We start from the raw sequence: 144,179 nt of genomic DNA, 5'->3' as shown, positions 1-144,179 counted from the left end.
GCTCCAACAGCAACCACACCAGACAGCCTCCTACAGATCACCCGAAGCCACCAACTCCACTCCAACTGCATAGCAGCCGCACATAGGCTCTCTCTTCCTCTCTCTCTTGTTTAATATTTTTTTTATGGTTGTTTCAATACATTATTTAGTTTAATATTAGATTGAGTTTTTTTATTCACTTTATTATTTGAGTAGTTAATGTTGGGTTTAAATATTAATTTTTACATTGTTATTTCAGTGATTTATTAGGTTAATTTAACTTCTTATCTTTTAGTTTGTTATCTTAAATGCTTCAAGATTGAAATTATTGGTTGTTTTAAATTTGTTGTTTTTCGTTTTATTGATGCAATGAGCCACCGTGGAATTAATTTGACCCGAAAATTATGGATTGCAAGCATGAGTGGCTAAGTTCGATAACTTGAGTTGTGGGTCAATGTCGTTTGCATTTCATGGTTTGTTAGTTTTCCTATGATATTTTTTATAAACTTTTAATTAACTAAAACCGAAAATTGAAGGCATCATTGATAAATCGCTGGCTCTTATTTCTTATTTTGTTGTTGACGTTAGGCACATCAAAACCTTGATTTAATCTAGGATTTTCATTAACTAATTTTTACATGAAATTCGGTTGATTCTTAATGAGAGTTTTTATTTCCTTTCGTTCGGATGTGGCAAATTTACTCGAGCTTTAGTAATAAAATTTCATCTTATTAATGCCTTGATTGGATTAATAAGAAGAGGAGTAAGACCTATTGAATTAGTAAATGGTGGAAGCAAATAGACGTTGAACTCGTAATCCGAGTGTTTGGTAAATTGTTTCAGTTAATCTGTTCAGTTTGGTTGCGTTAGTAGGTTTATATTTTTGGAAATTTGATAAAAGTTCAGTCACATTTTAGCATTTTTCTCAAATACCTCCCATTTTGTTTATTGTTTTCAAACTCATAAAAGACCAAAAATATTTTCAAACCACTTTTTATAGCAACAGGATTTCACTAAACTTTCATAAATACTTTGATATTCAGTGTATTATGTGAGTTTCATTTATGATTACTCACAAAAGGCCTGGGTTTACTTCATGCGTCACAAATCAAATACATTTGCCAAGTTTAAGATTTGGAAGGTTGAAGTGGAAAACCTAACAGGAAGGAGAATTAAATACTTAAGGTCAAATAATGGTACCAAGTACGCTGATTCTTGGTTTATGGAGTTTTGTGTGGAGCAGGGCATCAAGAGACATTTTACAGTTCGCTGGACACCTTAGCAAAATGGTGTGGCAGAACGGATGAACCAGACTCTTTCTGAAAGGGCTCGGTGTCTTAGATTAAATGTAGGGCTACCAAAGAACTTCTGTGCTGAGGCAGTGAGTATGGATTATTTTCGGATAAACCGATCATCAAAGGCATCACTAGAGGGTAGAGTGGCAGAAGAGGTTTGGACGAGAAATGCAGTAGACTACTCTGGATTGAAGGTATTCGGGTGTCCAACCTATGTTCATGTACCTAGTGAGGAGAGGTCTAAGCTTGACCCAAAGTATCATCGTTGCATCTTTTTGGGATATCCAGAGGGTGTAAAAGGGTACAAGTTGTGGGATCTAGTAGCAAACAAAGTGGTGATCAGTAGGCGATGTAGTTTTGATGAGAAGGTTATGGTGAAGCATACTCAAGAGTATGATGAACAGAAATAGGAGCCAAAAAGTTGGGGCAGTGATGAACATGTTGTGTAGGTGGAGTTGGAAGCTCAGAGTAATGAAAATGATCATGGTCCTATGGTTGCAGGGAGTTCTAGTTCGGGAAGCCAGCAAGTCGACAATATTCCTATACGAGGTATGAATTTGAAGAGTTAGTATCTTATGCTTTTCTTACTAGTTGCAATGATCCAACTATATTTCAAGAGGTAGTGTACGGCCAAAAAAAAGATAGGTAGATGGGTGCGATGATTAAGGATGTGGAATCACTACATAAGAACCAAACTTGGGTTTTGGTGAAGCGTCTAGATGGGAAGAGACCGATAGGTTGCAAATGGGAATATAGAAAGAATGAGGCAATTTAAGAAAAGGAATGAGAGAAATTCAATGCACAGTTGGTAGCAAAAGGATAGTCATAGAAGAAGGGGATAAATTATGATGAGATATTTTTTCCAGTGGTCCAACATACTTCTATCAGAATTGTGTTGGGGTTGGTAGTCTATTATGATCTTCATTTGGAACAAATGAATGTGAAGACGGTGTTTCTTCACAGTGACTTGAAGGAACAAATCTACATGGTATAGCTGGAGGGATTCATTGAACCGAGAAAAGAAAATTTAGTTTGCAGGTTGAAGAAATATTTTTATGGACCGAAACAGTCTTCAAGGCAATGGTATAAATGGTTTGATTCTTACATGATCAAAATTGGCTACAAGAGGTGTGAGTATGACTGTTGCGTGTATGTAAACAAGCTTGATGATGGTTCTCTTATTTTCTTGTTATTGTACATCGATGACATGTTGATGGTTGCAAAAGATTTAACTTAGGTGAACCAGTTAAAGGATCTATTGTATAAAGAATTTGACATGAAGGATCTTGGCTCAACCAAGAAAATACTTGGGATGTAGATTCGCCGTGACAGAACTGCAAGGAGGTTATGGTTATCTCAGGGCGATTATATACAGAAAGTGTTGGAGAGTTTTAGCATGACTGATACAAGACTAGTGTGTACACCTCTAGCGAATCATTTCAAGTTGTCTACTGCAGATTGCCTAAGTACGGATGAGGAGATCCGAAATATGTCAAAGGTCCCCTATGCTAGTGCTGTGGGGAGTTTGATGTATGTCATCATGTGTACGAGGCTAGATTTGGCTCATGCGGTGAGCATGGTAAGTAAGTTTCTTTCTAATCCAGGAAGGTAGCATTAGGAAGCCGTCAAATGGATACTTAGATACTTATGGAGTACATCGGGATATGACAACATGTTCGCTAAGCAACAGGGTTGTCCTTCAGTTATAGGGTTTATTGATGCTGATTATGCTAGAGATATGGATGACAGAAGGTCTACAACGGGATATGTATTTACCTTTGTAGGAGGACCAGTATGTTGGAGATCCATGGTATAGTCTTTGGTAGCATTATCCACGACTGATGCGGAACATATGGCAGTTTTCGAAACTGCAAAGGAAGTCTTATGATATAGGTTTAGTTAGAGAACTAGTGTTGCAGCAAGATGGAGTGGTGCTACATTGTGATAGTCAGAGTGCTATTTAGTTGGCGAAGAATCGGATATGTCATGATAGAACCAAGCACATTGATGTGAGGTTCCATAGGGTTCAGGAATTGATTGCTTTGGGTGAGCTTGTGTTGGAAAAAGTTCACACGTTTGAAAATGCAGTGGATATTCTGACAAAATCAGTTACTTCTGAGAAGTTCAAGTACTGCTTGGACTTACTCCATGTCTCCAAGTGATAAAAGGGAGTCATACCCAACCAAGTGTTTCAAGTTCAAGATGGAGCAATTAGACATGTTTTTCGAGATTCTCCTAAGGGGCGTATAATCGCTAAGGTGGAGATTGTTATTTGTGTTGTAGCTCTTATACTTTGAATTTTATAAATAAAGAAGAAAGAAAAACATGAAGGGGCAGGACAACAAGGACTCATTGACGAGTGCCCTGTGATCGTCGACGAGGAGACAGTAAGGACTCGTCGACGAGTGTCCTGTGCTCGTCGATGAGAAGATCCCGAGGGGCCTAAAAGTTCAGAGTTTCTAAGATACCGAGAGCAGAAAAATGGGATTGTCGACGAGTGGAATGATTCGTCAATAAGTGTTCTTATTGGTCTCGTTGACGGATCTCCTGTTCTCGTCAACAAGAAGTTCTGGGCCACGAGCAGTTTTTTGAATTTTGAATTTTGAATTTGAACATTAGGGTAGTTGGGTAAATGGAGGGAAACCTCCGAGATAGTGTTATATATGTCATTTTGGGCATGTATTGAGAAAGTGTGTGATCATTTGAGAAGTGTATTTGTGTACTTTGTAATTTTCATAGTGAAATTTGTGTGTCATTACTTCCGTAGATGTAGGCTTTGCCGAACTACATAAATCTTATTGTTGTTCTTGTTCTGGTTGTGTTGCATTTACTTGTTGTTTTTATTCCGATGTGCATCTTATCAAGGAGGGTAACATAGGCTAAACATGGTGCTAGCAAATTATACAACATTGGTAAATAATCACCTTCAATCTCCTTCAAAGTTCTTTATTTAATATGCAACTGGCATGAAGAAACATAATACTTTGCCCTCCAATCTTTTTCATAATTACGAAAGAACCTAAACTATAAATCCTAAAGTATTGTAAATATGATGGACACAAGTTGAATGAATATGAAAGTGATGTTTTTACGTAAGAACTAGCTCAAGTTTGGGTTGTGACATCTAGTCATGAAAGTTAGGTTATATGTCTCACATAAACACTAAATATACAATACCATTCTCCTTTTCAAATTCATTATTTGCTTATTTTCCTTGAAATTTTCTCACAATTTTACTTGGCAACGAATTTTGAAAATTTGAAAGATAGGGTGCGTTAAAGATCCAAAAAAGTGTATCTTTGTTTTTGAAAGTAAAAATTAGGGATAGCATTCAAATATAATTTCAAAAATAATTTTTTGAAAACATCTAAACCGAATTGAGTCTATTCTTTGTATCCCATATTTTCAGACATAAAATAATTATGTTTGAAACCTTAACCACACCTTATTACCTTGATGCCTACATTAATGCAAAATGAAGAAATGACCCCATATGCAATGCTAACGGATCCCAAACATAAACGACATCGTTTTTCTGAGACAATATCTTCCTATCATTATATTTTTGCCCCCACCTCCACTCCCACAGAAGTGAAGAGCCATTTCTTCCCATCTCTGCGCAGCACTTTCGTAAGTGAAGAGCCTCTATCTCTTCCCATCTCTGCGCAGCACTTTCATTAACTCGAGAATTCTCTTCCGCTTTATGATATTTTTTCCCTTTTCCGATTTTCTAACTGAAACATCGCCGAAAGAACTTAAGAAAAAATAAAAGAAAGAGGAATAATGGATTTAAGGGCGAGCTGGACTGCGAGAGCCACTGGGGTTTCAGTTTCTCCCACAACTGTGGATGGTTTCCACAGGCCTTCCCGCCAAAACCATAAACTGTCCTTCTCATTTTGTCCTTGCCCATCTACCTATGCCCCATACGGGTCTTGTATTGCTCAATACGGAAAGAGAAACGCGCACGATGACCCAGTTGTAAAACCAACCATTGTAGAAGTGTCGATGGATGATGAAGATAAACTTCTACTTGATGACGTCGAAGATGGTATTAACTCAATTCCCTGTGTGTGTGTGTTTTTGCTTTCATTAATTAAGTTTTTGTAGGCCTTAAAAACAGGCTCCGTTTAGTTATTTCTGTTTGTCTTTCTCCAATATTTGGATATATCAGTAGGTAAGTTTCATTTCTAGTTATATATGAATTTGCTTCTGATCCCCCCCCCCTTCCCCCCTCTCTTTTGTGGTTTGAGCACCAAATCCTATATATGTAGATTTTTGAAAATGCAAGCCTTTATTTAATTGTGTTTGTTTATTTTCTACTCAAGTATATCTGCGGGAATATTGGTAGACTTTTTTTATGTGAGTGTTAAAGATTGGAGGAGTCATGGGTAAGCTTGATATACATGGGTGAGCACCAACTTGATTCAAATGTTTAAGCAGCCTATTCAGTCTTGGGCCCAGTCATGTATATAAACACATGTCATCTACTTAGTTTTTCCAATGTAAGATAAATTCACACGTGTAATTGTCAACAATAACCTCCTCATTTGTGAGTTCCAACCACTCCTCTTCCATGTGTCTACATCCGCAAGAACATATGCGTGAACACTTGAGCCCAATTCGAACTCTCCCCTTTGAGCAGAAACCTTCTCCCTGGTGGAAGCAAATCCAATTCTCCAACACTTGCTCAAGTGGGGCTTACTCCCATGCCTTATGTGCCCCCGATTGCATTCCAATGACTTTCAAACCAATCCTACCTTTCACGTCCTAACCCTAGTCTAATCCATCTACCAACGCTAGATGATCCTTATTGGCCTTAGTCACATATACCTAAACAACTAAATAACTAAGCACATTTGGGTTTCAAACCCAATAAACCATTCACCCTATTTTTTGACGTAGGCCTCCTAATTGGGTCGAAATGATTCATCCAAATAGCTGCTTCTCACCCTACATCGATTCCCTCCTTCCGAAAGAATTCGACTCTATCGAGTTGGGGAAAGTACTAAGGAGCCCATCACCATGAATAGGGTCATCTCATTTCATAAGAAAGGAACCTGTAGTACGCTTCAACTTGGTCAGTGGAAGAATTCGTTATGGCATCAACTTATACTTCTTTTTGTCAATGACGACGGAATAAGAATTCTTATATCCATCATGCATAACCTTCCTATCAAATGACCATAGTCAGCCCAAAAGGATGTGACAAATTTTGAGAGGAAGGATATCACATTGCATTGTCTCCATGATGGAGCCAATCTTGAAGGCAAGTAAGCAACAATCATGGACCTTCAAGTTGGTATTATTCACCACGCAATTTTGTATGGTTCGGGTTGAGGCTTAACTTCCAAGTTTAACTTCTTCACAGCTTCTTCAAAAACTACAGTTGTGCAACTACTAGGATCAATAACCAAAGTGCAAAGTTGTTTTTGGCATATCACTTGAGTTTGAAAGATTTTGGTCCACCTCCAATCCTCTCTCTTTAACCTTGTGGGAAGAGAGCATATGTCGAAGCACTAAACAAGTTTTCAAATTGCCATCATTATCTAAGTCATTTGGTTAGGACATTGTGTCCAAAACCTTGACATGTAAAGCATGTGAGTAATGGTTGGCTCTTAGAAGTTGTTCCAGAATGCTCAGGAGTCTTTCAAGAGGTATTAGTCTAAACACCTTTACTCAATTGCTCAACTTTCTTCTCTTGTACAACTCCACTAGTACTCTTCTCAAATTGAAGGGCTGATGTAGATCTAGGAGGATTGCGTTGCATGTCCCCCTCAATTTGAGTGGCAATTTGTGCTGCATCCCCAAATGTAATGAGATGACATGCAGCAAGTTTTGAGGCAATAGCTTGCTTCAACCCTTTTCTGTACAATGCTATCATAACGCCCTCTTTCCATTCTATATCGGCACGAGTAGCCAAATGAGAGAATCTACTAGTGTACTCCACAATTGTCTTTTCTTCTTGCTTCAAATCAAAGATTTGGAGATGAACACGATATTGATAATTAGGAGGCACAAATTGCTCCTACATGGCTTGCTTCATCTCATCCCACGTTGTAATCTCACCAAATCTCCCTATTCTAAAGTTCTCCCCTTGTTTAATCTACTAAATTCGAGTAGTTCCCTTCAATTTTGATTCAGTAAAGTATAAATTTATAGCCTCATTCATGTCATACCATCGCGAATAGAACTCCAAATAATACATCCTATCATCAAATTCATCACGAGAACCATCACCATTAAAATTTGAGACTTCTAGTTTGGTTCCCTTAAATGATTATTTTAGCCTTTACACAACTCAAAAGCATGAGGGACAGCAGCTATTCCACCATCTTGTTTGGTAGGAAATTCCATGGGCCTTTTACCTAAGGCTGCAACTTCAGTTGTTAGCCTATTCAAAGTACCAATGATAGTCTACAAAAGCATGTTCCAAATTTTCTACCCCACTGGATAACAACACCTTTGCAGACAATTCAACATTGGTCACCATGATGCAATTATATGGGGCAAATCACAAACTTCACTTTCAATTTTTAAGAACAATCTTCAAGTCACCTTTAATTTGGAGTATCTTGCAGAAATGAAACGAATTCACTAGCAAAATCACAAATGCAGAAAAAAAAAAAACCCTGATTTTTAATGTTGGCAGTGGCAATTTCAAGGTTTCATGCCAAAATTATCGTGCTTGCTGGCAATATGTTGTGTCCACAACAAAATATCTCCTTGCAGGTCAAAATATTGTGGAGAAAATCCAAAATCTTGTGGCTGAAGCAATTTTTCACCAGACTGGAAATAGCAGAACACTGGAAGTTTCCTACTTGCAGGTCGTTGGTGCGAGGGGCACGTGCGCCATCGATGAGGCACCTCCAGCAATGAAATTTTGGTTAAGGAGAGATCAAGGGATGAGGAGTTTAGTATGGTTGCTGTGTGTTTAAAAAATCACCAAATGCTGAGGATTCAAGGGGGCCGAAAGCTGGAATCCTTTTGGCCAATGCGTGAGCCTGTTCCGGCGCTTGGAAGGTGATGAAATTATAGGGGAAGGGCCATCAGGATGTTTTGTCTTTGATGGTGTGGGTCATGTTGCAGGATGGTGGCTGGAAAGTGGTGTTTGAAGAAATGGGGATGCGGCTGGAATTTTCTGAGAAGTTTAGAAACTGAGAACTGCTTTTCAACTTTTTCTTTTAAATCATCGTATATTATTTTATTATAATATTTTATATCATATTAACTATTGATGAAATATAGCAATATAAATTCATATAGCACCTATGATAAAACCAATACATATAAGGAAAAGGTTCTCACGATGTTCTCTTCCCTACGCGCCCACCTTCGCGACAGCAAGCATGGCAAGCCTCATTGTTCACTTTCATCCTAAATCTTATGACCTGAAACCTATTTATCTTGATGCCATAGCCTTGAAACCAAACCAAAGCCCTTTTTATTCTTAGCCACTAAACCTTATTTATATTCAACCTACCATAAATCCCTTTTGACTTTTGACAATCTTCCTCTCCAGACTCGCGTGTATCCCTACAGCAAGCTATATTTGGGCATCAGAGCTCATTCGTCTTTCTCCAGCAATAGAGTACAACCTATTGATTCTCTCACAGACCATCATTAGACTATCTGTAGGCTCTCTTCTTATGGCTACCTTCCTGGGCCTTCAGAGGCTGCTCAAACCTTCTTGGATCTTTAGAGACTGCACCAGCAATTATATATTTGGAGACTTTATTGAATCTGTCTCTATAACAACAAACTTCTTGGACCTTTAAAGACTGATTAAACCCTTATTGGGCTTTCAGATATTTTTCGAAGTGCGAGATGTCTTTCAACTTTCAATTATGGCCGACATAGTTATCGAAGGTGAGAGAGGCATTTGGTTATGCTGAAGTGATCGGTTTAGATTGAAGGAAAAACTTTCAGCCTGTGTTTAGACAAAGTTGTGGAGATCTAGTCCTTGCTTGTGATCGATAATAATGCTTCCTGTAATAGGTAGGTTTGGTTTTCTAAAGAAGCAGTGGTCTAGTTTGTTGATGGCTTGTCTTCTTTTGGTCAGGTGCAGAGGGGATTCTGAACTTTTCGAATGGGATTCACAAAGTATTGGACGTTGATTAGGTGGACAAAGGTGGGAAAGTATTTGGAGTTAGGGTTAGGGCTGGGGTGGAAAGGAAAGAGATTTTCAGTGTTTATTCCTAGAGGTGCTAAAGGTGATGGGTGGCAAAGTCTTGTAAGTGATTTTTTTGAGATAGCAAAGGTCTTTTGTGCGGATTTCGGAGATGTTGGTGCTGATAGTTCTACATGCCAAAGATCGTGGAGTCAGGTGGTGCTAGAAGGAAGACAGAGGAATGAAACAGGTCGCAATGGCCAAGTTAATTCTAGAAATCAGGTTGTGTTAGTTGAAAAAGAAGAATTGTGCCGTCGATGTGGAGGTGTGATGCAACTTAATGAACCTGGGGCTGCTGCAAATCAATTGGAATCAGTAAATCAAAATGCGAAGGAATCTAGGGCTCCAGATGGTATTGCGATCATCTTGGAAGTGGCTCGGGTTGCTTTTGGGGAGGAGATTGTGAAAAGAATTGGGCTAGGCTGTATGTTACTTGTTTTGGACTTGACCCAAGTTATTGAAAAAGGAGGTATTTCTTTTTCTATTAAATTGGAACAATTATTTGAACAAGTCTAATGTCTAGGAAAGGTTGATTCTTTGGATTCAAATGAAGGCTTTCTTCAAATGGGCTTCCAACAGGCTGATTCTTTGGATTCAAATGAAGGCTTTCTTCAAATGGGCTTCCAACAGAAGGGTCAAGGCGGTGTTTAGGCCTATGCGGGTGGTATAGTAACACGCATGGTCTTAAATTTCCATGAAATTGTCGAAATTTCTAACGAAATTTCTTATTTCCGTCACCCTTGAAATCAAAATGGCAGTCAATTTCTATCTTGCATAATTTCCATCGAAATCTCAACGAATTATCCTAAATTTAACGAAATCTTAAAATTTTAGCGAAACTTGTTGAAATTTTAACTATACAATAAAATTTCGTTAAAATTCAAATGAGAAATTTAGGAGTGAAGTGAAATTTTTAGCTTAATTTATTTTATTTATTTTGTCAAAACGAAAGATTATTACAAGTGCTTTTGAAATTATATGAAAAAATAAACTTACAGTAACATTTTATTTAACCATTCATGTCTAAATTATCATTATTTGTATAATAAATAATATTTAAATGATTTATGAATTTCATTTGTACAAACTGAATATGTTTAATGTATATTATCTTACAAATATGTTTGATACACTTACTATTTTACAACTTTTCCACCTCATACAAAACATAGATGCATTTAATTTGTAATATATTAGTCCTAAAACTTATATTATTATGTTTGTTAACCTTTTCTAAAGTTTCACAAAGAATTCCATGCTTTACTACTAATTTCCGTTATTTTTTCAAATCGAAATCGAAATTGACATTGAAATCGAAATTTCCGTACTTTTGGAGCTTCGAAATTTGAGTCGAAATCGAAATTTAAGACCTTGGTAACACAAGTACCTCCTTATTGGTTCGAGATGAAGTGTAGTTTCAAAATTTTGCTCCTGGATATCAAGAAATGATCATTGGGGAGGACTCTAAACATTCTGCTAATGTAATCCAAATCCAGCGTATAGTTTTCCGAGATTTGAGTCAGAATGATGAACAAGTTCAGAATTCTAGCAGCATATTAGTTTTGAAACGAGACCAAGGGGGAAAATTTGTGTTAAGTATTGAAAAGGTATTAGAATGTGGTATAGAAAAGAGTAAAAAGAAGTTGAGTTTGAGGAGAAATCTGACAGTCAGAGTCTTAATGTTGATAGATTTGAGGGTAAAAAGGTTTATGCTCAAAGGAGTGCAGGTTGTATGGGTGCTGAAATGAAGAAGGTTTTTGAAGAAAAGAGAGAAAATTCTGGTGAGTCAATGCCAAAGTTATTAAAGAGAAATTCTAAAGGAGAGTTGAGTATTGTGGAAGACAGTGAAAAAGAGAAGGCTGGATGTAGTAACGAGGTTAGTAAAGAAATTATGGGAAAGAAAAGGAGGGATTTTTCATATTCACAAAGTGATGATACTAATGAGTTTGATTGTGGTGGAGGGTTGTTATTGGTTGAAATTTGAGAACAATATGGGTACATTTTTTATTCTTGTGATGAAATAGGGGATTTATATCATGTCCATCCACCCCCTTTGGAATGCTTGAAGGGAGTTTCTATTTTTGATAATGATGGGTTGGTGAACAAGTTATAGAGTACAGATGGAATTTTGCCTACGCTTGTGGTGGAGATTCCTAAGAAGGATTTAGAAGCTCAAAATCTATTGGATAAATGGATTTAAAGTTGAGTGACATTGGAGGAAATGAAGTGCGTATGTTGGTGGTAAAAGTCGAACGATGAAGGGAAAAAGGGTATTAGCGAATTTGAAGAGCTTGGTAAACTATGTTGGAAAGGGTTTGAAAAGGGGGTTCCTTTACTAATTTTGTTTAGTTTTATTTTTTATTTTTATTTTTTTCCTCTTTTTTATTTAAATTTTTTTTCCGTTATTTGGTGGAATTTTTGTCACTACATGTTGCGCCTTCTTTTGTTGTAAAATATATATATATATATATATGCATATATTTAACATTTATGATTATTTTAAATATAACCAAATACGACTTATGACTTTCAACACTTTTCCAGTTTAGCAATCATGACCAGCACTTATTAAATTCAACACTTCTGCTGAAAAACACTTCTCCATAAGTGGTTCCAAATGATCTCTGAGAATTGTGGTCAAATTTTGTTAAGAACTTTTGGTGATGTATAGTTGCAGCAATTATATGTATAAATCCAGCAATATGCTGACAAGTTATTGGAAAAAGGAATGCAATTCATACTTTGGGAACAATTCAAGCTTTTTTCACACATCACATCTTTCTTAAGTGTGAAGGAATCAAGGAAATGTTTGCAAAATCATCATTGATGGAAGGTGCCCTATGAATGTGGTTTCTTTAAATGGAGTCACACGTACGCAACTTCATCTAGAACATTATCCAAAGTCTTATGAGATTTCTTGGGCTGATAATTCTACTATAAATGCTTGTGAAAGATGTTTGGTTCCTAGCCAAATGAGTGGCTGTTTTGGTAATGTTTAGTGTGATATCATACCCATGAATATTGGCTATGTACTCCTTGGTTAGATGATTTGGGTGTGACTCAAGGATTTGGGAACATATATGCCCTCCACTATGATGGTAAGAATATCATTTTGAAGCCCACTCTTACCAACCAGCCAAGACAAAGAATCTGGCAGAGTTACTCAACTTGAAGACACTGCCAGCAAGGAAATGCATTCCTGTTGTTGAGTTTGTCATTTTTGATATGTTCATTGATGTTATTTCTCAATTCAAGTCTATAGTGCTGCCAATGGAATGTTGTTTCTTGCATCACACAAGCACTGGATTTTGAAAAGTCCAAGTTACTTACTTTTGATCCTCCAACACCTCCAGATTTGAGGCTGGCTAATTTTAACTGGGAGAGATTTGATGTAGGACAAGAAGCAAGAGCATGGAAAGATCCTTGTCAAAGAATAATTCAAAAGAATTGGGTCAAGGGATTGTTGGATTTAGTTAAAACTTAATTGTATGTTTGGTTTAATTAGTAGAGGATTATATGTATTTGGGGGTTGGTTTGTAATATTTATGTATTTTAGGGGCGTCTTTGTAATTTCATGTGGCTTTTGGGGAATATGTGTAATTTCATATGCTAGAGTCTTTCTTATAAATAGTGTGTGAAGGCCTTGTAGGAGTAGGAGTTAATGAATTTGAATTGAATTGAACGTTCAATTCCCCCTAGTCTCTCCTGTTTCCTCTCTTCTCTCTTCCTTCTTCTTCTCCTTCCCTTCTCTCCTACATTCTCTCATGGCTGCAGATCCTTGATGCTATCCTGCAGCATTCTCTTGTGCTTTTGTTTGCAATCTTATGGCTCCTACAAAATTGTCTAGGTTTCTAAATAATCTAGAACAATATAAGAATATTACTTGTAGTTTAGTTCATCCATAATGCACCTTTATTGTAGCTCATCTATAATAACATCTAGTTTTAGTGATGAGACCAGTTCTGTTTAATTGTTGTTTGTTCATCATTTGAACTTCTCTTGGTTCAGTTTTACCTTGTTCATTACAAATTCAAATAGTTATCTATTCTCGATATTAAGATATATATTATAAAATTAACATAAAAAAAAAAAAAGACATCCTTGATTATATAGAGGCATTAGTGGAGGATGATTATTTTGCAGGTGAGTACGTGGAAGAAGATGCTGAAGTATATGTAAGTTTTTATCAAGAAAAATGCTGTTATTCTCTCACAATAATATGCTGAAGTTAACTAGACAACTTCTTTGTTGTTTTTCTTATTGTAGGCCGGGGATGGAGGTGGTGGGGGTGGAATATCACTTGCTGGTACCTGGTGGGACAAAGAAGCATTAGCAATAGCTGAAAAGGTTTCTTTATCATTTGATGGTCAATTGAAAATATATGCTTTTAAGACGCTGGCAACTTGTACCATTAAAGTGCGCATTGAGACAATGTCAAATAAGTAAGCATCTTTTTGAATGCTATTCATTTGATAGAATTACTTGGAGTTCTTCTGGAGACATTCATGATTCTTACATAGTTATGCTTACAATTTCATTGATTTTTTTGTTCTTATTATTTTTTAAGAATTAGTTTTGCCACAAAAAAGGGGAAAGAGACATTTTAACTTGTTAGCACTAGAGAAAGAATGAGTAAGGACTTAGGAAATGTAAAATGTATAAAAGGTGAGGATGATAGTATCTTTGTTTAGGAAGAAAACATAAAAGAAAGATGGCGAAGTTACTTTAGTATGCTATTTAATGAAAACCAAGTGGAAGGGTTAAACTTATATTTGAATTATGAGGAAAAGGCTAAAAATATGAGATTTATTTGTTAAAGTAAAGTTAATGAAGTTAAGTTTGCACTAAAAAAGATGAAAAATGGAAAAGTTATAGGTTTCGGATAACATCCCAATTGATGTTTGGAAATTTCTAGGCGATAATGGAATTATGTGGTTAACTATTTTATTTAACACAATTATAAAAACTAAGAAAATGCTAGACGAATGGAGAAAAAACACTTTAATACCTATATACAAAAAAAGAAATATTCAAAGTTATAATAAATATCATGGAATTAAACTTATGAATCATACAATTAAACTGTGGGAAAGGGTAGAGTTAAGCAAAGATTAAGATTAGAAATGAAGGTCTCAGAAAATCAATTTGGTTTTTTGCATGGGAGATCTATTACAAAAGCTATGCATCTTTTAAGAAGATAAATGGAAAAGTTTAGGGAAAAGAAGAGCGACTTGCATATGATATTTATTGACTTAGAGAAAGTATATGATTGGGTATCTAGGGAAGTTCTATGGTGGGTTTTTGAAAAACAAAAGGGTGCATATAGTAGGTATACAGTTGTCATTAAGGATATGTATAATGGAGTAATGACTAGTGTTAGGAATATAGGTGGAGAGTAGAGAATTTCCAATCGCAATAAGTGTACATCAAAGATCTACTTTGAGCCCTTAGCGTTTTGCTTTAGTGATGGATGAACTGACTAGGAGTATCCCTACAATATAAGGTTCTATGGTATATGTTGTTTGCAAATGATATTGTCTTGATTGATGAAACTATGGGTGGAGTAGAATCTAAGATAGAATTATGGAGAGAAGCTTTAGAATCTAGAGGACAAAAGTTTTAGGATAAGTAGAAATAAGATAGAATATATGAAATGTAATTTCAATAATAGTAGGAGGAATGTTGGAGATAAAGTTAAATTTGATGATAAAGAAATTAATTAACACTAGTATATTTTGATATCTTGGATCTATTATGCAAGTTGATGGAGAAATTGAAGAAGATGAAATGCATAGAGTTAGAATAAGTTGGGTAAAATGGAGAAATGCTTTGAGTGTGCTTTGTGATTGTAGAATACCCTTAAAATTAAAAGGGAAGTTTTATAGGACGGCTATAAGAGTAGCTATGCTATATGGATTAGAATGTTGGGTGACTAAGAAACAGCATATCCAAAAAGTAAAAGTTGTTGAGATGAGAATGATAAGATGGATGAGTAGTATAACATTATACAATAAATTAAGATATGAACATATTCGCAGTAAGTTAGGTGTAACTCCTGTAGAAGATAAGATAAGGGAGAGAGGACTCGGATGGTTTGGACACTTGCAATGTAGGCCACATAGTACGCCAGTGAAGAAGTGAATTAGTTATTGTAAGGGGTAGTAAAAGGGATAGGGACAGACCTAAAATACTTGGAATGAGATAGTGGGTAAGGATTTAATAGCCCTGATTTTGTTGAAGGAAATTGTCCATGCTCACATAAATTGGCGAAAAATGATTCATATAACCAACCCCACCTAGTGGGACTTAAGGCTTGGTTTGTTGTGTTGTTGTTGTATTAGTTTTAACTACAATGAAGAAAAAGAAATAATCTATTTGAATTTAAATGTTGCTGACATTGTTAGTTTCTATTATATTCCATATTTGTATATGGGGGTGGGTTCATTAAGCCTTAGTTGTGAGGGGGTTGGTTTTTGTCAATTATCAGAAAATTCAAGGGGAGGGAAGAGTTATTTTCCCTTTTTTTTTTTTTTTGAGAAATGACTCTTACTTTCTCTGTTGTTATTGTTGTTGTTGTTATAGAAAGAAAAGAGAGAAGTCGGTAACGAGAGATCCAAACCCAATAATGGGTCTCCATCTCTATTTATCACATCATAATGACCATTGTACACTTGTCAACATATGTTTGCTTTAAAATATAGATATAGTAATAATATAAGGTAATTGATAACACTCGCCCCCAAGTTATGGCATAAATATCATATGCTTCTAGCTTATTGCAAATGAATTTAGCCTAAGCATCCCTAGAGATTTAGTGAGCAAATTAGCTAGTTCGTACTAAGATTTCACATGAGTGGTTGCAAAACTTTCTGTACAAGTTTTTCTAAAAAAAAAAAAAAAAGATGACAATAAACCTCAATGTATTTTGTCCTCTCATGGAAGCTAGATTAGAGGCAATATAAATAGTAAATCGGTTATCACACTTTAGCTTCTTAGGCTGTGAATTTGAAAAAGCATGTTCTTCTAACATATTCTTTAGCCAAACATGTTCACCAGTAGTAAGAGCCATGACGTTATACTTAAAGACTTAACACTTGAACATGCAACCACATTTTATTTATTTTTTTTACTTTTTCAGCGTACTGGGTTATTCTTAAAAAAGGCATGTGGTGGATCTCGTGTCAAAGAGCGATATAGCCTTATCAGTTATGGTTGGTCCTAATACTCCAACATACTACATTTGCCACCTCTAATCATCAAAACCCTATTTGCAACCATTAGATAGGTTGCACACTTCATCAATAACCCTCTGTTACCATCAGAACTTTATTCGTTTACCAGTTTTGCTCAACATGTACACCAACTTTTATTGTATCTTCTCTCTCATTTTCTTGCCTAGCTGCAATGCTTTTCATCTTCCTCCTTGTTGTAGTGATGGGAGGACACGCAACCTTCAAACCTGAGAGGAAAGTGATTACAGTTAACCGATTTGATTCATCAACCTATCACATCACAGAGTTTGCAAGTAAGCATGTGTCCTACATTGTATTGAAGAAGGAAGAGCTCATGTGGGTTCTGAAGTTGTTGGTGGTGCTATGCGATGCCAACAGGGAGCCATTGTGGTGTAAGTTTTAGAAAAGTTGAGAATAGTGTGATTTTGAAAATTCTTGAAAATGGCAAGGGATAGGTATATATGCTTGAAGGATTACAACAAGAATTTCCTTGACGAACGTATTCCTGAGGGTCGCTAGAAAAAGGGGCGGAGGGAATTTCTTGCTGCTTTGTTGGAGTTATCATCAAATATGAACGAATCGTCCAAATCCAACAGTGGCAGATGGTGATGTTCTTACCACAGTTCTTTGAACATTCAGAGAGCAAAGGAGAAAAGTGAGAGGACCAGCGTGTTTTAGAGGCTATCGTCATACTCCTACACCAATGTGATCAAAAGAGTTTCAGTGACAACACAGGGGGTTGAGAAGGAAATATCTCGTAATCACAGGGGTTGGGGAAGCCATGTAGCATGCTCAAAGGTGCCTCAATAAAATGTCAAATCCTCCACATTTAAAATTAAACTAATGGTTATATGAGTAGGCAAATTTAGTAAATATGCGTGAGGTCCAAGTTTCAAAAGGATGGAGAGAGGTCCAAGTTTCTTAGGGATGGATAACGGGCCAACGACATGAGCATGGAGCTTTTTAAATGAGTGCATAAGGTAGCGTTTCAGGCCTAATGCAAACCATGACACTATCATTAAGGTTAAAGTCTCTAGCTCTATGATGCACATATGCAGCAAGTTCATAATCCATATTGTTCAGAGCAAGTTTTTGCCTAATCTTTGCATGCAACTCATGGATGTGATGAAAAAGGTACTCCAGGTTTTGAAATATAGGCATATGGTGGCAAAGGAACAAGATCAAAGTTGCACAAGTTGTAACCAAGTACACATTCAAAAGGACTCTTACCCGTGGACCTATCACATAATTGTTATAAGAAAACTCAATAGTAGGTAGCACCAAGCTCCAATTGCTTTGTGTTTCTTCCACTATGCACATAAGTAGGTTGCCAAGACTATGATTGACAACCTCTGTTTGGCCATTAGTTTGGGGGTGACAAGTAGAAGAAAAGATTAAGTGAGTCCCACACATTTCCAAAGTGTCCTCTAAAAGTAACTAGAAAACTTGATATCCTTATTGTCCATTATGGAAGTTCAAACCATGCAATTTGAAGACTTGTTATTAAATTTCTTGCTTGGAAGACTTGTTATTTCATTTGAGGACATTGCAGCATTCTATGCTACTTGCAGTTGGAGGATCTTTTAGGTTTTCTCTAATGGTGATTGGTGATGCAATGTAGATTGCTCCTCTTCTTGATTTGCCTACATGTTCGACTTTGTTCCCTCTGAGTTAAAGCTACCCATTTTAGAACTCAAGGTTGAGTTTTCACTAACAATGGGAGTTTGGGAGGACTACCACAGGAGAACTTTAGATGTTTATGTTGTGGCCAGGATTTCTGTTTTAGTTTGGGAAAAATTTTGATCATTTTAGAAGTTCATTTAATTTAGTTTTATTTTATGTGTTTTAAATACTTTCAGGTTATTTTGTTATTTTTTGTTTTAGTTGGGGTTATTTGGTAGTTGTTTGTTTAGTACTCTTTGTATTGTATTAAAACAGTTATCATTTTGAAAATCAGATTTCCACACTGGTTCTCTCTCTCTCTCTCTCTTGAACAACCTCTCCTCCTCTCCTTCGTCCTCCTCACCCTCCTTTCTCTTTTCCTGCTTTGCTCTGATCTCTCTCAGTTCTTTTCCCTTGATCTGTTTCTGATCTGAACTCTCTCTTCTCTAGTCTGGTCTAGTTTCTGTTTGTCCAGTAGTCTCTTCTCTTCCCTTCTCTTCCTTTCCTCTACTTCTCTTCTTCATTCTCTCTCTCCCTCTCTGATTTTCTATTTCTGTCCATCAGTGAGTACAAAGATGACCCAATCTGAGCAAGTGATGCAACATGAAGAAATACTTCTTGTGATGACTGATACTCTGCAGGAACTTTGAATATTCTTCCTCTAATACAAAGATAGTACATTGCTCTCGAACAACGGAACAATGTGTGGTGGTTGCATTAGTGCTGCCTGGGGGCTTAGATGAATGGCCCAACACTGGTCAACTAAATGATCTCCCCTTCCACAATGAGTACATTAGGCGCAGGGTACCTCTACTCCATCCATCCCTACCTTCATGATTTCTCAAACAGCTAGTAGAACTTCTTTTACTACGTAGCTGATTGCCAAACTAACCTGTGTGACAAATGCCAACCTCTCAAAACCAAAGTTTGGGACGTCGAGACTAGGATCCTCAAAGTACATGAGAATGCATATCAAGAAAGACAGCAACTTTGCATTACCAATTTACCATGAACTTTGAGTTTAGTTAATGAATTATTCTTATTTCAAAACACTCTGTCTCACAAATTATTTCCTTTACTAGGAGTTTTTTTTTTTTTTTTCCTCAAAAAAAAATTGCATCACCGCATGATATTTTTCCATTTCTCTACCATTTCAATTATCTCACAAGGTTTTTTTAGTACTAAATATGTTGTCAGTTATGGAGTCACATGGTGGCACAAGCAATATATATACATATATATTTGTACCTTCAACTGAAATAAGTGTTCTCATTGCGGAGATCAAGTTGGTTCGAACTCTCGTTTCAAACCCAGTAAGATCCAAAGAACTGTCATTCATCTCCATTGCTTCTGCATCTCATGAGCATCAGCCATTATGGTTTGTACAATATTCAACTCTTCATAAATGTGTTTCATCTTAGTGAAGTAGTAGGTTATTCAATGACATTTTTGGCTCCCTGTTGTAACCATGGTCTTAAATTTCCACGAAATTGTCGAAATTTCCGACGAAATTTCCGATTTCCGTCACCCTCGAAATCGAAATGGCAGTCAATTTCCGTCTTGCATAATTTCCATCAAAATCTTAACGAATTATCCGAAATTTATCGAAATCTTAAAATTTTAGTGAAACTTGTCGAAATTTTAACTATACAATGAAATTTCGTTAGAATTCAAATGAGAAATTTTGGAGTGAAGTGAATTTTTTATCTTAATTTATTTTATCAAAACGAAAGATTATTACAAGTGCTTTTGAAATTATATGAAAAAAATAAACTTACAGTAACATTTTATTTAACCATATGTTTAATGTATATTATCTTACAAATATGTTTGATACACTTACTATTTTACAACTTTTTCACCTAATACAAAGCATAGATGTATTTAATTTGTAATATATTAGTCCTAAAACTTATATTATTATGTTTGTTAACCATTTCTAAAGTTTCACAAATGCTTTACTACTAATTTCCGTTATTTTTTCAAATCGAAATCGAAATTTTCGTACTTTTGGAGATTCGAAATTTGAGTCGAAATCGAAATTTAAGACCTTGGTTGTAACCGAAAATACTTGATGAAAGGTCATACATATGAGTGAAGTTGCTAAAACATAGCAATTTAAAGTAATCTCTTGTATTCTTGGTGGTATCCAGGTGCATACTCATTCTAGAGATATAACATTCCATTAATGTCTACAAGAAGAAAACGATCAGGAACCACACTTTTTCTTATCATCATGTGGATCTGACTGAAGGTGTTCAAACTTAGGCCGAATGTATCTTGACTTCCTTGAACTACTGCAAATAATTGTTCTAGTGGTAAATTGTAGCAACATTGAAGGAACTGGACTATTTGGATTCATTGATTCAATCAACAATATATAGTGGACTGCTCATCCGCACTTCATACTGCTAACAATTACATACAACTGTCAAATACAGCGTAGGTAGAGACAACTAGCTTATACACATTCAAAATCTAAACTTTGGATGAAAACAGAGGTATCCACAAGCTAGTTGACTTAAAAACATGCTTTATAGGTCCAGACAAGCAGAATTAACTGAGCCAGAATGAAAGCATGATCAGAAAAGGCCTCACATGCTGGCAGATGGCATCAGGCTGGCGGATGGCAATAGCCAATAGGCGCACAAAGGCTGAGTGGGCATGTGTCAGAAACTGAAGATGAAGTTTTTAGCCGAGTATGTATATAATGTTGGTTTATCGAGGGAAGGCCTGGTGCTGTCATTGATTGGAAAAGGCAGCGATTGATTGTGTTTCCAACGATGATTCTGATGACGACTGTGATAATCTGAAGGGCTATGGTGCTGTTTAGGGTAAGCATGAGGAATCTTATTTATGTTGACATCTACTTTTTGGAACCCAATGATAGTTCTCCCTGTCTATTTATAATATATCTCATGTACATCATAATGACCATGGTACCCTTGCAAATATATGCTCACTAGCATACAGCAATAATATAAGGCAACCGGTAACAACGTGTTACAGTTATTTACCTTTTGGAGAAATTACACTCACATCCTTTATTTCTGGCTATTGTAGTGACTGCAAATTATATTCTTGAAATAAGACACATGAGATTCACTGTGTCTACTAGAGTACTAGGTACCTTCCCTTTATCCATTGACTGTCCTATATTGTAATTGTCCAATAATTCACTAGGATGATTTTTCTTAGAAAAACAAGTAATTGTAACTATGCACGTTTATTATTATTCAAGAACTCACTTCTTTAGGAATAAAATAATCACCTTTCTAGTGAAGAAGCCGAGTGGACACAAGCTCTTCCTTTGAATTAAAATATCACTTGTAGCCTTTATTTTCAATTGCCATCCTTCACAGTTAATATATTTCCTGGGAGCTATTTCGTGGGGTCCAACAACTCTTGAAGAGGATGTCACGGAGAACTTTGCAATGGCTAGAAAAGTTGGGAATATCAGTGTAATTTTTCATTTTTCATTTTCTTTGATGAGGTTTCTATTTTTGGTAGGGTTGGGGAGGGACGCTACTTTGAAAATTTGTTGTGGTTGAAAAAGTGCCCTATGACATTAAACAGTTGTTTTTATATAAATTTCTTGTTTAATGAATAAAATATGTGGTTTACTTGATCCATACACCATTTGAATGTTTAACAGAAAATGAAGGAAGTTATTTTTCTTTACTTGTGCCTACTCCAGTGCCTGTGTTGCCATACAGTTAGAGAAGTCAGTTTCCAAAGGTTTTATGCTATTAAGCAAGGAGCACTGAGAATTGATGGAACTCAACTGAACTTGATGTTGTAGAAGCATTGTTTTTGAGAAGTTTTTCTATTTTCAGTTGTATGGCTTTGTTTTAAAGTGTACATAAATTTTATTTTTATCTTTTGATGTGTGATCATGCACTTTCACCTGAAATGTGTTAGGTTTTTGTCAACGACTACCAAATAAAAAGAGGAATATCATTTCTTTTAGTTCTAACTGGCTATGTTTGGAATGTTACCTATCTCTCATTTGCAATAATATTTCACAGGTCTGGTTCCCCATCCATGAGCGATATTGAAAATTTCTCTTCAGCCTATAGAGCAAGGTTGGACAAGGCTGAGCTCGCTGGATCTGTACCAGGAAGTTTAACTCTGGAGGTAGTTCCTTCCCTTTTTTCTTTTATTTTTATATGCATTTTGTTGCAGGGGATTTGTTGCTGTGTCTTTGATGTACAAGTTATGGCGTGCTATCTTAGTATTGGATATAGGGAGAAGTTACACTGGAAAAAAGTTTTCTTTTCATATTTTTCTTTTCCTTTGGCTTTTTTTTTTTTCTCAAAATCCTTGACCCAAATAGATCTCGATGTGAATTCAAGAATTATATGTGATCTTTTTGCAGGTAATACATTGCCAGTTTGGGATTGTCTTGATCGTATAGTGGAGGCACATTGTCATTGCGAGTTTTACATCACTCTCAGGGTCTTGACATTTGTGTGGTGCTGTTTTTCAGGTGTCATCTCCTGGGGTTGAAAGGGTTGTTCGGGTTCCAGAAGAGCTAGACCGGTTTAAGGAGAGGGCTATGTACGTGAGATACACAGGTGATATAGGCGGTGATGGTTCATCCACCGAAAATGATGGTGTTTTCCGGCTTATCTCCTTTGATATGGAGGCAAAATGTTGCACTTGGGGTTTGGCGGATGTAAGGATAAATAGGGAGAAGGCTGGGAAAGGAAGACCCCTCTCCAAAAAGCAAAGGGAGTGGCGGTTGAATACGCCCCTTCATTCCTTACGCATGGTTCGCTTGTATTCCGATTGTTGAACAATTTGGGTCTGCCTGTAGTTGTAAATTGTAATACTTTATTTCCAAATCTCTCTCTCTCTCTCTCTCTCCCCCAAGGTATACATGTAGTACATACAACCGCTCATACACTAAATAAATACTGGATATATGTATGTGTGTGTGTTTACACATTTGCACTTGGCAATTTGTCTTTGTTGTATAACAGGGGAAGTCAATTAACTTTCCAAAGTCGGGATCTACACGATGTTCCGGCCATCCGCAAGGGTGGACTGGGGTAGTATTCCGGCTATTCGCTAGGCGCCTGTGTATTTTGGGACATTGTCGAAATTTCATTGGGGCAATGATAATATATAAACTCACAGCTTTGCTGACACTTGGGTTTGGCCTTACTATTCTGCTCTCTGCCGGGCGTAATCTCTGAAGTGCCTGCCACTTGGTTTCTCTGTTGGGAGGTCAAATTTAATCAACAGCCTTGGAAAGGCAAATTTGTGGGGAGTTAATTGCTGAATTGGATCTATGATTAGTATATTTATGATGCTACCCAATGCGTTATCTTGGGCTAAGAGTGAAATCATGAAGAATGAGTTGTGAAACTAAAACGTAGGTTCTCGAAGTAGGCGCGAGTTGGGCATGTTTTGTTGTAAAAAATAAAAAATAAAAAATAGTTGTTTTTTATTTTTAAATTTTCAGAAAATTATAAGAATAAGTCAGTTTGTTTCTAGTTTTGTGGAATTTATATAAAAATAATAAATAATAATTTTTTTGACACTGTTCAATTGTGAAAAATAGTTTCATTTTATTTTCAATTTTCAAATACTTAAAAAAAAAATTTTGTTAGGAAAATTGAAAAACATCTTTTTATTCTTTAAATAAAATTTGGAAAATAAGGTGCTTTTTTCGTAATTACTTTGAGATCTAAATCAAAATTGTTTTACATAATTAAACAAATTCTTTAATTTGTACCTTTTTAAAGCAAAATTTTGAAAACTAAAAATAAACTAGAATTTTAATATTTTTTTAGAAAGTTAAAAATTAAAAAATAATAATAATTTGTTTCCACAACTAAACAGTGTCTTAATATTTTATGTGGATGTAACTTTTTTTCTTAAGTAACTAATATTTGTGATATACAAACGGATAAAAGAAATTAACTTTCCTTAAATTTTACAAAAAAGACAGAAATTTTCTTGAGATTTCAAAACCTTAACTTGTCGTGAGGTTTGGGAAAAAAGTACAAATAGGTATTTAGCCTTCAAAACTTTTAATAACCTCACTTGAGATTTTTCAAAAGGCGTAAACATCTCTTTATATTAGTAAAAAGATAAGGTTAGATAGAGGTATTAGCTTTCTTAAAATAAAATTTTAGGGGGGTTTATAGAATTTTTAAAACCTCGGTAAAATTATTATTCTTTTTGTCAAAATTCTTGAGATTCATGCTTTTGCCTTACATAAATTAACTTAAAACATACCAATAATTATTATCTCAAAGCCCCAGCTTCACTAGAAACTCTATGACACTACCCTTTTAATTTAGGACTAGTATTGTCCTTAGGGGAAAATTATAGTATTCCTACCCTTCAATCGTGTCCCTGTGCTAGTTGTTTGGATGGGCGAACGTGGCCGGGAGAGAGAAGCAAAACTTGGTTGATCAAGGGAACTCGATGCCGTTAACCATGTGCGAGATGACGCATCTTTCCTGTCTACGCAAGACCCAAATTTGGAAGCTCTACTGTGCTAAATTTGTTGGCATGAGTTGTCATTAGAGAGATTATAGGGTTATTTCAAATTGTAATCAGAACAGATAGTTGTAAATCCCTTGATAGAAGGGTCAATCTTAATTATAGCCTAGAATAAATAGAATTTTTTGCTATATATACATAATAAGTCATATACAGAAAAAGTAGAAAAAAATGAAAATATTTTTTCCATGAATTGAAATGTGGTTTCAGCGCAGGTTCTGATCATATGCCCTACCTCCCTTCTCTGGGCATATCTGTCTTGACCTAGCCGATCTCTTTTTTTCCCTTCTTTCTTTTCCTTCGCCTCATCGCTTCTCATGGCAGCTATAGGCAAGATCGATCAAACCATTGAACCCCAAAACCAACACCAACCAACATCCATTATCACTAAATTGACCAAAAAAATGATAGAAGTCTTAACCAAGGCTTCGGCCCTGAATCAAACCACCAAAACTTTCGCTCCTCCGATCGGCATCAAGTTGGATGGCACCAACTATGCTCTTTGGTCCCACATGGTTGAGATGTACATCTCTGGCAAAGATAAGTTGGGATACATCAATGGAAATTTCCACCAAGCTCCACAAACCGACCCATCCTTTCGAAAGTGGCGCACAAACAACGCAATTAACAAGGGATGACTGATCAATTCTATGGAGCCATCACTGCTTAGCAACTTTATTTGATTCCTGACCGCGAATCAAGTGTGAGATTCTATTGCTACTACCTAATTTGATGGAAGTGATACTTCTTAAGTATAGACCTCCAGTGGCATATGACACGCCTAAAACAAGCCTGTGGTTCTCTTGAAAAATATTTTACTGACCTCCACGTATTATGTCGTGAAATTGATATCCATCGTCCAAACTCCATGGAATGCATTGCTGATATTCAACACTACAACGACATGCTTCAAGAATACCGAGTATATGTCTTCTTGGACTACATCGATGATCGGCTTGATAAGGTTTGAAGTGATGTACTACAAATGCGCCCATTTCCCACAATTGAATAGGCGCATGCTCATGTTCGTCGAGAAGCTGTCCGGAAAACTGTTATGACCACCGATGGTCAGACTGACACTCAGGTATGTCCGCATCGTGAGCCTTATCTGATGCAACCAAGTGTTCCCATTATGGTAATCTGAAACATACCTGTGACACCTGCTTCAAACTACATGGGTATCCCAATTGGTGGAATGACTGATGTGATGGAGGACCGGATAAGGTTGCGATGGCCATAGCAGAACTGAGTCTCTTTCTCTCTCCCCTCACGTCGAGACCTCTAAAGGAGATTTACCCATCACCAATCCAAGTAAATATGGTACTGCTCTCTGTAGTTCTTTTCAAGATGTGGATGACAGTGCCTGGCTACTTGACTCTGGAGCAACTAACCACATGACCTTTGACGTCGCTGATTTCACACAAATTTCCTCTCCACGATGCACTAGCATTGTAAATGCCAACGGGGTTTTCTCTCTGGTCACAAGGGCTGGCACAGTGAAGCTATCACCCACTTTATCATTGTCCCATACTTTGCTTGTTCCATGTTCCCTCTCTTTCCCATTAGTTGCTATATGTTAGTCAAGTTACCACAACCCTAAATTGTGTTGTACTCATGTATCCTACCTTTTGTCTGATTCAGGATATTCTTACCAAGGATATCATTAGGCGTGGTACTGAAAGAGGGGGGCTATATTATGTGGAGGATTTCAGTTTGGGTCGTGCACATCACATGCATCCTTCGATTGACAAACAAAAGCGAAAACTTTGGCTTTGGCATCGTCAGTTAGGACATATGTCTTTTGGTTATATGAAACATGTATTTCCTACTTTGTTTTCCAATAGGTCAAAATTGGAGTTCAAATGTGACACTTGCATTCTACCTAAGAGTCATAGAACTACATACCCTTTGTGTATGAATAAAATTGATGTTCATTTTCCTTTAATTCACTCTGATGTTTGGGGTCTTTCAACAGTTTCAACTATGTCTGGTTTCCATTGGTTTATGATATTTGTTGATAATTATACTCGCATGACTTGGCTTCATTTTTAAAACATAAAGAGGAAGTACTAAGTGTATTTTAGTCTTTTCATACAATGGTCCAAACCCAATTCTCAACGTAGATTCAGATTCTTCGCTCCAATAATGATGGTGAATATGTTAACCACCAGTTCTGCGCTTATTTCCACCATCATGGTCTTATTCATGAGACCTCATGCCCACAAAATCCTCAGAAAAATGGTGTGGTCTAGATAAAAAACCAACATATCCTTGAAACGGCTCGGGCTCTAACACTTGGAGCTCATGTACCTAACAAGCATTGAGTTGATGTTGTTGCCATGGTCGTGCATTTCCTCAATCGGATGCCCTCCAATGCTTTGAATTTAAAGAATCCACTTCAGACTCTATCAACTTATGTTTCCTCACCTAAAATGTTCCTGATTCCTCCTCGAATTTTTGGATGTGTCACATTTGTCCACCTTCATAAGAACCAGCGCATAAAGCTTGATCCTTGTGCCATAAGATGTCTTTTCTTGGGGTATGAAGTGCATCAAAAAGGGTACCAGTGTTATCATCCGATCACCTAACGCACATATGTGACTATGGATGTCACTTTTCTAGAATTTGAATCCTTCTTCTTTTCTTCATTACCCAATTCTCCTCTTCAAGGGGAGATTAGTGATAAACAGCTGAATTTGTTAAGATTCAATTAGCCGATACTTTCTGACCCTAAAATCATAGTCAATAAGGAGCCAAATTCAGACCTAGGTGTGTCTTCAAAAGATGATACATGTTCCAAAGTAGTATCTACACCACCTGAAGCTGAAATAGAACCCTCTCATGACTCAGTACATGAAGACCCATCTCCTGAGAATATCCTTGAGGTAACCTCTCCTACTATACCTCTAAACTCTGATGATATAGATATCCCTGTTGGCTGTAATCTACCTTTCAGGCATAATCATGGCAAACCACCAAACAAATATTCTCTGGATATTGGAGAACGAAGTTCAAAGTATCCAATTGCCAACTATGTGTCCATAATAAGGCTTTCCAATCCACTTCAGACATTCATACATGAACTTTCCTCATGTCGTGTTTCCACCGACATTCATGAAGCTCTAACAGATTCTAAGTGAACTTAAGCTGTGAAATAAGAAATTGAGGCACTATTGAAAAATGAAACGTGGACTTTTGTTCCTTTACCCCAAAGGAAAAACGACGGTGGGGTGTAAATGGGTGTTCTCCATCAAACACAAAGTAGGTGTGTAAAGAAACTTACTACATAATAAATCACATATAATATAGTCAACCCAAACCCATGGGTAACGGGGACACACCTGTCATACTTAACAGAAACCTAAGCAGTAGTAAAATAAATTACATTCACCAAACCATATAGTGCATAATACCAGAGTTAACTACAATCCACAAAAATACTGTGTTTGTGTACAATCCCCAAAACATCCAAAAATATATCTAGGATCCCACAACAAAAATCTCCTGATCCTAATTCAAAACTTACCCTCCTAGCAGGTTAGCACAACTAACTCAATTGCAGCCTCGATCCGCTGGTCTTTCTGGGTTTCCTGAAAATTATTTAAGCTAAGGTGAGACACCTCTCAGTAAGGGAAAATAAACTAAATACAATTGTGTGGCAACATGAATATTTAATGCTATAGTAGGTATACAGTACATTTCACATACTAGAAAACATTGATCATAACATAGTTGAGTAAATATATAATTTCATAATTCTCATAAATCATACTGTTCATGAATTGTCTGATATAACTAATAATACTGAAATTTACTGAATATGTATAACTAGCTGATATCATGTATTACCTCCCAAGACGGGTTGTGCAGTCCGAAGGCAGGACCTGACAATGGCTAGCCAACCACTGTCAAGTCAAAAATGTTTGTAAGTACGATGAGTCCGCCACACCCTGGTCCGGATTCCCAGGTGGACGTCTACAACTCTACACTGAAAGCCACATCGACTATCCATCTCCCACCCCCTCTACTTGCAGGGGCGGTTAGCACAAGTCTGAACTGTAATAATCTGAACTGTATAGTTATAGTACTGTGCTCCTGAAACTAAACTGAACTATCATCTAGGTTCTGATAACATATAATACATGATAATATACTATTTAACGTAAATAGATTGATAGCATTTTCTGTAATAACATAAATAAATGCGACCTTGTGCCGATTACTATCATATCTGTAGCCTTGCGCCGAAATCATTCATAAACACGGTCTTGCGCTGAAATCATATATAATACACGACCTTGTGTCGGCTATCAATCACGGACTTGCGCCGAACATTTCATACATATTGATCTGAATAAATATATTATTTATCATATATTCTAAAATCATAATGTACTGTATTATTTCATAATTCCTAAAAATCACTGATATATACTTTATCTGTAAAATTACCATAACATGATATAATTTGCATAAAATAATATTCATGCCACACAATGCTAAATAAAACCATACATTCTACTCTGAAATCATATTTCCTAACAATTTATATTAAAAACATGCATTCCAGTGTGACAACAGTACTTTCCTAAATATGCATTTACTCAAAAATACTTAGATATAATACATGCTTTTTGATCATAAATCTGCTAATAATTTAATAATAATTTTCATGGAAAATTATTTCTTTAGTTTATTCTCTTACTTGACAACCGAAAAAGCCCTTATGAAATTCTAATCCTGCACCCGCAGGATTCCCCGTTCAACACCCTGAAAACAACATCTCTCATAACTAAACTTTAGTATTTTTCCATGTACAATATTTTCTACAACTATAAAAAAACCAAATTCTTAATAAAAAGTCTTACCTTGAATTTAGGATGAATTCCAAGGTAGCCCCACCGACGATCCACTCCAGTAGATTTGTAGAGAACTTCCCTAAGAGTGTCATGGTGGCTTCAGATTGTCAAACCAGCGAGAATCTGGCCTGAAATCTTAGAGATAACGGAGGAGGGACGAATTGAAGAGAGAGAGAGAGAGAGGGATTTACGCGTGAGTTTCGGCTAAAAAAAGAAGTTTAGGCCTATTTATACACTAGCCTTCATCGACGAGCCACGTCACTTCGTCAACGAGGTCAAGAAGGAAATTCGTCAATGGATGCTTACTCCTCGTCGACGAAATTCAGAACTGTGATACATCCTCTTGGTATCTTCTCGTCGACGAGATACGTCCCTGTCAACGAGCCCCTTCTGTGTTCTCGTCAACGAATCCCCTGTGTTCGTCGACAAGACCCTGTATAATTTCCTTCTTTAATTCCTTTTCCCTCTCCTCCTCCTATTATTAAATTACGATAATTATTAGGGTCTCTACATTCTCCCCTCCTAATAAAATTTCTTCCTCGAAATTTACTATTCATATGATTCATCATTCCTTTAAAAATAAATAGTCTACTTATTTTATTACTTACCCTCACTTATGGCGGAGGAATACCTTGGTTACAATCCAAGTTCTTGGAGATTACATATATAAAATAAAATTCCCCCAAAACTAAAATATTATTTACTAACTAAGTTACAACAAGTACCTGCAAAAGAAACATTGCATAACTATCTATACTTTACCCGGTTATAATTAAACTTCTTGGAATAATTGCGGGTATTTTCATCTTATCTGTTCCTCGAGCTCCCAAGAAGCCTCTTCTACTACATGATTTCTCCACAAAACATTTACCAGAGGCATCTTCATATTACGCAATTCATGTTCTCTTCTATTCAGAATTTGTACTAGTATCTCCTCATAAACTAGTGAATCACTAAGTTCTAGTTCACCATAACTGATTACATGAGAACGGTCTGGGACGCATTTTCTCAACATGGAAACATGAAATACGTCGTGTATCCTGGACAATACAGGTGGTAAAGCTAACCTGTAGGCAACCGGCCCCACTTTCTCTAGAATCTCAAATGGACCGATGAACCTAGGGCTAAGTTTTCCTTTCCTTCCAAATATCATAACCCCTTTTAACGGAGTTATTTTTAAAAATACATGGTCACCAATATCAAATTCCAATTTCCTGCGGCGATTATCGGCGTAACTCTTATGTCGGTTCTGAGCTGCATTGATTCTATCTCTAATGAGCCAAACCTTATCGTATGCTTGCTGCACTAACTCTGGTCCCACAACTCGCCGCTCACCCATCTCATCCCAATATAAAGGAGAACGACATCTCCTATTGTACAGTGCCTCAAACGATGTCATACCAATGCTAGCCTGATAATTGTTATTATACACAAACTCTAACAGCGGGATGAACTAAGTCCAACTACCCCCAAAGTCTAGCACACATGCTCGAAACATATCTTCTAATATCTGTATCGTCCTCTCAATCTGCCTATGTGACTAGGGATGGAATGTCATGCTAAAAGATAACTGAGGCCCTAAAGCTTCTTACAAACTTCTCCAAAAACGTGACGTGAAATGCGGGTCTCGATCTGACACTATAGATACAGGCACTCCTTGAGAACGGACTATCTCCTGAATATAAATCTCCGCCAAACAGTTAAGGGAATAGCTAATCTTGATCGATAGGATATGGGCGGTCTTTGTCAACCGTTCTACAATCACCCAAATTGCATTTTGGTCATGCAATGCCGATGGCAGCCCTGAAACAAAATCCATGGATATATGATCCCACTTCCACTTTTGAATAAATAACGGCTGCAACTGACATGTTGTCCTCTGATGCTCAACTTTTACCTGCTGGCACATCAAACACTATGCTACATATTCAGCGATCTCTTTCTTCATACCGCTCCACCAATAAAATTCTCGTAAATCCCTATACATTTTCGTACTACCAGGATAAACTGTGTATAAAGATCTATGAGCCTCCTCTAGGATGGTCTTCTTGATATTAGCATCAGCAAGAACACACAATCTAGAATGGAATCGCAGGGCTCCATCATCTGCAAAGCAAAATTCCTCTCCCTGTCTAGTCTGTACTTTGACCATCACCTCTTCTAATTCTGGATCGTCTTTTGGAGCAACTTTAATCCTTTCCTGTATAGTAGGTTGCACCACTGAACTAGTAATACATGCTTGAGGGTGACTTTCAACTAATTTTATGCCGAGTCTCTCCAGATCCATTATGATCGGATACTGAATCTCCATAGCTGCCAACGCTGATCCCATAGACTTCGTGCTTAGTGCATCAACTACCACGTTTGCTTTTCCTGGGTGGTAACTGATAGTGCAATCGAAATCTTTAATTAGCTCCAACCACCTTCTCTGTCTCATATTCAATTCCTTCTAAGTGAAGAAGTACTTTAAACTCTTATGGTAGGAGAAAATTTCACATCGCTCGCCATACAGGTAATGCCTCCAAATTTTCAATGCATGTATTACTGCAGCCAATTCAAGATCATGGGTAGGGTAGTTCTTCTCATACTCTTTCAACTGCCTAGAAGCATACGCTACTACTCTGTCATGCTGCATCAATACACAACCAAGTCCCTTCAAGGAAGCATCACTGTAGATAACATAACCTTCACCCCCTGATGGGATGACCAGTACTGGTACTGTGACTAGACTTTGCTTCAATTCTTAAAAACTCTGCTCACAGCTGTCGTCCCATTCAAATCTGACATTCTTCCTAATCAATCGTGTCAAAGGCCTTGATAACGTTGAGAATCCCTCGACGAAATGACGGTAATAATTAGCTAAACTCAAGAAACTTCTGATCTCCTGGATGTTCCTCGATCTAGCTCGATTCACTACCGCATCAATTTTACTGAGATCCACAAAAATTTTGTCCCCTGAGATAATGTGCCCCAAAAACCCAACTTTCTCGAGCCAGAACTCACATTTACTGAATTTGGCATACAACTTCTTTTCCCTGTGTATCTGTAAAACTTGCCTTAAACGTATCTCATGCTCCTCATAGCTCCTTAAATAGACCAATATATCATCCATAAAAATGACAACAAACTGGTCTAAATATGGATGGAATATCCTATTCATCAAATTTATAAATACTATAGGAGCATTCGTCAGACCAAACGGCATAACAAGAAACTCGTAATGCCCATACCTAGTCCTAAAGGTTGTCTTCGATACATCTTCTGCCCTTACCTTTACTTGAATGTAGCCTAATCTGAGATCAATCTTAGAAAACACTCGTGTACCTTGGAGCTGGTCAAATAGATCATCTATACGGGGTATAGGAGGATACTTGTTCTTGATTGTCATTTTGTTAATTTTCCTATAATCTATACACTTCCTCATGGACCCGTATTTCTTCTTCACAAATAATACTAGAGCTCCCCATAGAGAACCCTCATCAAGCAAATACTGCAACTAATTCTTTAATTCTGTCAACTCTGTTGGCGCCATTCGGTAAGGTACTTTAGAGATCGACATTGTACCTGGAAGTAGATCAATAAGAAAATCTACCACACGATCAGGTGGCAAACCTGGTAATTCATCTGGAAAAACATCTGTAAATTCTTTCACTACTAGCGTACTAGCGAGTTTCAATTCATTCCTTAATCTTTCTTTCACAAAGGCTACAAATCCCTGACAACTACTCAGGAGCAGTCTCCTCACCTAAACAGCTGAAACCATCTGAGGTAGAGATTGCACTCGTGACCCTATAAATCTGAATTCTGATCTTCCTGCGGGTCTGAATATCACTTCGCTCGAATGGCAATGTATACTGGCAAAGTTAGATGCTAGCCAATTCATGCCGAATATGACATCAAACTCATGCATGTCCAGCACTATCAAATCAGCAGATAAAATTCTCCCCTGAATACCAACTGGACAGCCACGAAGCACCTTACTACACCTAACTCGGTTGGTGCAGTCACTATCAGTTCAACGTCTAATAATTGTGTTTCTGCCCCACATAATTTAATACACCCCATAGACACAAACTAGTGTGTGGCCCCTAAGTCAAATAATGCAATAAATTTAAATAAAAACATATTAACCATACCTGTCACCACATCGCCGGCTGTCTTAGCATCACCCGGCGTCAAAGCAAAAACCCTGGCTGGAGCCATATTCCTCTACTGACCTCTACATGGCGTCTGATAGCCTCCTTGAGTAGGTATAGGAGCGGAAGCAGCACCAATCTGAGCCTAACAATCTCTCATCACATGCCCTGGCTCCCCACACCAGTAGCAAATACCTCGCCCGACGCGACACTCCCCTGGGTGCCTCTTCCCACAAGTCGACCAAGCTGGAAGTGGCTGCATACCTTGAAAACCACGATTCTCTGTCTCCTACCTCTAGTCTCTGTAGTAGCCACCTCTCTTCCACGAACCACGACTAGACCCAGGCTAGGAACCAGACGGCATGGATCTCTTCCTCTGTCTCTGCTCCTTAACCTCCAACTGCTCTCTAATTTATGCTATAGTGGCCCTATCTTCCAACTCAGTAAAATCCTACAACTCCAGTATTAACACCTGCTTATATATTTCTCTCCTAAAACCTCTTTCAAACTATCGTACCTTTTTAGTCTCATCTAGAATAATGTATAGGGCAAAGCAAGATAGTTCAATAAACCTCATTGCGTACTGCTGCACTGTGATACCCCATGGATGAATGACTTAAAAGGATTAGATATTACTACCCATATCAACAAGGTGCACCTTTCTTTTCGGGAGCTTTCCCATAAGAACTCCATAGTTAAGCATGCTTGGCTTGGAGCAATCTTGGGATGGGTGACCACCTTGGAAGTTTTCTCAGGAAGTGTGTGAGTGAGGACAAAACACACTGAAAAGGAAACATGTTGGTTTGTGGGGCCAATCATTAGTCTAATAAAGCCCGTCCCCTATTATCTGGTCCAGGTGGAGGAAGAGAGACGTAGTGCTCCCTGGAAGACCCAGGTTAGGGCGTTACAGCTTGGTATTAGAGCGAACCAGGTTACTAGATCTTGTAGACTTAGTTAGGCTTAGTTATGAGTACATACCAGAGTATAGGATGTGGATATGGGTAGAGTTGGTTGAGGGTTGTTTGGTTTCTAGACCGGGATTTATCGACGGTATTCCGTGTTTTTCCTAGGATGATGATTCCAGTAAAAGTAAGGCAGATCATTGATGACTTTCGTGTCGGTGTGATAGGACAAACCTAGACCTGGCAGGGAGTAGTTAACACGATTAGTATAGATCATTGTGTTAACTGTATGTGTTGTAGGGATACTGATAGATTCTTATTGTGCTGTAGAATGAAGCCCAAGGATAATAACCTAGGAAGTGGCTCTAAGGAGACTGCGAGTGATGAGTATCCTTCTGTGCCTCGAGGTTTGACGAGGTAGGTATTATAGGAGATCAGACAAAGTGTGAGGAGACGCGAGCGCTCTCCTACTACTGCGGGGTGCACCATTGAGAGGTTCACACGCATGCATCCTCCGACATTCTCTAGAGGACCTGACCCAATGACAGCAAAAGACTGGATGGAGAAGACTGAGAGGATTTTAGGAGTTTTGCACTGCACGGATAGGCAGCGAGTCCTCTATACTACTTTCTAGCTGTCTGGGGAGGCGGGTCGATGGTGGACTGCGATAAGTCTTCTAGAGAAGCAGAGAGCCGATTTAGAGGAGATGACGTGGAGCCAATTCAAGGAAGTGTTCTTCGATAGATACTTTTCGTCTTCTGTACGTGATGTGAAGGCAGATGAGTTTTCTATGCTAACTCAGGGGAGTTTGACGGTGCAAGGGTATGCAGCTCAATACATAGAGCTGTCCTGCTTTGCACCATGTATGATCTCGAGTGATTATGAAAAGACTCGGAGGTTCGAGAAGGGTTTGAGGAAGGATATCCACATATTGGTGGGTATGCTTCAGATCCGTGAGTTCTCGGTATTGGTTGATAAAGCCACAGTGATTGAGACTGGTATCTGAGAGGACAAGGCGAATCAAGAATCGAGGAAGAGGATTATACCATCTAGTTCTTAGATAGGATCTCGTCAGGATCGTCGAAGAAAAGGAACAAGAGCTCGGGCTACCATCAAAATACCGTGTGACAGGATTCTCAGATGAGCCAGACTAGTGGTCGTTGTATCAGATGCCACAGGCGGCACGAGGGTGAGTGTCTGTTATTTGAAAGTAATTGCTACAACTGTGGCCAACCAGGTCACATGGCTCGTGATTTTTAAGCACCGAGGCGAGATGTGCCTACATTCAGTGGGAACAGAGGGAGCAATTAAATACCTCGGGGGACCGTTCAGGCGGATACAGCTCAAGCTAGAGTATACTCTCTTACTCCAGTGGACGCTGAGCATGCAGGTAACATAGTGACAGGTACCTTGTTATTGCTTTTGAATAAAGCTTTTGTTTTGTTTGATTCGGGTGCAACCCATTCATTTGTATTTGTGAATTTTGTGGGACGGTGTGGGTTTGAGACCCGAGACATGAATGAGGCGTTATTTGTTACTACGCCATCTGGGAGTGTATCTTTCTATAGGAATATGTTGGTAGACTGCCCAATGAAAATTCAGGAGAAGCTGCTACCAGTGAATCTTATGGTATACAACATATCGGGGTTTGATATCATTCTGGGGATGGATTGATTATTCTCCAGTTATGCTGTAATCGACTGTCGTAGGATGGTGGTAGTTTTCAAACCTCCTGGGGAGTATGAGTACGAAATTAGTGGGATCGTGTGTGCATTCAATGCCACAGATTCTATCGAAACTACAGGCGAGGAGGCTACTCTTGGATGGATGTCAGGGGTACCTAGCTTGTATGAAGGAATCACCGCGGGATGAGTTGAGACTCGAGGACATTCAGGTAGTCAGCGAGTTCCCGAATGTGTTTCCAGATGATCTACCTGGTTTACCTCTAGATCGTGAGGTAGAGTTTGCGATAGAGTTGCTACCCGATAAGGCACCAATCTCTAAAGCTCTGTATCGGATGGCTCCAGCGAAACTTTAGGAGTTGAAGGAGCAGTTACAGGAATTACTGGACAGGGGATTCATTCGACCTAGTGTTTCACCCTGGGGAGCTCCAGTACTGTTTATGAAGAAGAAGGACGGGTCGATGCGTATATGCATTGATTACCGTGAGATTAACAAGGTAACTGTGAAGAATCGCTATTCTTTACCTCGTATAAATGATCTTTTTGACCAGTTGCAGGGAACACGGGTCTTTTCAAAGATCAAATTGCGGTTAGGGTATCATCAGGTGAGGATTAGAGTAGAGGATGTAGCGAAGACTGCTTTCCAGACCAGATATGGCCATTATGAGTTCTTAGTCATGCCACTTGGGTTGACGAATGCACCGGCGGTATTCATGGATCTGATGAACAGGGTTTTCCATGAGTACCTGAATCGGTTCGTGGTGGTGTTCATTGATGACATTATGGTATACTTGAGGAGTTCGGAAGAGCATGAGGAGCATTTGAGGTTAGTATTACAGATTCTACAGGAGAAGAAGTTTTATGCTAAGCTGAAGAAGTGTGAATTCTAGTTGAGTCAGATTGCGTTCTTAGGCCATGTGGATACTGGGGATGGTATATCAGTTGATCCTAGCAAGATTGAGGTTGTGATCGACTGGGTAAGGCTAAAGAATGTGCAGGAGGTTCGGAGTTTTCTGGGACTGGCAGGTTACTATCGTCGATTCGTAGAGGGCTTCTCTAAACTGTCTGGACCTCTGACACGATTGACTAGGAAAGGAGTTCAGTTTGAGTGGACTAGTGATTGCGAGCAGTGCTTTTGAAGCACCAACTGGTTACCGCTCCAGTATTAACCATTCCTTCGGGGGATGGTGGGTTTGTGATTTATAGCGACGCATCTTTGAAAGGTCTGGGATGTGTGCTTATGTAGCAGGGTAAGGTAGTAGCTTATGCGTCTCGACAACTGAAGGAATATGAGCAGAATTACCCTACGCATGATCTGGAATTGGCTACTATTGTATATGCACTAAAGATCTGGAAACACTATCTGTACGGGGTGCAGTGTGAGATCTTTACTAATCATAAGAGCCTTAGATATTTCTTCACGCAAAACGAGTTGGATATGAGGCAGAGGCGGTGGCTAGAGTTGATCAAGGACTACAATTGAACGATCAGTTATCACTCAGGGAAGGCTCATGTGGTAGCTGATGCGTTGAGTTGGAAGTCATGGCCTACGACTGTATCTATGATTGTAACTCAGTATCACATCAGATGAGATTTGGAAAGCTCAGGTATACAGTTGGTGGTTGGTGATCATCAGGCTTATCTTACTGGTTTGGTGGTCCAACCGACCTTGTTTGAGGGTATAAAGGCCGCACAGGCTAGTGATACAGAGTTGGCAAAGGTTATGGAAAAGGTACAGCAGGAACTGGCTATAGAGTTTAACATCTTTGAGGGAGGTGTGTTAAGGTTTGGGACCAGACTATGTGTTCCGAACGATGATGAGATCAGGAGGACGATTCTAGAGGAGGCACATCGTTCTATATATACAGTACATCCTGGTAGTACGAAGATGTATCGAGACTTGCGCGAGACCTTCTGATGGTTTGGTATGAAGAGGCAGATTGCTCAGTTCGTGGAGTAGCATCTAACATGTCAACAGGTGAAAGCTGAACATCAGAGGCCGGCAGGGCCATTACAGCCTTTGTCTATTTCGGTGTGGAAATGGGAGCATATTTCCCTGGATTTTTTGACCGAATTGCCACCAATGCTTCAGGGGCAGAATGCTATCTGGGTGATCGTAGATAGATTGACGAAATCTGCCCATTTCATATCGATGAAAGTTGGCTATCCTTTAAGTAGGCTAGCAGATTTGTACATGCATGAGATTGTGAGAATGCACGAAGTATCGGTGTCCATAGTATCAGATCGGGATCTGAGGTTTACTTCTTGATTCTGGATGAGCTTGCAGGAGGCATTGGGGATGAAGCTTACTTTCAGTACAGCGTTCCACCCCCACACTGATAGACATTCGGAAAGGACGATACAGATATTGGAAGATATGTTGCGAGCGTGTGTGTTAGACTTTGGTGGTAGCTGGATACGGTTTATGCCACTTGTAGAGTTCGCTTATAACAACAGCTTCCAATCTAGTATCGGGATGGCACTGTTTGAGGCTTTGTATGGACGGAGGTGTCGATCTCCTTTATGTTGGGATGAGGTTGGTGAACGTCAAGTGTTAGGACCTGAACTTGTGCAACAGGCGTCGGAGAAGGTGGGTTTGATCCGGGAGAGGATTAGATCATCTCAGAGTCGGCAGAAGATTTATGCAGATGTTCGCCACTGTTAGTTAGAGTTCGAAGTGGGAGCTAAGGTATTTCTACATATCGCTCCGATGAAAGGGGTGATGAGATTTAGGAGGAAGGGCAAGTTGAGCCCGAGGTATATCGGACCATTCGAGGTACTTGAGCGAGTGGGTCTGGTAGCCTACAGAGTTGCATTACCTCCAGCACATTCAAGGGTCCACGATGTGTTTCACGTATCCATGTTGAGGAGGTACGTGTTGGATCCTTCACATGTTATTAGTTATTATGAGTTGGATATCGGGGATACTTTAGCGTATGAGGAGATACCTGTTCAGGTTCTGGATCGTAAAGTTCAGAAGCTTCGTACCAAAGAGATACCGTTAGTGAAGGTATTATGGCGAAACCACGAGGTTGAGGAGGCTTCTTGGGAACTGGAAACAAAAATACGCCAGAAGTATCCACAGTTGTTATAAGCACTGGTACATGATCCTACTATGGGTTTGGATAGGTAGTTAGTCGTCGAGAGTGTGTATATTGTGAACTCCTGAGACCGTTGTATATGTAACCACGGTATTCCTTCGCCATAAGTGAGGGTATGTATGTGTATATGTATGATGGGACTGCGTTGTAGTTGTCGCCAATTTCTTGTTGATAGTTCATATGTGACTATTCCGGATATGACTTTGTGAATAAGAGATGACAAATTTCGAGGACGAAATTTTTGTAAGGAGGGGAGATTATTGTAAGAACCCGAATCGTGATAAATGGGTTAAATATTTAAGGAGAGGGACAAATTGGGAATTTGGCATATTTCGGCGACGAAGCCAGATTTCGTCGACAAGGCCTAAGTTCTTCTCGTCGACGAATTCAAAGATTCGTCGACGAGGAGAAGCCGAGGGGTCTCGGAAAAATCGAAGATCCCAGATTCGTCAACGAGGCCACCAATTTGTCAACGAAATCAGTGAAAGATTCGTCGACGAAGGCACCATTTCGTCGACGAATTGGGCTGGGTCAAAGGGTTATAAATAGGATTTTCCTTTACTTCCTCACTAAGAAAACTCAATTCTATCTCTCTCTCTAAACCTCTCCCTACTCTCTCTCTCTCTCTCTCTAGATTTCTTCATCGATCGTTGATTGAATCAGAAATCTGAAGTTACCACGAGGATCGTGGAAGGATTCTCTACAATTTCTATGGATTGAAATCTCGTTTCAGAGATTTTCAGGTTTTGGCGAAAAATCGAGGTAAGGCTCAATTTTCATTTCTGATCTGGTAGTTTTGTAGGTAACTGTCTTGTGAACATATTCTGTATTGTGATTTGTAGGTTTTGGAACTCGATTCGCTATTTAGGGGCCTTGGAGTTCGAGATTTGTTATTCAGGGAAAAGTTAAGGGGAACTATGTTTATATTGGTTATTTTTGAAATCAAACTCGGTGGAACTGTAGTCCACAGTCCCATGTGTGTTTTGGCTACTCATTTGGGGGATCTAATGAGGAAAACTATGGGTTTTTCACTATTACAGTTTTGGGAAAAAGGAGGCAACGGGCTGCATCCCTGGTTTTGGTTGAAAACCGAGTATATGTTGATTTATACTGTGATATTGGGATGGTCATGTCTTGACTTGTTTAAACTATATTTTTTTGAAAAACCATGATTTAGATTACCAAATGGGTGTGGTTTGTTTGGTTATATGAGCATGCATGTGTGTATGCTATGTTGAAGTGCTAGTAGGAACTGGGTTCCAAAATGATTCCAGGTACTGAGAGTGTCCGGCCTTATATCCGAGGGCGTGTGTTTATCGCCTGCCACGTAGGCAAGAGTGTCCAGCTCTATATCCGAGGGCGTGAGCCTATACCGGCAGATCAGGCCGAAGGGTGTGGATCCACCAGCTAGCGTCGGTACGATGCCATGGGAGTCCAGGACTAGCCATGTGTCGATGGCGCCGTGCTTCGCGGGTTAGTCGGGCCAACGTCGGATGTCGCAGACCTGCTTCAAGCCAAAGGGTGTTACGACACCAGGTTTCTAATCATGTGTGTGTGTGCGTGTATGCACTGTGTGAATTAGTACTGGATTGCATTCAACTGCGCGTATGTTGCATCACGATAACACTCAAATGTCACACATTGATATAACCTGTGTTCTTCCTTACTTAGAGGTGTCTCACCCCTGCTGTACGTACATTTTTACAGGTCCTTCGAGTAACTGGAACTAGCATCCTGGTGTAGGGAGCGTAGTGGCCAGTGTACTGCGTTTAGCACTTGGGTAAGTGCTAGGACTGTATTTTTGTTGGGTTGCCGTTTTGAGTTGTATTTGGGCACCCGTTTGTACGTTTTGATAGAGTCATGTTCTGCTCTTGTATAGACTCTGGTATGGTACTACATATGTGTGTATATAGATAACTTTTTTCCGCTAAGTATATAATTGTGGTTGGATGTGTTTAGGGTGCGTGGGAACCCTATGGGGTCGGACCCTCATCCATTGTACTGTATCTTTGGATGTTTTATCAGATACAGGGACAAGTTAGTTACATTTTCACCCTTGGGTCCCATTTCGGGGTTCGGGGCGTTACAGCTTGGCATTAGAGCCAACACCTAGCTGGAAGTGTGATGAGATTCACATCGCCTGGGTTTGGAAATGTGGGTTCGCAATGAGGACGTTATGTTCTATAAGTGGGGGAGAATGTGATACCCCATGGATGAAAGACTTAAAAGGATTAGATGTTACTACCCATATCAATAAGGTGCACCTTTCTTTTCGGGAGTTTTCTCATAAGAACTCTATAGTTAAGTGTGCTTAGCTTGAAACAATCCTGGGATGGGTGACCACCAGAGAAGTTTTCTCAGGAAGTGTGTGAGTGAGGACAAAACACACTGAAAAGGAGACGTGTTGGTTTGTTGGGCCAGTCATTAGTCTGATAAGGCCTGCCCCCCTATTGTCTGGTCCAGGTGGAGGAGAAGAGACGTAGTGCTCCCTAACAAACCCAGGTTGGGGCGTTACATGCACTGTCTGCTGTCCCTACTTTAGATTCAAGAACTCCTCAATCCTAACTTCCCTGGACTAGGCTGGAAAATACCTATTGAAAAATATTTTCTTAAATCGCTCCCATGTCATCTCCATAGGTACTGTCCTCTACTGCTCTAGGAGTTTCGCAGTCGTCCACCATCTCTCGACCTCTCCAGTCAGTTTATACGCAGCGAACAACACCCTCTGATCCTCAGTATACTATAGCATCTTGAGAAAGCCGAAGGATTCATCTTAATGAACTTCTTAATCGAGCTGTCGTGGCCTGCAAATGAACCACCCAGCTCTCTGGAATTCCTGACAATTTCAGCCATGACTTGTTGAGCCACGTTACGCAATACTGCATCTAAATTACCACCTACAGCGCCTGAGGGCCCAGCACCCTCATTACCACTAGTATGGGCGCTACTGCCTCCAGGGTCCATCTTGAAAAACAATAAACTTAACTTAGGATCTTGTCATCTAATTAATATATTACATCTTAAACTAATCCTTCTTCCCTGATCTGGATTCAAGGTTCAATCCTGCAACTTAGATACCTAACCCGACGATAGTTTACCATGGCTTTCCTGAAATCGTCACCCCAGGAAAATCACACAAACCATAGCGGAAGTCTTGCATCTAGACTACAAAACCAAACCATAAATTCCCTTACCCTATTCTCTAGTATCATTACTGCTGCATTCTAGAATCTACAGAACCTAGCATCCTAGGTTCTGATACCAAACTATAACGACCTGCTTAATTGACTACATAATAAATCACATATAATATAGTCAAGCCGAGCCCGTGAGTAACGAGGACACACCTCTCATGCACAGCAGAAACCTAAGCAGTAGTAAAATAAATTACATTCCCCTAACCATATAGTGTATAATACCAGAGTTAACTACAATCCACAATAATACTGTGTTTATATACAATTCCCAAAACATCCAAAAATATATCTAGGATCCCACAACAAAAATCTCCTGATCTTAGTTCAAAACTTACCCTCCTAGCGGGGTAACACAACTAACTCAACGGCGACCTCGATCCGCCGGTCTTTCTGGGTTTCCTGAAAATTATTTAAGCTGGGGTGAGACATCTCTCAGTAAGGAAAAATAAACTAAATACAACTATATGGTAACATGAATATTTAAGGCTATAGTAGGTATAAAGTCACGTACTAGAAAACATAGATCATAACATAGCTGAGTAAACATATAATTTCATAATTCTCATAAATCATATTGTTCATGAATTGTCTGATATAACTAATAATACTAAAATTTACCCAAGATGTATAGCTAGTTGATGTCATGTATTACCCCCCCTGATGGGTTGTGCAGCCCGAAGGCGAGACCCGACAATGGCTGACCGACCACTGTCGAGTCAAAAATGTCTGTAAGTACGATGGACCAGCCACAACCTGGTCCGGACTGCCAGGTGGACGTTTAAACCTCTATACTAAAAGTCACATTGACTATCCATCTCCCACCCCCTCTACTTGTCAGGGCGGTTAGCACAAGTCTGAACTGTAATAATTTGAACTGTATAGCTACGGGACCGTGCTCCTGAAATTGAACTGAACTATCATCTGCGTTCTAATAACATATAATATATTGTTTAACGTAAATACATTGATAGCATTTTCTGTAATAACATAAATAAATGCAACCTTGCATCGATTACTTTCATATCTGTGGCCTTGCATCGAAATCATTCATAAATAGGACCTTGCACCGAAATCATACATAATACACGGCCTAGCGCCGACTATCAATCATGGCCTTGTACCGAACATTTCATACATATTGATCTGAATAAATATATTATTTATCATGTATTCTAAAATCATAATGTAATGCATTATTCCATCATTCCTAAAAATCACTGATATATACTTTATCTGTAAAATTACCTTAAAATGATATAATTTGCATAAAATAATATTCATGCCACAAAATGCTGAATAAAACCATACATTCGACTGTGAAATCATATTTTCTAGTATTTTATACTAAAAACATACATTCTAGTGCAACAGCAGTATTTTCCCAAATATGCATTTACTCAAAAATACTCAGATATAATACATGTTTTCTGAACATAAATCTACTAATAATTTAATAATAATTTTCATGAAAAATTACTGTTTTAGTTTATTCCTTTACTTGACAATTGAAAAAGCCCTTATGAAATTTTAGTCCTACACCCGCAGGGTTCCCTGCTCAACACCCTAAAAATAACATCTCTTATAACTAAACTTCAGTATTTTTCAGTGTACAACATTTCCTATAACTATAAAAAAATCAAATTCCGAATAAAAAGTCTTACCTTGAATTTAGGATGAATTCCAAGGTAGCCCCACCGACGATCCACTCCAGCAGATTTGTAGAGAACTTCCCAAGGAGTGTTGTGGTGGCTTCAGATCGTCGAACCGGTGAGAATTTGGCCCGAAATCTTAGAGAGAAAAGAGGAGGGACGAATTGAGGAGAGAAAAGAGAGAGAGAGAGAGAGAGAGAGAGAGAGAGAGAGAGAGAGAGAGAGAGAGAGAGAGAGAGGGATTTGCGCATGAGTTTCGGCCAAAAAATGAAGTTTAGGCCTCTTTATACACTAGCCTTCGTCGACAAGGTCAAGAAGGAAATTCGTTGATGGATGCTTACTCCTCGTCAACGAAATTAAGAATTGCGATACATCCTCTTGGTATCTTCTCGTCGACGAGACACGTCCCCGTCGACGAGCCCCTTCTGTGTTCTCGTCAACGAATCCCCTGTGTTCGTCAACGAGACCCTGCATAATTACCTTCTTTAATTCCTTTTCCCTCTTCTCCTCCTATTATTAAATTACGATAATTATTCGGGTCTCTACAAGATGGCTTAATTAACAAATACAAAGCAAGGCTAGTAGAAAAGGGCTACACGTAGACATATGGTGTAGACTGTAAAGAAACTTTCTCACCAATGCAAAACTGAACACGGTTAGGGTGCTGCTATCCCTCGCAGTGAATCTCAAATGGCCATTGCACCAATTTGATGTACAGAATGTATTCCTTTATGGTGACCTTGAAGAGGAAGTCTACATGGATGTTCCACCAAGCTACACAGCAACTTTTGAGAATAAAGTGGTGTGCAAATTATAGAGAGCACTATATGGATTGAAATAGTCACCTAGAGCGTGCTTCGAGTGAATCAGCTTGGTAATGAAGAAATATGGCTTTCAACAAAGCAACTCAGACCATACACTATTTTTAAAGCACCAACATGGCAAGGTAACAGCATTAATAATCTATGTAGATGACATGATTATTATAGGAAATGATCCAGATGAAATCTCAAGACTCTAAGAACATTTGGCGTCTAAATTCAAAATGAAGAATTTAGGAGGACTTAAATATTTTCTAGGTATTAAATTTTCTAGATCGAAGCAAGGTATGTTTCTTTCCCAACAAAAATATGTCCTAGATTTACTATCATAGGTAGGAATACTGGAGTGTAAGCCTACTGACACGCCAATTGTCCAACACCACAAAATTGGAGTCTATTTGAATCAAGTGTCAACAAACAAAGAGAGATACCATAAATTGGTTGGGAACCTTATTTATCTCTCACATTCTCACCCTGATATCGCTTATGCAGTAAGGGTAGTTAGTCAATTCACGCATTGTCCAAGTAAGGATCACATGGATGCAGTGATCAGAATTCTTCATTACCAAAAATCCTCTCCAGGAAAAGGGCTTATGTTCTCGAAAAATAATCACCTAAAAGTTTTGGGATATACAAATACAGATTGGGCAGGGAATATATCGGACAGAAAATCTACCTCCGGATACTTCATGTTTGTTAGTGGAAACCTTGTTACATGGGGAAGTAAGAAGCTGAATGTGGTGGCTTCAGCAAGTGTTAAAGCTGAGTTCCGTGGGATGCCTAAGGGTATTTATGAGCTTCTCTAGCTTAAAATATTGTTGATAGAAATCGAATTTGCCCCAAGCAATGAGATGGACCTATTCTATGATACCAAAACTGCCATTGATATTTCACACAATCCAGTCCAACATGTCTGAACCAAACGTATAGAGGTGGATCAAAATTTCATCAATCAAAATCTTGAGACTAAGATAATTTGATTTCCTTTTATTAAGTCTGAAGATCAGCTGGAAGATATCCTTACGAGAGTTGTAGGCAGCAAGATTTTTTACGACTCGCTTGACAAGTTGGGCATCAGAGTCCTATATGCACCAACTTAAGGGGGAGTGTTGGCATGAGTTACCATTAGAGAGATTATAGGCTTATTTCAAATTGTAATCAGAATAGATAGTTGAAAATCCCTTAATATAAGGGTCAATATTAATTATAGCTTAGAATTAAGTATAGCCTAGAATAGATAGAATTCTTTGCTATATATACATACTAAGTCATGCACAGAAAAAGTAGAAAAAAGGAAAATATTTTTTCCATGAATTGAAACAAAATTGACATGTAGAAATCCCAAATTAAGCTCAATGCAAACCACTTGTTTTTTGAAATACTTATATGAAGATTGCTTTGTTTATAATCCAAATTTAAGGTCTAAAATCATGAGGAAAAAAAAAATCCATGCTGAATGTTGGACACTAGGTGTTTGTTAAATTGCTCAGCTAAAAGAAACAAATTAATTACTTGTTTGTTAAAATACTTTTCCTTCTTCCTAGCCATATTCTTTACATTCCTAATTTTTTTTAAAATAATTTAATTTTGTTTTTATTTTTATTTTAGAACATTACTCTATGCCTCACTTTGCATTATTGTAAAATGTTAGACCAATATGGTCAATTAATACAAAACTGATTACTAGTTTTTTTATATCTTAGTTATGTGATAATTCATGTGTTACTATAACACTAGGAGTAAGATACCCATTATTTTTTAACATTGTGATTAAATTTAGTATTTAACCAATATTTATCAACACCAAAATAGAAGAACCCCCTTCATATGTATGTATGTATATATATATTATTTCCCGATAGTAAGATAACCAATGTAACATTTGAAATAACATTATTAAGTGTTAAATTAATGACTGCATTATTTTATAGTTGATAATTTTAGTTTGCTTCCTCATATGCCTCTAAGTGAAGCAAACTTACTATAAGAGCAAGTCAGTGGCTACACATATTTGATAGAGTTCATAGCCACATGTGAGGGGATGTTTACATAGATTCTATTGTTCATCCATCTATAACCTAATGTCATTTGAGATTTGTTGACCTAGTTGGTCATATCCCGATTTTGAAAATAACAAATACATTTGGTACTAATTTTTGTACTGAGGCTTGCATGCAGGTTCACCTTACGCGTATATATGGCGTACAGTGATCAAGCAGAAGATTGAAGAAAATTGTTTTGTAGTTGTAGTTATTTTAATTTTCTTCATTCTGTGATGTAATTTAATTATGGACTGTACCTCAATATGGCTTGTAATAAGTTGCACCATGCATGATAGGTAGGTATGCTCAAAACAACCTTAGTTGGACTTTAGGTTCCTACACACAGTGCACTAAGTCCCCAATATCACATAATTTATCAAGGGAATTAACTAGAGAAAAATTGGACTAAAAGGCCAAATTTTGTGAGTGGTCGGGCAACCAAACCAGGCAGTTCAAATTGCCTCTGTCGACCGAACCGTGGACCAGTCAACATGTTGACTTGTGTTCGGCAAACCGAACCAAAATGTGCACATCTTCCACGGTTGATCAAACTTGTGTCAGGTCACTTTTTCACCAACTCGGGCGCCCGAACATTACGTTTATTTTACCCTCGGGCGACCAAACTCACAAGTTCGGCATACTGAACTTCAGATCGAGCACCTGAAACGCAGTATTTTGGAAAATCACCTCAGTTCAACAAACCGAACTTATTTTCAAGCACCCGAACTTCAAATTTGCCTTTTCTTGTTGTGTCTGTTTGGGCGCCCGAACTTGGATCAGGCACCCGAAACTCTCAGGTTGTTTTTATTTTTACCGAGATTAAAGAGGGGTAAATAGGGTTAATTTTCTTAATTGGTTTTCAAACAAAATTAATACTACCCTATATGTCCCAACTGTCATAACTTGCCCATTGCCTATAAATACTAGTTCATTTGCAAAAATAAACAAGGATTAGCAAAAATCATTAAGTTCAAATTCTCTCAAATTTCCAAAATACACTCAAAAGCTTCATTTTTCTTGATTATCCAAGAGTTGTGAGTATGCTTAAAGTATTTGTGCTTTATTCTCATTAGCTTAAAACTCTCATTTTTTGTACTTATTGATTGATTTTATTATTGAGAATAAAGCTTAAAGTTCTCGCACTAATTTTATTTATTCCTATCCCTAATCAATCTGACCTTCTCAGAAGTCTGTTGTACGAGTTCGGGTCCCAATATCTGCCGTTCACCAACCTCATCCCAATACAGAGGAAACCGACACCTTCACCATAGAATGCCACAAACAGTGTCATCCCGATACTAGCCTGGAAGCTGTTTTTATAGGCAAACTCCACTAATGGTAGAAACTGAATCCAACTACTACTAAAGTCTAATACACAAGCCTATAACATATCATCCAAGATCTGTATCATCCTCTCTGACTGTCCATCAGTCTGAGGGTGGAACGATGTACTGAATGTAAGCTTCATCCCCAGTACTTCCTGCAAGTTCTTCCAAAATCAAGAAGTGAATCTCGGGTCTCGATCTGAAACAATGGACACTAGTACCCCGTGCATTATGACTATCTCCTCTACGTACAAATTTGCAAGCCTACTCAAAGAGTAGCTAACCTTCATCGATATAAAGTAAGCAAATTTAGTTAATCTGTCCATGATTACCTAAATGGCGTTCTGCCTGTGTAGAGCTGGTGGTAACCCGGTGAAAAAGTCCATGGAGATGTGCTCCCATTTCCCCTCCGGGATCCTTAATAGCTGCAACGGCCCTGCCGGCCTTTGATGTTCAGCGTTTACTTGCTAACACATCAAACATTGCTCCACTAACTGAGCAATCTCCCTTTTTATGCCACTCCACCAGAAGGAATCAAGCAAATCCTGATACATCTTCGTACTACCCGAATGTACCATATGTAAAGAACGATGTGCCTCCTCCAAGATCGTCCTCTTTATCCCCTCGTCATTTGGAACACACAACATGGTCCCAAACCTCAGCACACCTCCCTCAAAGATGTTAAAATCTGTAGTCAACCCTTGCTGCACTTTTTCTACAACCTTGGCTAACTCCGCATCATTAGCATGCACGGCTTTAATCATCTCAAATAACGTTGGCTGGATCACCAAGATAGCAATGAAAGCCTGATGATTACAATCCACCAACTCCACACCAAGACTCTCTAGATCCCGTCTGATATGATGTCGACATATTACTACAGATACTGACGCGTTCTCTGACTTCCGACTCAACGCGTCAGCTACCATGTTAGCCTTCCCCGGATGATAGCTAATGGTGCAATCGTAGTCTTTGATCAATTTCAGTCACCTCCTCTACCTCATGTTCAATTCCTTCTATATGAAAAAGTATTTGAGGCTCTTGTGGTCCGTGAAGATCTCACATAATTCACCGTACAAGTAGCGTCTCCAGATCTTCAACGCATATACTATCGCCGCCAACTCCAGATCGTGCGTGGGGTAATTCTTCTCGTACTCCTTGAGTTGCCGATAAGCATAAGCAATTACCTCCCCCTATTACATCAGCACACATCCCAACCCCTTCAGCGATGCGCCCCAGATGGGATGGTTAAAATCAGAGCAGTGACCAGTCGGTGTTTCAACTCCTAGAAACTCTGCTCGCACTCGTCGGTCCAATAAAATCTCACACCCTTCCTTGTCAAGCGTGTCAGAGGACCAGATAACTTAAAGAATCCCTCCATGAACTGCTAGTAGTACCTAGCCAGTCCTAGGAAACTCCGAACATCCTACAAGTTCTTTAGTTTCACCCAGTCAACCACTGCTTCTATCTTACTTGGATCAACTGATATACCACCCTTTGACATGACATAACCTAGAAACGCAACCTGATTCAGCCAGAACTCGCATTTCTTCAGCTTAGCATACAACTTCTTCTCCCGTAGAACCTAAAGTACCAACATCAGATGGTTTTTGTACTCTTCCGAAATCCTAGAGCATACCAGAATATCTTCGATGAATACCACTACAAACTGATCCAAATATTCATGGAAAACCCTATTCATTAGGTCCATAAATACCATCGGAGCATTAGTCAACCTGAAAAGGCATGACCAGAAACTCGTAGTGACCATATCTGGTTTGGAAAGTAGTTTCGCAACATCCTCCGTCCTAACTTTCACCTGATGATACCTTGATCGTAGATTGATTTTCGAAAAGACCTTCGTTCCTTGCAGCTGATCAAATAGATCATCTATACAAGGCAACGGGTATCGGTTCTTCACTGTTACCTTGTTGATATCGCAGTAATCAATGCACATTCACATCAACCCGTTCTTCTTCTTCACAAACAATACTGGAGCTCCCCAAGGCAAAACACCAGGTCCGATAAAGCCCTTATCCAGTAGTTCCTACAACTGCTCCTTCAACTCTCTAAGTTTAGCCGGAGCCATCCGGTATGGAGCTTTAGAAATTGGCGCCTTACCTGGCAACAGATCAATAGCGAACTCCACCTCACAATCAGGAGGTAAACAAAGTAAGTCTTCCTAGAATACATCTAGAAATTCATTAACCACTCGGATATCTTCAAGTTTCAAATCATACAGAGGTGGTTCCTTCACACAAGCTAAGTACCCCTAACAACCATCCAAGAGTAACCTTCTCACCTGTATAACTGAGAGAATCTGTGGCATTGAACGCACACACGATCCCACAAACTCATACTCCTACTCCCTACAAGCTCTGAACACTACTACCTTCCTACAAAAATCAATCACCGCATATCTAGAGAATAGCCAATCCATCCCCAATATGACGCCAAATCCACACATGTCATACACTACTAGGTTCCCCTGTAGCAGCCTTCCCTGAATAAGCACTGGGCAATTCCCTAACATCTTACTACAGATCGTTACACTCCCAGTCGGTGTAACCACAGACAATCACTCATCCATCACTTGATTTTCAACCCCACACAGTTTCACAAAACTCACAGATATAAAAGAATGGGTTGCTCCCGAATCAAATAAGACAATAACTCTATTCGAAAGCAATAACATGATACCTGTCACCACATTCCTAGCGTGTTCCGCATCTGCTGGAGTAAGGGAGTACACCCTCACAGGAGCCGTGTTTTCCTGATAGTTTTCCCGAGGCATTTGATTCTTCCTATGGTTCTAGCTCTGTGTAGGCATATCGCTCCTCGGTGCTTGATAGTTTTGAGATATGTGGCTCGGTTTGCCACAGTTGTAGTAGTTACCCCAAAATAGCTGGCATTCACCATCGTGCCATTTATGGCACCTGGTGCCTGGTGCGGAAAACGGATGCCCCTGCGAACCCTGTTGTTCAGTATTCTAGTGATAACCCAAACTATAGTTCTTCTTCTTCTTCCATTGTCCCTATCGAGGACCAATCTGAGAATCCAGAAGATACTGGCCTCTTCTTTTGTTCCTATACCACCTTGTCCCCCTGGAGGTCAGCCTCGACTATGGTGGCTTTATCCACTAGAACAGAAAACTCTCGAATCTGCAGCATACCTACAAGCCTGTGGATGTCCTTCCTCAGACCCTTCTCGAACCTCCGAGTCTTCTCAGACTCGTTCAAGATCAAATACAGCACAAAACGAGAGAGTTCAATATATATGGCAGCATATCTCTACACCATCAAAGTTTCCTAATTCAAGCTCAAGAACTCATCAACCTTCACGTCACGAGTGGAAGTCGGGAAGTATCTCTCAAAAAATACCTCCTTGAAATGGCTCCAAGTCATACCAGATGGACCAACTCTCTGCTTCTTAAGCAGACTCACTGCCGTCCACCATCTTTTAGCCTCTCCTGCTAGCTAAAAAGTAGAATAGAGAACCTTCTGCTAATCAGTGCAGTGAAGAACTTCCAATATCTTCTCGGTCTTCTGCACCCAGTTCTCTGTTACTACTAGATCGGGTCCTTCTATAAACATCGGAGGGCGCATGCGGGTGAACCTCTCCATAGTACTAACCATAGCAGTAGGAGAATACTCACATCTCCTAACACTCCGCCCGATCTCCCGTATAACCCACCTCGTCAAATCCCGAGGCACAGAAGGAGACTCATCACTCATAGTCCCCTCGGAACTACTATCCAAGTTGTTATCCTTGGGCTTCATTCTGAAAATAAGATAGGAATTGGTTAGAATTCTTATATCCTACATAGTTAACACAATCATTGAAAACTAATCATATCAACTACAACTCTCATGGGTCCAGGTCTGTCCTACCACACCGACACGAAACCATCAATGGTTTGTCGTAGTTTTACTGAAATCATCATTCCAGGAAAAACACAGAATACCGCCAATGATTCCCCATCTAGCAACAAAACAAACTTCGACATACTCTACCCATTTTCTACATCCTATACTTTGGTATGTACACAAAACTACGCCTAACCAAGTCTACAAGATCTAACCACCTGGCTTTGCTCTGATACCAAGTTGTCATGCCCCGAACCCGCGGATGGGTCCTAGGTGTGATTTAGTAACCTAACTTGTCTCTGTATCATTTAAAACATACATGATACTATACTGAATGAGGGTCCAACCTCGTGGGGTACACGTACACCCTATACATATTCACATACATATCCATACACATCAAATACGCAGTAAAAATATTTTTTCTAATACATACATCATATCATACCAGAGTTTATACTTGACTAGAGTCTAAGCTTTGAAATACCATACATATCCCAGGTGTCTACAAAACCCAATAATGACAACCCGGTTACAAAATCCGTACATAAGTACTCTACGTAGCTAACCGACACCCACGCTCCTGAACGCTAGGACGCTAGTTTTGGCTACTCGAAGGACGTAAAAAATATTTGTATAATCGGGGTGAGACACCTCTCAATAAGGAAGAAAGTAGGCTATATTAGTGTGTGACATACGATTTTTATTCAACATAAAACATAATACGGTACCGTTGTAGTATTTTCACAATCTAGTTCCAATACATACGATACCAAACATACGGTCAGTGTCGTCACACTCAAGCACATGATACCCTACTATAACTGAAACCTCACAGCGATATCGTTGTCAGTACGATGTCCACTCACACCCATCGGTGACCAACTGGAACAAACATGCGATATTTCACACCCTCGAATATAGAGCCGAACACTCTCGTCCACGGTAATTAGCCAAGACATGGCGTTAGCGTACGGTAATTAGCCGCCCCTAGTTGTTTTACAAAATCTGGAACAATTTTGGAACTCATGTTCCTATACTCATCGCGTACAGTAATTAGCCGCCCCTAATTGTTTTACAAAACCTAAAACAATTTTACATACAACAGTTTATTCCACACTTATTTGAGCATACACAAATCATATCGTTTTCCGTTCGAGAAATACAGTTTAATACAAATACAGGTACAGTCATCCCATTACTACCATTTTATACAACATATGATTTTCTAATCGAAATAGAGATGATACCCAAAACCCCAAATTTTTCCAAAAACTATAAGCCGAAAATCCCGCATTTTCACCCGATAGATTTTCCCAAATAAGTAGTCAAAACATACATACGATCGTAAACTACGGGTTTACCGATCCCGATTTCAAAAATAATTGATATAAACAAAATCCCCATACCTTTTCCCAAATACCACAAACTCGAACTCTATGGCTCCAAAACTATGAACTGAGTTCCCAAAACCTATACATCCAAGAACTATACTTCACTACAATTCTTACTACTACATATATACCGAAACAAAACTGAAATCGGACCCTTACCTCAGTTTTGGGTCAAAACCCAAAAATCCTAGAAAAGAATTTTCGATCCACTAAAAATGTAGAGATTCCTCCCCTGATCCACGCAGTAATGTCGGATTGCTGAATCAAGCGACGAACAGCAAAGAATCAAAGAGAGAAGGAGAGATTTTGCTGGTTCTAGAGAGAGAGGGGGAGGTTATGAGACTTCTTAGCAATGAAGCAACAAAATATCCTATTTATGGACCCTTGACCCGATCCAATTCGTCGACGAGATGGCGCCTTCGTTGATGAATCATCTACACATTTCATCGATGAATCGGCTCCTTCGGCTACGAACCCTAGTCCGATATTTTACAACTCGTTCGGTATCTCTTCGTCGACAAGGCTATGAATTTTGGTGACGAAAAGTATGAGGGCCTTCGTTGACGAGAACAATGGCTTCGTCGACGAAGCCTACTAATTTACCTTTTTATTCTTTTCTCATTTATTCAATCTACATATCTCGGGTCAGGTTCTTACACATATAAATTGAAAGGTACAAATTTTTGGAGTATAAGAACAACTAGCAAGTCATGGGTTTGGAAGCAAATCTTAAAAGCTAGATCCTTAGCTTTTCCTTTTATCAACTACAAAATTGGTAATGGAAGATAAACTGTCTTGTTCTACAATAATTGGCATACTTACAACCCACTCATTACCACTACGTTGAGCACTTGACTATTGAATTTGGTCGTTCAATAAATGATTAGGTGAGTTCTCTTGTTTCTAAAAATTATGGAAATGTCCAAGAATAATTTCAAATAAAGTTGTTGATTTGAGACAAAATATTCAATTCTCTCCTAATACTAGTGAAGAAAGATATTGTGCAGTGGAATCCTACTTCTAAGAAGAAATTCTCATCTACTTCTACTTGGGAAGCCATTATATGTAAAGGAGATAAAGTTGGTTGGTCTAAATCTATTTGGTTTAAGATCCATATTCCTAGATTTTCTTTCATTATTTGGATGGTTGCCTAAACTAAATATTCTTGACAAAATTACAAATGGAGCAATATCAATAACGTGAATTGTCAAGCTTGTTCTAATGGTATAAAATAAAGAGATCATACGTTCTTCGGTCGTAAATGTTTTGGTCACATATATTTGTCTGTTGTTGTTGAACTTGAGCTCCGAGACTTCTGAATGCAAGTTGGATAATATGAATTACATTAGTTCCTTAGGAAATTCAAATTTTGATGACCGTTTGCAAGTTGGGGTGGACCACATGTATCAACTATAGTTAGAAAGTAAGGAAGCAACTCATTTTTGCACGAGAGCAAATTGAGACAACAAGGATAATAAACCAAGATAACTCAGATGTTGAAGGCAAATGCTCTGGAAAAGGGTTTTGATTTTTTGTGTACTCCTTAGTTTCAATAGGTATTTTTTTCATCTTTTTAGTTTTCTTTATATTCTTCTTAAGCTATTTTGCCTCCTATTAATGTATTTGTGCTTAATTCTTCTAGAAAAAGGCTTATTAATACATATATTATTTTAATTAGCAAAAAAAATCAATAGATATTGGATAATTATATAATAGTATTTTAGAAATACCCAAGATGAGAATGAAAGGTTACCACAATAAGAAAAATCCTCTTTATAATATTAGACACTAGAAATACTAGATATCATGATTTAAAAATAGGACAATGTCTAACAACATTCATTGAGTTTACAAAACACTCATCCCTTGAGTTTTCGAGCACTACCAAAAACCCCATTGAGATATAATTTTATTAATTAAATGAACCTTCCGTTAATTAGCCAATTGTTAAATTTAGTAAAAAAAAATGTTTTTCCCCTTAATATGAATGACACTTTTACCCTTTCATTCAATTTTGATAAGATAAATTTTAGAAAATGACATTAATTTAATAAATTAAGTTGGCAAAAATTAGTTAAGCACAATATGTTTTGAAAATTGAAATTATAAATGGATCAAACACCCCGCAACTAGTTGGGCCAACCAATTGACCAAGCATGACAATATAGTTAAATTATTATTTTAGAAAATTATAAATATATGAAAAATAAATAAATAATACTAATAATTTGGAAAAAAAAAATATTGAGATAGTTATATTGTTTTAAAATATTTGTTATATACATTTCATACAAATTAAAAGACTATATATAACTTTAAAAAATAAAAATATAGTTTAGAAGTCGGCTCGGATTAGTCGGTTGGTCAAAATGTGGCTTTTTTCAAAGTTTAGTTGAATACCTTATTAAATAAAATAGCAACTTGAATAAAATTAGGAAAATTAGTAAATTGTCTCAAACAAAGGTCAACCAATTAATATAAATTTGAGTTTTCTCTATTGATTTAACGGTTATATTTTACACACAGAAAAACTAACATTCAACTTTATAGTTTTAATTTATAAAGTATAAATTTTGAAATTTTAGTTTAAGTCTTTTTAGACAATATGTTTGATAGGTTAATTTAAAAATGTTGATGTATATCTTTTAAAAATTGATCTACATCTTGTTTGTTTTATGATGTGTTTAGTTGTTAAATTTTTAGAAAGTTGTGTTTAACAAATATTTTGTAGCATTATAATTAGCAGATATATTTATGACTTAATATTAATTTTTATTTTCAAAAATATTTTTTAAGAAATTAAAATAACAATAGAATTTTTTCTGTTACGTTGACATCCACTGGTTGATCCAAATTGATTCATTTTGAGAATTTGTTAGATCATTGACTCACTTAGTCAATTTTCAAGACATTTGACCAACTTTATCAATTTAATTTAATAAATTAATGCCATTTTAATCTTTTTATTTTGGGAAAATTTAATTTTTCACTTATAACTTAATTATTTTTTTTCAATAAATTTAAATCTTAGGAGTTCTTTTTTGTAATTTTCAAAAATTTAATGGGTCGAGTGTCATATTCAAAAAAATTCAAGAGGATTTGTTGGATTTTATTCTAAAAGTATATTTAAAATAATTTATTATTTACAATCATAGTGCAAACAAATAAATGCATCAACATGTTAAAATAAAAAAAAATTTAAAAGGCACTATCTTCTTACTAATCTTACATTTCTTTTCCTTGGTTTCATTTTTTATTAGAATTAAATATTTTGATATAAAAATAAAAAGCACTAAATATAGGGATAACAAAATAATTTAATTTTTTATTATAAAAAATTTTTAAATATGCAAATTTTTATAGACTATCAGTTTTAAATATTTCACATACTTTCCTTAATTCCACTTTAAGCAACTACTCTATGAGATTCTAAGAACATGTCTTAAAAGTTTGTGCTTATTAGGTATTGTTGCTGGGTAAATTCGGTGATAACCAATGAGGCTGCTCCCCGACCTCCGTTGACCTGAAATGGATAGAAATAGAAAGACTTGGAGGACCCAGGGTGTACTCCGAGGGATCACTCTGATGCCTAAGTAAGAGAGATGCTCTAGAGAAGCTGAATGCAACAGTAGAATGCGTTGAATGACTTATCTTGGCCCTTGGTTGATACGCCTTTATTGTGCAAGGGCGTGAATCGCTCCCAGGTTATAAAGTGCCTGCGTGCATCACTCGGCTATTTAAGTCGTTGGCATGGATCTCTCCTCCTCTTTATTGGATTGGAGTTGATTGCTCTCGCCAGTAGGTTTGACTTGGGGGGGGTACATGCTAGGTGTTGACTCGTTCTTATTGGCTGGGTTATTTTGGGCATATTAGTTGTCCCCCCCTCCCCTTAGTTTCAAATTTTTGGATGGAATTTTGAAAAGTTGCGGCGTTCCCGCATTTTCCTCCTTATCTTCAGGATGCGTAGGTATATATGTATGACGTTCCTCCATTCTCTCCTTTCTCTCTCTCTCTCTCTCTCTCTCTCTCTCTCTCTCTCTCTCTCTCTCTCTCTCTCTCTCTCTCTCTCTCTCTCTATATATATATATATATATATATTTGCTTAGCTGTTGCTCCGAGCCGAGCTACTGCATGGAAAAATTTGACGAGCTACTCTGTCGAGCTGTTCCATGGAGCGCTTTTACCAATCGGGATCTTCCTGAGCTACTCTACGGGGCAGCTTTTCTGATCCATTCTGTCGAGCTACCTTACAGAGCGCTTTTGCCGGGCGGATCTTGCCAAGCTGCTCCTTGGTGTGCGTTTGAAGAACAGCTTTTGCCGAGCTTCCTCATGGAGCAAATTTGCTGAGCTGCTCCATGGAACACTTTTTCCAAGCTGTTCCATAGAGCGCTTTTTCCGAGCGGGATCTTGCCAAGCTGCCCTATGGAGTAGCTTTGCCGATCCAGCTCTTGTCGAGCTGCTCTTGCTGTGACGCTTCATAGATGATTTTGCCGAGCTATTTCATGGAGCACTTTGGCTAAGCAGATCTTGCCGAGCTGCTTCATGGGTGATTTTTCCGAGCTACTCATGAAGCACTTTAGCTGAGCAGATCTTGCCGAGCTGCTTCATGATGCAAATTTGTTGGCCTGCTTCATGGAGCACTTTTGCCGAGCAGATCTTGTTCATTAGTTGGGCCTGTCCCACCTAATGAGTCGTGTTCATTTGCTGGGCTGTTGTTGGCCTCACGAGTCGTACTCGTCACTTGGGCCTACTCTGCCTAATGAGTCGTGCTCGTCAGTTGGGCATGTTCCGCCTAATGAGTCGTGCTCATTTGCTGGGCTGTTGTTGGCCTCATGAGTCGTACTCGTCAGTTAAGCCTGTTCCGCCTAATGAGTCGTGCTCATTTGCTAGGCTGTTGTTGGCCTCATGAGTCGTGCTCGTTAGTTAGGCCTATTCCACCTAGTGCATCGTGCTCATTTTCTAGGCTATTGTTGGCCTCACGAGTCATGCTCGTCAGTTGGGCCTGTTCCGCCCAGTGAGTCGTGCTCATTTGTGGGATTTTCAGTCTGTCAACCTCGACTAGGCTTTTCCCATCTGACGAGATGTTCTCATTTATGGGGGATGTCAGTCTAATACTTTTTCCGAGGTGACGTTGCAGTCCTTTTAAAGTGCCGCCCCTCCTGCATAAGTGTAATAAATGCATGTTTAAATCAGTCGTACCTTGGGAAGTCGCAAATTCTTGGTATTGGCATCAAGGCAGCGCGTGTTTAGATATTTTCATACGTATGGGGATTTTTGTGTCCTTTCCCTCGAGACACAATCCCTTTTTGGCAGATGAGGTCTCTTGAGATTCCAACTTCCCCGGGAATCCGTGCAGCCTATTCTCTATAAAGGCAGGACCCCCTTCATTCGCTTCTTATCTCATTCGAAGGGGTTTCTACTTGTCGTAGGTACGCTCTCCTTCAGCCCCTCTCCTTGCTTTGCTCCGTCTTTGTGTTGAATTGCATGTTTGTTTTGTTGTTCTTCATGTTCTTCACTGTTCTTGCTAGAACTTTGCTTGTTTGATCTTCTTTTGTTTGGTAGTTTTGCTGTTTTCATGCAAAATTTATCCGCTTGATCTGTTTTGGCATTTTTCTTCCTTGTTTTTGTGGGAGGCTTGTCTGTTTGATCTACTTGTAAAATATTTGTCTCATTCATTCTGCAGTTTGCTTTCATGATGGAGTCTTTCTTGCAATCGATGAGGGCTCCAACTACTGTAAGGAACGCTCGATGTGACATGAACCCCTTAGATATACAAAATGTTCAATACTTTTTTGCCATCCCCTTAATATTACTGTTAGGTTGCCCGCCAGCTCGGAATCAACTCTTGATCCGAGCTTCGAGGAGCTTTTCCTATACACTAATTATTTGGACCTAGGTCTTAGACTCCCTTTTCCCCCCTTTATTTCTAGCATGTTACGTTTTTACCGAATAGCCCCACCACAACTGGTTCTGAACTCCTACCTTTCACTAGCTTGTTTTACCGTCCTTCTGCTCTGACTAGGTCATCAGCCTACAGTGCCTCTCTTTCAAAGTTACTTCCAAATGCGGACGCATTCTATAGAGAAGGCGCTATATTATTTCAACTCTTTATCGGATTATAAACTCTTTACCCCGGGCAACTCTTCCATACACAATTGGAAGTCCCGGTACTTCTTTTCCTAGGGAGAGTTGAACTATATGAGCTCTCGAGTTTGGTCTGCTCCTCTAGATGGTGACTTCCTTACCACCTTTTTTTTTCTTCTTTTTTGGAGAGCTACGTGTGGGATACCCAATTGCTTACTTGTTTTACTCCCCCCTTTTGTTGTAGTTCGGGTGCGCCACATTCTTCCAAGGCTTTCTCCTGATGAGTATGCCATTTTGAAGGAATTATGAGCCCTTGGTTAGCAGGGGATCGTCCCACACGAGGAGCTACTCAATGAGCAAGTCCTAGTGCAGTGGGGGATCAGCCCCGTTTCCCCAAGTCTTGTCTTGCCTTCGATTTCCATATATATACTCAGATACTTTCACTGTTGTTGGTGTTTTTATCCCATCTTTGTACTTTTTCAAATATGGATTTCAAAAAATATGAATCTCTCATGGGGGAGGCCAAGAAGCAAAGAGCGAGTAGGAGCAAGAAGAAAAGATGGGAGCTTGAAGGAGAATCATCTCAGAGGGACGCTCCTACTGTAGGTGACAGTGAGGCCCCCGCAGGAGAGAACCTAGCGGCGGCACCCCCACCGGTCTCTATGGCTTATAATGAGGTGATTTTTCATGAGTCAACCCACTCTGCCTCTGCTCTATGCTGGGCGGTCCACGTGGAAAACTTCGTGCAGGCTCAGTGTTCTCTTCCCAACGTGCTTTCGGTGAAGATCTGGCACGCCTCTTATCTGGTACCGGATCAGTTTATGCTTCTCAATTAGTTTTTTCTTCTTTTTAGAAGGAGTTTGACTAATCTGTTCTCCCCTGTCTTTTCTTTTCAGCTGGATACAATGACGTTGGCACAGGATGAGAAGGTTGCTAAGATGTACCGCCAGACTTTGGATGTGCGGGAAAAATATGTAGTCGCTCAAAATGAACTCCATGATGCCGAGAACCGAGAATAGGCCCTCCAATTGGAAATTGAGCAGATCCATAGAGAGGAAATTCCCGCTGCTGCTGCTACTGATGTGGCACGAGCTGCAGTAAAGCAGTACAAGGACTCTTCGTGGTTCGTGATGGACACCGCCAAGACTTATCGAGTGGGGTTCAGGAGGTGCCAGGAACAAGTAAAGACTAAGCATTCTGATCTTCCTTTGGACGGTATGAGTTAGCATGGTTATGGATGCGAGAGTCCAGACTTTGCGGAGGAGATGGATGAGGAGGAAGAGGTGGAAGAAAAGGAAGCTGGAGAGGGGAGCAAAGCGAGCTAGTCTGCTGAAACTTCATTTGTCATTTTGTTCAACTTTATTGAAATTGGAATTTTATAACTATGTTGTACAAAACACTTATGAATAGTATTTTTTTAACATATCAAAATTCCACGTATTATTAATCTTCTTTTCTATTATGTCCTCCTATTTGTATGTCCCTAGTTTTATCTTTGCAGTAACTCGGTATGGACCTTCCCAGTTCGGCTTTAGCTTGTGCGAGCCTGAGTCTTGTGTGCCATTTCGCGTCTTCCTAAGGACCAAGTCTCCAGGTTGGAAGTTCCGCACTCTTACTCGGTTGTTATAGTATTTCGCCACCCTTTGTTGGTAATCCACAATTTTTATACTGGCCTGATCCTGTCTCTCCTACAGCAAGTCTATTTCCACCTTGAGCTCTTCATTGTTGTCTTGCTCGTTGAAGTATTGCCTTCGCCAAGAGGGAATCTCTACTTCTACGGGTATGACTGCTTCTAGACCAAAAGTGAGCATAAATGGGGTTTCCCCTGTTGTCGCTCATTGGGTAGTGTGGTACGCCCAAATGATGAAGGGAAGTTCCTCTGTCCACCTACCTTGCATGGATTCGAGCCGCGTCCTCAAGCTGTACAGTATTGTGCGGTACATATTTTCCATCTGTCCATTCCTCTGAGGGTGTGCCATTGACGCGAACAGGTGTTTAATGGATAGGTCTGAATAGAATTTTTTGAAGCACTCATTGTCGAATTATCTTCCGTGGTTGGTGATTATGGCCCATGGAATTCCGAATCGGCAGACCACTGATGTCCACACGAACTGTGTGATGTTTCGCTTGGTTATGTGGGCTAGGGCTTCGACCTCTACCCACTTAGTGAAATAATCAATTGCCACCACCAAGAATTTCCTTTGACCAGTTTCTAGGGGTAGAGGTCCCAAGATATCTATTCCCCATTGGGCAAAGGCTTGTGGGCTGGTCAGAGGGGAGAGAGGATTGGGCGGCACGTGTGGTATTCCCGCGCACCACCGGAACCTGTTGCATTGTTTGAAGAGCTCGATCGTGTCCTTCCTCATTGTAGGCCAGTAAAATCCTTGCCGCAAGGCTTTGTGAGCCAAGGCCTGTTGGCTAGATGATTTCCACATACCCCTTCATGGATTTGGTTTAGTATGTACTCTCCTTCTTCTTTACTTAGGCAACGAAGGTACGGTAATGATAAGGATCATCTGTACAACTCCTGATTTATAAGTGTGTATCTCACTGCCTTCCTTCTCACCTTAATAGACTCCTTGATATCCCCTGGCAGGGATCCATCGTGGAGGTATTGCAATAGAGGCTCCCTCTAGTCCCCCTCATCGATTTCGGGTTCCAACAGGATAACGCTGCACTCTTCGTATGAGGGTTTTCCGACCCGCTCTAGGTAAATAGCATTGCTCCATTTCGAGTTGGTTGCTGAGGCCAATTTCGCGAGGGCATTAACCTTGGCATTCTCGGTCCTTGGTACACGCTCTATATCAAAACGAATGAAGGCCCTTATGTATTCTTGGGCCTTGGCTAGATACTTCTTAATTTTCTGATCCTTAGCCTCAAATTCTCCTTTCACCTGCTCTACCACCAACTAAGAATCACTTGAAACTTTGATCTGTGTGACCCCTAATGCTTCTGCCAAGCGTAGACCTGCTAACAAGGCCTCGTACTCAGCGTTGTTGTTCGTTACTGAGAACTCCAGCTTTTGTGCATAAAGAGTCTCGCTACCATCCAGTGCCATGAGAATAAATCATGCCCCTCCTCTGGCTGCGTTGGATGACCCATCAACGTGTAGTGCCCATGCACCTGACTTTCCTGTCACTTCGAGGAGTCTTTCGGCTGCGAAATTAGCAAGCACCTAGGCTTTGACAGCAGGCCTTAGCAGGTATTGTATGTCGAATTCACCTAATTCATGGACCACTTTGTCATCCTTCCCGAGCTCTCTGGCTTCTGAAGAATCTGCCTCAGTGGTAGGTTGGTCAGCACAATTATCTTGTGGGCTTGAAAGTAGGGCCTTAATTTTCATGTAGCACAGATGATGGAGAAAACTGCAATTTCAGTCGTACTGTAATTCTTTTCGGCTCCACTCGGCACCTTGCTAGTGTAGTATATGGGTTGATATTGCCTGCCTTCTTCCCGAACAAGAACTGAGATGACCGCATTTGCCGCTGATGTTATATATAAGTATAGGTCTTCTCCCATCTTTGCTTTCGTCAAGAGAAGTGGGGAGTCGAGGTACTGTTTGAGCTGTTCGAAGGCTTTGCTCTGCTCCTCCCCCCATTCAAATCCTCCTTGCTTCCTTAGCGCTTTAAAGAAGGGTAACCCTTTGTCTCCTGAGCAGGAGACGAACCTGCTGAGGGAGGCTATCCTTCTGGTTAAGACTTGGATCTCATTTTTCATCCGCGGAACCTCCATTTCTAGCAGTGCTCGTATTTTGTCTGGGTTGGCCTCTATACCTTTATGCATCACCATAAAGCCAAGGAACTTTCCTGTTAAGACACCGAACACGCACTTTGATGGGTTTAGTTTCATGTGGTACCTGCGCAAAAGTCCAAACATCTCCCTCAGGTCTTTGCAATGCTTCCCTGCTTTTAAGTTTTTTGCCAGCATGTCGTCTACGTATGCCTCCATAGTTTTTTCGAGCTGATCTTTAAATATTATGTTCACCAACCTCTGGTACGTGGCCCCCGCATTCTTTAATCCAAAAGGCATCACTCAGTAACAGTATAGCCTATAAAGACCCAAAACTTGTATAACCTGGACTCGTCAACGAAGGGTCACGTTTATCGACGAAGTCCTTAAGAGCCTCGTCGATGAAATTCAAAGCCTCTTCAACGAGCAAATATATAGCGGGTCAGAGAAATATCCGAAACTTGACCTCGACGATAAAGGGATGGCCTCGTCGACGAGCTCTGTGGTGGATTAGTCGACGAAGACGCCGCCTCGTCAACAAATTGGACTTGGTCAAAGGCCCTATAAATATCCAAGTTGAGTTGCTTAAGAGCTAAGTTTCTCCCAAAAGCTCTCTCTCTCTCTCTCTAACCTGCGAATCTCTCTCTCTCTAAGATTCTTCGCCGTTCGTTGTCCATTTCCAAAAACAGAGGGTACTGCGTGGATCAGAAGAGGAGACTCTACAATCCTAGTGGATCGAATCGTACTTTCAGAGATTTTTGGGTTTTCCTAAAAATCGAGGTAAAGATCTTATTTCAGTTTTGATTAGGTATTTGGATAGTAGTAGAAAATATAGTAAGATTATGTTCTGTGATTTTAGGTTTCCAGGATCCCAAGTTGTTGATTTGGACCGTGTTCGTACGAACTTTCATTTCGAGTGTAAGGTAAGGGGAATTTGATTACAACAACATTTTTGGAAAAATCAAACCGCTAAAAAACTAGTTTATGTTATTATGTATGATTTAACTGTTTACTTGCTAAATTCTACCAAGTGGAAATGCCAGTTTTACGATTTTACGGTTTTTGGTAAAAATAAGGATTTCAGCGTATGATCTCCAAACTTTACAAAAATCATTTATTTGTGTTTATACTATAGTACGAGATGCTCAAATCCTTTACTTATTCATTTAATTGGTGTTTACTGAATTACTATTATTTAGCGGGCTTTGGATTAAACTTGTGTGATATATGTTGAATAGAAATGTATGAATTTTCTATACTATTGATATAGATTATGGGAACGGAATTCCAATTTGTTATACTAAATATGTTGAAATGGAAATGTATGAATTTTCTATACTATTGATATAGATATGGGAACGAAGTTCCAATTTGTTATATTGAGAATGTGAAAAATGGAGGTCGGTGATACACCGAGCTGAATCAGTAAACAAAGAGGGGTAAACTGAGTGGAAAGGCTCCAGTTTGAACCCAATGGGATTGTTTCTATACTATTGGAAATCCTAGGGCTAGGTACCGATGCTGGCAGTGCAACCATACATGAGAAAATCAGTATGAGTATATTAGATGGTCGACTTGCGAGGAGTTAGTAAGCTGCTTGTAAAAATAAACCAGGTGGCAGTCGAATCATAAAAGATGCTCGACTTTGTTTGCACGAACAAGATACTGTCATAGGCAATCAGTGTACAACCCGTGCCACAGGATAAACAGGCAAATTGTCGTACCAAGCTGGAGGTGTTCTAATAATCATATGCATGATTTAAATATTTGATGTGCAGATAAATGTTATAAGGTAAGTATTATAAACAAATGTTTCAAATGTACGAGTTTGTATGAAAATGTGCATTTATGCAGTCACACACTGTTGTACCACTTTCTTCCTTACTAAGACGTGTCTCAACCTATTATACAACTCATTTCTTTCAGGTTCATCAGTGCGTCGGTCCTAGTAGCTAAAGGGACTGGGGAGATTATTTTTGGTTAGCTCACATAAGCATTTGAATCGTGTATTAAACCTAGATGAAAGTCCTTTTTGAAGGGTTGTAATAACAAGATTTATTCTATGTATGGTTTTATGTAATTGTGGATGTATTAGTAAACTCTGGTATAAGTCTAGTAGAAATCCCAATAAATGTTTATGTTTTTTCGAAACATTTACATTTTATTATGTTTGAGTTACACCCGTATGTCCTTGGTTAGGGCAGTTTGTCTATGTATCTAGAACAAGTACAGGTATTATGTATGAGTGAGTGATACCTGGGTCCATATCAAGGGTCGGGTCGTTACAGTTGGTATTAGAGCCCATATCCAATCAGAAGTTTGATTTTATTCATGCTGCCTGGTTAGGGATATGTGCGAAATTTAGAAGTTGCTAGTTTTGATAGTCTAGAATATACCAAAGTATAGGACATGGATAAGACCTTGAGTTTTGCTTTGTATACCTGGAGACGTAAATCCATCGATTGACTTCTGTGTTTTTCTGGGTCAATCGAAAGGTTCAAGAAAATCACGGCAATCCATTGACGGTTTTGTTTCCTAGTAGAAGAGTGGAACTTGAGTTAGAATGAGGATGTCAAATTTATGGGGTATGTCAATATTAAGAATGTTAACTTGGAGAATTGACCTTATATTGTGATAGTAGTAGTTGATGGATAGGTTATTACCCTTCTAATGGATTCTCATAATTATTTTCAGGATGGAATCCAGGGATATCACTGCCAACGGGGGTGGTAGTAGTAGTGAGGGTGTCGACTCCGAGGCTGGTAATGACTCTACTAGTGTGTTGCGTGACTTTGCACATAAGGTAGTGCGGACGAATAGGGGGCAGGATCGTCCTATGACTGAGTTGGGTTGCTCCATTGAGCAATTCACCATATTGAAGCCCTCAGATTTTATGGGTAGTACAGATCCAGTTCATGCTAAGAATTGGATCTAGGAGATCGAAAAGATCCTTGATGTGTTGAACTGCACTGAGAGGCGAAAAGTCACCTTTGCCACATTCAAGTTGGCAGGGGAGGCTGAGAGGTGATGGGTGTCTGTAAAGCATATGGAAGAGCACCGACTGATACCAAGCGTTGACGTGGGCCCGATTCAAAGAGCTCTTCTTTGAACGTTATTTTCCGGCCACAATTAGAAACGCGAAAATGGAGGAATTCATGAATCTGACGCAAGGATCGTTAACAGTGCAGCAATACGCTGCCAAATTCCAGGAGCTGTCCCGATTTGCTCCATTTGTGATTCCTGATGAAGCGAAGAAGGCCTGGAAGTTTCAGAGGGGTTTGAGGAGCGAGATTCGTAAGCGGACAGCGATCTTGCAGTTGCAGGACTTTATTACGTTGGTTGATAAAGCCACGGTAGCAGAGGAGTGTTTGCTAGAGGATGCAGAGGTTCAGGTTGTGAAGAAGAGGCCAGCACCTCCTAATTCTTCGTCTGGGATAGGACAAGGTAAGTGGAAGAAGAACAGTGGTGGTACATTCCAGAATACCGCGTGTGTTCAACGTTGCTCTTTATGTGGTCAGAAACACCATAGGCAGTGTTGGTTGTCTACGGGGGCCTGTATGCTGTGTGGTAGACAAGGGCATCAGATGAGAGATTGTCAGATGCCGAGGAATAATGGAACCTCGTAGCAGCAATATAAAGGGAATGCTCCGACACAACGTGGCGATCAACAAGGGGTATGGCCCAAGCTAGAGTGTATTCTCTGACTCCTAGTGATGCAAAGAACGTTGGTGACGTAGTCACAGGTATCATTTATATGCTTTCTCATGAAGCTGTTGTATTATTTGATTCCGGGGCAATACATTCTTTTATTTCCTGAGGTTATGTTAAATTGTGTGGATTAGAGGTGCAACAGTTAGATTATGAACTGGTAGTAGCTACACCATCCGGGTCCGCGGTCAGGTATAGCAGTATAGTACGTGACTTTCCGGTTGAAATACAGGGGAGGATACTACCAGTTGATCTTGTGGTGTATGACATGTATGACTTTGATATCATCCTAGGGATGGACTGGTTCTTTGCCATTTATGCCAGTATTGATTGCCACAGGAGGGAGGTATTGTTCAGACCGCCAGGAAAGCAGGAATTTCAGTTCCTTGGATCCTATGTGCGTTCTACACCACGTATCCTTTCTGCTATGCAAGCTAGAAGGCTACTCCTTAAAGGGTGCCAAGGATATCTAGAATTTGTGAAAGACACGCCAACAGAAGAACGGGAATTGGAGATGATTTCTATAGTGTGCGAGTTCCCTGACGTGTTTTCAGAGGACTTACCAGGATTACCTCCGGATCATGAGGTGTAATTTGCCATAGAACTAGCTCCTCGTACAGCACCGATATCGAAAGCTCCATATCGTATGGCTCCAGCTGAGCTAAGAGAGTTAAAGGAACAACTTCAAGAGCTGTTTGATAAGGGGAACATTCGACCTAGTGTTTCTCCTTGGGGAGCACTGGTGTTATTTGTGAAGAAGAAGGACGGGTCGATGAGGATGTGCATCGACTACCGAGAACTAAATAAAGTGACAATAAAGAATAAATATCCGCTACCTAGGATCAATGATTTATTTGATCAACTTCAGGGCACACAGGTCTTCTCCAAGATTGACCTATGATCTGGGTATCACCAGTTGAAGGTGAAAGCGGAGAACGTCTCGAAAACTCCATTTCGAACTCAATATGGCCATTTTGAATTTATGGTTATGCCTTTTGGTTTGACTAATGCACCTGCAGCATTTATGGATTTGATGAACAGGGTTTTCCACGAATATCTAGACTAGGTCGTCGTGGTATTTATTGATGATATCCTATTGTATTCTAAGAGTGCTACAGAGCATGATGTTCATTTGAGGCTAGTATTGCAAATGCTTAGGGATAAGAGGTTGTATGCTGAATTGAAGAAGTGCGAGTTCTGGCTAGAACAGATTACATTTCTAGGGCACGTGGTGTCTAAACAAGGTGTATCGGTAGACCCGAGTAAGATAGAAGCAGTAGTGGACTGGGCGAGACCGAAGAATGTTTAGGAGGTCAGAAGTTTTCTGGGGCTTGCAGGTTACTACTGTCGGTTTGGTGAAGGGTTCTCCAATTTAGCAGGTCCTTTGACGTAACTAATGCGGAAGAACGTGAGATTTGATTGGACGGATGAGTACGAGCTAAGTTTTCAGGAGCTGAAGCGATGACTGGTCACTGCTCCAGTTCTGACTCTTCCATCCAATGATGGTGGTTTTGTTATTTATAGTGACGCTTCGAAAAAGGGTCTTGGCTGTGTTCTAATGTAGTAGGGCAAAGTAGTTGCTTACACTTCTCGTTAACTCAAAGAATACGAGAAGAACTACCTGACGCATGATTTGGAATTAGCAGCGGTAGTGTTTGCACTGAAAATTTGGAGGCACTACTTATACGATGAAAGGTGTGAGATGTAACGACTCGAATTTAAAATGGAAAATTGAGTAATAAGAAAGGGGGGGAATAGAAACAGAAACAGAAAGAGGTCGTAGACTTCGTCGACAAACGCTTTGCGTTCATCGACGACATTGCATTTTTCGAAGGAAAAGAAAAGGGAATGGAAACAAAATAAAATAAAGAAGGAAGCTGCCAAGCTTTGGCGACGAACACAGGGTTTCGTCGACGAAGTCTTTAAGAATTTCGTCGACGAACATAGGGCTTCGTCGACGAGAAAATACCGAGAGGGGTTTCGAAGTAGCCTGAATTTTATCGATAAATACAGGGTCTCGTCGACGAAATTTGTTAAGGACTTGTCGACGAATCTCGCTGCTTTATAAATATGGAAATCTGGGAAATATCTCATTTTTTAAGAAATCTCTCTCTCTCTCTCTCTCCTTTCTCTCCTCTTCGGCCCTCTCACTCTCTCTCTTCAATTTTGGGCTTGTTTTACGCCGGATCAAAGATCTGAGGCTACCACGACGCTCCTGGAGAAGTTCCCTACAAGTTTGCTAGAGCGGATTGTCGGGAAAACGGAGTTGAAAATCATCCCTGAGTTGAGGTCAGGCTTTTTAAGCCAAATTAGATTTTGAGATAGTTATAAAAATTGATGAACGCATGAAAATATGGATGTTTAATACTGGGAGTTTTGAGTTTCAGGATATTGAGTAGAAAATCCTATGAGGGTTAGGCTAGGATTTTAGAGGGGCTTTCTCAGTAGTCAGGTAAGGGAGTAAACTAAAGCAGTTCTTTTCCATGCAAACTATTATTGATTATGAGTAGTTTTATTTTCAGAAAAGCATATGATATATTCGTTTATTATGAATGAAATGTACGATTGGGAAAATACTGCTATGATGCTTAAAAAGTATATGTATGTATGAGATGTCAGAAAATCATGATTTTAAAATATGAAGTATGACTTTTAATAGAGCATGTGTGGCATGAATATTATTTTATGTAAAATGAGATAAGATATGAATGTTTTTACGAGTAAAACACATTTTCAGGTATTTTGGAAAATGAGTTATGTTATATTGAGTTGACGAATATATGATAAATAAGTTATTTTCAAATGTAAATACCTAAAATGTATTTGGCGCGAGGCCATAATTATGTTATTGGCATAAGGCCGTATTTATATGATTTTCGCACGAGGCCATGTATTTATGCTATCGGCACGAGGCCCTATTGATATTATTGGCCCGAGGCTATATTTACTATGATTTTGGCACGAGGCCATACGTATGATTTCGGCGCAAGGCCGTATCTATGTTTTCGGCACGAGGCCGTAATTAAGTATATGTATGATCATGTATTTTATGTTATCACAACCAAGATGTTAGTTTAGTTCAGACCAGGAGCTCGGTACCGTAGCTATGGGTAGATCAGATTCGGCACGAGGCTGTATTAGTGCTAACCATCCCACGAGGGGATGGGAGATGGATAGTCGATGTGGCTTTCAGTAGAGTGTGAACGTCCACCTGGCAGTCCGGACCAGGGTGTCGCGGGCCCATCGTACTTACAGACATATTTGATTTGGCAGTGGTCGGCCACCTATTGTCAAGTCCCGCCTTTGGGCTGCACAACCCGTCATAGGGGGGTAATACATGACATCAGCTAGCTATTCATCCTGGGTATATTTCCAGTATTACGAATTATAACAGATGTTTATGTATGTTATGATTTATTAACGAATATGAAAATACATGATTATCCAGAATGATATTGTGATTAATTTCAGAGTTATGAAATGTACTATATATGTATAAGCACTTTAAATATTCATGTTGCCACACAGCTGTATTTAGTTTACTTTCCCTTACTGAGAATTGTCTCACTCCCAACATTAATATATTTTTCAGGAAACCCAGAGAAACCGGCGAGTCAAGGTCGCCGTTGAGTCAGTGGAGCTTCCCTACTAGAAGGGTAAGCCCTGAGCTAGGACTAGGAGATTTTTGTTGCATAGTCCTAGTGTTATTTTGACTTTTTGGAGATTGTACATATAAACAGTATATTGATGTTAATAGAAAGCTCTGGTATTATGTTTTATGGATTGATGTATGGATTTTTATTTTACTGCTGCTTAGGCTTCTACTGTGATTGACAGGTGTCCCCGTTACCCACGGGTTCGAGTTGACCATATTTATTTATTATGTTGTATTTTATTGAGGGATGTTACATGAGATTTTTACTGACCATAAAAGTCTTAAATACTTTTTAACCCAAAAGGAGCTCAACATAAGGCAACGTAGGTGGCTTGAGTTAATTAAAGACTACGACTGTATTATTAGCTATCACCTAGGAAAAGCTAATATGGTAGCTGATGCTCTGAGTCGGAAGTCAGTTGATGCAACAGTCTTAGTAGTGCAGGTTCAGCATCAGATCTGTATGGGCCTTGAGTTTGGAGGTAGTAGGAGGAAACCATCAAGCTGTCCTTGCTAGCCTGGTGGTATAGCCGAATTTGCAAGAGAGGATCCGTGCAGCTTAGAAGGAGGATCCCGAGTTGGTTGAGGTTATGGAAGGAGTTCAGAAGGGGTTAAAGCCGAATTTCAGTATCGCTGGTGATGGGGCATTAAGATTTCGCGGCAGGGTTTGCGTACCGAATGATGCCGTGATTAAACGGGTCATTCTAGAGAAGGCACACCGTTCACTTTACACTGTGCATCCTGGTAGTACGAAAATGTATCGGGATTTGAGGGAATCTTTCTAGTGGTCTAATATGAAAAAAGAGATTGCCCAATTTGTAGAACAGTGCCTGACATGTCAACGGATTAAAGCAGAACATCAAAAGCCAGCAGGACCACTTCAACCACTCGACGTTCCTGAGTGGACGTGGGAACACGTCTCGATGGATTTTGTGACAGGTTTACCTACGGCGGTGCATGGGCAGAATGCCATATGGGTTACAATAGATCGATAGACGAAGACTGCACATTTCATTCCAATCAGAGTCAGCTACTCTCTGAATAGGCTAGCAGAACTTTATGTGCAAGAGGTGGTACGACTCCATTGTGTCCCTATATCTATGGTTTCAAATCGGGATCCGCGTTTTACATCTCGTTTCTAGAAGAGTTTACATGATGCCTTGGGTTCACCATTGACGTTCAGTACATTTTTTCACCCACAGATGGATGGACAGTCGGAGAGGACCATTTAGACGTTAGAGGATATGTTGCGGGCTTATATACTAGGTTTTGGTGATAGTTGGATACGATATCTATCACTTGTTGAATTTGCATATAACAACAGTTACCAGGCGAGCATAGAGATGGCACCTTACGAGGCTTTGTATGGTCGTCGGTATCGATCTCCGTTGTACTGGGATCAAGTAGGTGAGCGGCAGATACTAGGTCCAGAAATGGTTCAACAGACCTCTGCAAAGGTCGCATTGATTAGGGAAAGAATTAAAGCATCTCAAAGTCGACAGAAGAGTTATGCTGATACTCGTCGACAATAGTTGGAATTCGAGGTAGGAGATATGGTATTCCTGAGAATTGCTCCGATGAAAGGGGTGATGAGATTTGGGAAGAAGGGGAAGCTAAGTCCTCGGTATGTCAGGCCTTTTGAGATCCTTAAAAGGATAGGTTCGGTTGCTTATCGAGTGGCTTTAGCTCCAGCATTATTTAGAGTCCATGATGTATTTCATGCGTTTGTACAAAGTCTGTACTGAGGAAGTATGTACCAGATCCATCACACGTACTGAGTTACGAACCTCTAGAGATTAGTGATGTTTTATCGTATGAGGAGATACCAGTGCAGATATTAGATCGGAAGGTGTAGCTGTTACAGACTAAGAAAATACCTCTCATAAAGGTATTATGGCGTGACCATGCAGTGGAAGAAGTTTCATGGGAATTAGAATCTGAAATACGTCGGAAGTACCCACAATTATTTGATGGTATGTAGGTATATAGTAGATGGTATAGATTAAATAATATGATCTTTGAGAGAGTCTCGTTTATATATGTAAGCTTCTTAAGTATCCTATGTGTAACCACGGTATTCCTCCGCCATATGTGAGGGTATGTTATGAATTTAGGCCAAAGTCACACTGTAGGTGACAGTCGACTTTTTTGTAAAATGATGTGATAAGAAAATATTATGTGAGCAATAGTTAGTAAATTTCGAGGACGAAATTCTTATAAGGAGGGGAGATTGTAGAGACCCAAAACCGACATAAGCTGGATTCGTTGACGAAGGGTCATGTTCGTCGATAAAGTCCTTAAAAGCCTCGTCGACAAAATTCAAAGCCTCGACGACGAGCAAATACCGAGCGAGTCAAAGAAATATCCAGAACTTGACATCGGCGACGAAGGGATGGCCTCATTGACGAGCTCTGTGGCGGATTCATCGACAAAGACGCCGCCTCGTCAATGAATTGGACTTGGTCAAAGGCCCTATAAATATCCAAATTGAGTTGCTTAAGAGCTAAGTTTCTCCCAAAAGCTCTCTCTCTCTCTCTCTCTCTAACCTTTGAATCTCTCTCTCTCTCTAAGATTCTTCACCGTTCCTCGTCCGTTTCCAAAAACAAAGGGTACTGCATCGATCAGAAGAGGAAACTCTACAACCCTAGTGGATCGGATCGTAGTTTCGGAGATTTTCAGGTTTTCCCAAAAATCGAGGTAAGGATCTGATTTCAGTTTTGATTGGGTATTTAGATAGTAGTAGAAAATATCGTAAGATTATATTCTGTGCTTTTAGGTTTCTAGGATCCCGGGTTGTCAATTTGGACCGTGTGTGTACGAACTTTCATTTCAAGTGTAGGAATTTGATTACGACAGCATTTTTGGAAAAACAAAACTGCTAAAAAACTAGTTTATGTTATTATGTATGATTTAACCATTAATTTTCTAAATTCTACTAAGTGGAAATGTCGGTTTTATGATTTTATGATTTTTGGTAAAAACGAGGATTTCAGCGTATGATCTCCAAACTATACAAAAATCATTTATTTGTGTTTATACTATAGTAGGATATGCTCGAATCCTTTACTTATTCATTTAAATAATGTTTACTGAATTATTATCATTTAGCGGGCTTTGGATTAAACTTGTGTGATATATGTTGAAATGGAAATGTATGAATTTTCTATACTATTGATGTAGATTATGGGAACGAAGTTCCAATTTGTTATACTGAATATGTTGAAATGGAAATGTACGATATTTCTATACTATTGATATAGATTATGGGAACGGAGTTCCAATTTGTTATACTGAATATGTTGAAATAGAAATGTATGAATTTTCTATACTATTAATATAGATTATAGGAACGGAGTTCCAATTTGTTATACTGAATACGTTGAAATGGAAATGTATGAATTTTCTATACTATTGATATAGATTATAGGAACGGAGTTCCAATTTGTTATACTGAATATATTGAAATGGAAATGTATGAATTTTCTATACTATTGATATAGATATGGGAACAAAGTTCCAATTTGTTATACTAAGAATGTGAAAAATGGAGGCCGATGATACATCGAGCTGAATCAGTAAACAAAGAGGGGTAAACTAAGTGGAAAGGTGCTGGTTTGAACCCGATGGGATTATTTCTATACTATTGATATAGATTGTGGGAAAAAAAATCCTAGGGCTAGGTACCGATGCTAGCAGTGCAACCATACATGAGAAAATCAGTATGGGTATATTAGATGGTCGACCTGCGAAGAGTTAGTAAGCTGCTGGTAAAAATAAACTAGGTGGTGGTCGGATCATAAAAGATGCTCGGCTTTGTTTGCACGAATAGGACATTGTCAGAGGCAATCAGTGCACAACCCGTGCCACTGGGTAAAGAGGCAAATTGTCATACCAAACTGGAGGTGTTCTAGTAATCATATGCATGATTTAAATATTTGATGTGCAGATAAATGTTATATGGTACAGTATTATAAACAAATGTTTCAAATGTACGAGTTTGTATGAAAACATGCATTTATGCAATTACACACTATTGTACCACTTTCTTCCTTACTAAGAGGTGTCTCACCCTATTATACAACTCATTTTTTTCAGGTTCATCAGTGCATCGGTCCTAGTAGCTAAAGGGACTAGGGAGATTATTTTTGGTTAGCTCACGTAAGCATTTGAATCTTGTATTAAACCTATATGAAAGTCCTTTTTGGAGGGTTGTAATAACAAGATTTATTCTATGTCTGGTTTTATGTAATTGTGGATGTATTAGTAAACTCTGATATAAGTCTAGTTGAAATCCCAATGAATGTTTATGTTTTTCCGTAACATTTACATTACTATTATGTTTGAGTTACACCCGTATGTCCGTTGTTAGGGCGGGTTGTCTATGTATCTGGAACAAGTACATGTATTATGTATGAGTGTGTAACACCTGGGTCCATATCAAGGGTCAGGTCATTACATAGCCCCTCTCGGTGATAAAAGATATTTTCTCTTCTTCAGCTCAATGCATGGGGATTTGATTGTACCCCGAGTAGGCGTCCATAAAGCTGAGGAGTTCGTGCCTGGAAGTCGAATCTACCAGCTGATCGATTCGGGGAAGAGGGAAGCTATCCTTTGGACATGCCTTATTCAGATCTGTGAAATCTATGCAGGTGCGCCATTTTCCGTTCTGCTTCCTTACTATAACCACATTGCTTAGCCACTCCAAGTAGTTCACCTCCCTAACGAAGTTGGATCGCACCAGTTTTGTCACCTCCTCATCAATTACTTGGATTCGCTCCATCGTGAAACTCCTTTTCTTCTGCTCCACGGGCCGGTGGTTGGGGTCAACCTGCAGCCTATGTTCTATAATGGCAAGATTGATGCCCGACATGTATTCGGCCGACCAAGCGAATATGCCCGCAAATTCGTTTAGTAGCTTGCTTAGCTCTGCTCTCAAGGTGTCAGGAAGGCTACTCCCAGCCTGTACACATCTCTCCTGTTGGCCGTTAAGAGGCATGTGAGTAATGCCTTCATCTACTATTCTAATTTGGGGATATTCCCCCCTCACTTCTAGATCTTCCACAATTAAGGTTTCTCTCACCTCCATTTTCCCTTTTAAGGCCATAATGTAGCAATTCCGAGCTGCCGCTTGATCTCCCTTGACCACTCCTGTACCGTGGGGCGTAGGGAATTTCATTTTAAGGTGGCTCGTCGATGTTACAGCATGAACTGCATTAAGCAAAGGGTGGCCCAATATGATATTGTATACCGAAGGCCGGTCAACCACCAGGAACTCTGTCAGCGAAGTAACTTGCTGCGGGGCTGTCCCTATTGTCACTGGTAGTGTGATGGCATTTATGGGATGAACTACATCTCCACCAAACCCAACCAGGGGGTTGAGATTGGTTTGAGTCGTTCCTTACCAATATTCATTCCTTCGAGTATTGACTAGAACATAACGTTTTCCGAGCTCCCATTATCTATCAATACGCATCTAGCTTTGTAGTTCGCTACCAACAGAGAGAGTACCAGTGCGTCGTCATGTGGCTGCTGTATTCCTTCTTCGTCTCTGCTGTCAAAGACGATATCATCATCTTGTTTGTTTCTTTTGCTACTGGGTTCCCCTCTCTCTGCTGAGTGCACCTATTTAGCATTCCTTTTGCGAGCACCTCCACTATCTCCTCCACTAGCAGATCCTCCAAAGATCACCGCAATTTCCCCTATGACCTGCTCTTCCTTTTCTTTCACATTGGATCTACTTTGCTTGCGAGGTTCCCTTTGTGGATCTTCTTTCTTTATAAACCTTGACATGTATCCCCTTTTTATCAAGGTTTCAATCTCATTTTTCAGCTGAATGCATTCCTCTGTGTCGTGGCCGTGATCCCTATGGAACTGGCAAAACTTGGACATGTTTCATTTATGTAAAGGGGTCCACATAGGTTCGGGCCACGATACATACTCCTTCTTTCTTATCTACATAAGTACTTCAGAATGCGGTACATTTTAGGTTGTATAGGTGGATAACTTACTGGATTGCCCTCTCACTTTAGGGCTAGAGAACAGTGCGCTAGTCTCCTGCCTCTTCGTGGATCTAGAGGATTCTCCCATCTCCGGGCTATTACTTTTCCTTTTCATCTCCATGCGATTTCCCCTGGTGTCCATCATTTCTTCGAGGTTAATATATTTCTGCGCTCGGGCCATCAGTTCTCCCATGTCAACTGAAGGCTTCTTCCCTAGGGAGTACAGAAAGCTTCCGAGCTGAAGGGTCATGGTCAGAGCTGCCAAGGCAAGCCCCATGTCTAGGTTGCGGATTTCTAGGGTCGTGGCGTTGAAGCGATGCATGAATTTCTTTAACGCCTCCCTCTCTCCCTGGACCATACTCATTAGGTGGGATGTCGTTTTGACGATCCTCCGATTGTTGAGGAAGTGGTCGGTGAACAACTGCTCCAACTCTGAGAAAGAGCTAATTGATCCAGGTCGTAAGGTCCGGTACCAATCTATGGCACTACCTTTAAGGGTTGCTACAAAAGCTCAGCACATAATGGCAACAGGAGCGCCTTGCAGCTGCATCAACACTCTGAAGGTATCCAAGTGGTCGATTGGATCGAAGAGACCTTCGTACCTTTCAAAAGTAGGCATCTTGAATATGCTTGGCAGTGGGGCCTCCATCACTTCTCTGGTGAATGGAGGCTCTAAGGACCTTAGAGACGCTTCCCCATAGAAGAGGTTGGTCTTACCTTCTTTCATCATTTTTTCTATCTGATCAATTTTCTTGATTCTCTCCTATAGCTCAGAGGACCTTTATTGGTTGATATCTATGCTATTTGCGTCTTTTACCTTTTTGATGGGGAAGGTTTTATCCTCGCTCTCCTTTGGTTCCTTTACTTTTTTGAGTGGATCGGGATTCACCTGTTGTTAACGGGGGTATGTCCTTCCTGACTCTTTTGTTGTAAGAGTAGGTTGAACATATCCTCCGTCTTCTTCTAGAAGGCAAGGAACTCTTCTCTGGTGACTCTCGAATGTACTGCAGGCATGGAGTGGATGGACAGAGGTGACTCTTTTCTAGCAGGGCCAGAGCTAGAGCCGTGTGTGGTTGGCATTTCTTGAACGTCGAAGGTCGAGAGCAAAAGATGAGTGCCTCTCTGGAGCAGTTCCCACAGACGACGCCAACTGTTGCTGGGTAAATTCGGTGATAAGCAAAGAGGCTGCTCCCCGACCTCCGTTAACTTGAAATGGATAGAAACAAAAAGACTTAGAGGACCCAGGGTGTACTCTAGGGGATCACTTTGATGCCTAAGTAAGAGGGATGCTCTAGAGAAGCTAAATGCAATAGTAGAATGGGTTGAATAACTTACCTTGGCCTCTTCCCCACATCCCTTCTTATAGGGGTTGGAGTTAACCCTTGGTTGATCCGTCTTTATTGCGCTAGGGCATGAATTGCTCCTAGATCATAAAGCGTCTGCGTGCATCACTTGACTATTTAAGCCATTGGCATGGATCTTTCCTCCTCTTTATTGGATTGGAGTTGAATGCTCTCGCCAGTAGGTTTGACTTGGCGGGTGCAAGCTAGGTGTTGACTCGTTCTTATTGGCTGGGTTATTTTGGGCATATCAGGTATTTCAGGCAACTTCACGAAATTTTTTTGAACTGGAGGCTCTTTCGCCGGGGAGGGGTTTTTGTTTGTATCAACAAACAATTTGAAATACCTCGACTTTTTTAGATCTAACTAACATACGATACAATTTCACTTCACCGCACGGAAAAAAGAAAAAGCCCACAGTATACAAAATACAGAAGTGAGGGTAGCCAAGGTGCATCTTTCCATAGGACCACTCCATGCTGTTACCCTACAAGGAGTGGTAGTAATGTCTTGGAGCTCGACTACCGACCCGAGGCGCTGATCTGGAAAGTCATAAAGGGATGTTAAACGTATCCTTTGATAACACGGATTCTTATTTCTCAATGATATCCCACGATCAAGACAATTTTTTGCAAGTTGTTCTAGGTTTCATTCCATAATGCTTGGGTTTCGGTTTGTAAACTAATCATGCAACTCGACCAGGTCCACCAAAAAAAGTTTGTACCTAGTACTTTTGTATAAATTCAATGTATACAATGGAGTACTAAAAGAAAATTGTCCGAACTTACTAAAAAAGCAATATCAAAAATAATAATTGAAATAAGGTTAAAAATTATTGTAATTCAAAGGTTAAAAAATAAGTTGACATTTTATAATTTTACGAAAAAGAAATTTAAAAATATTTTCACAACTAAATGGACACTTTCAAATTTAAATTAGCAATTAATAAGATAATAGAAAGTTATAAAAATTATTTAAATTTAAAATTTGAAAAAATATTGGGAGCAATGATTTATAAATATTGTAATAAAAAGACAACTAGTAAATTAATAGAAGTTAAAAATGATTGAAAATGGAATAAACTTTCATAGAAGAGACGGTGATAAAAAGATGTTATTAATTTATGAGAGGAAATTTTTTTTATTAAATATATACTAATACAAGATGATTTAAGTGATTAGTTTTTAGCTTTGATCATGTATATGAGCACCCACCCTTTATATTTTTAAACATAAAAATAATAAAATTTTCAATCTAATCCAAATGATTTAACGTCATTAAAGAAAAAGAGTGGCTTGTGATAGATTGAGAAAAAAAAAAAAGCCATATTATTCCAATAAAATAGGCGATGCCAGTGACCAAAGAAAGGGAGTGAAGATGCATTCTAACATATGCCTAGCGAATCCAAACAGCTCCCTGCACCCCTCCTTCCCACACTCACTTCCCTCTTCCAACGTCTCTCTCTCTCTCTCTCTCTCTCTCTCTCTGATTTGGTAGAACCCAAGCTACTATAAAGTGGCCAATCCATACATCACTCCACTGCCAAAAGTCTACAACTACCCATGTCTCTTTCTCTTCGTAATAAATATACCTATATATATAAACTGTACAATAGCAAATTCTGTTTAAATCTGATCTTGATCATGCCTTTTCATTAAAGAGTCCCATGATTCACGTGCCCCTCTCAACGAATAAATTGAATATGCATTCTTCTTCTAAGTTTTTTGTGGAATTATTAAGAAAAAAAGGAAAAAAAACATAAATATATACGGTGGGGAAAAATAAATGTACCAAATCGATTTTTAAAAGTCAATTCGATATTTAAAAAATAAAAAAAAATACTTGCAACAGCCGGATGAGACAGCAGTGCCAGTGAGAGGAGATGGTTGACTGGCGCATTGCTAGTCAATCTACGAAATTCAAGTGAAAAAAAAAAAGTAAAAAGTGAGAGAATAGATTTTTCAAAGGTTATTTATCCACACACTGCACACTGGACAACATGGAAAATGATAGAAAAAAAAACATTTACTAGCGACAAAACTGACTTTCAAAAAGTTAGTTTGTCCCACGTGGCCAAACCCCAACCATTCCTTCCTTCACCCGTGCTCCCCCCTTGACAACCGATGATAGGCTGTCATGCGCATGTGGCCCCCCTTGCACCCAGCATGCTCCCGCCTCGATGCGTGCTCCCCGTCCCCCTAAGCCTCTATTTATAATTGCATTAGTTTCCATAGGCTCCCCACCACCTTTATAAATTTTTGTTTTCACTTTCATTTTAGATATCCATTTTATTTAATATTGAGGCATGGAGTTTGGTCTAAATGATTCTTCCATCTTGACATTGGAGACCCTGCATCCCTTCTATAGGGTATGGGAGGAGGATCATTCTAATTCCTTTAAAGGGCGTCAGTGTGTGTGGACATTAGAAACACAGTGATAAGTTGATCCTCGAAGCATTTCATGGATTGAATGATCTGTATTCTATCCATTGTATCAGATTCGGTACATTCAACTCGACCACCACTTAATTAGCGCATTGCTGGAGCGCTGGAGTCCTAAGATGCACACATTTCATTTTCCCTACGGCGAGACGATGATGACGCTCATGGATGTCGCCATCATTACAAGATTACCTATAGATGGCGACACTGTTAAGATTGAGGATGGAGAAATGCTTCTCCCTATATAGTTGGAGCTCTACCTATACTCCTACTTTAAGAAATGCGTTTAACAAAAATATCAATCATACACACGTCCGGACAAGAACTTTGTGGGTCCAATGACCGGTGCAAACTGCAAGTGCACAGTATCGTAGTTTTATAATATAATGATGTGTAGAGTATCGTCCTCAGGGATTGATGTCTTAATTTTACCAAGTACCGAAATTTTACTAACCTTGATTTTATTTAGAAAAATTAACAATTTTAGACTGCAAAATTTAAACAAAGCTACTTTAAATAAACTATTCAGGAGAATTTAAAACTGGATACCGCGTGTCAAATTGATGACGGTGAAAACTTCTAGGAAACCGATTTCACCTAGTTTCTCACTATGCTTTACTCATTTAGCTAATTTAACTTCGTTTTCTCTGTTTGTTAGCAAATCGCCAATTTTTTCAAAAGCCTCGTTCGATAGTCAATCAGAACCTATTCTTGTTTATTATTTAACATAAGAGTATGCAAATTAATAACGCAAGAACGCAGTAAGACCCTCGATTTTTTATGCTACGTAGGTTCATACAAGTCTTTCGATCTCTATATTTACCTACGATGAATTATCCAAGATCTATCCTATAATCCCCCCTTCGGTAGCAAATCACAAGACTAAAATCATTTAATTAATGGCCAGTTAATTAAAAGCATTGGGCACAGAATAACTCAAACAAACATTAATGAAAACTATTTCAGATTAGCATCAAAGAGCAAGCATAGTTCGAAACTGGCTACATCGTTTTCCTAGAATTCAAAAAATTTAGTTCATTCCGAAAATAAAATCCAACATAACAGATTTCACCATATTTTCTTCAATTTGGAGCGTACGGGAAAGATCAACACTCGCCGCACCGCCGTCGCGCGTCACGAACACCCCGAACACCGCCGTTGTTTGCCGCCTTCCGATTCTGAAAAGATAGTATTTTTGCGTGCTTCTAGCTCTCCTTTGCTGGCTGTGTGTGTATCTCCGCAGCACCACCAAAAGAAAACCACCAGAAAGCTCACCAAAAAATAATTTTTCCAATAAACTCTCTGTGCTTTTGGCCTCCCTTCTCTTTCTCCCCAAGAAAATCCTTTTTTTCTTTCCTATGGTCCGGCCTCTACCTCCTTTCCAGCCCCAGCGCATGCTGCTCTCCCCAAATCTCTTCTTGCACACGGCACTCTCCACAAGGAAACCTCTTTTGACTTTTCCAATTCCTTTCCTTGTTGTCCTTTCTTTCTTTGCTTTTCTTTCCTTTCTTTTTTTCTTTCCATTCTTTTGTCTTTCCTTTGTATGTACCCAGCTCACACTGCCCTTATGAGATGACCCGGCTGCATGGCTGGGTCACATCTCATTTTTTTATTTTTATTTTTATTTTTTTTTCAAAGGTACATGAACTGACCTCCTCTTTCAAGCCCACTTTCGACCCTCTTACAGCTCGTAACTCTCAAAACTTAAAACACAAAAGATGCAGAGCTCTTTTTCAGCTTTTCCCAAAATTTTGAATCATCTCGATCGGAGCTTGTATGAGAAAGTTACGCCAAGATTACGAAGAATTGTTGAAAAAATCCATAAAACGGCGTATGCTAACTTCACGTCTGATTTCAGCCTTGATGCTGCCAGTATTTTGCAAAAAACAAAACACGAAAATTGTAGATTGTTTTCTTATCTTTCTACGGCATCTTGAATCATCTGAATCAGAGGTTGGATGAGAGATTTACGCACAGATTGCAAAGTACTGTCGTTGGTTTTTGGCTTCCGATAGTTGCCCTACAAGAAAAAATACCAAAATTTCATAAATTACTTAATTAAACTCAAATATTATAAATAGAACATAATTTTAAAATATTGAGAGTAATTAGGCATTTAAATACAAAATAAGATTCCCAATGCATGAATTAAAGCACCTAATTACGCAATTTAAGCGCGTAATCATCCAACGTACTTAGGACATTTGCAACATCTTTTATTAGGACGTCGACATACAAAAAATTCCCACCACCCCCTCATTGCGAATATCTTGATGTCAATTCTAACATGTACTCATTTGGATCAGTATCTAATCGTTCACATATTTTCTGTTAAAATTTTCTAACTTCATCATCCTTTTAACTCGAATCACCTTTGTTGACTCTGTGTTGTACTCAATACTGTTCGATCCATGTACAATATCACCGTTAACGTATAATAAGACCGTAACTTCATTAGCTACCACTATTTTGAAGTTTCAAAAATAGAGTTTATCCGCAACATAAAAAAATTACATCACAATAATAAATATTCTGGTAAATCATGATAATATGGAACAAATTTTTTTATTTACATAAACAATTATCTCATATATATATATATATGTATTAATACCTCAATATCAAATGAAATTAATGTACAAAAAAAAGTAAAAACTAAAAATTAGTTCAACTGTCACTAACACCATTGTAATTGACCCTTGAAAGAGAGTAGTTCTAAAAGTAAATCTTCAAAAAATTCACGCAATACTTGAAAGTGGTAAGGGAGATTGGAGGAGAAAGGAAGAATAATGAAATGAAAGAAAGAGAAAGGATGAGTGGAAAGTGGGGGATGAAAGGAGAATAAATAGGAGACTGGGGTGGGGGGCGATGGGGCACTCGAGTAGCTAAGAGGGATGGGGCAAGCAAACATTGAGTTAGATGGTTTGGTACATGCATGTTAAAACCAACTTTCCAAAAGGAGGTTTTGAATACAACTAATTATGCATGTGCGGGAGTTAAGAAGGAAAGAATGACTAGGGTTTGGTCACGTGGGGCAAACCGACTTTTGGAAAGTCGGTTTGTCTGAAGAAATGTTTTTTTTTTTCCTATCATTTTTCGTGCTTTCCAATGTGCAGTCTGCGCGCACTTAATTTATTTCAGGCAGAGAACCAACTTTTGGAAAGTTAGTTCTCCCACCTTTTACTTTTTTTTTTTTCACTTGAATTTCGTGCACTAACTAGCAACGCGGTAGTCAGCTATCCCCTTCGATTGACATTGCCGTCTCGTACAGTGGTTGCAAGTGTTTTTATTTATTTATTTATTTATTTTAATATTGAACCAACTTTTTAAAAGTTAGTTGGGTACATTTGTATAATATTTCCCCTATACATATTTGTGTGTGTGTGTTTTTTTTTTAAAAAAATTCTTAATAATTTCGTAAAAAAACTCTTCTTCTTTTTATTTTTATTAATATTAAAATTCCTCTTTTTTTGTTTCTTTTTTGTTTTTTTAGTCCACAGATAAAGCCACGTTACCCAGCAGAGGCAAAGAATTACAGGCAAAAGTCTGGGTTTGTAGTGAGCACCTTTGGGATTGGGAAATGGGTGAGATGGGTAGCCGTCGCTAGCTTTCCCTTTGTGGATTGGGGTTTGTTGCGATGAATTTTGGGTGGTGGGTTTCATTCCATATGGCTTGGGTTCGGTTTGTAAATTGATTCTTCAACTCGACCAAGTCCACCAAAAAAGTTTTGTACAAAGTATTTTTGTACAAATTCAATGTATACAATAGAGTATTAAAAGAAAATTGTCCCAACTCACTATAAACACAATATCAAAAATAATAATTGAAATAAGGTTAATAATTACTGTAATTCAAAGGTTAAAAAATAAGTTGACATTCTATAATTTTACGAAAAAAAATTTTAAAAATATTTTCGCAACTAAACGGACACTTTCAAATTTAAATTAGCAATTAATAAGATAATAGAAAGTTATAAAATTATTTAAATTTAAAATAAAAAAAATATTGGGAGCAATGATTTATAAATATTGTAATAACAAAACAACTAGTAAATTAATAGAAGTTAAAAATGATTGAAAATGGAATAAACTTTCAAAGATGTTATTAATTTATGAGAGGAAGTTTTCTTTATTAAATATATATTAATACAAGATGATTTAAGTGATTAGTTGTTAACTTTGATCATGTATATGAGCACCCACCCTTTTATATTTTTAATCGTAAAACTAATAAAATTTTCAATCTAATCTGAATGATTTGACGTCATTAAAGAAAAAGAGTGGCTTGTGATAGATTGGAAAAAAAAGAAGAAGGTTAAATCCAATAAAATAGGCGATGCCAGCGACCAAAGAAAGGGAGTGAAGATGCATTCTAACATATGCCTAACGAATCCAAACAGCTCCCTGCGCCCCTCCCTCCTACACTCTCACTTCCCTTTTCCAACGTCTCTCTCTCTCTCTCTCTCTCTCTCTCTCTCTCTCTGATGTGATTTGGTAGAACCCAAGCTGCTATAAAGTGACCAATCCATACAGCACTCCACTGCCAAAAGTCTGCAACTCCTCTCTTTCTCTTTGTTATAAATATACCTTTATATCTAAACTGTACAATAGCAAATTCTGTTTAAATATGATCTTGATCATGCCTTTTCGTTAAAGGGTCCCAAGATTCATGTGCCCATCTCAACGAATAAATTGAATATGCATTCTTCTTCGGAGTTTTCTATGGAATTATTAAGAAAAAAAGGAAAAAAACATAAATATATACAGTGGGGAAAAATAAATGTACCCGAATTGACTTTTTAAAAGTCGATTCGATATTTAAACAATAATAATAATAAAAAAAACCTACAATAGTTGGATGAGAGAGCAGTACCAGCCAGAGGAGATAGTTGATTGACGCATTGCCAGTCAATGCACGAAATTCAAGTGAAAAAAAAAAAGAGTAAAAAGTGAGAGAATCGATTATTCAAAAGTCAATTCTCCGCACACTGCACACTAGACAACATGGAAAATGATAGAAAAAAAAAAACTATTTCCTAGCGGCAAAACCAACTTTCAAAATGTCGGTTTATCCCACGTGGCCAAACCCCAGTCATTCCTTTCCATGCTTCCCCCTTGACAATCGATGACAGGCTGTCATGAGCATGTGCGCCCCCCTTGCACCCAACATGCTCCCCCCGATGCATCCTCCCCCTCCCCCTAACCCTCTATTTATAATTGCATTAGTTTCCATAGGCTCCCCACCACCTTCATAAATTTTTGTTTTGACTTTCATTTTAGATATCCATTTTATTTAATATTGAGGCATGGAGTTTGGTCCAAATGATTCTTCCATCTTGACATTGGAGACCCTACATCCCTCCTACAGGGTATGGGAGGAGGATCATTCTAACGCCTTTAAAGGGCGTCAGTGTGTGTGCACATTAGAAACACAGTGACAAGTTGATCCTCAAAGCATTCCGTGGATTGAATGATTTGTATTCTATCCACTGTATCAGATTTGGTACATTCGACTCGACCACCACTTAATTAGCGCATTGCTGGAGCGCTGGAGTCCTGAGATGCACACATTTCATTTTCCCTGTGGCGAGACGATGATAACACTCCAAGATGTCACCATCATTATAAGATTACCTATAGATGACGACACTGTTAAGATTGAGGATGGAGAAATGCTTCTTCCTGTATATTTGGAGCTCTACCCATACTCCAACTTTGAGGAATGCGTTTAACAAAATGTCAACTATATACACGTTCGAACAAGAACTTTGTGGGTCCAACGTACTTAGGACATTTGCATCATCTTTTATTGGGATGCCGATGTACAAAAAATTCCCACCACCCCCTCGTTGCGGATATCTCGATGTCAATTCTAACATGTACTCATTTGGATCAATATCTAATCCTTCATATATTTTCTATTTAAAATTTTCTAACTTCATCATCCTTCTAACTCGAATTGCCTTTGTTGACCTTGTAGTGTACTCAATACTAGTCGATCCATGTATAATATCACCGTTAACGTATAATAAGACCATAACTTCGTTAGCTACCGTCATTCTGAAGTTTCAAAAATAGAGTTTATCTGCAACATAAAAAAATTACATCACAATAATAAATGTTTTGAGTAAATCACAAAATATGGAACAATTTTTTTTTTATTTACATAAACAAATATTTCATATATATATATATATATATTAATACCTCAATATCAAATGAAATTAATTCACAAAAAAAAGTAAAAATTAAAAATTAGTTTAACCGTCACTAACACCATCGTTGTTGACCCTTGAAAGAGAGTAGTTTTAAAAGTAAATCTTAAAAAAATTCACGCAACGCTTGAAAGTGGCGAGGGAGATTGAAGGAGAAAGGAATAATGAAATGAAAGAAGGAGAAAGGATGAGTGGAAAGTGGGGGATGAAAGGAGAATAAATAGGAGACCGGGGTGGGGGGTGGGGAGATGGGGCACACGAGTAGCTAAAAGGGATGGGGTAAGCAAACATGAGCTACATGGTTTGGTACATGCATGTCAAAACCAACTTACCAAAAGTAAGTTTTGAATACAACTAATTGTGCATGTGATGGAGTTAAGAAGGAAGGAATGACTAGGGTTTGGCCACGTGGGGCAAACCGACTTTTGGAAAGTCGGTTTGCCGTAGGAAATGTTTTTTTTTTTTGGTCATTTTTTGTGCTATCCAATGCGTAGTGTGCGCACACTAAATTTATTTTAGGTAGATAACCAACTTTTGGAAAGTCAATTCTCTCACTTTTTACTGTTTTTTTTCACTTGAATTCCATGCACTGATTGACAATGCGTCAGTCAGCTATCTCCTTTGACTAACATGGTCATCTCGTCAAATTGTTGCAAATGTTTTTATTTATTTATTTTAGTATTGAACTGACTTTTTACAAGTCGGTTAGATACATTTGCATAATATTTCCCCCAATACATATTTGTGTTTTTGTGTTTTTCTATTTTTTTCTTCATAATTCCGTAAAAACCTTTTCTTCTTTTTATTTTTTTAATATTAAAAAAATTCCTCTTTTTCTGTTTTTTGTCTACAGATAATTTAAAAAATTCCTTTTTTTTGTTTTTATTTTTTTAGTCGACGGATAAAGTCAACTTACCCAGCAGAGGCAAAGAATTGCAGGCAAAAGTCTGGGTATGCGGTGAGCACCTTTGGGATTGGGAAATGGGTGAGATGGGTAGCCGCCGCTGGCTTTCCCTTTGTGGATTGGGGTTTGTTGCGATGAATTTTGGGTGGTGGGTTTTAGCAGTGGTGGCGTACCCAGTTGAGGATTTGGTGGTGAGGCTGCCTGATCAACCGAAGGTTGGTTTCAGGCAGTTTGCGGGGTATGTTAATGTTGATGTGAAGAAGGGGAGGAGCTTGTTTTATTATTTCGTCGAAGCAGAGGAGGCCTCTGATCACAAGCCCCTCACTCTCTGGCTCAATGGAGGTCATTTCTCCCTCTCTCTTTTCTCTTCTCTGATGGCCCAATTGCAGAAAATGGAACTAGGCACTAACCCACTTCTTCTTCTTCTTCTTCTTCTTCTTCTTCTTCAGATTAGGCTTTATTTATTTATTTATTTTCATGCTTCCAAAGTGGGTGTGGCATCTTAGCAGTCAATCTCCCACGTAACACTTGCCCTTCTAAAATTTGAAAAGAAAAGAAAAGCCAATGGGCTGGTTCTGTTGTTTTGTCCAAAATGTGATGCTTTTGAAGTGAGTTCTGTTCTGTGTTTAACATGACTACTGTTCTTGTCCTGTTGGTGAGCCTGCCCATCTATTTTGTCTGGTTTTTCGCCTTTAAACTGTAATTTGCACTATTCAATCCTTACTTTTTTTGGAAGATAATGTTTAATTGTCATTGTCTTCTCATTATGTAAGAAATGGGCGCTTGAAAATTTCACAGATCCTGAAAACCCGTTGACTAACGAGGTCGGCCTCACCCCGCCTACACTATATGCTTTTTAAAGAGACAACTTTCAATTTTCAACGTCAATATCCTTCCTGCAGTTATTTTTACATGCGCATCAATATGTTTTATTTTATTAACAGGAACTTTACATTTTCAGGGCCGGGTTGCTCCTCTGTTGGTGGGGGTGCCTTCACGGAGTTGGGTCCCTTCTTTCCCAAAGGCGATGGTCGAGGACTCAGAAGAAATTCAAAATCTTGGAATAAAGGTATACTTAATGGATTGTTTTTAATGTAGTCTTTATGCAATCACAGACTGTTTTTATCTTCTTTAATATTGTTATTTATTTAAACCCGATTATATTAAGTACTCTGTTTTCTCTTTCCTTTTCTTTTCTTTTCTTTTCTTTTCCTTTTTTTTTTTTTATTTTAATTTCTGAACACCCTTTATTTTGTACCTTGATTTTCTTTGCTTTGCTCTTGGCAGCATCAAATCTCCTATTTGTCGAGTCTCCGGCCGGAGTGGGGTGGTCATACTCCAACACAACTTCAGATTACATTTCTGGGGATGCCTCCACTGGTAAAATTTACTGTCCCACACTTCACTTTTTTTCTTAATCAGATTGATTTTAATACATTACACTCGTGCTTGAGAAGTTGAAATTGGGATCTTAAATTTAAATTCACCTATATCTACACAAATCTAAATCAAAGACTTGAATTTCATACTTTCCCTTGCAACCTAATTTTAAATAAAATTTTCATCTTTGAATTTGGCAGCCAAGGACATGCTAACGTTCATGTTGAAATGGTACAAAAAGTTTCCAGCATTTAAACGCATAGATTTGTTCCTCACTGGAGAAAGCTATGCAGGTCTGAGTAGTACTTGCAATTCCTCTGCTCTTTTATACATAGGGAAACACAACTCAACACACTAATGACTTCTCTTTACAATTCTCGTATTTTCTTTTCCTATTTTCCACAGTTCCCTTTTACAATTCTATTCTTGTTACAATTTACCAATTTGTAGAAGGTTGCGTCATATAGGGCATTACATTCCGCAGCTGGCCATTGCTCTCCTGGACTACAATGCTCGTTCCACCGGTTTCAAGTTCAACATCAAAGGAGTTGCAGTAAGAAAACCACCCCCATGTATCCAATTCCCCATCTTTTATACACATGCTCTGTGTACTTCTGTCTGCCCAGTGTTCCTGCACGCATCTTCTTGGAGATTCATTGGCATCTCTCTATCTCTCTCTCTCTCTCTCAAACAGATCGGAAATCCACTTCTGAGGCTGGACAGGGATGCTTCGGCAACTTACGAATTCTTCTGGTCACATGGAATGATTTCTGACGAAGTGGGTCTTGCCATCATGAATGAATGTGATTTTAATGACTACACCTTCGCTAGTCCTCACAACGTGACCAGTTCATGCTCCCAAGCTATAACACAAGCAAACAGCATTGTTGGTGATAATATAAACAACTATGATATAATCTTGGATGTTTGCAATCCATCTATAGTAGAGCAAGAGCTGCGTCTGCAGAAAATGGTATATATTTCTTTCCTCCTCTCCTCTTTTACAATTTATTTGGAGAAAAGAAAAAGAAACTAATAGGAAAAGAAAGGATTCACAGAGGGGGGAAAAAAAAGCAAAGTTCTTTAACAACTTAGGTATATCTTTATGAAATTTGATAATGTTTAGTGATAATTTGAAAGATGAAATTGATGAAACAAGTGCCGACGCCTTGTGTTAGGTAGTAAAAAAATTGTTGGCTAAAGCAAATGCATTTGAGACTCTTGAGAGGACGTTCACTGGTGAGGTCAGCCACGTGTGCTGTGTGGTACATAAGGAAGCATCTGGGAAATTTTTGGTTGATAGCTTGGAATAGGGTATAAAACCAATACCTTAGAAATTCAGCCTAACGACCTATTATAGGATTTATGCGCCTCAGATTGTTAGAAAAGTTAAGACATGCCCATTATGATCTTGGACAATAAAAGCATTAGCTGATTTGGATTTGAATAAGAATATGCAGAAATGTTAACAAAGGATATTAGGATAAGCTCCAGCAGCCTAAGATCAAGGGATTTGATCACGTAAATTATACAGGTTTGACCATTCATCAAGGGAATGTAATGAAAGATGATATTTTTGGGGGCTAACATTGGGTAACCATCCTACCACTCTTGATCTCCTTTTTGGGCACTATGTGAGCTCGGCAAGGAGTTCTTGGGCAGGCTCTTGAAATTCAAAGAGGGATGTCTTGGGAATCTATGTTGAATCAGGACCCCTATGGTTAACCTAGTAGAGAATGAGGTCTCACGTCACTCTTGAACCTAGAGGTTAGGATGTGCATCCATGTTGTTAGCCCTTGGGTGTGCCCTCGAGTGATGTTGTCTTATACAAATTAGATTATCAAGGGATGTTGAGCTGAGTATGTCCATCACAAGTAGGATGGGGTCACTTACCCTAGCTTTGGCTTGTGGGTGGTTAGTAGCAAGTACACTTACACGAGGGTTGTGTTGTGGGGATGGGAGTGACCTCAGTGCTTGTGGAGTGTGAGTTCAACACCCTTATTTTAAAATTCATTGGTTCCTTAGCTACCATTTCAAATGGAACAAGGCTGGTCATGCCATAGCCTCTCTTACCTTATTGGGCAGATTAAAACAAAGGTGATTCTTGTGGCTTTGGAATTCTACTTGCTCGTGACACCTAGCTTCTTTCAGCTTATGAAACAAAAGCAAGCTATAGGTATTAGGAAATTCATGAATGGTGTAGCAATATGTGCAACACTGGTCAAACCAACATCATCATTATTATCCTAGTATTCTTGGACACGCATCCCATGACCTTTAGCACACCATTTAAGTAGGTTTATAGGGTTTGATAGTAGTAACTGGTGGTCATTTTTGGCACCTCAGGATAAATTTTCTACTACTTGTCAACAACATGAAGTTTGGTAATGCATAAACTATGCTAAATTCAATTGGAATGACTTACACTATGCAGAAGTATCTAAACTCATGCTCAAGCCAATACAACTCTATAATTTGAAAATATATTAGTAGAGATATTGTCTGCCTAATTGCATCTCCACACTCATGATACATAGATAATGCCCTAACTTAACCATGAGTAGTTTTCAGACAAATTGCACGTCATCGGAGAAAAACTAAAAATTTGGTTATAAATTATTAAGAACATTATATGAGAGTTTTAGATTGTGGATTGGAGGATATGTAAACTTGGTCAATCCTTTTGATTTAACTAATATATATACCATGAAAGTAGAAACATGGTATTACAGTGTTATAGTCTCATTTAGAATGCTACTTTCCACTTGCTCATCACAAATTAATTTCTTATACCAATAGCATATGATTGTAAATAATCATAACATGTTATTTTGATGTTATACCACTAGTCAAACTATGCCTACACTTAAAGAAGTATGTTTGTATCCCCTTTCATGCCACATTCAGTTGCTTAACACATCTCCATATATAATTATGCAAGGTGGATAAAGCCAACTATATCTATAAATCTTATCCAAATCATCTATGTATAGAGAAACATGAGGTAGACCATGGTAGAAGACTTGTTTACAAATGGATATCCCTCCATAAGATGTAGAATGTATGCCTTAATCCATTGATGCAAACAAACCCCATCATCATTGTCTTTTACTTGCTTGAACTGGTTTGGTTACCCAACCAAATAAGTTTCAACCAACCTAGCAAAAGGCATTATCTAGGAAAGGATCCACTCCCAAAATATTAATGCATACATCTCCCTATTGCAAGTTGGACCTCTCAATCATAACACTCCTATTCCTAGTATATCAACTATAAACTAACGTAGTGTTATCATGACTTCCTAACCAATATTTAAAATGTATGCATCTTAGACCTTCAACGCTTAACAAAGATAATGATATTGAGCCATTCAAGCTGGAAGAATCCAACCCTATGAAGTCCTAAAAAATAGATATATCCTCTATTAGAGTGGAACTATTCCTAGGTGTGATGGAATCTAGTGATGAAACGACATTTCTACAACATATAAACAATGGTTGGATCATGCATTTATATATCTTTGTGAATTGATGACTTATGTGTATCCATGTAAAGTATGCACCCATTGAGTTGTCTAATTAGATGCATAAACAACTAAGCAAAATAAGCAAGTCAACGAACAAAATACTTAAATATTTTACAAAATTAGTTTGATTTGTTAAGTTAAGAAAATGTCATAGCCAAGTCCTATCACCTATAATATTATTGGGAATACATTATTGGACAACAATCTATAGCATGTGATTTGTACTTGAGCACAACCTTCCCTCTATCCCACATTCTATTTCTAGCTCATTTCATTAGTTGTTGTGATGATTTTGGATGCCCTTTTCCCCTAACTAGTCTAGGATTTAAATGTGATATTAAGTTTTAGTTAGTAGTCTTCATGTGTATTGGTTGCACCATATAGCACATATAATATTACATCAACTTATTAGAATGATTAATAAACTATTACCAATGAAGGACAACCTTCTCACGTGTGTCATGATATAGGAACATACCAACCTACATGATTGCCATTTGTTGCACATGGAAGCATAATCTCTTAGGTGGAGAGAGTGGTCATTATTCTTTGTGTATGTGACAAGATTGGCATGTTATCTTAGTAGAGTGGTCATTATTCTTTGTGTATGTGACAAGATTGGCATGTTATCTTAGTTGAAAAATGCATTTTGTCCATGCAAATATTAAAACCTCATGGGCACTTGCATTTTGTTGCCAAATGGCAACATTGCAAGAGCCTCAAAGCATAGGATGTGCATTTGCCCCTCTCTCTCTCTCTCTCTCTCTCTTTTTCTCTCTGTCTCTCTCTCTTATCCAATAATTGCCTCTGTAATATTTTAAAGATGTTATATGATATTGTCAAATTTTCTAGATTTCCAATAAAGTTTGCCCAATCCCCACACTTCTTTAGTCAGGGATTACAAAGTGTCATGTTAAAGTTTCTATTGAAAAGATCTATTCATCAAACTTGTTGGTGATTAGCACTTTTTCCTTGTACTTCCAATACAAATACGACATATAAATTGTTATGATTATTTTATAATAACTAAAAAATTTAATAAAAGGGTCAAAAAACCAAAAGAAGAAAACATAATTAAACATGGATGCTCTAATGACATCAGTGCAGCATACACCACATGAAACCACGAATTTGCACTAGAATATATCATGTTGGTAGGACTTTTTCCAATTGTTGAACACATTTATAAATGATGATAATTGAAACAACTTTAAACGACAATGCTTAAAGCCACTATTGTTGTCATATCTTAGATCTTCAACTACCTTAGCAATCACTCTATATTTAGCTAGGCATCATCTTGGGACATAGTTAGATAGACAAATTCGTGAAGATTTCTATACCATATAAATGCAAATTCTCCAAGTGATTTATGAAATAAAGCATAAAGCTTCCAAGGACAATTTCTTTCTTTATGTCTCTTACATTCTAGAAGTCATTCATTCAATTTAGACTCCATAACCTTTTATCCTTGATTCTACATTTGGATAAAGAGTTCCAAACTTCCAACTTAGTCATGTGTGAATCATGTCCTTACTCCTTAGTCAAGTTGTGGACCAGGAATAAGTGGATCAATATGTGTGAACATTAAAGATTATGTAGCATGAATTCAGTGTACATCAAATAGTTCATAGATACTGTATGTTAATTGTGGTTCTACGAGCTTCTTATCAATTGGATCATCATCTTCATCGTTATCACTATCTAGACTAAAGTCCAATTCATATGCACTTAGAATATCATTCATCATGGTAAATCCACATCTTTATTTGCCAACCATGCCTCTGAGTTCCTTTAGATCTATAGCTGCAACATTTAGGTCAATAATAGGGACATGATCATTACATCCCCATGAACTATTTAGCATTTGGTTATTCTAACCATCGTACTAAGTCCATGCAGCATCTCTCATCATTGAGATGGAATATAAAATGGTGTCATTGATATACCATAAATCAAATTAAACTTGTTATAGAGGTTCTTAGATGTTTATCAAATTGGATATAATGTGACAGTATAAAAAAAAGAATCACCAATATTTGTGTCAATATCTTGGGAATTTGAGGTTAGTGAATGTCAATGCTGTCGATAGACATTTTTTACCTCCCAAAATAAAGGTCCTTTCAAATGTACAAAAAATGGAAGCAAATAATAAAAAAGAAAGAAAATGAGCTATGCGTAGTCGATTGGCCCCTCTTGGAAGTCGACTAGTCTTCCCTCTAGTTAACCATTGGTGCCATCATATAGGCGGTCAACTGGCTCCTCACGACAATTGACTAGTCTACCCCAAATTTGAATTTTGAATTGCTTTAATGCAATTGGTTGGAGGTTTTGGGCATGCCACATGCCCCTTTGATGCCATAGGTCAATTGCCAGCCATGACAGTTGATGGTTGGTAGTTATTGATAATTAACTTTTAAATTTGAATTTTCAAAATTTAAATTCAAAAAGGATTTCCCTCCACTCCTCAAGAGGTCTATAAGAGACCCTCTTAAGGAGAGTTTAGGGCATGTTCAAGAAAGGGTAAGGTGAGAATTTTTGTGAAAAAGGGTTTAAAAGAGGGGATATTTTTTGAAAGAAGAAAGAAGGAAACTTCATTCCTTCAAGTTGTTCATGGGGCATTTGGGGAGATATCTTTTAAAGAGAGGCCCTTACTTGAAAGTGAAGGTGCATTCTAAGGTCAATGCCTAACCCTTTCTCCAATATAATTTTATTTATTTTCATAAGCATCACATACATGTTCCTTAGAAGCATGTTCTAGGACTTATATGAGATCTACTTTGTTTTTCTTCATGTTTCTATGATGCTTTGAATGTTATTTTGCAGTGTTTTCATTTATCTTCAAGATGTGTATGATCATGCATTAGAATAGTTTCAAAAATGGCAAAAAATTGTACATTTACAATGTAGGCAATCGATTGGTCCATGCAAGCGATCAACTGGTTTGTGTGATTTTGAAAAGGTAGCTGTTGTGGCTACAAGCAGTCAACCGACCCTCTAAACTTTTCAGTGGGCAGTCAATCACCAAATCTTAGCAAGTTCCATGTTGCACCTTTTTTTAATACTTTTCTCTAGGATTTGGTCTTGCTCTAAGTTCCTACACTTACGTAAGTGTAGTTGGTTGAGTCTTATGCTGGATTTGCAAGGGTTTTATGATTTTTTCCATAAAAAATGAAATTTTTATGAAATCAAGCATTATCTTCATGTTTTTTCCGAATCATTCAAGGGTTAGGTTTTTTCTTCAAAACCTTGGAGTCATATACCCATGATGGGACTTTTGGTTGCTCTCCAAGTTTCTAACAAGAGTTTCAAGTCGGGTTTGTGATTCTCCTTCCAAAAATCCACAACATTTTCAAGTTTTTACAAAAAATAATTTTCAAGACGATCACCCATGAAACAGCTTGAGGGTGAAAAAAATGGTTTTCAAATGTACAAAACCTGTTTTTGATCTCTATTTTATAAAAAATTCATTGAAAAAACTTTATTTCTTAATCAAGAATAAGATATTTTTCAATGAAGGTTTTAAGAATACACATGCTCTTCAAGTGTTTTAAGATAATGATTTTGCAAAAGATCATTCAAATGGATTCTTTTTGAAGTTGTTTTTGAAAAAGATTTTTCAAATTATAGATGGCTTGACTCCTCTCTTGAGGATATGTAGGCAATCTATTTTGCAAGTTCATCTATTCCAGACAAAAACTCAAATTTCCCTTGTATTGCTTCATTGTTTGCATGCATGTGTATATTTATGCTCGTTCTTTGTATTGTTCAGTTTTTAGATTTGACATTAAAGTAGGGGCTTTCATGAGGCCTAGACCTCTGGAAAAGTCCTACAAAAGCCTTTTCAAAGGGGATAAATGTTGAGCATTTTTTGAAATGATCCATTCTAAAGAGATGAAAACTTGCAAAGGGCAGTTGACTTACTTTTCAAAAGTATATTTCACCCCTTTTCCAAAACTCTGAGGTTTGTTTTTTGAAAATCATTTCAAAAAGGGATGTACACACACACACACACACACAAGGTAAATACGACAATTATTCAACGAAATGGATGTTTTAGGGTGCTAACCCTTTGAATTTTTAAGAATGAGAATTTAAAGTGTTACCTTCCCTATTCACAATTGTACTCCCAAACCTAATTTCTTAAAATGTTTTCCTTTATTTTAACTTTTAAAAAAAAAATTAAAGTGGTGACTCTATTTTTCTAAAGTAAAATGGGCAAGTTAGAGGACCGATGGTTTGGTACTCTACACTTGTTTGATTTCAAAATGGTCACCAAATGTTGGCAACCCAAATGGATCCTCAAAACTTGATGTCGACAAGTACAAATCAAAACCATCGCTGATAAGTATTAGTGATGGATAATAACCGTGAAAATAGCATAAAACAAAAAGCTATCATTGATAATATGCATTATTAGTTACTATTTTGGATTGGTCACTGATATTTTCATGACTAAAGAGCACTTTTTTGAAGTGTGGATATAGATAGGGTATTCTTTTATATATAGCTTGATTGTTGACATCCATGCATCAAGACATTATATCAAGCATGGAGTCTTAACAACTTAGTCATTTTGAACCCCAACTAGTATAAAGGTTATGCTCAAAAAAGTCAATTAAAATGTTGACAAATTATTTTTAGTTTTTTCGTCAATTGGTAGAATCTTATTTATTGAGAAAATTACATTGTTTAGATAGGACTTGCTCGCTTCCAATCCATGCCCTTTGTTAGCTCCTATTGAAGTAGCATAAAACTGGTTACTCTACTATCTGCCTCGGTGGTGAACTACTTAATTAGTGTTAAATTGGTCATACTATGTGTTGTATAGAAAATAATATATAAATATTGAAATTGTTGGGATCTCAATAATTTAAAAAAGGAAATAAAGAAAAGCAGTATTTTCTTGCCTTATTTGATGAAAATAACTGCATGGCCAATATAAGGGAAAGGAATCTTTATAATATTCAAAACATGCCAATAATAATAATTGGGTATAGGTAAATTGGTGTCTAAAAATACACCCTTTTAGCTAAATGATGTGGCGCTTCCCTCTAGAAGAATCTTCCTTTTGGCATCGAGTAATAAGAAACAAGTTTGAGTTGGATGAGACTAGGTGGGATATCAACAGTAATCTAAGATGTTCTTTGGGGAGTACATAGAGGTCCATTTCTTAGATTTATCCTTCCTTTACCCCTCACATCTTTATTTGTGGTGGGGAGGGGGTCACATATCTGTTTCTAGAAAGACCCTTGGCTAGGTAATGAAGTTTTATCCACTTCTTTCCTTTGTCTCTTTCGTTTGTCTGTTGAGCAAAATGGAGCCATATCTTTTTTTTGTTGAGGAAATGCAAGAGCTTTGTGCACTGGGCTGCCCCTTTTTTTATTTGAGTAGTCATTTGGTTTCGTGGAACCTTCATTTAATTAGGAGACCTCTTAATGAGAGGGAGATGGATAAGTTGCATTCTTTGCTATCCTTATTGAATGGAAGTAATCTTTCACTGGCGAGGGATGTTCACACTTGGTCCTTGGATCATTCGGGAGTGTATTCTTGCAAAAATTTTCTAAATTCTTGATCTGTTCTAATTCTTCATGTCCTATAATTTGGAAGGCCAAGCATCCCAAAAAAATTAAGTCTTTCACGTGGTTGGTTGTTCTTAATTAAATAAATACTAACAACTTTCAAATTAGAAAACCTTTGAAGGCTCTTTCTTTTGTAGTAGTAGTAGTAGTAGTAGTGTGAATAAGGTATCTTTAGTATCTTTTTTTAGCTGTAGTATTGTGATACCAAATGAAGGAGGTTGTATCATGCTTATGGCAAAAAGGCTCATATAAACTAGAGGGATATTGGTAATAGACTATGACCACCCATATATGGCATTAGATTCGCCTAGACTCTTCAGTCATCCTTCTCCTTTCTCTTCCCAAATTTCTATGAAATCAGTCAAATTTCCTATATAAAGTCAATTATGTCCTATAAAATAGCAAAACCTATTTACCCAATATACCATATAATAAATCCCTTATGTGTTTTTGTATAGGGTTATTCTTCTAAATTTGTTCAAATAGTAAAAAAAACTCACACTCCAACGTCCTCTAAAAAAGTTAGGGAATATATACGAGCATAAAGATGGATCACTTCCAAGTTCTTGCATATGATAAGGAAACCTTCTTTAATTATCCTTCCCTTGCATTTCAACAACACCAAGGATTCACTTATGCCCATTTTGATGATGTCTAGCTTGCTACTACTCTCTATGCAAGAAAGGGACTACTAGTGGTTAGCATTGCCTTGCTTGATTCTCATCTCCAAGAATATCAAAAGGCGTGCATAAGAAATCTAGAAGTTACAATGGATGCTAGCACTATATTGTTGACCTTTTACCCAAATTTCAATATGCCTCTTGATGATCCAAAGTTATTGTAGGCATTTAAAGTCCAAGCACAAATGGTAGGCACATAAATGATCAGTGACACGTATGCAACAACTTTCCAGAGAAGATCTTGTGAAGCTTCTTCTAGACAAATGGGTAACCTTCTATGAAAAGAAGCCCTCTAGTTACCAACTCATTCAATCCTCTAATCCATCCTTTATCCAAAAGAAGGAAATTTTGAGATCTAAGTATTCCTACCTGAAGTTCACTCCAAAGATAATTACTCTTGTGTCTGTACTATTACCTACGAAGTTCACTCCAAAGATAAATGTAATATAAATAAAAAATAAAAAAATAAAGAACCACCAATCACCCATTTTGGGTTAGATGGACACCCAATCTATTATTTCAAAAATCTCGAAATAGGTCACTGTTATTATGATATAGATAGTACTTATGAAGAATGTGTCAATGTGATGATGATGTCCCATGGAGAAACAGAGGAAAGAAGAAGTCTACCCAGTAATGCTTAAATGAAAGGTATGAAGTTGGAGACCTAGAAGTTGATCTTTTGGAAAAACCATTAGGAAAAATTAATTTTTATGGTACCCAAGACAAATCAAAAAATCTGAAACATCCTTCTATTTCTTGAAATCCATTGAAGCCTCATCTACCTCCGTATTGTTAAAAGGCTCTTTTTGCTATCATAACACAATAGTCTAGATTGAACCAAAGCTACCCAAGTAAGAAGATATCTCTTTCAAAAATCTTAGCCGCACTCCCAGAGTGCAACATGCTGAGCCAACACAACTTTACCCTTTTAGAAAATTTTGAGCTAATATAGCAAAACACCAAGCATGTCGAAGAAATCAAAAATCTAATTCCAACCAAACAGAATGGTGGAAGCATGAGGTAAATCTTTTAAGCTGAAGTAGCACTAAATTGGCGAGATGAGAATTCGCATGCCTAAAATAGATTACTCAAATGGCCTTAAAGCAAGAAGACCCCTAACATGATGTTGGAATTGGTGTATTCCCAAGAAAAAGGGGGGGGGGGGGGGGATGAATTTGAATTTTAAACACTTCTTCCTAGGTTTAACCAGATATCTATAATACACAACTTAGCATGGTTTTAAATAACGGCCGTTACGTAGTGTAACGACCGATACGTAATGGAAATCGAAGGCTCCGAAACCGATACGAGCCGACAATGCTGTTTGGAAAAAATTCACAGCCGTAACGGCTGTTACGTCTCCGTAACAGTCCGTAACGGCTGTTACCCAATGTTACACTTCGTAACGGCATGGCCGACAGCTTGTAGAAATCTAAGTCCTTAAAGCAGGCTTTTTGCTGCAGCGCTGCTTTCCCCCTCTCCCAACTACCCATTTGCCATTCAATCTAACTATCTAAGTCTAACATTCAAAGAGCAAATTGCAAAGTAAAAAACTTACCTTGAAATTTTGTTGGCCGAAGCTAAATAAGAAGGCTTCACTTCTTCGAAGCCTGAGAGTGAGCAGATCTACTCATCTTCGCAGCATTGCAAGAGTTGCAGACTTGTAGTAGCTTGGCGAGTCACTGGTGATAGGTTTGCAACAGCTCCGCCGCCTCTGCGAGCATGGTTCAAAATCGCGGTCGTGGGTAACGTGGCGAAACAGTCGCGGGTGTCGCGGGAGATGCGGGTGTTACGTAACGAGAAGCGGGCGTAACAGTAGTGAATTTTTTTCACGCATGCACAACCATGCCAAAATTAAAAAATAAGCATGAAATCCATTAATACATGATTTTTAATGAATTTTGAAGGCTTTCATTCAACATACAAATGCTTTTTAATAGGCATTATGATTTTTATATTAATTTTAGTGCGCTGTTTACAAAAAAAAAATATTTTTTTATAGTTTACATTACTTTAATGAGTAAAAAGATGTAGAAATGTAAGAATCAATTAATTAAAGTCATAAAGTTACTAAAAATGAATCAATACTCAATAGACTTAATACTCAATATACACATTACACATACATGAATTTAAAAAGTGATTAATATCAAATATTAATAAATAGTTGAAAATACATGAATACAATATTACAAATTTATAACATAACACATGTCACCCCCAAAAAGAATGACGTGGAGGGTCTTCATAATTTGCATCTGTATCTTGAGATTGGGATGGGAAATTATCTCCCCATCCTTGTGGAAAATACATACTTGAATGAACCCAAGTTTGCGTCATTTCGTTGTTGCTCTTGAAAATGTACTGGTGGTGAAAATCCAACTAATATAGGGGGTGATATAGTTGGGGCTGGGGCTGGCTCTGGGTAGTGTATAGAAGAAGACTCACTAGATCCTAAGATTCCTGATCCACTAGGATAAAAATGTGAGTCACGAGATGCATAATGTGGATATGCTGGATGAGATCCATATGATTGTGTGATGAACCATCTAAACCAAAGTCGTCAAAACTACGAACCACGCCATATGAATCTTCAGTAGAATTGCTAGGGTCACCACGAGCACTCCTTCTCCTGGGTTGTGAAGATTGGTTCCTTGGAGGAATACCCAAGTCATAATTTTCAGGTATGTCATGTAGTCCATAAGGATCAGAAGGATATATATCCCTTCCAAATGATGTCCCTGTATCATATCCATAATTATATTCTACACCGCCGCCTCCACCACCACCACTGCCACCCCCCCCCAACCCCAGCTCCAGCACCACTATTACCATCATCATCACTTGGTGGGCTCAAACCAAGATTGTCATCACTTTGTGTACGTTTAGGGCTTGAACTTGAATCATCATGCGCGTTTATTGGTGGTTGATCACCTCCTTCTGTAGTACGACCAACCTCTTCATTTAACCAATTTGAATTGTCCTGACCGTCGAGTAGTGGTGTCTCTCTCTCCTCTAACCATTGACTTAAAGGATCATCTTCTTCGAAAATGTAGTCCAAATTGATAAGATTGAAACCCTCTTCAATTTCTCGTTGGCTTCTTCTCATTGTACGTCTTAACTTTAACCTCATGTTATAATGTACAAAAACAAGTTTTTGTAGTCTCATGTACTTTAATCTATTTCTTGTTTTCGTATGGATGAGGCTAAAGGTGCTCCAATTACGCTCACAGTTCGAAGCTGATGTGGTCTGGTTAAGAACTCTGATTGCTATTCTTTGGAGCTCAGGAGCACACAAGCCATAATGAATCCACCATTCAACTGCATGAATAATTAAAAAGAGTTTTATGTTAGTATAGCGTATTTCAAAAGTCAAATTTGAACACAAAGAGATAAAATAGAGTCATTCTCCATTATTTAGCTATATAACCATATTTACCAGGATTTGTTTGTTTCACTGCCCTTTGAGCCAACGGGGTTCCAAAAGTCTCCTGCCTATCTCGATATAGTAACAACTAAAAAAGGATGATTGTGAAATATAATTAATTAATTAGATGTATTAATAATTATTCTTGAAAGTATTACAGAATACTAGAACAATTCATTATTCAATTTAATGGAACCAATACTTACTTGACTAATAGCCCGAATTTGAGTATCTATATCGGGTACCAACTTGGTTATCACTTTTTTAACTCCATCCATGACTTCTCCAGCAACTTCAGGAGAGGGTGGGGCACCAAAAAGAAATTGTGGGTTCGAAAAATACCCTACAATTAAATTTAGAAGCATATTAATCAATAGTTTTCTAATGCAACTATGCATAATTTAATAGTTAAAATAATAAGAAATTGTATTTGATTTACACTTACCATCTTGGTGCAATTGAAAACTCTACCGGTTGTCAATAATTTTTCAATAGTCTTTGTAAAACCGGCAATCTTTTTGAATGACCAACTTTTCCCTATCAATTGCCTCGTATATGAAGCCCATGGTTGGTTTTTCATCACCATCAACCAATTTAAGAACTTTCACCAAGGGTTCTTGCACTTTAATTATATCAGAGGCCTTTTGCCAAAACTCTTTGCCTAAGATAATTTTCTTTGAATCATATGTTGGGCCTGATTTTGCCATTCCAAACCTTGAGTTTTTCCAAGCATCAGATGTAAACATTTCCCTTAGTGCTTGTTTATGCCTAACAATAGTCTCCAAAGCAATGAAATTTGTGGCAAATCGAGTGATGGTAGGGCGAAGTAACTCTCTATTATTTGTGAATTATTTTATGAAATTCACTGTCCATGTGTGGTTGTAAATAAATGAGGTTATTGTTCTTGCATCTTCTAAGACCTTCTTCACGTTACTTTTCTTACCAATATCTTTAAGAATAAGGTCTATGCAATGAGCTGCACATGCTGTCCAATAGAGATTGGACTCCTTCTGCATTAATAATTTTCCTCCTGCCTTCATTGCAGCTTCATTATCAGTCACTACTTGGATAACATTATCCTCTCCAATTTCTTCAACCACCTCGTCCATTAATCTGAAATGAAATTATAGATTCAATAATTACTACTATTTAATTAAAAACATACAAGTCCATAATACTATTTGCATATACAATTAAAATTATAAAATGACCTGAAATAATATTCAGCTGTTCTGCTTGGCACATCAGAGGCATCAACTGATTTATGAAACACGGTGCCTCTATCGCAATAAACTAAAAAGTTTATAATGTGTTTTCTAGTTGGTCCTGACAACCATCACACATAAGTGTTACACCGCTCTCCTTCCAAATTCCAGCAAAAGAAGCAATATAATTTTTCATTTCTTGATACTCTTGCTCCAAATAAATTTCAGATATCTCATAGGGTGATGGACCGTTCACCCCCTTTCCAACCTCTGTAGCAATATCAAGCATAGGTTGCATAAATGGAGAGTCAGCTACATTCGCTGGAATCCGATTATAAATTAGGAATTTTCCAACCGCTTTTCCTAATTTACTTCTTAAACCTTTCAGTAACTTTTTGTTGATTTTTGGTTGTTTCGCACTCTTGCTTCTTTCTAAAATAGGATCCATTGCCTTTAGTCTAGCTTCAGGGGCATCAAGATTGATCCATTGTCGTCCACTACCTCCAGCTTCTCGACCACTATAAGATCGAGCTCTTGTTCTATTGAAACTACTGGTAGCACCACTGCTAGAGCCACCTCCCTCTTCATAAATATTACCCCTTCTAGTTGTTCTTGTTCGAAAACTTTGTCTCTCTTCCCATTGTTGTTGTGATCGTATGCTTTCTTGTCGAGTAAATCTCATACTTTCTTCTTCCAAGTCTTCTTCATCGCTCAAATTCTCAAATTCTCCTGTAATTTGGGCTTCCGCTTCTTCTTGCCTTTTTTGTTTATCTCTTTTCTTCTCAGCATACTGTTGTAGATGTTTCATCATTTGTTCTCTTACTTGTGTGGTTACATTTGAGCATCCAGCTACTTGACCCTTTTTATGTGCCAAGTGTTGTTTCAAGCGTGTAATGCCCCATTTGATTATCTTGCCATACAACTTACACATAATAACATGTCTATTACCGTCCACCGCAGTACCAAAATGCCATCCAATATCCTCACTCGGTAAGTTTTCATTTCCTCTATCACGTGACATATTGATAGACTTAATTTGATGATCTCTACACAAAACATAAAGAAAGTACAAAGTTACAACCTTCCTACAATGACAGGAATAATATAATTAGTAATTTAGTAAATATTAAATAATAAGTACTAAATAGTCCTAATTTTAAATACTTATTACGTAAAAATAAAGTATAATATTTGATTAAAAATAATAAGCAATGTTTATTATTTTTATAATTAAATAAACAAAATTATAAAATATTATATATTTTATTACAAAAAAATATATTCCTTTATCTTTAAAAAGATATTTTCATTATTTTTTATAGCTTGATTTTATTTTCATTTATAACTATAAGAAATTAACATTGTAATTTTAAAGGTGAAAAAGATTTTTGCTCTACTTTCATATACATCACAGCATCACAAATAGAGATCCATACATTACAAACTATTTAATTTTTTAAGCATTTTCTCAGTATATGGATTAAAATTAAATTTTTCTACAAATTCCAGTAGTAATTAGTAAAAATCAGATTTATTAATGTATTAACTATTAGGTTAATTTTTTTTTTATTAAGTTATCAATTTTTACTTTATTTGATAACTAAAAACAAAAAATAGATGTAAACATTTATTTTACCTAATTTTAAATTTAAGGTCAAAATGATGTTTTAAAACTTAAAAAATATTAATAAATAGGGTCACCCTACTCAAGAAATGGCAAGTAGATACACATGTAACATAAAATGGGTGACAGATGTTATTTAATTTTTTTTTCTTTTATAATATGAATATTATTTAATATTTTTTCAATAGATGGGAGTGAATATGATATCTTCTTCATCAAAATGACCACTTTGTCCTGTTGACATAAATAGTATGTTAGCCAATTGGTGCTATGAATTAATTTTATTTCTATAAGTTTGGCAAATCCTAAGACTAAATATTATAATAATTGTGCAGAGTATTCCTTGGAATTCTTTAAGAATGGTGAAAAATAGAGCTCAATTAAGCCTAGATAATATAAAATGCCATCACATGGATGTCTTGTGTACATACATTATTTTAATGCTTTGTTTAGATGGTGAATGCAGTAGTGGATATTCAAATATTATTATAAAAAAGGCTTCAATTATTATTGGTAAATATTAATTATTTACTAACCTTAAAAAATATTAATTATATACTATTAATAATTGCTTGCTATGTCATGGAATTAATTTTCATAATTATCTTTCAAAAGATATAATACAATTAAAATATTATAAATTAAGAAAATTTTATTTTACATAATTATTAATGATTTCTAATTTTTTAAAATATAATACAATTAAAATATTTATAAATTAAGAAAATTTATTTTATATAATTATTAATGATTTCTAATTTTTTACTCGGTTAAATTATTATTATTTTTAATTCAATTAACAAACCTATTTTACAACAAAATATAATTTAAAAAAAAATAACATAATGATAAGTGCTGTAGGTGTTGAGTGTTGAGTGTTAGAGTGTCTCATACGCTGGGGCTAGGAGTCGAGTCAGACCGAGAGAGGGGAGGGATTCGAGGGAACTCAGAGGAGCCTCGAAGGAGCGAAGGCTGCGAAGCACAAAGCAGTGATGACTCCAAGCTCCGAAGCTGAAATCGAGAGGCTGGCTGGTGGCGACTGCGACGATTGGCGGGGGAAGGCGACGACTGGCGGGGGAAGGCGCCGACGGGCTATCGGCGACTCGCAGGGGCGGCGGAGCTACTGTAGACCTGTCGCCGGTGACTCGCCAAGCTGCTGCAACTGCAAGTCTGCAATTCCTGAGTCCTAGAAGGCTGCGAAGTGCGAAGATGAGTAGATCTGCTCGGTGTGCTCACTCTCAGGCTTCGAAGCCTTCTTATTGCTTCGGCCAACAAATTTTCAAGGTCAGTTTGTAACTTTCCATTTTACCCTTTGAATGGCAGATGGGTGTGGGGACTGGGGAGAGGGGGAAAGCAGCGCTGCTGCCTGTAGCAGAAAGCCTTCAGCGAATCTGCGACCTGTCGGCCATGTAACGGTCCGTAACGGCCGTTACGGCCATGAATTTTTTTCGAACCGCATTATTGGCCTGTATCGGTTTCGGGGCCTCCGATTTCCGTTAAGTATCGGCCGTTACGCTACGTAACGGCCGTTATTTAAAACCATGTCTGCGAGTCACCGATAGCTATTCGGTAGCTCCCTCCGCAAGTCGTCGCCACTCATTACCAGCCAACCCTTCGATTTTGGCTTCAGAGCTTGGAGTCATTGGCCGTTCGTGCTTCGCACCTTCGAGCCCCTCCCCTTTCTCGGTCTCACTTAGACTCTCTGCTCATCTCCATCGTATGAGATAGCTTTAAAAAATCAGTCAACACCCACAACACTTAAGTGTTAAACTTTTCATTATGTTTTTTTTTTTTTTTTCAAATTATATTTTGTTGTAAATTATGTATGTTAAATTGAATTTAAAAAAAATAGTAATTTAATAGAGTAAAAAATTAAAAATCAATAATAATTATGTAAAATAAAATTTTCTTAATTTATAAATATTTTAATTGTCTTATATTTTTTGAAAGGTAATTATGAAAATCTAGTTCCATCACATATTTCTTGTTTATTAATATTTTTTAAGTTTTAAAACATCATTTCAACCTTAAATTTTAAATTAGGTAAAATAAATCTTTACATGATCTATTTTTTGTGTTTAGTTATTAAATAAAGTAAAAATTGATAACTCAATAAAAATTTTAACCTAATAGTTAATACATTAATAATTCTGATTTTTACTAATTACTACTGGAATTTGTAGAAAAAATTTATTTTAATCCATATACTGAGAAAATGCTTAAAAAGTTAAATAGTCAATTTGTATTGTATGGATCTCAATTTGTAATAAAATATCTAATATTTTATAATTTTGTTTATTTAAATATAAAAATAATAAACATTGCTTATTATTTTTAATCAAATACTATATTTTATTTTTACGTAATAAGTATTTAAAATTAGAAGGACTATTTAGTACTTATTATTTAATATTTACTAAACTACAAATTATATTATACGTATCATTTTTTAGAAAGGTTGTAACTTTGTATTTTCTCTATGTTTTGTATAGAGAACATCAAATTAAGTCTATCAATATGTCACGTGATAGAGGAAATGAGAATTTACCTAGTGAGGATATTGGATGGCATTTTGGTACTGCAGTGGACGGTAATAGACATGTTATTATGTGTAAGTTATGTGGAACGATAATTAAAGGGGGCATTACACGCTTGAAACAACACTTGGAACATAGAAAGGGTCAAGTAGCTGGATGCTCAAATGTGACCACACGAGTAAGAGAACAAATGATGAAACATTTACAACAGTATGCTGAGAAGAAAAGAGATAAACAAAAAAGGCAAGAAGAAGTAGAAGCCCATATTAGAGGAGATTTTGAGAATTTGAGCGATGAAGAAGACTTGGAAGAAGAAAGTGTGAGATTCGCTTAACAAGAAAGCATACGATCACAACAACAATGGGAAGAGAGACAAAAATTTCGAGTAAGAATAATTGAAGGGTGTAATATTTATGAAGAGGGAGGTGACTCTGGTAGTGATGCTACTAGTGGTTTCAATAGAGCAGGAGCTCGATCTTATAGTGGTCGAGAAGCTGGAGGTAGTGGACGACAATGGATCAATCTTGATGCCTCTGAAGCTAGACTAAAGGCAATAGATCCTATTTAAGAAAGAAGCAAGAGTGCAAAACAATCAAAATTCAACACTAAGTTACTAAAAGGTTTAAGAAGTAAATTACGAAAAAAAGTTGAAAAATTCCTAATTTATAATCGGATTCTAGCGAATGTAGCTGACTCTCCATTTATGCAGCCTATGCTTGATATTGCTGTAGAGGTTGGAAAGGGGGTGAAGGGTCGATTACCCTATGAGATATCTGAAATTTATTTGGAGCAAGAGTATCAATAAATGAAAAATTATATTGCTTCTTTTGCTGGAATTTAGAAGAAGAGAGGTGTAACCCTTATGTGTGATGGTTGGTCAAGACCAACTAGAAAACACATTATAAACTTTTTAGTTTATTGCGATAGAGACACCGTATTTCATAAATCAGTTGATGCCTCTGATGTGCCAAGCAGAACAGCTGAATATTAGTTAAGGTAATTTTCTAATTTTAATTGTATATGCAAATGGTATTATGGACTTGCATGTTTTTAATTAAATAGTAGTAATTATTGAATCTATAATTTTATTTTAGATTAATGGACGAGGTGGTTGAAGAAATTGGAAAGGAGAATGTTATCCAAGTAGTGACTGATAATAAAGCTGCAATGAAGGCAGGAGGAAAATTATTAATGCAGAAGAGGTCCAATCTCTATTGGACAGCATGTGCAGCTCATTGCATAGACGTTATTCTTAAAGATATTGGTAAGAAAAGTAACGTGAAGAAGGTCTTAGAAGATGCAAGAATAATAACCTCATTTATTTACAACCACACATGGACAGTGAATTTCATGAAGAAATTCACAAATAATAGAGAGTTACTTCGCCCTGCCATCACTTGATTTGCCACAAACTTTATTGCTTTGGAGACTATTGTCAGGCATAAACAAGCATTAAGGGAAATGTTTGCATCTGATGCTTGGAAAAACTCAAGGTTTGGAATGGCAAAATCAGGCTTAGCATATGATTCGAAGAAGATTATCTTAGGCAAAGAGTTTTGGCAAAAGGCCTCCGATATAATTAAAGTGTAAGAACCCTTAGTGAAAGTTCTTAAATTGGTTGATGGTGATGAAAAACCAACCATGAGTTTCATATACGAGGCAATTGATAGGGCGAAGTTGGCCATTCAAAAAGATTGCCGGTTTTACAAAGACTATTGGAAAATTATTGACAACCGGTGTATTTTTAAGTTGCACCAAGATTTGCACGCTGCTGGTAAGTGTAAATCAAATACAATTTCTTATTATTTTAACTTTTAAATTATGCATGGTTGCATTACAAAACTATTGATTATTATGTTTTTAAATTTAATTATAGGATATGTTTTCAACCCACAATTTCTTTATGGTGCCCTACCCTCACTTGAAGTTGCTAGAGAAGTCATGGATGGGGTTAAAAAAGTGATAAGCAAGTTAGTACTCAATATAGATACTCAAATTCGAGCTATTAATCAAGTAAGTATTGGTTACATTAAATTGAATAATTAATTGTTCTAGTATTCTATAATACTTTCAAGAATAATTATTAATACATCTAATAAATTAATTAGTTATATTTCACAATCATCTTTTTTTAATTGTTTCTATATTGAGATAGGCAAGAGACTTTGGGAATCCCGTTGGCTCAAAGGGCAGTGAAACAAACAAATCTTGGTAAACATAGGCTATATAGCTAAATAATGGATGAATGACTCTATTTTCTCTCTTTATGTTCAAATTTGACTTTTGAAACATATGCTATACTAACATAAAACTCTTTTTAATTATTCATGCAGCCGAATGGTGGATTCATTATGGTTTATGTGCTCCTGAGCTCCAATGAATAGCTCTTAGTGAGACCACATCAGTTTCGAACTGTGAGCGTAATTGGAGCACCTTTAGCCTCATCCATACGAAAACAAGAAATAGATTAAAGTACATGAGACTACAAAAACTTGTATTCGTATATTACAACATGAGGTTAAAGTTAAGACGTACAATGAGAAGAAACCAACGAGAAATTGAAGAGGGTTTCAATTCTATCAATTTGGACTACATTTTCGAAGAAAATGATCCTTTAAGTCAATGGTTACAGGAGAGAGAGACACCACTATTCGACGGTCAGGGCAATTCAAATTGGTTAAATGAAGAAGTTGATGGTACTACAGAAGGAGGTGATCAACCACCAAGAAACGTGCTTGATGATTCAAGTTCAAGCCTTGAACGTACACAAAGTGATGACAATCTTGATTTGAGCCCACAAAGTGATGATGATGGTAATAGTGGTACTGGAGCTGGGGTGGGGGGGTGGTAGTGGTGGTGGTGGAGGCGGCGGTGTAGAATATAATTATGGATATGACACAGGGACATCATTTGTAAGGGATATACATCCTTCTGATCATTATAGACTACATGACATACCTAAAAATTATGACTTGGGTATTCCTCCAGGGAACCAATCTTCACAACCCAATAAAAGGAGTGCTCGTGGTGACTCTAGTGATTCTGCTGAAAATTCATATGGTGTGGTTCGTAGTTTTGACGACTTTGGTTTAGATGGTTCATCATCACAATCATATGGATCTCATCCAGCATATCCACATTATGCATCTCGTGACTCACATTTTTATCTTAGTGGATCAGGAATCTTAGGATCTAGTGAGTCTTCTTCTACACACTACCTAGAGCCAGCCCCAGCCCCAACTTATGGACATTATTCAGGATATGGTCAAAGAGGAGATTATGCACCCCCTATATCAATTGGATTTTCACTACTAGTACATTTTCAAGAGCAACAACGAAATGACGCAAACTTGGTTTTATTCAGCTATGTATTTCCACAAGGATGGGAAGATAATTTCCAATCCCAACCTCAAAATACAGATGCAAATTATGAAGACCCTCCACGTCATTCTTTTTGGTAGTGACTTGTGTTATGTTATAAATTTGTAATATTGTATTCATGTATTTTCAACTATTTATTGATATTTGATATTAATCACTTTTTAAATTCATGTATGTGTAATTTGTATATTGAGTATTGAGTCTATTGATTCATTTTGAGTAACTTTATGACTTTAATTAATTGATTCTTATATTTCTACATTTTTTTACTTATTAAAGTAATGTAAACTATAAAAGAAAAATATTTTTTTTGTAAACAACGCACTAAAATTAATATAAAAATCATAATGTCTATTAAAAAGCATTTGTAGGTTGAATGAAAGCCTTCAAAATTGTCATCACCCGCAAAAAGCATGTATAATTGGCTTATCATGTGTATTTTTCGATTGTGGCATGGTTTGTCGATGCGCCATGAAAAAAAATGCACGACACTTAACACCGATTCCCGTTACGAACACCCTATCTCCAGCCAACCGCAAAAACTCCCCGACCGGTACCGCGACGTCGGCCAATACCGCTAGTCCTTGCTTCAACCTCGCGAGGTCGAGGATTCAAAAGCCATAAAACGCAGTGTGGAGCGACACTGTTTACTACTAGGTCAAATTTCCAGAGCTGATAAACTTTCCGTACGGGGTGGAGAAGGCCTTACTGATTCTTATGGGTTAGATCAACACCTCCTCAGGTTACGCTTGGAATACTTTTAGATAATATGAAATTTGTGTACAATCAAGATGCTTCTTATACTAAGCAAATATGTACCAATACGCACATGTAATAATCATTGCACCTTAAATAGATAAGAACTATAAGCTCAGTGCAACGATGTGTAATAGTACTCAATCTAATGTCAATAGGCAATTAATTGCAAGAGTGTATTTTCAAACAAATCTTGCAACCATATATCAAAGTATTAAATCCATGATGGTTTCAAAGATATCCCAACTAGGGAATCACATATCTCAAAAATGATTTCTCCAAAATCTAGACAAGAGATATTTGTACTTAACCTGGTGCAAAATATTTTTGCACAATTCAAAACCACAAGTTTAATGAGTCTTGCAATGATGCAAAGGCTTACTAGCTAAAAGTTTTCCCCACACAGGATTTATTAATAAACGGGGCGGAAAAAATTTGGCTAAACTCTCAATCATAAACTCAATACACAATCAACACAATGAGAGGTTTAGCAAGGGGACAATTTAAAATAACAAAGATATTTGATTTAGCTGGAGGAGTGCGCCAAGGATGAGTGTTTTGGTTCTTGGATGAAGAGGGCTCTCAAAATTCAGAGAAAAGTTTGGCCATCACTCCTAATCATATCTAACTTTGCAATGAGCACATATTTATAGATAATCCAAAAATATGACGTTGGGGGACATCAGGGGATTATTAAATTGTTTTTAAAGAGTTTAAAAAAATAACCCTGATTACCCTAATTAATCGCTGTAATTTGTCTACTCGAGAGTTTTGGTCGAAATTTACGTTGGTCGACCAATTGCAAAGTTCGGTCGACGAGGCACTTTTGAAACTACAGATATAGTCGACTGAAATAAGGCAATTGTGAAGTGTTCGAGGGTCGGTCGGCTATATTTAGGTTCGGTATGTTTGAACATATAGTTCGGTCGACCCAATAAAAAAATGACTAAGAGTGGTTGGTGAACGGTGAGTGTTGACGAGGGGGGGGGGGAGGGGGGGGGGGGGGGGGGGGGCGTGCCCTAGTGTCGAACACTCAACCGCCGTTCACCAACCAAATCTTATTAATTGTTAGTGGGTCGGACCGAACTATATGTTCAACAGAACCGAACCTAAATATAGCCGAGTCCGAACCTCGAACACTCACATTGCCTTTAATTCAGTCGAATATCTGTAGTAAAAGTGCCTCGATCGACGAATTGGAATTGGGTCGACCGAACTTAAAATATGGTCGCCCAAAACTCTCGAGTAGGACAATTGACAGCGGAGTAATTAGGGTAAATCAGGGTTATTTTTTTTTAAATTTTTTTTAAACTCATTTAAACATGTTAATAATTCCCCGAGGTCCCCCAACGGTCATAATTGGATTATATCGTAAATATTGCTTCATGTGCAAGTTAAGATATGATTAGGGCATTGATTAGCCAAAATTTCTCTGAATTTTTGAGAGCACTCTCCATACCCACAACCAAAAACATCATCCTTTGCAATCCTCCAGCTAAATCAAAGAATTCTTGAGTGATTTTAAATAGTCCACTTGCTAAAAACTTCATTGTCGTTGATTGTGTATGTGAGTTAGATTGAGGTTTAGCCAAAGTTTTTCCCCCCGATTTAATAATAAATCCTTGTGTGGGGAAAAACTTTTAGCTAGTAAGCCTTTGCCTCATTATGCAAAACTCATTAAACTGGTTTTTGAGTGTGCAAAATATTTTGACAAGGTTATATTACAAATCTCTTGTGCTCGATTTTGAGAAAATTCCCATTTTGAGATATTGGAGTAACTAGTTGGATGGATATCTTTGAAACCATAACATGGATTTGAGATACTTGGATAGATTGGTTCAAAGATGGTTGAAAAACACATTGCAATGAATTGCTATTGACATAGATGAGTTACTATTACAAGGTTGCACTGAGCGATAGTTCTATCTATTTAAGTGCAAGATATGACCATGGAGTATTGGTACATATTGCTCGTATAAGAAGCATCTGAGTGTACACAAATTTCATTATCTAAAAAAAAAAAGTATTCAAGCGGAAACCTGGGAGGGCGGAGGGGGGATCTAACCCATAAGAATCAGTAAGGCCTTCTCCACCCCGTACGGAAAGTTTATCAGCTCTGGAAATTTGACCTAGTAGTAAACAGTGTCGCTCCACCTGTTAAGTGAGCATTAGTGGAATCCTCGACCTCGCGAGTTGAAGCAAGGACGTAGGCGGTATTGGCCGAACGTCGCGTAACGGTCGCGAGTGTTGCGGGTTGCGGGAGATAGGGTGTTACGTAACGGGAAGCGGGTGTAATGGTCGTGCATTTTTTTCACGCATGCACAACCATGCCAAAATCGAAAAATAAACATGAAAGCCATTAATACATGATTTTTAATGAATTTTGAAGGCTTTCATTCAACCTACAAGCTTTTAATAGACATTAGATTTTATACTAATGTTAGTGCGTCGTTACAAAAACAATATTTTCTTTTATAGTTTACATACCTTTAAGAAGTAAAAAAGTAGAATAAAGAATCACTCAATTAAGTCAAAGTACTAAAATGAATCAAAGACTCAATTACTCAATATACAAATAACAAAAAAACATACAGAATGGAAAAAAGGATTCCTATCAAATATCATAAATAGTGAAATAATGCATACAATATTACCCAAAGGTATAACATACACAAGTCACAACAAAAAAATACCAAAAAGCATGACGTGGAAGGGTTTTTCTTCATAATTTGCATCTGTATTTTGAGGTTGGGATTGGACCTTTTTCCCATCCTTGTGGACATACTAGGAATAAACCAAGTCTTTGCGTCATTCGTGTGCTCTTGAAAAATGTACTAGTAGTGAAAATCCAATGATATAGGGGGTGCATAATTCTCTTGCCATATCCTGAATAATGTCCATGTTGGGGATTGGGGATTGCTAGGTAGTGTGTAGAAGAAGAAGTACATTGACAACGCAGGTGGTAATTTTTTAAGTGCTACCAAGAATTTGCACGCTGTTTTGATGTGGAAGGTGTAAATCAAATTACAATTTCTTATTATTTTAACTGTAAATTATATGCATGGTTGCATTACAAAACTAGTGATATATTATGTTTTTAAATTTAATTATAGGATATGTTTTCAACCCACAAGTTCTATACAGCGGCTGCAAAGCCTACCCTCCTATGAAGTTGCTTTATATAGAAGAAATCAGGGTATGGGTGTTTAAAAAATTTTGATAAGCGACAGCGTTAGTACTGAACACTATAGCAATACTCAACATTTCGAGCTAATTACTCAAGTAAATATTGGTTACAGTAAATTGAAAATTAATGGTTCTAAGATTTCTCTAATAATATTTCAACGAATAATTATAATATCATCTAATAAATTAAAATTAGTTATATTTCACAATCTACTTTTTTAATTGTTTTTCTATATTAGAGATAGGCAAGGAGACTTGGGAATCCCGTTGGACAAAGGGCAAGTGAAACAAACAAATCTTGGTAAACATGGCTATATAGCTAAATATGGATGAATGACTCTATTTTCTCTCTTATGTTCAAAATTGACTTTTGAAACATATGCTATACAACATAAACTCTTTTTAATTATTCATGCAGCCGAAAAATGGTGGATTCATTATGGTTTATGTGTCCTGAGCTCCAATGAAGAGCTCTTAGGAGACCAATCAGTTTCGAACTGTGAGCGTAATTGGAGCACTTTAGCCTCATCCATACGAAAACAAGAAATAGATTAAGTAATGAGACTACCAAAACTGTATTGCGTATCTTACAACATGAGGTTAAGAGTTAAGACGTTACAATGAGAAGAAGAAACCAACGGAAAAATGAAGAGGCGGTTTCAATTCTATCATTTGGACTACATTTTCGAAGGAAATGATCCTTTAAGTCAATGGTTACAGGAGAGAGAGGGACACCACTTTCGACGGTCAGGGGCAATGATCAAATGGATTAAATGAAGAAGTTGATGGTACTACAGAAGGAGGTGAAATCAACCACCAGCAACAGTGGGCTCGATATTCAAGTTCAAGCCTGAATCGGTACACAAGTGATGACAATCGGATCTTTGAGAACACAAAGTGATGATGATGGTAAATAGTGGTTACTGTGGCGCACTGTGGGTGGGGGGGGGTGGTAGTGGTGGTGTGGAGGCGGCGGTGTAGAATATAATTAGGATTATGACACAGGGGGGGGGGACACATTTGTCAGGGTATAACATCCTTCTGATTCATTATAGACTACATGACATACTAAAAATTCTGAATGGGTATTCCTCCAGGGAAACAATCTCACAACCCAATAAAAGGAAGTGCTCGTGGGTGACTCTGTGATTCTGCTGAAAATTCATATGGTGTGGTTCGTAGTTTACGACTTTGTTAGATGGTTCAAATTTAATCACACTCACTATGGACTCATGCCAAGATGCCACAAGTATGCATGTCGTGACTCACATTTTTATCTTAGTGGATCAGGAATATTAGGTCTGTGAGTCTTCTTCTACACGACTACCTAGAGCCAGCACAGCCCCAACTTCTGGACATTATTCAGGATATGGTCAAAGAGGGAAGATTATGCAACCCCCTAATATCAATTGGCTTTTCAATACTAGTACATTTTCAAAGAGCAACAACGAAATGACGCAAACTTGTTTTATTCAGCTATGTATTTCCACAAGGATGGGAAGATAATTCCAGAATCCCAAACTCAAACTACAGATTGCAAATTATGAAGACCCTCCACGTATTCTTTTAGTGGTAGTGACTATGTGTTATGTATATAAAGATTGTGTAATAGTGTATCATGTATTTTCAAACTATTTATTGATATTTGATATTAATCACTTTCTTAAATTTCATTGTATGTGTATTTGTATTTGGTATTGCGGTCATTGATCATTTTTGAGTAACTTTATGACTTTAATAAATTGATCTTATATTTACATTTTTACTTATTAAAGTAAGTAAAACTATAAAAGAAAAATATTTTTTTTGTAAACAACGCCCTAAAATTAATCTAAAGAATCATAATGTCTATAAAAAAAGAATTATTTGTTAGGTGGTGGAAAGCCTTCAAAATTCATTAAAAACATTCTTAATGGCTTTAATGTTTATTTTCGGGATTTGGCATTGGTTGTGATCGCATGTGAAAATGAACATGACTACGGACCATACAACCCGATTCCCGGTTACGGTAACACCCATGCTCCCGCAACACGCAACACTCGCGAAACCGTTACGCGACGTTCGGGCCAATACCGCCTACGTCCCTCTGCTTAAACTCGCCGAGGCGAGGATTCCCACTACTGCTCACTTAAAACACAGGGTTTTTGGGAGCGACACTGTTTAAAGAATAGGTCAAAATTTCCAGAGTGATAAATTTCCGTTTACGGGGTGGAGAAGGCCTTAATGATCTTATGGGCGATCAAACCACCTCCTCAGGGTACGCTGTGGAATACTTTAGATAATATGAATTTGTGTACAATCAAGATGCTTCTTTATACTAAGAAATATGAACCAATACGCACATGTATAATCATGCACCTTAAATAGTAGAACTATAAGCTCAGTGCAACGATGTGTAATAGTACTCAATCTAATGTCAATAGGCAATTAATTGCAAGAGTGTATTTTCAAACAATCTTTGAAACAATATATCAAAGTATCTCAATCACATGTATGGTTTCAAAGATATCCAACTAGTGTAATCAAAATATCTCAAAAATGATTTTCTCAAAAATCTAGCACAAGAGATATTTGTAATATAACCTTGTCAAAATAATTTTTGCACAATCAAAACACAAGTTTAATGAGTTTTGCAATAATGATGCAAAGGCTTACTAGCTAAAAGTTTTCCCCACACAAGGATTTATTAATTAAATCGGGGGGAAAAACTTTGGCTAAACTCTCAATCATAAATCAAATACACAATCAACACAATGAGAGTTTTAGCAAGTGGGACAATTTAAAATCACTCAAAGATACTTTGATTTAGCTGGAGGAGTGGCAAAGGATGAGTGTTTTTGGTTTTGGGTATGAAGAGGGGCTCTCAAAAATTCAGAGAAAATTTTGGCTAATCAATCCCTAATCATATCTTAACTTTGCAAATGAGCACATATTTATAGATATATCCAAAATTATGACCGTTGGGGACATCAGGGGAATTATTAAAATTGTTTTAAATGAGTTTAATAAAAATAACCCTGATTTACCCTAATTAATCCGCTGTAAATTTGTCCTACTCGAGAGTTTTGGTCGACCATATTTTAAGTTCGGTCGACCCAATTGCCAAGTTCGGTCGATCGAGGCACTTTTGAACTACAGATATAGTCGACTGAATTAAGGCAATTGTGAAAGTGTTCGAGGTTCGGTCGGCTATATTTAGGTTCGGTCTGTTGAACATATAGTTCGGTCGACCCAATAAAAAATGAATAAGAGATTTGGTTGGTTGAACGGTTGAGTGTTAGACACGAGCCAGTTCGGTCAACTGGGGAAGATGTGTTCAAAACCGTTCGGTCGGCTAAACCATGGTCAAATTGTTGACCCTGGGAGGTTCAGTCGACCGAAACCCTTTCAAATTTAATTTTAGGTCCAGATTTTTGCTAAAATTTACCCCTAATACATATGGTATGATTTGTAAGACAAAGGGAATTTGTGCAAGTGATTGTGTAGGGACCTAGGGTCGATCTAAGGTTTTTGAGAGATAACTCCAAAAAATCGGTGTCGGTCGATTGGGTGATCCCTAAGGTCAATCAACGGTCTTGAGCTTATAGGTTCCTACATGCATGATATGCATCAATTATTACAGACCGTTGGAATTTAAATAATATTACAGACCCGAATTAAAAAATACAAAGAAATTAAACACTTTGGGTCTTCTTTTTCTTCAAGTCAACATGTGCCGCCATATGATTTTGCCAATTTGATCATGCGCACAAACTCGGCAAACATTAAATACCCTGTATTTGTCATTATCAAAAACGAGAAAAGACTAAAAAAGTCAACACAGGAGATGCAAAGAAGATTTCAATCACAATCTGAGACTATTTTGAGGCTTCAATAGCTAACAAAATTCAAAATTGTACACCATTGCTGCCATAGTCAAAAACCTCCATCAAACTTCGCTCCTAGTTGCCTTTAAAAGGAGAGAAGAAGCATCTCTAGGCGCAATTGGATGCATTTGAATGAGAAAAGAAACACAAGTTTCCCCCTATCCATGTACATCCGAGCTTTTCCTCTCCTAATAGATCATTTTCTACCAAAACCTATAAACCTATTCCAAAATCTCCGTAATAGCTTCAACCAATAGCCACTGTAGATCCTGTCATTAACCCTTTTAGGCTAAGTAATCAATCTTTCTATGCTCCCTATACAAACCTAATCCACTATCGAGAAGTCCCTCTCAAACAAAACCACCAACCATATAACATAAATGTCTAGTCCCTAATCCCCAAGTTAGAGCCCCTTCCAAGTTCTAACCATATTGCCTCCTAGTTGAAAATCTGAACCCTGTCTCCTCCTTTTTGAAGAATCTAGTCCAACCTTCCCAAATCTCTACTCTGCCAGAAATATCTTTTAAAAATCTCTTTACGAGTATAAAGAACAAGAAATGTTCACACAAGAACCACTTACAGAATCAATTGTGGAGTACCAGTAGGAGAAACTCCAGTCTTTTTAGTATATAGCTCAACAAATACCAAACAAGTTCACCCTTTAAAGATCTTCTATTTGACTGATGTCATGATATATTTTTACCAAATGTTCTAATGGTGCACACTAGAATTGTAGCATGGTGGACTAATCTTAAAAAGTAGAGATGATTTCAAGTCAGAATAACCCAAAACCTTAATGGACTCATATAATATGTCTAAACTAAATTCCTAGGACATGTGAACCATTAAGGGACCAAGCCAAAGGAAAAAAGAGACAATATTTAACTAGGTCTCTTTAATCCTTGGACAAGAAGTCTTGACCTTAAATCAATGTGTTCCATTCATTACTACCGATGTCTTAAGTCCTTTATGGCAATCAACTACTCAGATTATGTAGAGTCTAAAAACGACTAGTACCAACTGCCAACACATGCGGGCTAGGATCTGACATCTTAATAAGGATGACTAATCGGAAAATGTGTTTATTGTCCTTTATCTTGCACTTTATAGGTTCACAGAGTCGCCACTAACCTTTTTTTCTAGGTGTGGTTAAGTTCACCTAATTACTATTGATCATGGTTTGAAATCGCGGTCGCGAGTAACGTTTTGTAACGGACGTGGGTGTGGCGGGTCGCGAGAGATGCGAGTGTTACGTAACGGGATGCGGGCGTAACGGTCGTGAATTTTTTTCACGCTTGCATAACCATGCCAAAATTGAAAAATAAGCATGAAATCCATTAATACATGATTTTTAATGAATTTTGAAGGCTTTCATTCAACCTATAAATGCTTTTTAATAGGCATTATGATTTTTATATTAATTTTAGTGCACTGTTTACAAAGAAAAACATATTTTTTTATAGTTTACATTACTTTAATGAGTAAAATGATGTAGAAATGTAAGAATCAATTAATTAAAGTCATAAAGTTACTCAAAATGAAATAGACTCAATACTCAATATACACATTACACATACATGAATTTAAAAAGTGATTAATATCAAATATCAATAAATAGTTGAAAATACATGAATACAATATTACAAATTTATACATAACACATGTCACCACCAAAAAGAATGACGTGGAGGGTCTTCATAATTTGCATCTGTATCATGAGGTTGGTATTGGAAATTATCTCCCCATCCTTGTGGAAATAGATAGTTGAATAAACCCAAGTTTGCATCATTTCGTTGTTGCTCTTGAAAATGTACTGGTGGTGAAAATCCAACTGATATAGGGGTGATATAGTTGGGGCTGGGGCTGGCTCTGGGTAGTGCATAGAAGAAGACTCACTAGATCCTAAGATTCCTGATCCACTAGGATAAAAATGTGAGTCACGAGATGCATAATGTGGATATGCTGGATGAGATCCATATGATTGTGATGATGAACCATCTAAACCAAAGTCGTCAAAACTACGAACCACGCCATATGAATCTTCAGTAGAATTGCTAGGGTCACCACGAGCACTCCTTCTCCTGGGTTGTGAAGATTGGTTCCTTGGAGGAATACCCAAGTCATAATTTTCAGGTATGTCATGTAGTCCATAAGGATCAGAAGGATATATATCCCTTCCAAATGATGTCCCTGTATCATATCCATAATTATATTCTACACCGCCGCCTCCACCACCACCACTGCCACCCCCCCCCAACCCCAGCTCCAGCACCACTATTACCATCATCATCACTTGGTGGGCTCAAACCAAGATTGTCATCACTTTGTGTACGTTTAGGGCTTGAACTTGAATCATCATGCGCGTTTATTGGTGGTTGATCACCTCCTTCTGTAGTACGACCAACCTCTTCATTTAACCAATTTGAATTGTCCTGACCGTCGAGTAGTGGTGTCTCTCTCTCCTCTAACCATTGACTTAAAGGATCATCTTCTTCGAAAATGTAGTCCAAATTGATAGGATTGAAACCCTCTTCAATTTCTCTTTGGCTTCTTCTCATTGTACGTCTTAACTTTAACCTCATGTTATAATGTACAAAAACAAGTTTTTGTAGTCTCATGTACTTTAATCTATTTCTTGTTTTCGTATGGATGAGGCCAAAAGTGCTCTAATTACGCTCACAGTTCGAAGCTGATGTGGTCTGGTTAAGAACTCTGATTGCTATTCTTTGGAGCTCAAGAGCATACAAGCCATAATGAATCTACCATTTGGCTGCATGAATAATTAAAAAGAGTTTTATGTCAGTATAACGTATATTTCAAAAGTCAAATTTGAACATAAAGAGAGAAAATAGAGCCATTCATCCATTATTTAGCTATATAACTTATATTTACCAGGATTTGTTTGTTTCACTGCCCTTTGAGTCAATGAGATTCCAAAAGTCTCCTGCCTATCTCAATATAACAACAACTAAAAAAGGATGATTTCAAATAATTAATTAATTAGATGTATTAATAATTATTCTTGAAAGTATTACAGAATACTGGAACAATTCATTATTCAATTTAATAGAACCAATACCTACTTGATTAATAGCCCGAATTTGAGTATCTATATCGGATACCAACTTAGTTATCACTTTTTTAACCTCATCCATGACTTCTCTAGCAACTTTAAGCGAGGGTAGGGTACCATAAAGAAATTGTGGGTTCAAAAAATATCCTACAATTAAATTTAGAAGCATATTAATCAATAGTTTTGTAATGCAACTATGCATAATTTAATAGTTAAAATAATAAGAAATTGTATTTGATTTACACTTACCAGCAGTGTGCAAATCTTGGTGCAACTAAAAACTCTACCGGTTGTCAATAATTTTTCAATAGTCTTTGTAAAACCTGCAATCTTTTTGAATGGCCAACTTCACCCTATCAATTGCCTCGTATATGAAACCTATGGTTGGTTTTTCATCACCATCAACCAATTTAAGAACTTTCACTTAGAGTTCTTGCACTTTAATTATATCAGAGGCCTTTTGCCAAAACTCTTTGCGTAAGATATTCTTCTTCGAATCATATGCTGGGGTCATCCCAAACCTTGAGTTTTTCCAAGCATCAGATGTAAACATTTTCCTTAATGCTTATTTATGTCTGACAATAGTCTCCAAAGCAATGAAGTTTGTGGCAAATCGAGTGATGGCAGGGCGAAGTAATTCTCTATTATTTGTGAATTATTTTATGAAATTCACTGTCCATGTGTGGTTGTAAATAAATGAGGTTATTGTTCTTGCATCTTCTAAGACCTTCTTCACGTTACTTTTCTTACCAATATCTTTAAGAATAAGGTCTATGCAATGAGCTGCACATGCTATCCAATAGAGATTGGGCCTCTTCTGCATTAATAATTTTCCTCCTACCTTCATTGTAACTTCATTATCAGTCACTACTTGGACAACATTCTCCTTTCCAATTTCTTTAACCACCTCGTCCATTAATCTGAAGTGAAATTATATATTCAATAATTACTACTATTTAATTAAAAATATTCAAGTCCATAATGCTATTTGCATATACAATTAAAATTAGAAAATTACCTGAAATAATATTCAGCTGTTCTGCTTGGCATATCAGAGATATCAACTGATTTATGAAACATGGTGCCTCTATCGTAATGAACTAAAAAGTTTATAATGTGTTTTCTAGTTGGTCCTGACAACCATCACACATAAGGGTTACACCTCTCCCCTTCCAAATTCCAGCAAAAGAAGCAATATAATTTTTCATTTCTTGATACTCTTGCTCCAAATAAATTTCAGATATCTCATAGGGTGATGGACCCTTCACCCCCTTTCCAACCTCTGTAGCAATATCAAGCATAGGTTGCATAAATGGAGAGTCAGCTACATTCGCTGGAATCCGATTATAAATTAGGAATTTTCCAACCGCTTTTCCTAATTTACTTCTTAAACCTTTCAGTAACTTTTTGTTGATTTTTGGTTGTTTCGCACTCTTGCTTCTTTCTAAAATAGGATCCATTGCCTTTAGTCTAGCTTCAGGGGCATCAAGATTGATCCATTGTCGTCCACTACCTCCAGCTTCTCGACCACTATAAGATCGAGCTCTTGTTCTATTGAAACTACTGGTAGCACCACTGCTAGAGCCACCTCCCTCTTCATAAATATTACCCCTTCTAGTTGTTCTTGTTCGAAAACTTTGTCTCTCTTCCCATTGTTGTTGTGATCGTATGCTTTCTTGTCGAGTAAATCTCATACTTTCTTCTTCCAAGTCTTCTTCATCGCTCAAATTCTCAAATTCTCCTGTAATTTGGGCTTCCGCTTCTTCTTGCCTTTTTTGTTTATCTCTTTTCTTCTCAGCATACTGTTGTAGATGTTTCATCATTTGTTCTCTTACTTGTGTGGTTACATTTGAGCATCCAGCTACTTGACCCTTTTTATGTGCCAAGTGTTGTTTCAAGCGTGTAATGCCCCATTTGATTATCTTGCCATACAACTTACACATAATAACATGTCTATTACCGTCCACCGCAGTACCAAAATGCCATCCAATATCCTCACTCGGTAAGTTTTCATTTCCTCTATCACGTGACATATTGATAGACTTAATTTGATGATCTCTACACAAAACATAAAGAAAGTACAAAGTTACAACCTTCCTACAATGACAGGAATAATATAATTAGTAATTTAGTAAATATTAAATAATAAGTACTAAATAGTCCTAATTTTAAATACTTATTACGTAAAAATAAAGTATAATATTTGATTAAAAATAATAAGCAATGTTTATTATTTTTATATTTAAATAAACAAAATTATAAAATATTATATATTTTATTACAAAAAAATATATTCCTTTATCTTTAAAAAGATATTTTTATTATTTTTTATAACTTGATTTTATTTTCATTTATAACTATAAGAAATTAATATTGTAATTTTAAATGTGAAAATGACTTTTGCTCTACTTTCATATACATCACAACATCACTAATAGAGATCCATACAATACAAATTGACTATTTAACTTTTTAAGCATTTTCTCAGTATATGGATTAAAATAAATTTTTTCTAAAAATTCCAGTAGTAATTAGTAAAAATCAGAATTATTAATGTATTAACTATTGGGTTAAAATTTTGTTTATTAAGTTATCAATTTTTACTTTATTTGATAACTAAAAACAAAAAATAGATCATGTAAAGATTTATTTTACCTAATTTTAAATTTAAGGTCAAAATGATGTTTTAAAACTTAAAAAATATTAATAAACAGGAAATATGTGATGGAACTAGATTTTCATGATTACCTTTCAAAAAATATAATACAATTAAAATATTTATAAATTAAGAAAATTTATTTTACATAATTATTATTGATTTCTAATTTTTTACTCTATTAAATTACTGTTTTTTTTAATTCAATTTAACATACAAAATTTACAAAAAAATATAATTTAAAAAAAAAAAAACATAATGAAAAGTTTAAGACTTAAGTGCTGTGGGTGTTGAGTGTTGACTGATTTTTTAAAGCTTATCTCATATGCTGGAGATGAGCAGAGAATCTAAGTGAGACCAAGAGAGGGGAGGGGACTCAATGAAGCCTCGAAGGGGCGAAGCACAAATGGCCGATGACTCCAAGCTTCGAAGCCGAAATCGAAGGGCTGGCTGGTGGCGAGTGGCGACGGCTGGCGGAGGGAGCTGCCGAAGGGCTATCGGCGATTTGCAGAGGCGGTGGAGCTGCTGCGGACTTGTCGCCGGTGACTCGCCAAGCTGCTGCAAGTCTGCAACTCCCGCAAGACTGTGAAGATGAGTAGATCTGCTCACTCTCAGGCTTCGAAGAAGTAAAGCATTCTTATTTAGCTTCGGCCCACAAAAGTTCAAGGCAAGTTTTTAACTTTGTAGTTTGCTCTTTGAATGTTAGACTTAGATAGATTGAATGGCAGATGGGTGGTTGGGAGAGGGGGATAGTAGCGCTGCAGCAAAAAACCTGCTTTAGAGGTTCAGATTTCTATAAGCTGTCGGCCATGTATCGGTTTGTAATGGACCGTTACGAAGTGTAACGTTGGGTAACGGCCATTACGGACTGTTACGGCTGTGAATTTTTTTCAAACCGCATTATCGGCTCGTATCGGTTTCAGAGCCTTCGAATTTCGTTACGTATTGCTTAACAGCCATTATTTAAAACCATGCTATCGATTAATTGATCTCTAGCTTCTAGCTAATCCAAAGAACCAATAATCTATAGTTTACGTTTCAGAGCCATGTTTGGGAGTTCAATTATGTGAGGGAAGGTACTAGAACTCCCTACACATCCATTCTTTCGAATGGTACCATGATAAGTTCGAGATGCTCAAACATTAATCAAGAATGGTCTTTGATTCTTTGGTAAATTTGGTTACCTTTCTTTTAAATATTGTTCCACCTTACAACCACCGAGTACCTCATCAAAGTTGTAATGTTTCTCTCACCTCAAGAACCACATGAAGAACAATAACGTCCCACTTCAAGGATCCATCATCCAATTCATTAATTAAGGTTTATAATTTTGATCAACATGATTCCATTCCAAGTCTCTTAGTGCATTATAAAACATGTTCTATTATGGTTAATCTCAAAGCATACTTAGTGCACAATTGCACCTTTTCTTGAACATACATACAAATACATTCATGTTTTATATAGAACAATATGATCTCAAGGTTAAAGAGGAGTGTTAGATAGACTTATTTACCATACAGTTAAATATTGTTCCACATTAAGGCCATTGGGTACCTCATCAAAGTTGTAAGGCTTCCCTCACCTCACGAAAAACAATAACATGCCACTTCGGGGATCCATCATCGGATTCATTAATTAGGTATATGATTTTGTTTATTAGATTATCCTCCAACTAAATAGGCATTCAAATATTGCTACACGAACCCTAATGACAAGCATACACTCATTGAACCAAACCACATTAAATACATCAAACACAATTGACTAGAGCTCCATTGTCCTAAGTCCACAAGTAGAGATCTTCGCAAACAAAGAACACCAAACCACACATTACCCTCATTTATTGTGGTGTTGTTAGTTCTTTAAATCCTAACTAAGGCATAACCAATGGTTCAAAACACCTTTAAAGGCCCCGAAACTTCGCTAAAAATTCATAATAGAATTTTTGGTATTTTAGAAGAATTTTATACTATTTTAAAAGATTTTTACCAATTTATAAAGATCCAAAATGGAATAAAATTCATTAAAATAACATAAATAAACTAATCAAAAGGGAAAAGGTCCTAGTAAATTAAAGAACAATATTAAGGACATCTTCACTATTAAAAATACCAATTTTTGAAATAAAAACGCAAGTTTTTAAAATCAATGCATGCATATATAGATGGAAAATAAAAATTAATTACCAAAATTTTATGAAAATTCTCTTGAAATAAAAACTTTTTTTTTTTCCAATTTTTTTGGAAAATTTCCTCATAATTTTCCTTTGAAAAATGAAAATATTTTAAAGAAAAGGAAAATAAAAGAGTGAATTGGTCAACTGGTTTGCTTGGATCGGTTGACTGGTCTGCGAGCCATTTTTAAAAAACACGTGTCTTGTTCTGGTTGTCTTCTTCAGTGAGTCACTGTATAGATGTCGGAACCTTAACTTTTTATCTTCATTTTCTGGTCATTTTCAACGCAAGAATTAACTCCCCAAGTCACTGTTTGACTCCTTTCTCGATGGCAACCAAAATAGACCCAAGAAACACCCCAAGCAATGAATTTTTGACCCTCCTCCACACTAGGCTGGTTGTCACTGATGATAATGGTGACAACATAGTTTTAGGCTTTTCGAAGCCATTTTGATTTGGTTATTTATTTATTTTGAGCCTTTGGATTTTAATTTGTATGTTTTCTATCTCTTCTAACCCTTCATATATGTGTAAAAGATTTATTTTTTTAAAGATTTTATTTCTCATCTCTCTCTCTCTGGACAACCATGGCCTCCAACCACCATTCTTCTCTTTATCTCCCCCTAGATCAATCAAGACATTCTTTTTCTACCTAAGCACGACTTTACAGTAGGTAAAGAATAAGTATATACAACAAAAATCCAATCTACCTATGATAATAATAGCAAAAATCCAAGTTTTGAAGAGCCTTTACTCTTATGCATGCTTTATGACATCAAACTTTAGCCATTAAACCATTCAACAACATTTCATATGCAAGATTTTCGTAGGAAACAAGGAGAATAGGCATGCCTTTTTTCTTTGGCACCTTGATCCTTTGAGACTTGGGTAGTTCAAGCATCGACCTTTGGCTTTTGTTTAGCGTAGCTTCCTTTTTCTCTCTCTCTCCTTCTTCTCTGCTTCCCATTAGCGGTAGAAAGTAGATCAATAGCATTTAAATAAAGTATTTCCCCCCTACCCCCCCCCCCCCCTTTTCGATGTTTCAGTATGCAAGTGGTTGGTCCAAACAATTCAGAGCTTCAATTTTATAATTTGGATTCATTATTCGTTAAAAATGGGTGTTATCCTTATTTTAATTGAAATTTTAATTTAGGATAGTATGATGGGAGTGCTCGAATGTCCATTTAGGATGAGGAAGAGAAAGCCTTTGTTTCTTTTAAGGGTGTCTTGGAAAAGTAAGGGTGTTAAAATTTAAAACGCTAACCTAACTGTACTTAAAGGAGCCTTAAGAGCATTAGGAGGGGAAGGCACACATTGAATTATGAAGGATACACGTTGGATTATTGGAGAGAGACACACCTTCAAGTGTGCTCTGTGATCACAGAATACCCTTAAAATTGAGAGGGAAGTTTTAAAGGATAGCTATAAGACCAGTTATGCTTTATGGATCAGAATGTTGGGCGACGAAGAAACATAATATCCAAAAAGTAAAAGTTGTCGAGATGAGAATGCGTAGATGGATGAGTAGTATAACATTGAAAAATAAATTAAGGAATGAACATATTCGCAGTAAGTTAGGTATAACTTCTATAGAGGATAAGATAAGGGAGGGACGACTCAGATGGTATGGACACTTGCAACGTAGGCCACATAGTGCACCGGTGAAGAAGAGTGAGTTAGTTACTGTGGGGGTAGTAGAAGGGGTAGGGGTAGAACTAAAATAACTTGGGAGGAGATAGTGAGTAAGGATTTAATATTTCTGAATCTGTCAAAAGAAATGGTCCATGATCACATAAATTAGCGGAAAATGATTCATATAGCCGACCCCACCTAGTGGGACTTAAGACTTGTTTTTGTTGTTGTTGTTGTTGTTGTATCCAGAACTATAGTTTTCATTTTAAAGCTATGCATTAATTCATCATCTCATAGGTCTTAGTCTTCAATGTTGATTCATAATCAACAAAGGTCCATTCATGTTTCATGGGTTTTCATCTTCATTGTTCTTGTGATGCTATTCTTGTATTGAACCTGTTCTGACACACTAGATGGTAAGAGGCATACGACAACTTTTGGGGTGTTTCCCTGATAATTCACATGCATACATGAATCATTATGTATGCACAATAACCAGCACAAACTCCATTTCCTCCCATGGCCATCATCCCGTGTTCATCCTATTCTTCTTTTTTTATTTTGCAACCGTGGAGAGAGAAAGATCAAGAGAAGAAATGACCTTGACAGCTCATTGCAGCCATGGTAGCTTGTTTTGGTGACACAGATATGACGAATCCTTTCGGTGGAAGTAGTGTTCTTGGTAGGAACTCCAACTGGTAATGGTGCCTCTAGGTAGAGATGATAGCGACAGTAACGAGTTTAGTCAGTGGTGGAGCCTCTAGGCAAGGGTAACAGTGGCATAAGGCTTCAACTGTGTGACTGTGGCAGCTAGGGTTTTGAAACCCTAGCTGCATTGAAGAAGAAGAAGATGTGTGATTTTTAAAAATTAGACCAGTTGATTGGTTTATCTAGACCGGTTGATCGATTTTATTTTATTTTATTTTACTTTGCTTTGTTTTTATTTTCAAAAATCAGTTCTTAATAGTTTCATTTTGAGAAAAATCCCAAAAAATGGAAGAACTTAAAAAAAGAAGAAGTGTTTTTATTCCAAGACAACTTTTGCAAATATTTGTTATTTATTTTATATTTTATTTTATTTTCTCTTCATTTAGGTATTTTGATTAAAACTTATTTTTTAAAGATTTAAAAATTATTTTTTATAAAATAAAAATGTCTAGATATTTCTCTATAATTTAATAGGATTTTTTATTGTCTTATTCTCTTTTTATGGTTTAATTATTTTATTTTCTTTATTTTTGTTTCATTTCTAATAATAAATTGTTTAAAAATCTAAATTTGCAAAACAATTCAATAAAATGCCAAATATTTCTTCTTTGATTTCCAAGTTTATTTGAGTTTTAAGAGGCTTTTTTAGGTATAGGTGTGGCTAAAAAAAAAAAAGGATTTAGAAAAAAAATAAAGAGGAAAGAATTTTGAATGGAAATTGACTTTGCATTTTGTACACTTGACATCATGTGTGTGAGAGATTAGTGAGACTTACTAATTCAATTTGATGCATATGGATGATGTGCTTGGATTTTTCATACAATGATGAGTTGTATTCTTGGAAAATCCTAAAGTCAATTATGCCATGGTGAAATTTGAATTACTATTTGAGTGGTAAGTGAATCAAGATGAACAGAAAAGCAAGAACACTATAATTAGTTAATTTGATGACAGAACAACAGTGGCATGATAATTTTCTTCATGGGATTCTTGAGGTGAGGAAAGCCTTAAGACTCTGATGGAGTACCTGATGGTTGTAGGATGGAACAATATTTAAGAAAAGTAACTTAACTCATTAAAGAGTTAAAGACGATGCTTGATTAATGTCTGAACATCCCAAGTTTATCATGAGACCGTTTTAAAGCATGGGTGTGAAGGGGGTGCTAGTACCTTCTCCTCACATAATTGAACTCCCAAATTTGGTTGTGGTATGTAGACTACGAACTATAAATTCCTTGGATCTTAGGATTAATTAGAGATCAATTAATTGATAGTAATTAGGTGAACTCAACCACACCTAGATGAAAAAAAGTCAGTGGCAACTCCATAGAACCTATAATGTGTAAATAAAGGTCAAACAACAGTATTTTGAATAGCCATCCTCATCAAGGCATTGGATCCCAGTCCACACATGTTGACAGTAATGTTTCTTCAAGTCTTTTCTTTGAACAACATCCTGTCTTCAAGTATTCTTCTTTGGTTTAGTCACTATAATGGTTCACAGGCTTCTCTGACTTGAAGTTACCTACGGTACTCCAACATTAATCCACCATTCTTGTAGTCTGCCCTGTATCCTTGCTATGAACTTTTTAGTAACATGCTATAAAGTGGCTTGGGATGCCAAAATTCTACTATGCACCTGAAGAAACATTTGATAAAATCTATCGTGCCATTGGTTAAATAGAATATCTTCAAGGGTGAATGCTTGTTTAGTGTCATGTTAGGTTATGAAAATGCTGATCTAAATTGTAGCTTCTTCCACTGGGCCTCCAAAATTGGTTCTATGGGTGGTTCTTGCATGAACATCTCCTATTCTTCAAACTCACCAAAGCCAGTACTTTGAGTGATATTTCTGGGAGAGTGGAGGTTTGGGACCATTGGGCATTCTTGGAAAAGGAGGAGATGGGGTTCAAATTTTCAGCTGGGAAGCAATCTAGTAGGAGCTTGGAGGAGGCTCTAACTTGGGGATTCAGGACTCGTGACTCATGCTTCACGGTTAGGCTTTGTTTGAGAAAGGCTTCTCGACAATGGATGAGGCTTGTAAGGGGTTGTACGAAAAGATAGGTGACTTGGCCTAATCTCGATAGATCCATCTTTATTTCTAATAAAGGATAGATGATAGGACTGAATGGGTCGAAAACTAAAGTGAAGCTTTTCGTAGGCGGTTACTCATATGTAAGGAAGAAGCTTCAAAAAATCATCTATGGAAATTTGTCTAGGAACATAAGTACAGCTAGGGAGGAGCTTGAGGTCATCTAGATGAAAAAAGCATCATGTTGATAAGCTAGGGCAAGTGTGGTTAGATCAAATGCGTGGTTTGGAGTCTGCAACTCATTTGGTGGTGAATTGTTGTTGCATAAGTATTGACCATTAATATGCCTACAATTTGTACTACTTTAAGTGCCTACAACAACTTCAAATCATCAAAAGGCATAAAATTTGGGAATAAGGGCTAACTTCTGGTTTAGCTTCCAGAGTTCCAACGCTTACCTTTTGATATTCTTGGAAGCAAGAATCAGGCAGTACAATGTGAGAGACCACCGGTAGTCTCTTTTTTGAGTGGAGGGTAAGAGTGAGTCTGACAACACTTCAATAGACATGAATGAATCTTGGGTTAGCCGGTGGTATTGAAAAGTAGAGTGAGAAGAAGGTTTCCTTATTAGCTGCAGGAACTTGGAAGTAGTCCATTTTTGCATATCCTAGATATTAGATATATAGCATATAATATATATATATAAAAAATATTTTATATATATAAACTATATGCATAATTTATACACATGCTTAAAGAGTTGGGGATTTTTGTGAAAAAAAACACTTATTTTGTAAAACCTTTTTGAAATAAAGCTTAATTAAGTAAAAAAAAAAAAACTCTAGAAAAAAATACAACTATAGCTTAATCTCTTTCTCTCTCTTATTATTTAGTAATTTTCTTCCCCTTTTTAAAAAGGGGAGAAGACTAGTTGCATTCATTTGCATTTCTTTCTTTCTTTCTTTCCATTTCTTTCTATTTCTTTGAATTCTAGCATTTGATGAAAAAATAAATTTCGAGTCACTTTATCCTTATAAAATACTAGTTCTATTCTTCATTTTCACCTCTTTTCATTTGGTAAAATGCAATGTCAGTTATAACAATTTGTCATACCATTTTTCTTGTGTTATTTTGTTGAATAATAAATATGATAGGCTACAAAGATAAGTGTTGGGGTTGATGTGTGCATGACCTACGAAAGACATTTCTATTTCAACCTTCCAGAGGTTCAAAAGGCCCTCCATGCAAATAAGACCAATTTGCCATATGAATGGTCCATGTGTAGCAAGTAAGTTCTTTCTTTCTTTATATTTATCTTTATTTATTATTTATTATTATTATTTTTTTGTTTAAACTAGAAGACGTATGAATAATATTACTCACAAAATTTATGATTTCAAGAACTTAAAAACTTTAAAAAATTAATAAATGTTTCTCTAGCATAAAATTCATAAATTTTTATGCAACATAAAATTTAAATATAAGCAAGTACACATTTATTTGTATAGCTAAAATTTACAATTTTGCGAACTAGATATTGAAAAAAAAATTATAAAATTATTAATAAGAAGAAGTAGTATTAGTAAATGTGATTTTTTACAATACTTTAAAGAAATGTTTAGTATCTTATAAAAAATTACTATCTTTGCATGTTTTGTAATGACTTTAAGGGTAAAATTTTTCAAAATATATATGGTAGCTTTTAAATTAAACCCTTTTGGTGTTAAAAATATTTTTAATGCCTAAAATAATTAACTAATTAAAGTGATAAACTTATGAAAACTAATTGATTGGTTTAATAAAATAGACTTCTTTTCAAAAGTTTACAAATAAATATATTTAAGAAATCAAAAATAAAAATAATACAACTGTATCCAAAGCATTTTTTGGACTTCCACAGTGGAGGTCTCAAGTTCAAATTTTGAGTGGAGTGGGAAGGGATATGGGATGGAAGATGGATTACCTCCTATTGTGTAACCCAGACCCAATGTATGCTTCCAAAAAATATGAAGAAAATGAGTGCTCTACTTTCACAAAAATGCCTTTTGAGCCAATGTTGTTCTATTTTATTGCCTATAAATTCCTTGAAATCTCAAATTGAAATTTGTACTACTTGGATCTCTCTCTCTTTCTCTCTCTCTCTCTCTCTCTCTATATATATATATATATATATATGTATGTATGTATGTGTGTGTGCGTGACAAAACCTTCTTTAGATTAACTAAAAATTAAATTTTAAAATGTTTCACAAGATGATCAATATTCATAAACCACAGTAGGATATACATTATTTGGTGGTTTATGCATTATTTATTAAATTGATTTCTTAGAATATAATTTCTTTTTATCTAATATTTGATTTTGAGTTTAATAACAAGTACCGAATTTTCTTTGATGTAAGCATAGTAATCCCATAAATGTTGTTTTTGTTATAATGTTATCGGATTAGTTTGATCTTAATCATGTTTGGTTATAAAACTTATATCTTACCCTTCCAATCTTAAAGATACGTTGGATTAAGTTAGATTTGTTATATAATTAGCAAGATAGATCATATATGTTGGTAGGATAAGTCAGTTAGAATGATGCTTTTTGTGGATGCATAATATAGTTGGATGCACCAATGGTTAGATTTGCGATATTTTAAGAATAGGTGATGGCCATCTATAGCTAAGACAATATCACACAGAGTTATTATGCATAATCTGGTTGGATACACCTAAAGTTCTGTAGATATTAGGGTTGTGATATTTTAGGAATAAGTGATGGCCATCTTGGATGGCAGTTCTTGCATAAAGGGACGCATGGAGTGACAAGAGCAAGGCTTCGATAAAACCTTCTATGGCCATCTATAGCTAAGACAATATCACACGGAATTATTATGCATAATCTGGTTGGATACACCAAAAGTTTTGTAGATATTAGGGTTGTGATATTTTAGGAATAAATGATGGCCATCTTGGATGGCAGTTCTTTTATAAAGGGACACATGGAGTGACAAGAGCAAGGCTTCGATAAAACCTTCTATATGTTGGCAGGATAGGTCAGTTAGAATGATGCTTTTCGTTGATGCATAACCTTGTCGGATGCACCAATGGTTGGATATGCGATATTCTAAGAATAGGTGATGGCCATCTATAACTAAAACAGTATACCATGGAACTATTATGCATAATCTGGCTCGATACACCAAAAGCTCGGTAAATATTAGGGTTGTGATATTTTAGGAATTAGTGATGGTCATCTTGGATGGTGGTTCTTGCATAAAGGGATACACACAATGACAAGAGTAAGGCTTCGAGAAAACCTTCTAATGTTTTAGTAGGGAATTTAAAAAGGAGGCACACAAAATAGGTAGACTCATAGCTTCGAAATTTACTTATGTGGTATGCCCTACCCCGTTCCATTCTTATATGAAGTGCCCATTAACTCCTTTGAGGTGGTTGTTGGGATCCACCTTTGGTCATTGTTGATATGTCTCTACTACAAAAATATGGAAGTTCATTATACCCATTTTCTTGTTTCATAGTACCCATTATGATAAACAAGTTAATATTGCTTTTGTGAGAATCATAGTTGATCTTTGTCTTAGAGTAGAGGCACTTGACCACTTCATGAAGCTATTTGGGATCGTCTTCTTTGTGGGGTACAAGTGTTCACTTTGCACTAGCATCTCATATCTTCACTCTTATCAATTGCCCCCTTAGCTTATAAGTCAGAGATGAATCCATGCTATGTGGTCTTGAGTTTGGTACTATCCTTGATAGGTAGTTTTGTCCAAACTGGCAGAGGTGAAGGCCTCATACTTAAATCATGTGGTGCCAAATAAGTGTGTGCAACACATGGCAACATCTAGGTCATGTGCTTTAATAGGAAATGCATCGAAAGGTTGTACGGTCTTCATAAGGATGTCATAGGCATCTTTTTCATTCTTAGACCTTTTGTGCCCATGGCTTGCTTTTTTTTTTCGGGGGGGAGTGTTAGGCTTGTCCTTGTTCACTCAAGGTTATTTGAACCAGGGCCTAGCCTCCCTTCTCCTTTTTTCTTTTTCCTTTACCCTCAAGTTTATTCTCCTATCTCCATATTATTTTGCTCCAATCTCTTCTCCATATCCATTTATGTACCTTAATGTTCCTTGTCCTTCCCTTCTTCATATGTCCCCAACTATGTCCTTGATCTTTCCATTTCTCTTTATGTTTTCTTAGGGTAAGGTATCCTTTTAAACTAGGTTTTTTTGTTGAAATCCCTTGAGAACTCCCTTCTTTGTTTTCTTCTTCCTCAATTTGTGGTTTTTTAATTGATGATGACTAACAAAGGAGGTTCCATGGCATCTTAACATAAAAGATCCACCTCTAGTATTCCTTTCCACAAGGGTAGATCTGCAGGGTGTAGAGACCTATCCATCAAAGGCAAATAACCCGTTGTTGCCTTAGAGGAAGCTTTTGGGGTTTGTGGGTGAAGCTCTAATCATCGGGAGTATTTTCTTAGGAGGAACTATGCATCTTTTTTAGTTTGGCACACACTAAAGACCAAGGATCTTCCTTGGTTGAAGCATGACTTCTACATCCCCCATCTACTTTTCTTCTTCATTTGCTTGAGCCTAATAAAAGGACTTGCAATCGCTAGCCTAGGGAGATTTGAGCTTAAAAAGAAGTTGGACTTTGTTTCCCTCTTTATTAGTTTTTTGTAAGCATCAGGAAGTTCTATGAAATTTGTTTTACCCAACTTCTCTTAAACTAAATATGAAAACCCATAAAAAAAAAAAAAAAAAGGAAACTTGTTTTATTCATATAAATCTCCCATTCTATATTACTTTTCATCCCTTCCCAAGATGATAAATTGAAATCTCCATTTTTGAAGTCTCAATCTCTATTCTCTAATCATTGGGACATGATCTTGATAGTTTTTTTAACTTAATCATCGTATGCCTAAAATATGTAATATATGTTTATTCAATAAAAAAATGTGGACCTTATTTTTTGATAGAGATGCATATATAGTTCTTTATAAAACTAACAATTGAGAAATTAAAAAAAAAAGAACAATTAATTGGTAGAAACTAGTTACCATCCTTATTGGAAAAACAATAAATATGTATATTTTAAAACAATCTTATGAAATCAAAATAGGAAAGGGAAACTAGTACAAAAATATGTGGATTGTTACATTAAGGTTGTATTTGCATTGATTTTGAGCTTTATATTTAGATTTGCATGGATTTAGATAGTTACATTAAGGTTTTGTTTCCCAAGGAGTCTTTTGTTATTACATTTGATTTTTTATCTTCTTCATTTAGTCATCAATTTTCTTGATAGACTCACATGATTGTCTACTTAATTGATACTGATTGTTGTTATTTTGCTTTCTAATTGATCCCTTGTCCATGGGATCTTCAGATATTAATTTGTGATCATGTGTGATCTCCGGGGTTCAAGTCTATGGTTGACCTTTTGACACTTCAAGCAAAGGCCCAATGAATGGGTGACAATTGTCCCATTAGGCAAGGGTATCATTATGTCTTGAGTGCCACGCTGATCATAACCCTTCTAGTTAAGTGAGGCCCTATTCCTATTTACATTGATTGTCTATCTATATGCCATTTAGACGATCATTCAACCTCCATGTTGCATCTTTGGAGGATGTACAAAGATTGTAAAAATAATGTCTGTATAGTGATCTTTCTTTTAGGTCAATTACTACTTGTAAAAGGGATAATCGTCATTCCTCAAGCATGCTTGAATCCAAGCATTGGACCTTGGTCGCATGGTCTCAAGATGTCATCATAATTTGGCCATCAATGTTTGGCCACCATGATATATAGCTACTTAGTTGATCTTTTGCTAACTGAAGGATGGGTTTTGGCCAATTTGTTCTTGTGTCGATACTAGTCATTATTTCCTTTTTCAGCACGTAAGAATATCCAATTTTATTTTTCCAACTCGAATGATGTCTTGATTAGTCAAATTCCTTAACGTACATTTGACCGATCATGAGTTATACCCAACTTGGGCCAAGCCAAGGAGTGATTCTTGCTTGACTCAAAATTTTCACTGATTTATTTCTTAACATTCTAATAAGGGTTTTCTTTAATAGTCGAAGCCTCAATATGGAGACTCAAGTTTGTATAATGAACTTGTTTAGGATTCTTGTGATCTTTGAAATAGCTTTTCCCCTTAAAATCACTAGAACATTTATCATCAATAGGCTTCAATTCCTCATTTAGAAAAGTGTTTTTGATTTCTTTATCAAGAAGGTTGGAATCCTTCCTCTCCTCAGTGTAATCGGGTATGAAAGAATCCCCTATAATTTTTGTTAATGGTAAGATCGGTTTGCAAATAGATAACACAAGATTCTCATATTTCTCATAATTGAGAATGTCTATTAGAGGATTCTGCTTCCCCTTTGTTGTTGAGTTTGATCAAAATCATTATAAGCAATGGTCTAGCCATGAGGAAATTGTGGAGTGAGACGCTTGTAGTGTTTGCTTGATAAAGAATCTAATTGCCAAACCCAGACAAATCATCATGATAGCAAGCACTAGTATGGCGAATTTATTGGAAAGGTGTTTGCATGGCATTTTCTTTCCAATGTTTGATAAGGAATTAAACAATTGAACTCAAGCGGATCATAAGAGGTGCTTCATTCAAATCCTATTTGGGTTGAATCACCATGGATCAAAATAATTATAATTGATGGCTTGGGCACACCTATGGAGGATTGTATGTGAGCGACAGCTGGAAGTTTCTATTGTTGACCATGCATCACCAAATATGCCTATTTATATATTCCGCATCTAGGTTCTCATTTGACCCCTCAAATTGCCAACCATCATCTTTATCGCAATTATAACCTCGTGAGAGGTGTAAGCGACTGCACAAAGATTTTCTTTAGCAATGTCATTGAATGCCACCAAATTGAAAATGGTGAGTTTGATTGGCATCGACAACATATTGTCTTCATTGATAACCTTTATTACATCACTAGTAACTGGTGGCATAAAGGGTCCTACCAAGTGTGCTAAAAAGATGTTTAACCAATTTTAAGCACCTTAGAGGTGCAAGTTGCCCTCTAATGTAAAAGAGTACCTCACTAGATAGGGGTAAAATTTATGAGTGATGGAAAAGGTAGAAATCAAAGGAGGTGGGAGAAATGAGGAAAGTGACTAGACTCAGATTAGAAGAGAAAAGATCCTATGCTATCTCTAGGGTTCAGGTTTATGGCCAACCTTCTAATACTTTTGAGTGACATTTATCCCATTGGGTAAGTGTTATTAGATCTTGAGGCCACACTAATCATGACTGTTGACATTGGGTTTTGAATACCTATTTTGGGTTGCCAACAATTGCTGACTAGTACGAAATCAATGCAGGTAATATAACCCTCATTGACTATCTTACTTGCTCATTATATTAAATATGGAGTTGCCACTTTATTTTATTTTTTAGAAAATGTTAAAATGAAGGAAAATCCTTTCTTTCTAAAGTCTGATTCGGGAGTATTGCTATGAATAAGGAAGGTAAACTTTCAAAACTCTTTCATTTGAGATTTCGTAAAGCGCTCATTCCAAGAATGGTTGTTAAACTTACTATATGTATGTGTATATATTTCCTTTTAAAAATGAATATTTTATAAGAAAAAAGGCAAAAAATAGTCCAAAATTGTATTTGCAGCATCATCAGGTGGTCAACCGTTTGTAGAAGGTGATCGGCCGACCTATGCTGAATTTGCTTTCTTCCACTCTGAAAAACCTCAAACTTTCTTACCCATTTTCCCATTTGAAAAGGCTTTCATAGAACTTATGCAGTGGCAAAAGCCCCATGGGAATTCCATTCCTCCTTTGCATTATCAAATTCTTAAACAAAAACATAAAATAACAAACAAGAAAGAAAAACTAGTACAAGAAAAAAGACCACAAGTTTTAAGTTGTTGTGGCTGAATCTACCATGTTAGACTGTCTACATAACCACTAATGGAGGAATAATCCACTTGTAGTTCCAAAAATGTTTTCAAAATGAGTCTTAGAAAACATTTTTGGTGAATGTATTAAAAAATTCCTTGAAAACACTAGAAATCCTTTTGAGTCACTTGAAATGTTTTTTGAAAAATCCTTCATTCTTTGATTAGGAAACTAATTTTTCAATAGATCATTTAGAAACAAAGATTGAATGCAAGTTTTAACTAAAAAAAAATCAGAATTTCCACCCTTGATCCATTTCATGGGTGATTACTATGAAAGAATGATTTTTAATATAAAAACTTGAGGGTTTTGTGGATTTTTGGTGGGAGAATCACAAACCTGCCTTGAAATTTTTGATAAAACTTGGGGAACATTCAAAAGCCGCATTATGTATGCATGGCTCCCAGTATTTGTAGGAAAAAAGAACGTTGTTAAAACTTGAAAGTTTTTGAAAAACATGGATGAGTTTGTTTAAATCATAAGAAAACTTGGTTTTTTATGGAAAAAAACTATAAAAACCATCACAATATTAGCAAAAGACTTGACTAACTACACTCTAACGAGTGTAGAGATTCAAAAACATACAAAATTATAGAAGAAATTGAAGAAAAGTGTAAAAAATGCACTCAAGATTTAGCGGTCGACCATTTGTAGAAGACCAGTTGACCGCCTAGTAGCCAAAGATTACATTTTCAAAACGAGAAAGGCTGGTTGACAGCCTGCATAGGCTGGCTGACAGCTTGAAATGTAAAATCTTCTATACAACCCATTTTTGACAGCTTGAAATGTAAAATCTTCTATACAACCCATTTTTTTGACATTTTTGTATGTTTTCTTTCATAAAATTGAAAGACAAGCATTCTAACACTTCTATAACATGAAGGATAACATGGAATTACATTGAAAACATGATAAATCACAATAAAAACATGGAAACACAATCTAAGTACTTTCATGAGAATGAATGGTTAGCCAACTGACCTTTAGAGAAAGAATGTTTTGTAGATCAAGTAAGAATCCCTCTTTTTATTAGATCACACTCCAAAACCCTTTTTCAAAGATGAAGGAAAGAGGATTCCTTTTCCTTTTCTTTCTTCAAAATAAACCCCTATGATATCCCCTTTCTCACTTTGAAAATGCAAACTTGCCCCTACTTGGATGACCTAAAAACTCTGCATAGAGAGGTCTTTTATAGTCCTCCAATGGAAGGAGCCAAAACCACTTTTGAAGTTGAATTTGAAAAATTCTAATTAAAAAATAGCTACAAAAATTATCAACTAGCAACTGCCAATGTTGGAGGTTGGCATGTGGCATCAAAGAGGCATGTGGTAAGCCTAAAATCTCTAACTAATCAGAGACAAACAACTCAAATTTTTGAATTTTGGCAGGGCCGGTTGACCATTTATTGGGCAGCAAGAAATTTGGTGGAAAAATATGGTCAGTCGACCGCTCAAAGTGGCCGGTCAACTGCCCCAGTTGAATTTTTTCTTTATATATTGCCTTAACTTTTGTTTTATATCCAAATTGGTCTTTGTTTTGGCGGGTAAATAATGACTATTGACAATGACCATTCTAGTTGAGCAAGACTATCCATGTGTACATTGATTTGTTTTTCATATGTCATGTGGCCAATTTTTAGTCTCCGCATTGCATCTTTGGAAGGTGCATAAAGATTACACAAGTCGGAATATATAAACATGTTGGTTTTTTGAAAAATATATGTTATCAAATCAAAATAAGAAAGAATTGGCCAAAAATATGTTTTGCCAATTTTAAACACCTTTTAAAAAGTGTGATTATTGTGTGGACATGGTTAATTGGGATTTTGCTTACCTATCTTGAAGGTGCAAGTTACCCTCTAATGTAAGAGAGTACCTCACTAGATAAGGTTGAAAATGATGAACATTATATAAAAATGTAAAAACCATAGGAGGAGAGAAATGAGGAATTGACTATATTCGATCAGTCATATTAGAAGAGAAAGGATCCTATGCTATCTCTATGGTTTAGGTCTATGGCTGTCCTTCTAACACTCCCATTGGGTAAGTTTTATTAGATTTAGCAAGAATGGGATTGATTCTTAGAATACAGCCGAAGAAAGGCAACTCGTGAGAGGTGCGGGGACTTTTTTGGCTCTAGGACCCTTGTTCCTAAAGCTGGATGCTCTTTTCGCACCAGATCTGGAGTTGGTTAATAAAGTCATTAAAGATACATTTATTGAGCGTTCAAAAAGTGGTTGAAGTACCGCTATGAATCTGATGTTACGGACGACCAATCTTTTTTTTTCAATATCAACTGGTGTAGAATAGGCTAAAGGCACACTGATATTGACCCTTCTAGCTTGGCAAGACTCTACCCATATGTACATTGATTGGTTTTTTAATGTCACGTTGCCGATTTTTAAGTCTCCACGTTGCATATTTGGAGCCTACACAAAGATTGTATGAATAAATATATAAGAAATATGTTGTGGTTTTTTTTTTTAAATATATAATATCAATTCAAATTAAGAAAAATAATGGTAGCATAGAAATTTTATATGAAGAAAAAACTCTTAAAGTTCACTGTAGGATATCTGTCCACTAAAATAATTTTTAAATTTAAAACATCAGAAATTAAGTTGACCTTTGAATGTCAGAAAATTTGAGACTCGTCATTTTTTTTACTCGATTGTGTGTGTGTGCGTGCATATGAATAACTGGCATTAATTGAATATTAACCCAACCAATTTTTGGATTTTTTTTTCTTCACCAGCTTTCTGCAGTACAGCAATACTGATGGAAATATCGACATTCTTCCCTTGCTGAAAAGAATAATCAAAAGTCAGATTCCTGTTTGGGTTTTCAGGTATATAATCCAACGCACAAAACCAAAAAAGTTGATTAAACTTCTAATCAATTATTATTATTATTAGAACTTAAATTTTGGGTAAATGCAGTGGTGATCAGGATTCGGTTATACCATTATTGGGCACTCGCACGCTGGTCCGTGAGCTTGCTCACCTTCTCAAATTCGAAATTACAGTCCCATATGGAGCTTGGTTTCATAAAAAACAGGTACTTGGTACTAAATTAATATTACATTTCTCAAAGTTATTCTACCACTCCGCACATTCTTGTCCCAAAGATACTGTGTTTTGCTACTTGGATTTTGCATCTCATATTTAATCCATGTCAACCATTTGTGACTTTCTTGAGCTGATTGATAAACAATTTTGATACTATTTGCTTGCAGAAATTATTTTATTTTCTATTTCTAATTTTTCAAATAATTACAAAAATACCACATTATTTTTTAATTTTTGAAAATTATATAAAAAAGTTGAAAAATATCTTTTATTATTTTCTTGATTTTTAACTTACTTTGCATGTGGGCAGGGAATTTAGATCTTGTACTTTAATTTGTATGAGTTATAATATAAAATTCTTCTAAATTCACGTAAATCTAAATTTAGGTTCCAAAATTCATAATTTTAAATATTACCCTATATAAGCTTTGGTAAATTGAAAAAATAAGTTGTCTACTTTGCGATTACTTTGAAATTTAAAAATAAAAAAGTAAAAAATTACTTCATACATTTAAACAAATTCTTTATTTTTATATTTTTACTGTAGAACTTGTAAAATTATAAAATAAGCTAAAATTTTTATAAAAATTTAAAATTATTTTTCACAAACTAAATGAGCCCTTATATTTTGCAAAATATTTTTTTATAATATGTATTTTATTCAAGCAACTGAGGTCAAGTTTGGCTTAAAGAGCAGTTTGAACTTAAAATGAAATAGTTATTGTATATAAGTATAAAGTTAATGTCATTTAAGATAATCAACCATGATGAGGTGACGGTGGTGCCGATTTAGTTGACATGAAATACATTAATTTTACATTCGAAAGCATGAAATTCAAGCAAGTAGTTTTGGATTAAATTCAATTCCATTTCACCCTACCTCGTGTATATATATATATATATATATATATATATATATATTGGTTGATTTGGTTTAATTATTAATTTCTTTGGAATTTGACATAGGTGGGAGGTTGGGCCATTGAGTACGGAAATTTATTGACATTTGCAACGGTTAGGGGCGCCGCACACATGGTGCCCTACTCGCAGCCCAGTAGAGCATTGCATCTTTTCTCTGCATTTGTGCGCGGCCGGCGACTGCAAAATGCAACACATCCTTCCACTTAGGAAGGTTTACCATTCACTGCAGCATTAGATCTCCTAACCATTAAAGCCAGGTTGGGTTTTCAGACATAATAAGAAGGAAAAGAAAAATTACAGTAGAAATGTAATCATAAAAAATGAACAAATCTTTTCATTGATATTGAGAAGCATGAGCAGTTTGGGAGCTCGCATCGGTAAGAGTTTGTTCGGACTTGTTCATTGTTCAAATGGACGATTCTCAAATTCAATTTGTCGACTCTTTTGGTAAGCGAGTCTAGCTTGAACAAGAATGAGCGCAGCTCGTTTCGACTTGTGAGCAGCTCGATTAGATTTGGTAATGAGCTCAGTTTCAAATTTAGTATTTACATATTTTGTTTGTTTGCTTTTAAATTAGCTATTGTTTCACACACAAATTAGCCAAACTATTTAACTAAAATATGTAGCATTATTAATACATAAGTAAAACATATGGGAAAGGAGAATTATATAGAAGAGGGGAGACTCTAGGAAGACTAATATGGGATTGAATTAGAAAGAGAAGTGTGGGGAGAAAGGAAGGGAATTGGGAGTTAGTGGGGCGGGGAAAAGAGGAATTGAAGTGGGAGAAGGGAAGCGAAGCAGTCCCACATCGGAAAGATGAATAAAAAAATCTCTCCTCTACTGCTTATAAATTCCTTGCTAGCCCCAACTTTTATCAACCATTCTACAACCTGCGGGA

General features: G+C 37.2%; 2 protein-coding genes across 2 annotated transcripts; both read left to right on the top strand.

Annotated features, from left to right (window-relative positions):
* Positions 1-4,836: 4,836 nt before the first annotated feature.
* On the top strand, positions 4,837-23,299 carry LOC131162001 (uncharacterized). The gene is made up of 5 exons (XM_058118089.1): positions 4,837-5,322; positions 13,585-13,616; positions 13,708-13,883; positions 22,364-22,472; positions 22,825-23,299. The coding sequence occupies exons 1-5, from the start codon at positions 5,058-5,060 to the stop codon at positions 23,131-23,133; spliced, it is 891 nt and encodes a 296-aa protein (XP_057974072.1). The 5' UTR covers positions 4,837-5,057; the 3' UTR covers positions 23,134-23,299.
* A 64,573-nt stretch (positions 23,300-87,872) lies between these two features.
* Positions 87,873-143,828, top strand: LOC131162000 (serine carboxypeptidase-like 42). Its single transcript, XM_058118088.1, has 10 exons — positions 87,873-88,244; positions 88,864-88,971; positions 89,190-89,282; positions 89,483-89,575; positions 89,750-89,835; positions 89,977-90,255; positions 132,488-132,621; positions 142,045-142,137; positions 142,229-142,346; positions 143,324-143,828. Exons 1-10 carry the CDS (start codon positions 87,980-87,982, stop codon positions 143,483-143,485), a joined length of 1,431 nt encoding a protein of 476 aa, XP_057974071.1. The 5' UTR covers positions 87,873-87,979; the 3' UTR covers positions 143,486-143,828.
* Positions 143,829-144,179: the final 351 nt, after the last annotated feature.

The sequence above is a fragment of the Malania oleifera genome, chromosome 8, assembly GCF_029873635.1.
Source record: "Malania oleifera isolate guangnan ecotype guangnan chromosome 8, ASM2987363v1, whole genome shotgun sequence".
Lineage (NCBI taxonomy): Eukaryota > Viridiplantae > Streptophyta > Magnoliopsida > Santalales > Ximeniaceae > Malania > Malania oleifera.
The sequence above is the reverse complement of the archived record's forward strand: the minus strand, read 5'-3'. Positions and strand labels throughout refer to the sequence as shown.

What these genes read in the sequence shown, in the direction of transcription:
- LOC131162001 (XM_058118089.1), top strand. Translation starts at nt 5,058, where the DNA reads ATGGATTTAAGGGCGAGCTGGACTGCGAGAGCCACTGGGGTTTCAGTT. An exon ending in ATTGAGACAATGTCAAATAA is followed by an intron (nt 13,884 to 22,363) that starts GTAAGCATCTTT and finishes AATATTTCACAG; the next exon opens with GTCTGGTTCCCCATCCATGA. An exon ending in CAGGAAGTTTAACTCTGGAG is followed by an intron (nt 22,473 to 22,824) that starts GTAGTTCCTTCC and finishes GCTGTTTTTCAG; the next exon opens with GTGTCATCTCCTGGGGTTGA.
- LOC131162000 (XM_058118088.1), top strand. Translation starts at nt 87,980, where the DNA reads ATGGGTGAGATGGGTAGCCGCCGCTGGCTTTCCCTTTGTGGATTGGGG. An exon ending in TTCTGGGGATGCCTCCACTG is followed by an intron (nt 89,283 to 89,482) that starts GTAAAATTTACT and finishes TGAATTTGGCAG; the next exon opens with CCAAGGACATGCTAACGTTC. An exon ending in GAATGGTCCATGTGTAGCAA is followed by an intron (nt 132,622 to 142,044) that starts GTAAGTTCTTTC and finishes TTTCTTCACCAG; the next exon opens with CTTTCTGCAGTACAGCAATA.